The sequence below is a fragment of the Salvia miltiorrhiza genome, chromosome 4, assembly GCF_028751815.1.
Source record: "Salvia miltiorrhiza cultivar Shanhuang (shh) chromosome 4, IMPLAD_Smil_shh, whole genome shotgun sequence".
Lineage (NCBI taxonomy): Eukaryota > Viridiplantae > Streptophyta > Magnoliopsida > Lamiales > Lamiaceae > Salvia > Salvia miltiorrhiza.
The window spans coordinates 24133902-24237493 of NC_080390.1; the positions used below are offsets into that span (position 1 = coordinate 24133902).

Below are 103592 nucleotides of genomic sequence, written 5' to 3' on the forward strand. Positions count from 1 at the left end.
TGATAATTCTCAAATAATATAAGATAGGAAAAAAATTGTAAATTAAAAATTTTATAAAATAGAAAAAAAAAACTGCAAATGACACTTTTAATGTATATAAATGATATTTCTTAAAATATAATTTTTATAAAATCAAATGATACTTTTTATAAAAATAAATGATAGTATATTATAAATGACACTTCAAATAATTGAAAATGATATTTTGGTGTCCTACCACACAATAAAAGCTGTGAACCTACTATGCTATCCGCTTAGAGCATCCAGAGTGGAGAGTCTATATGAGCTCTTAAAAGTGGTCCCCACCATTTAAGTGCCTCTTCCCCATAGTGAAAGAGCCTCCACCCGGACTTTTAAATATTTTTAATGTTCTTTTCGATTAATTTTAACAACATAAATTTCATTAAAATTAAAATTAAAATTAAACATTACATTGATTTTAAAAAATTACAATAACTTGGAATAAATAAATTCTACGAACTATGGCTCAATGCATGAAAAATAATTGGGGATTAACATTCAGATTAAGAAATAGAAGATGATCCTGATTCGAAACTTCTTCGTCAAATGAAGAATTATTGGAAGAAGACATTTTTTTTGTGGAGTATAGAATAGTGGAGAAGAGAAAACGAAAAAGACAAGAATGAAGATTGGAGTAATTGGTGTAAAGAGTCGTTGCATTCAACGACTAAATAATAGTAATAAAAAGTGTGCGTACGAGATTAATGTCTGAGACCTGAGGTTTTGGGTTCGAGTCCTCCGTCGCGTGGTATTTGAATTTCTTTATTAATTTATTTAATTTATCAAAAAAATGCCATTTTTTTCAAATTTAAACGTTACATGCTTTTCTTTTTCTTTTCTTTTTTATTTTATTTCAGAGAATATTGTGATTGTGTCGTGTATTGCACGCGCCCAACCATTTCGCCGCCTGAGTCCAGAGCTCGAGACAATGCCGAATGCACACCCGTGAGGCGCGGTATTGGGGGAACTCGACCGAGCCCGGTGCGCATTGCTCATCGAGGCCCCACTACACATGCTCCTATGAGGGCCTGTGGGACGGCCCACCATGCAGAGCGCATGGTGCGCTTGAGTTCATAGGAGTGCATCTCCTTGTATATATACTACATTCAAACAGGTTTGGGTAATTATTAAGTAATGTTATACAAGTTTGAGACTAATTAAATGCGATTTTATTAAAAAAGAAAGGAAAAAAACCTAAAAACCCTTGAAAGCACAAGAGAGCAGACTAAGGGCCGAGCCTCATTAAAACCTTTTCACGGAAAACCCAGTGGGAAAAACCGAGAAAATGAAAAAGAGTACCCGTCTAAAAGAAGAAAGCAAAAGAGGAGAAGAGCGGAAGGGAAAGTTTCCGGAACTCCGGCCTAACCATCGTCCCCAAACAATCCCATCTCTCCTCCAAAGAAAACCAACAAAGCAAAAGCAAAAGGCCGGTGAGACGTCGTCGCCAAATTGCCAAACAACAAAAGTCAAACTACACGGCCGGTTAGACTCCGTCGTCGGTAGCTCTCGCGAAACCCAAGCAGAACTAAGGCAAAGGGCCGGTGAGACGTCGTCGCCACAATGCCAATAAACAAAAGCAAAGCTATACGGCCCGTTATACGCCGTCGCCGGTAGCTTTCTAAAGCACCCAAACCCAAAAACACCACGGTTGGAACTACCCGGCCGGTTATACGCCGTCGCCGTTAGTTCCCCACAAACTAGCCTGAAAAGCTGAAGATTCCGGCCGGTGAGGCTCCGTCGCCAGAAACAGAACAACCTAGAAATCGCTTGCCCAAGGCCATTAAAGCTTTCGCCCGCAGCTAAAAAAGAGAGCCCATTCCTCCAATGAGCCGCCAACATGCAATGGAACTTCACACCAGAGTAGATCCACGTCGAGCAAATATCCATGTTATCGCCGCAGCTCCAAGCTGCCCTATTCATCACTCCGAGGAAGAGCAGCTCCGAGCCGCAAAGAATGGTCCGAGCCTGGCGCCAGAAGAGCAGGCTGTCGAGACAAGGCCGTCTGTGCAGCGCAGCGGTGGCCATCTCAGCGCTGAAAGACAGCTCCGAACATCGCTCCCGAATGTCAACCGGGCACGAACTGTGCCGGGGTAGCGCAAGCTGGCAGTCTGCTTGGAACAGCACAATCAACCGAGCGTGAAACCTGCTCAACACTCTCCTCTCATTTAACACCGAACACCTCCTACTATCCCAGAACAGTACGCACATGACTGTGTGTGGACATGTCTTTGGCCACAGCCAATTTAATATCATTGATAGCAAACGGCCACCATCCTTCCGCACGGTCGTTGTGGGCCATGATGTCAGCAGGTTGATTTCCTTCCCGGTATATATGTGTAATTATAAGCTGAAAATCTTGTAAAAGCCTCAGCGTGTTCTTCCAAAAATTCATAAAACGCCAAGGTACATCAGAAGAGCGAGATTCCAGGAGCCTCACCACATACATAGAATCAGACTCAATCCATAAATTCATCCAATTTCGATCATGGGCCAGATTGATTGCTGTAATGACAGCCAGAAGCTCCGCTTCAAAGGCGAATCCCACTCCACCTTTGATATGAAAACAGCCACGAACCACCGCCCAATTATCCCGAAAAACACCTCCTGCAGCAATCAAACCCGGCACGCCCAAAGCAGAGCCATCCGTGTTAACTTTCATCCAATGATTAGTCGGAGGCCACCAATGTACCTCTATCATGCGAGGCGGCGGCTTAGCTCTCTGCTTAATCCCAAGCTTCCTAGTAATCAGATAGTCCGACCAGGTACTGTCAGTGGATCCAATGTTGTGAAAGTTGATCTCGATCTCTTTGAAGAACGATTTAACAAAAACCAGCACATGTTGAGCATCAAAGTTGATATTCTCGAAAATCTTAGAATTTCGAGTGTCCCAAATTTTCCAAATCAAAGAAATAACGCCAGCTTTCCAGAAAGTACGAAGTTGGGAACTGAAATTAGTCGACCAAGCCAACACCAGAAAGGAATGAATGTCCAAGCAGTCAATAAGATCCTCTTTATCAAACCAAACAAGGAATTCCCTCCAAATCAATTTCACCTTTGGACAGTTCCAAAAAATATGCGAGATAGATTCTGCACTGCCCAAACAAAGATAGCAACCATTAGGTGCTATCAACCCTTGTCTGATAAGAATATCCATCGTGGGGAGCCTACCATGTATCACCCTCCAGCAAAGAATAGAACGATGCATCGGAATGTAAGACTCCCAAATCCATTTTCCCCAGTTAACCTCAGGGAAATGATGGCAACGACTAGAAAAAGCTAATTTAACAGAAACCTCACTTGAAATGGAATGCTTCCAAAACCTGACATCCGCATCCCCATTCATAGGAAGGCGCAAAATATCAGCAACAACCTCAGGGAAGCGATTCACAAAGGCAGCAGAAAAGTGCCAGACACCGTCAAAGAAGTAATCTTTTACCGAGAAGTTCAAAAAATCATGCATGTAATGTGGGATATGCAATTTGTCGATCAACGTATAACCAAGCCAGTCATCTTTTCAGAAGTAAGTGCAATCACCTCGGTCAGCACAAGAATAAGAATCATCCACCAGCTGGTTTACTTCATCCTTTATGCCAAGCCAAACGGAAGAATTGGCAATGTTAGTTTTCGCGTACCCAAAGGTCGTGAGATATCGAGTTCGCATAACCTGATGAGCCCAATCCACCCCCTTAATCATCTTCCATGCAAGTTTCATGAGATAAGATTGGTTCATCAAAGTGAAAGAACGAACTCCCAATCCTCCCTCTTCCCAATGAGAACACGTTCTTCCCCAACTGACCGGGCAGCTCGGACGTTGCTCAATACTACCGGTCCACACAAAATTCCTGCACTTCCTGTCCAAAGAATGAAGAAGAGATTTGGGCTACTTGTAAATCATCATAGAGTGGACAATCGAGCTTTGAATCACCGATTTAATAAGACAAAGTCGGCCAGCAATGGAAAGCTGAATTCCTTTCCAGCGAGCAAACTTCTGAACAATCCGATCGAAGATGGTCATAAAATAAGAGGCGCAAGGACGACCAACAAAGATAGGAACTCCCAAGTAAGTCATCGGGAGATTACCAATCGGAAAACCAAGAGCGCGATGGATCTGACGACGCCTATCAGTGGGGACACGACGGGAGAAGAAAAGATTAGACTTTTCTTGATTGCAGCTCTGTCCCGAGAGGCTCCCATAGTAATCAAAAATTTCCTGAATCTTCCTCGCATTACGAACAGTCGTACGACAGAATAAAATGACATCGTCCGCGTAAAAGAGATGAGTCGGAAAGAGAGTCGACCGACTAAAACTCATAGGCCTCAAATGCCCCTACTCCACACAGCTGCGGATTAAGGAACTCAAAACATCTTCAGCAATCCCAAATAAAATAGGGGATAAAGGATCTCCTTGTCTAACACCCCCGGAGCAAGGAAAATAGCCCTGGATACAAGTTTGAGACTAAATTAATGAGTAATAAAATTATTTTTTAGCTATGTTTGCGATGAGTAATAGTGCATAGATTTTATACGAATAAGGGTCATTGAACTCATCGTTTTTTTAATTTATCATCATGCTTCATCACAACCAATGATTTCAGATAGCAAAATCATATTCAAGCATAAAGTTATTTTGTTAATTTTCATATATAAATTATAACATAAAATGATATCGCGTCGAAATTTGACGAATTGCAGACTAGTTAATCCATAACTAAAAATAAAATTAAGGGTAAATATCATATTAAACCTTGAACTATTCTCGCTTTATCAAAAATACCCTGGAAGTTTTGAAATGCTCTCTAAACCCTCAAAGTATAAGGGTTTTATCAAATATATCCTGCATCTATTTTCCGGTCATCAGAAATGTGACGTGGCTCGCCGGATGACACAGTGTAATTTAAATTCTATTTTTTTAATTCATGTCATTTTATATTCTATTTTTTAATCCATATGTCATTATGCTCCCCGTCCCTCCCTGCGTTCTCTCCCACTCTCTCTACCGTCTCTCTCAGTCCAAAGCTCTCTCTCTCTTCTTACCTTCAAAATTCCACCGCAATCAAACACATTCAATCAAAGGTCCAACTGAAAATCACAAAATCAGAAGCCACCGTTTCTCACAACTCATGCTCATCCCCTTTTCCTCATCCAAACTACACTCAATTTCACCTCTTCCCAAAACAAAATTTAAAATTCTCACTGTAAACCCTAACTGACATGGTGAAATCACTTGAAAAGCGGCAGCAACCTTCATCCTCAGCCACCGCCGTCGCTTTGGAGGTTGTTCGAGAAGCTTCCTCTTCCTCCTTCTGCAAATACAAGGCCGTGCGCAAGCGTAAGTGGGGGAAATACGTCTCCGAGATCAGGCTCTCTAACTGCAGGGAGAGGATCTGGCTCAAATCCTACGACACGGCGGAGAAAGCGGCGCGTGCCTTCGCCGCCGCCCTCAACTGCTGAGATCCAGGTCGCCGCCGCCGATTGACCATGGCGGAGAAGGCGGCGCGTGCCTTCGGCGAAGATCTGGGCAAAACCAAGTTCAATTTCCCTGAAAATCCGCCCAAGATCGAGATCTAGGTTGCCGCCGCCCGCTTTGCCCATGTGTCCACCGGCGCCGAGACCTCGAGTCAAGTCGACGATCTCAACTCCCAGTCGAACTCGCTCTCCTCGTCGAAGGCGCTGCAGCACGCTGAGTCGCCGTGCCCGTCGGTCTCCGGAAGGTTGCAGACGACGGCGGGGGTTCGCTGCTGCTCGCCGGAAATCGTGGCCACAATTTAGGGCCTAGGGTTTTAGGCGGCGCTGCTGCTTGATATACAAGCGGCGGCGACTAAGATTGTGGGCTCGCCTGCCACTGCAGTCACCGAGAATTGAGGGCGAGGCGACAGCGGTGGCCTGCTGCTGCTGTCAGCCGGACGTTTGAGAAGGCGGTGGCTGTGCGTGTGTAGGGTGAAAAAGGGAAGATGGAGATAGATAGAGGGTGAGAGGTGAGAGTCGTGGGTGGCTGGAGAGGCGGCAACCTTCACCGGGGAGTGAGGAAGCGCCACCGCCAGTCTGTGTCGGCAAGTGTGTGTTTGTGGAAGAAGGATATTACTAAGAACAAAAAGAGAGAGACGGTAGAGAGTAGGAGAGGAAACACAGAGAGAGACTGAGTGGATGACATGGATTAAAAAAAAGGACATGGATTTAAAAAAATAGAATTTAAATTACACTGTATCATCCGACGAGCCACATCATATTTCCGGTGACCGAAAAATAGATTCAGGATATATTTGATAAAACCCTGATACTTTGAGGATTTAGAGAGCATTTCAAAACTTTCAGGATATTTTTGATAAAATGAAAATAGTTCAAGGTTTAATATGATATTTACCCTAAAATTAATAACCTATAAGTCCACACTAAAATCAATATCCCTAAACTTAAATACGAAGTCGATAAAAACATCAAGAAAACTAAAATCCAACAATTAATTCCAAGCCACAAAATCAATACAACAATAAAATTAAAGAATCCCTTCTCCCCAAAAAAATAAAAATAAAGAATCCCTAATTAAGTCAAAACGCAGCGTCGCTCGTCTTCACGCTCAATTCTCAGAACATCTGCGCCAAGCTTCTTCTTCACAGATTTCTCCTCCAAGGCTTCTTCTTCTTCTTCATTACGGTATTTCTCTTCTCTTCTCTATTTTTCTAGAATACACAAAGATTTTGGACTTGAGTGCTAATTTCTGAAATTGAAAAAGGTGTTTGCTTTTGGAACAGTAGAAACGCAAATATGCGAATCTACTTTTCAAAAAACTGACTAAAACCGCAAAATGGGATGCGATTTGCAGTACCTTTGGAGCAAATTGCTTAATGCATTTTGAGATTTGCAGAGTTCGTCTTATGTTTCTGAATTTTGGTGTGAAAAATCGCGTACACCATTCCTGTAGTCGTTTATTTTTCGAATATTCGAAAATAATAGTAATAATTAATAACTGATTTTGGGTGCCAAAAATTTAACTGCTTGATAACGGCACTGACCCAAAAAATAACTGCTCCAAAAACTCTTCTTTTTGATGTAGTAACAGGTACCTGATTTTTCGCAATAAGATTTGCAGCTCCATAGCTGGTGGGGAAGTCAGTCTAATGTTATTCAACTGAAGATTTGTTCATTTTAGTAGCAAATTCTTACAGATAACAATTTGAGTCTAAATCTTGACTTTTATTAAGTATATATCATGAGTAGACTGATATGATTGTTTACTGGGGCTCACTCTCTTAGGCTAACATCAGATTTCTTCAGAGTATACATAGTTGTAGACTATTAGCTGATGCTGTCATCACTAATTCTGGATGTGTAGGTAAATGAATATTTCTTGTTGTTGTTTTCAGCTCATGAGCAAGTGTTTGTGTATTTCCAAGTTGACTTGATGGATACAGTATTGTCCACTTTCGAAACTGCTGTTAAGTCCATCACAGATTGGGTTGCTTTAGCTTTTGATACCCCGTATGCTCGAGCTGTTGTCTTTGGAGTACCAATTAAAGGTGAGATTTCTCTCACTGGGGCATTGGCGGACAAATTTATTCAGGTCAGTTTTATTTCAATGATAAAGGAACTTAGCAATCTGTTTATCCTGATGTAGGACATCTTCTTGTGGAGGGCCTTCTCTTAGTTGTAATTCTTTTTCTTCTGTCCCAAAAAAGTTACAAGCCTCCAAAAAGACCACTGACAAAGAAGGTAGATAAATATTGATATTTTATATGACTTCTACTTTGCCTGTTCCATTTTCATTTTCTCATGAATGCTTCACGTACGTGGTGGCTTAATATCTTTCAGGAAGTAGATGAGTTATGTGATGAATGGGTCCCAGAACCCTTAATTCCCTCTATTACTGAAGAATTGAAGTACGAGCCTCCAGTATTAGAAAGGTGAATCTGTTCTTTCCAATACATTTTTATTTGGATGGTTCTAATATTGGTTTATTTCTTCTTTTCTCTCTTAATCACTACCTTTTCATAAATGTAATAAGTATGAACATAACAACTGGTTTATAAGTAAACTTATTGCATTTATATGCATAGTATCAGATACTAGAGCTTATCAGTTTGTCACATTCATAGCTCAAATTTCTATTTTGTGCTTTAAGAGTTCTATTCTCAAGATCCTGCACTGTTCCTTTAGATTTCTAGATAGATGATTAGTTGATTTATGCAGTGCTGCTGGACCACATGCTGTAATTAATGGTATAGAAGTTGTGAACTTCACATCAGCAAATTACCTTGGTCTTCTAGGGCACGATAAATTGCAAGTAACAACAACTGCCCTTATTCCTTGTCTTTGCTTCTTATATAGTGCTTCTGTTCAATTGATAGCATTGATGAAAAACAGGAATCATGTACCAAGGCATTGGAGAAGTATGGTGTTGGTTCTTGTGGTCCTCGTGGATTTTATGGGACAATTGGTATGATCTAACATGAACATGTGCACCGAACATTTCTTGTTAATCTTGGCCAGTACTAAGACCATTTGGATGACTTTTGTGACAATGCAGATGTGCACCTAGATTGTGAGGCTAGAATAGCAAAATTTCTTGGAACTTCTGATTCGATACTTTATTCTTATGGACTTTCCACGATGTTTAGCATCATTCCAGCATTCTGTAAGAAGGGTGACGTCGTTGTCGTGTGAGTCTTCTTTGGCTTTTCCTTTTCCCTTTTCCCCCAGCTTGTACTTTTGGTTGATAGTTTTGTGCAATGCAACATAACATCTGGCTGCAAATTCTTTTTGAGTATTTGAACCTTACTTTTATTATTTGGATTAATTAACTCAAATTTTGTTTTTTTAGATATTATTTGGCATATATTTATGGCGATGTTTCCTGTAATTAACCGTTATTTTAAGATATTATGTTTGAATTATTGTTATGGCCATATGCTCAAGCTTCTCCTCCTTTCTTGTGTTTGTTTTTAATTTATGGTTGTAGCTTTGTTACGAGATAACATATATTATAAGGATTTTCAGCGTACCAAAGGCCTTTTTTCCTGATTTATAGGTTCTATGAATCTGTTATTTTGAAGGATCAACAAAGTTACGTTATTTGGTTATTATTGGCATTCAATATGGTATGGTATTGATGTTGAATGTTGATAGTGCTTACAGATGGGCTACTGCTATTTCTCATGCAACACAACTGGCCGCTCTAAAATTGCTTTGGCATATCCATATACATATTCACATTGCAATGACGTTTTAGATTCTAAATCATGCACTGATTTCTATTGGCTTGATACCAATTAAAGACTGATGCACATTTTCATTTTATTTTCTTTTATTTTCACTTATTGAGCGGTTATTGTGGTTTTTACAGAGATGAGGGTGTCCACTGGGGAATTCAGAATGGCCTCCACCTCTCTAGAAGCACAATTATTTATTTCAAACACAATGATATCAAGTCTTTAGAGAGTATTCTGGAAAGTGTTACCCATGAGAACAAACGAGCTAAGAAAGTCAGACGGTATATCATTGTAGAAGCTGTCTATCAGGTATTTCCTCTTCAAGCAGAAGCACTTAATGTGGAAAATGGGGGCTGTAGCAGTTATGATGCTTTGGTGTTCATCTTTTCTCTATCCTGAAAGAGTTCCCTTATAATATTGCTTGTATAGATCTTGATTTTTTTTCCAACTAATCTTGTGCAATTCCAGAATTCTGGTCAAATTGCTCCATTGGACGAAATCATCAAATTGAAGGAGAAATATCGGTTCCGTGTTATACTAGATGAAAGCAATTCTATTGGAGTTCTTGGAAGTTCCGGTAGAGGTCTCACTGAACATTGCAAAATTCCAGTAAGTTTCCACCACCTTGATGTTTAATTGGTTGTATAATCTGCGCATTCTTCTTTTTATGCAATTTTTGGCAGGTTGAGGAGGTAGATATTATCACTGCAGCGATGGGACATGCGTTGGCCACTGAAGGAGGGTTTTGCACTGGAAGTGCTAGAGTGATTGATCACCAGGTATACATGTAGTGCATAGAAGTGGTTTTCTTTTAAATAATCGAATGATTTTTCTTTTTAAATAATCGAATGATTTTTCTTTTTAAACAATCGAATGATTTTCCAGAGTCTGATTAGTATTTTGTGCAAATTTTAAGGTAATGGATATATTTCTGTTGTTGATATCCTTACCTTCAAAATTTTTGTTAATTATTTTTATGTTCCCTTATAACGATCCAGTAAAACTTACCAAGGAGAATTTGAAGGGTTCAATTTGTTAACTAAGTAAATGATAGAAATTTGAATAATAGGATTGACCCTGTAGAATTCCAGGCACAGTTCACAACAGAAACACTTAGCACTTTTAGATTTCGAGAAACTAGAATCGGTAGGGAAACAACAGCACTGACGTTACCTTTATAATTCTTCACTGGCAGCGTCTCAGTAGTTCTGGTTATGTATTCTCTGCTTCTTTGCCTCCTTATCTGGCAAGCGCTGCAATCACTGCAATTGATATTCTGGAAGAAAATCCTAATCTTATCACCAAGTTGGAAGAGAACATAGCAACTCTGCGTAAAGGTGGTCTCTTTTTCTATTATGAATAATTTGAATAAGGTTTCACGTATGCTTTCCTTTTTGAAGTTATTTTTGAAATAATTTTGTATCGGGGGGTTTATTTCTCGATTCACATGTCTAATCTCATGTAAGATTTTAGGTTTATCTAATGTGCAAGGCCTTGAGATAGTCAGTGATCCAAAATCGCCAATAGTTTTTCTGAAACTGAAGAAGTCCGTAGGATTCTTGAAGGGAGATCTTCAAGTGCTTGAAGATCTTGCCAATCATGTAAGTGGTTTAAACACTTGAGCCATTTTTTTTTCCCGTCTTGTGATATTAAGGGTTACCCATCATTGCATTTGCAGTTATTGAAGGAACATGCTGTTTTTGTTGCAACTTCAAAAAGATCGATACTGGACAAATGCAAGCTACCTGCTGGAATTAGATTATACGTGTCTGCTGGTCATACAAAAATCGATCTGGAGAAAGCCTGTGAAGCATTCAAGAAAGCTACTGCCCTTGTATAAGCAGGTCAATGACTTCATTTTCTGGAATTTGGTTTAATGAAGAGATACCGGAATGCTTCTGTTGTTAGAGCCTCGAGACGACGAAGAAGTTGCTTAAACGCGTCCACCGTGATCATTAGTGATAAACTAATTTTGGCGGTTGCATCTGTGCGTGCTCGTGCTGTAAGAGGATCTAGTTGAAAAACTTAGTCTGCTGGGATCTCTAGAGAGCTCTTTGGTTAAATTATATGGTGCTGTGTTTTTCTAAGCATAATTATTGGATTGCTTTATATGGGGATAGAGATGCAGGCTTGGTTTTGATTTATGTATATCAGAACGATACCACAAGCTAATAACTTGGATCAACCTATTTTAGACATGTTTTGAAATTATTTATTGAATTCGCGGGTTATTGTTTTGGTGATTAAATAATTATTTTTTTCTTTCCTGCGTTTAACATTGTTGTCTTCAAAACCAATGTACTTGAAGAATTTTGGGATTTTTGTTCACTAAAGTATTGCCTTAATACTTGTTTTATACGAAAATCTGAATATTGAACAAACTATATGAATTAACCCACTTTCTTCTAAAGTGAATAATTGTATAAGGACATCCACAGTGGAGAGCCAACACCCCACATTGGAGAGCCGACTCTTAAAGTTTGATTTTTAACTTGTATATAATTTTAATGTTTGTTTCAATTAATTTTAACACTATATTTAATAACATAAATTTCATTAAATAAAAAATCAAACATTACATTAAAAAAAACAAAAAATTACAATAGTTTCAAAAAATTAAAATCTACTAGCAATGGACCAGCGAGACCAAATTGTGCCCACATATGCTCGACTAGATCATCCCGAAGGCGATCGTGCAACTATCTCGCATGTTTGAACTTTGAGGCATATAAACATCTTTGAAGATAACATAAAGTTTGATTTGTGAATAGAGAAGAGATTGTAGAGAAGTGAATAAAGATGTACTCCCTCCGTCCCAGTCCAATAGGCTCGTTTTCCATTTTGGGACGTCCCAGCCCAATAGGCTCAGTCTTAAATTGGAAATAATTAGGATCTTCTTAATTTTTAATTAAGGAAAAATATACCCTTTAATTTCTCACTCTAATATTCATTTCTCACTTTAATTTCATTTCTCCTCACTCTCTCTCTCTCTCTCTCTCTCTCTCTCTCTCTTCGACTTCCCCTCCCCTCTTCAACGGCCAGAGCGTCGCCGCCAACACCAGAGCTCCGGCGACACCCTCTCTCTCTCTCTCTCTCTTCGACTTCCTCTCCCCTCTTCAACGGCCAGAGCGTCGCCGCCGACACCAGAGCTCCGGCGACACTCTCTCTCTCTCTCTTCGACTTCCCCTCCCCTCTAGAATCCGGCGAACAGCAGCAGCAGACGGAGCCTACCGGAATCCCCCTCAGATCTCGCTTCCCTTTCGCCATTTCCATCACCGCCGCTCCCTCCCCCTTCTCTCTCTCTCAACAACGAGCGGCGCCACTGACTCTCCAGAGCTCCGGCCACACAGATTCGCCGCCGCCTCAAGACTACAGCCCCTGCTGTGCCGCCGCCGCCTCTCCTTTGTCGGTGGACGGTTCGGAGCCCCCACCGCCGCCGTTCTCCGTCTCCACCGCCGCCTCTAAGCTCTTGATTTAGGGTTTTTGATTTGGTAGAAAGTTTCTGAAAGTTTGATTTCTCAGTTCTTGATTTAGGTTTCTTCATTTGCAGATTCGATTAATTGAAGCATTTTGATTGTTGCTGAATTTCGATTGTTGCAGATTCGATTAATTGAAAGTTTGATTTCTCAGTTTCTGTGAAGCATTTGATTGTTGCCGAAAGTTTGATTTCGATTTCTCAGTTTCTGTGAAGCATTTTGATTTAGGGTTCTGTGAAGCATTTCTCAGTTTGATTAATTGAACAAATGTGATTAAGGAAAATAAGAGAACACTTAAAACATTAATTGTTGGTGGACCACACCATTTACCTACCAAAAAGTGACTTTCTTAATCTCCGTGCCGAAAGCAACTGGGCCTATTGGCCTGGGACGGAGGGAGTAATATTTATAGGAAGATGAATTAAAAGAAAAAAAAAAAAACTAAACTAGCGGTTGAACGACATTAAAAGAAGAAGAAAGCGCGAAAAAAAAGAAAGAAAATCTGACCTCAAATGGTCAAAAATGGCTTCAACTTATTTATTTTTATTTATTTAAATGAGCGAAAATTATGTGATTGGGCCGTGTATACCACGCGCCCAATCAAAACATGAATTGCGCGGAGGCGAGTGGTGGGTGCGGAGGGGAGGTGTGCGGCATTGGGGGGGGGGGAGAAGGGCCACATCTAGTACCAGACCAATGATTTGGATAATACGCCCCAGGTTTTTTTTTTTTCAAGCGTGGAAACCCCAGAACCAGAAGTAGTAGGATTCATTCTCATAATATAATAAATAAAAAAATATGTCGAATTTTTTTTTTTGATCCCCCCCTTTTATTTTTCCCTTTTTCCACTGTATTCTTTTCTCAATATTTATATTGACAAGAGTGTATTGAACAAATATAATTCTTCGTGATAAGTGAAGGGGGTCTATTTCTTTATGTCGCGTAGTTTTTTACTTTATCATAATCTTATGCACATGATGCTTTTTTTGATACAAGAGGGTGGTGCCAGGCCTGGACCGGCATCCGCGCTTCCCAGTGTGAATGCTCTAATGTATTTTATTTTTTGTCCACAAAAAAATTGTCACATCAGGATTGACACGAGCTTTAATAAAATGTGAATGAAGTTGTTAGTGGAGTAAGGGTTACACTTTAAATGTGAATGAAGTTGTGTGGACTCTACCATTACAAATGAAAGTGACAAAATTTTATCAAAAAGAAAATTATTGTAATTCTTTTGTGGACGGAGGAAGTAAATTAAAACATATTAAATGCTTGATATTCATTCTTAATTTTTGATGCCTTGCAACGTGGGGTACGTAAAAATGGTTATATTTTAGTTTATAATGAATATGTGTTGCTTTTTATTAAACATATTTATCTTGTTAGTTGGCATTGGATCCTTCTTGTTATTGACCCGCATAATGATACTACATACGTGTTGGATCCATTGAAGGAAGATCGTCATTTTACGGAGATAAAGATCGTCACAGAAACGTAAGTTCTATCATTTTAAATATATCATTTATGTATTTTAGTTTAAATTTATATTTTAATATGTATAGAGCTATAAAAATGTTCAATAAGAACATAGGAAAAAGAGGAAGACAAAGTCATGCGTGGGAAGTGATAAAGGTATGATATTACTTATCTTCAATGTTTATTGAAGATTATATGTTAGCTTTATTGTCATATTATGTCTTTTTGTGTAGTGTCATCAACAACCTCACGGGTCAACCTCACGGGTCAGTACAATGTGGATTCTATGTAATGCGTTACATGAAAGACATTATTGAAAATTATGGATGTGACCGCCCCAAACCAATATCTTCATTGGTAATTATAAATTAGCATTTTATTTCAATATAATTTAAAGGTTAGCTATTTGAAATATTTGGCTCATCGCTTATTATCTTATTTTTATTAGTTTGCCGAAGGATTTTACTCTGAAGAAGAAATCAATGAAGTTCGGGAAGAGTGGGCTGAGTTTGTATATCGTTTTGTTCATAAGAATGATGATGAAGGTAAATTTGATATATATATTTCTTTTGATTTATTTATATATATTTAGTGATTTAGATGATTTTATATTCTTAAATTCATCTTGTTTTATTTTGTTCGTGTAGGTTCAAGCTAGTTGGATGATATATTTGTTGGACAATTGTTGGTGATGAAGTCGTAATTAATTGGAGATTTTATTAGAAATTTTTTTAGTAGATAAATAAATGTGCAACTAGAGATGATACAATTGTGGATGTAAATATTTGATTATGAGTTTTAGTGATTTATAAGTATTATTTGTTATTTATTAGTGGTTTATGAGTATTGTTTGATTATTTGATGTTTAAGTATTTTAATTTGTTATATATATTACTATTATAAAACAGGGATGCAAATATATATTAGATATATATTTTTTTTAATTTTATCATAGAATAGACAACAGATATTACATGTTGTCTATCATTATATAGACAACGTCTAATATATGTTGTCTATATTATTATAGACAACATATAATCTTTGTTGTCTATTAGCTTCAATACGTTGTCTAAGTTTAAATAGACAACATATAATATTTGTTGTCTATTACCTTCCGTCAGTTGTCTATCCTTAAATAGACAACATATAATATCTGTTGTCTATGAGCACCCCAGAATAGACAACACCGACCTCGACAACAGATATTTTCACATAGACAACAGTAAATATGTGTTGTCTATGTGTTAAATTCTTGTAGTGTGTATTTTAAATAAATAGATTCTTATATTGAATTTATATTAAATTTCACAATTCAAAAATGTTGGGAACCTTGTGGAATATCCTAACCCTTGTTTTGATGATACCAAAATTCATAGGACTTAATTGTAATAGACTAGAATTGCTTTGAACTCAAGTGTTGGAGTTCGATTCTAGTTTAGCTTGCGGTGTCGAAGACTGAAGACTGAAGACTGAAGAACGAAGGACTGAAGACTGCAGATACCAACTGAAGTATCAGTTGAAGAATCAGTTGAAGACTGATTACTTAATGCGCGCAATGGACTGATACTAAAGTCAAGTATCAGTTGAACATTCCTTCTAGGACTGATCTTCCAACGTTCAGAGGAAGCCACGTACTCACAAAGTACAGCCGCATTAAATGCAGAGATCTTAAGATCTTATCTCTGCAGAGGTCATTCCTATCTGGTGGTTACTTTTCAGAGACGTCACATCTCATGTCCATCAAGAGAGCCGTTTCCACCCAAACAAGGAACCTCGAAGATTGAAGCCTCATCCCAAATTCGAATTGCTCTCTAACGGAAGAAATCTTGATGACGTTCTACGCCAACGAATCTATTCAAGAGTTCTCCTACAAATAGCGCTCGAGGATCACTTCAACCTTCACTGATTCAACGACATAAGCTGAAGCTCTGCCGAAATTGCTACTCAGCCTAAAGCTTAATCTCCCCAAAGCTTGAATCGAAGAAGAGAATTCCAAAGCCAAAATCAGTCACTGCTGATTACACATATTCTCTTAGACCTTAGGCAAACCTCTGTTTACCCAGAAGCCAAAGGTCAAACTTGCTTTAAAGAACTTGTTTTTTGTAGTAAAGTTGGCACTCGTTCAAACCTCCTCACCAAAAGAGTGTTTGAGTGATTCGGAGTTCAGGAAGGTACTCTGACTCTAAGTGAGAAGTCTTAGCACGGGTTGTGCTGAGCAGAGAAATTCGACGCGAGTGAAGCGTGGGTCCTGAAGAAGGGTTTTCTTCAGTGGTACGGTTGTGTGCACCCGGCAAGCACACGGTTTGGTTTGCAGTGCACCTGTTAAGCACTTGCGGAGTGGATTGTTGGTCTGATCAACCAACCGTGGATGTAGGAAAGGGTTTTTCCGAACCACGTAAAAGTCTCTGTGTTGTTTACAGCTTTCAGTTTTACATTCTTACTTGTGTTATTTCAATTGATAAACTGAACATTGATTAACTGCAAAGAGTAACCTAACAACCAACAACGTGCTCCACCAAGGCTATTGCGAAACTAAGTTTAATTTCCGCTGCGTATGATATCAGTCTGACTGATCTATCTTTTGATAGTCAGGAAGAGTGTTATCATCTCTGTCTTAGCAAACACGACTGAAGCCCTTACGTGCATCAGTTAAGTTCCAACAACTTAACTGATAACTCTTTACTGAAGAGCTTTCAGTATCAGTCGTCAACCCTGTTTGGTCAAAACTGTTTTCAGTAAAACAGGAGTCTGTGTTTGCATGCAAAGTTTCGTTTTGATCTCTGACTGAGATCCCTCTGATTGAGGATTTGAAAAATATCCCATAGGTGTATCCCCCCCATACACCTATTCGAGACCCTCTGAACCTAACAAAAAACTAAATAAAATGGTTATTAAATTTCACCATTTGAAAATCTAAATAAAATGATACTTCAAAAAATAAAATAAAAGATACCTTAAATGTATTTGATAGAATTAGGTTTTTCAATTAAATTTGATCATATGAAATAAATAAAAAGGATATCTAGATGTATTTGAAATAAATAGATTCTTCAATTTAATTTGGTCATAAAAAATATTTAAAATAATCATGGTTTCCACATTGATTTGTAGGTCCCGTATGGGACAATACACTAGTTAACAACCTTTTGTTTTACTTGATTGAGATGGAACAAGTAAGTTAGTACAATATATGACTTTTCACGTGATACGAGATCAACACACAAATTTGAGCTGACATTGTCTAGATAAGGTACTATCACAAAAGCGACTAACAAGTTACAGAGTGATTCTCAGTTAGCACACCTACTAATAGTGGGAGAGCTTATCAATTGGATAGATAAATGACCTAGTGCGGAATATAGTGGTTTTAGTTACTCACTTTGTTTAAAAAACCTTAATGAAATATTTATCGTCTCATGCATTTTTGTCAGGTTTAGTTTGCATATGAGAAAGATGCAGCGAAAGTGTGATGATTATGACAATTGATATAGCAGATAAACTACTCAGGGCGTGTTTGGTAGGTAAGTTGAGATAAAGGGTGATATATAAAACCTAGATAAAATAATATTCCCTTCGTCTCACAAAAAACATGAATATTTTGCCATTTTGGACCGTCTCTCATAAACATGAACTCTTCTATTTTTGTACATTATCCCACCACAATCCTTTTACTTTTTAATTTTTATCTCTACTTTTTATAAAGTTAGACCCATTTTTCACTCACAATACACTTTTATCTAACATTTTCATAAAACTCGTGCCACTTACAAATATTCATATTTTTTGTGAGACCGGGGAGTGTGGATTAAGTAAGATTGTTATTTTTTAAGGGTGTATTTGGTAGGTTAGTTTAGGCTGGATTGTTAAATAATCACGTGTATTCCTGCTGTTTGGTAGCACGAGCAAATTAACATTGAGGCCTGAGAAAAACTGCACGCCCGTTATTATTCCGCTATTCAGCCTCGCGTGTGTAACCCACAGTGAGGGTTGAGCACAATTTCTCAAATGCTACAGTGTTTCAGACTAAAATTTCAAATTTCAAAATTGCCCTCCGAATTTTGAATATACAATTGATATGTGCCGATGATACAACCATTGTTGACTACACATTCTTGTCAAAGCTATCACCGATCTAGTAAGCCATTATCTCCGCTTTTCATTTTTTTTATGTGCGATGGCATACATTCATTCTGAATCACGAATCGATTTCGTCCTTGTATTTGAAATTTCTAGGGTTCTATGTTATTCTTGATGTTCTTGGTTTTTCGTTAAATTAAAATTCGATTTCATTCATTTTTGTCTAAAGAAATGCATCACGTAGTTCCATCCAACGTGTTGACATTGTTGTGCTGACGATTTCTTTTGTTCTTGTTTTATACAAATGCTAAAAAAATTTAAAAACAAAAAATGGATTCTTGTGAGTTTCCCATTATTCTGTCGGTGTAGCTCTGGTTTTTAATCTTACATGGTGTTTTTTTTTGTGCGATACAAGGTTGAATCTAGAGTTTGTTGGTGGCTATTTTGTCTTTCGAGAATTGGGTAGCATACCAGCAATTGCTTCAAGGTGAGCAACCATTTCTTTTTTGAATCACCATGAATGTACCTAGTGGGAAACACACAATGCTAGAATTGGATGATTTTTAGATATTGCTTTGTCTTTTATTGGATATTGTTTACTCTCGTCCTTTTTGTAGAATTGAATCACCGTTGAACTTGATCTTGCATTTGGTTGGGGGGTGAGAGAATGCGAGCTTGCTCTTGTTTTTTTTTTGGGAGGGAGGGGGGGTATTGTTTACTCTTGTTTTTTTGGATATTGTTTGCTCTTGTTTTTTTTTTTTTTTTGGAACTTCAATGAGTCATGACTGCTATGTCTTAGTCTTTTGCAAATTATATATTTGCTGTGGCAGCCTATAATATGCTGTCAACTGCTTGCTGAATTGCAGATTGCATTGTTATGTCATTTCATTCGAGTCATAAAATGAGAAACGACAGAAGTAGCAAAACACATGTGTTTTGGCTGATTGAAGAGATAATGCGCCAGTTTATATTTCAACTTATTATAATAATTGATGTCATTATTAGGCTAAAAACACGAAAGAGAAAAACACAGTGATTCCATCGAGCCGTATGGCATGTTATATGGGATTTCCGACCAAGTTAAACATCTAAACAGGGTAACAAATCTTAATGACATAGATTGTATCCTCAACTTGCGAATGGACCGCAACACATTTGGTCGATTGTGTAACCTGTTAAGATAACTAGGATCCTCGCAAGACAGTAGCTATGTAAGTGTTGAAGAACAAGTTGCGATGTTGTTATCAATATTAGCACATCATAAGAAGAATAGGGTTATCCGATTAGATTTTTGGAGATCAGGGCAAACAATCTCCCACTATGTTCATATTGTTTTGAAAGCCATATTGAAGATCCATGCAATTCTATTGGTCAAGCCAGAACCTGTGCCCGAAGAGTGTAATGACCCAAGGTGGACGTGCTTTAAGGTACGAACAATGAACTTGACCTCATATACACTTGTGAAATAACAGTAGGAATAGCTTCAATATATGCCAACATGATATATCAACTGTAAATTGATGCACTAACAACTAGTTGTTGTTCCCATTGAGTAGGGTAGGTTGGGTGCATTAGACGACACCTATATAAGCGTCATGGTACCCAACATTGACAAGCCACGATATAAGACCTGTAAGGGTCAAATTTCCACGAACACGCTAGGAGTTTCAGATCAGAATTTAAAGTTTGCCTACGCATTGCCTAGTTGGGAGGGGTCCGCGGCAGACTCTGGGATACTCCGGGATGCACTTAACAGACCACACATGGGCTGAGAGTCCCAAAGGGTATACCAATATCTCAACAATTTTTATGTGAAAACAAGTAATATACACGTTATGTTCTAGTCTAACCGGGCTTGTTCATGTAAATTCTATAGGGAACTATTATTTGGTAGATAATGGCTATGCTAATAGTGAAGGATTCTTGGCCCCATACAAATGAGTCTACTACCATTTGAAGGAACGGAGTCCGACTTGTGCAAGACCCAAAACGCGGAGGAAATGTTTAACCTAAGGCATGCTAGAGCACGCAATGCTATCGAGCGTGCATTAGGGATAATGAAGATGCGACGGGGGATCCTGTGGAGTACCACGTACTACCCAATCAAAATTCAAACTAGATTAATATATAATGACCTGTTTTCTCATTAATAACTTCATCCGATCCGAAATGACCGTCGATCCATTAGAGCAACAGTTTGACATTCTTTTTAAAGAGAATGATAATATAAGCTGAGCACGACGAATGTGTTGGTACAATTGAGTCATCACAAGCGTGGAATGCAAAGAGGGATTCTATAGTGAACGGGATATGACAACATTACTTACTTAGGGCTGTATACAAACTGAGCCGAGCCGAATACCTCCAGACTAGGGCTCGGTTCGTGAAAATTTAGCTCGACTCGAGTTAAGCTCGAGCTCGAATTCGAGCTTTAAAATGAGCTCGAGCTCGACTCGCCTATATAATACTCTCGAGTTTAGTTCGAATTCGACTCGTTAATTATTCGTTTATCTCGAGCTCGACTCGAATTTGGCTCAAATTTTGAGCTCAATTTCAAATTCAGGCTCGAATTCGAGCTCGGTTCGAATTATTTATATATTAAGGTTTCATTAAAATAAAAAATTATAATTATTCATATATTTCTAAACTATTTATAAGTCATAATTTATAATTTATTTTTAATAAATAGATAATTTGTCAAGTTAGTTGTAAATTATATTTTTAATTATGACAATTATTTTCATTATTCAAAAAATATTTAACAAATGAAATATATAAAATTATTATTTAATGAATATATTCGCGAGCCTATTCGAAAATATATCTGTGATCATAGACTATTCGTGAGCCTTTTCGGAACCTATTTGCAAATAGGCTCGCGAAGGTACGAGCCGAACATGTTCGCGAGCTCACGAGTCGAGCATGTACAAGCTCAAGTTCGGCTCAATAATTTTATCGAGCTCGAATTCGGCTCGTTTAAAAAATGAACGAATTTCAAACGAGCTTTTTTCGAGCCGAGTCCTGAATAGTTCGCGAACGGCTTGGTTCATTTACAGCCCTGTCAGTACTTAAGAACAAATTGAGGCCTGCATGAGTACATTAAAGACTGAAAACGATATGAATGTATTGATAAACCATACACTATTTGGTTGTAAATGAATATATGATGTTCTTATTTTCAGTTGTATATGAATGAAAACATGTTGCATTTATTATTCGTTGGTTTTTTTATCTTTTACCTTTTGTTTTATGATTTATGCACAATTTGTGTTCAAATGCTTGTTATACTTGTGTCGGGACACATCCGTGATACTTTAGTGCTCTGTATCGCATTCTTTGACCATCTTTAACACTTCTTTTTACATGTGATTCGTTGCTTATCTCAACAGGGCAATGGAAATATGCGAGGACGACATGAAGAACATCCCATAGTGTCAATGTGGTAATGGATGGATGCGTCTATTGCATGCTGGACAAACTGCACGTTTTGGGAGCTCAGTACGCATTGTTAGACACTTGTAATAGTACGTGCTCGGGTGCAGTGCAGTCTTTCCAGCAATGTAATACTAGAAATGCTGCATTGGTTTGTCCTTTGAGTCTTTAAAAAGGAATGTCCTTCGAGTATAACTTGGACTTGCTTTTTCTATTGCCATCATTGTCCAAGCTTGCACATGAACTATCAGAATCGACTTCTTCATAATCAAACATAAATGTCCCTGCTATATAATCACGTACAACTATTTTCCTTTTCTCTTTAGGTGCTCTAGCCTTTATTTTAATTCGGTTGGTTCTCACCTACCTTCTTGCTTCAAGAAATTCCTCATCCTCATCACAAAAGTCTGTTTCTTCCATCCCATCATCAGTTTCACCATCATCTTCCAAAACTGTGATGTCTACTTCATATTCTGAATCTTCGCTCCCATATCCTTATTCAATTCCATCAATAGTAGGCTCCCCTTCTTCTTCCACCTTTTCTTTACCCTCATCTCCTTTAATAACTTCTTCAGTAGCTTATTTCTTACACTTACGAAAAATTTCCAATACCTTTGCTTTATCATCTATAAATCTCATGGCCAGACTTACGAAATTAAAGGAATCTTCCTCAGGATCCACAAACAAAAACTTACTATTCCCCTTATCTCTAAATGCATATCTTCGGATTTCGTTATACCCCAATTTAGTACCCAACAACTTAGCCACAAATGCATCCTCCCATTCAAATATGTCATAGTCAGGAATATCAATATAATCTTGCCCTACATAAGACTTATCATTGACAAAACAACCACCACGCCACATTTTAAACAGAATACAAAGGGACGTCATTTTTGTGTGGAGAATATAAAAATAAAAGATATTCATTCACATGCTCATAATCAAATATAATTATGCAAAAGTTTATGTGAAATACTATTCAAATACCTCTAACTTTTGGAGTATTAGAAACAAGAATCTAAATCAGTGTGATGGCCATCACTTCGAGCACCATAACTGGATTAGATAAAATCAACTTGGAGCACAAATATTCAAGGAAAACATCATGTTAAATAGAGATTCTCCACTTATAACCCATTGAAAAAAGGGAAAAGACATTCTTAGGGTTCCAAACAACATAACATTTTGTAGAATTTGGACTCGCTAGTCGTCAATGGGATCAAATTCGCGAATTAAAGGTTAGGAAAGCTTCTTCTCTCGCGATTACCTTCGTCAATGGGATCGACTTCGCACAAGCTAGAAATTCATCTTCATCTTCTAATTCTTTTTTCCATTGTTAGAGTGACAAATTTTGATTTAGGGAATTTCTATAGTGCTACGCCGTTTTGCCTCTAGGTTTTAGTATGTTGCGTTTTTTTTTTTGGTTAAAATATAATATAACCGTAGATTCCATGTAGATTAATAAGTACACGTATGCAAACTCCAGCGTTCCACGTCAATTTTCGAGAGCCGAATTTTTTTATGGGACAATCAATTTTTTTTTGATAAGTTGGGTATCAATTTGATAATATCGTAAAGTTAGGACGATGGGGCATAAAGTGATGTTTATCCAATAAATTAACGATGGAGCATAAAGTGATGTTTATCCAATAAATTAACCTTTGCCTATGAGACATAACTCAAGTGGTAAAGTTGAGATACCCAAATACTCTCATTTTTGAGAGGTTTTAGGTTCAATTTGCTTTGCATGCATGAGGTGTAGTTATTTTTATTTTTGTGTGGGTAGTGGTTCCGCCTATGTGCGATTATTTTTTCATTTTTTTTGATAAATTACATAAATAAATAAATAAATTTTAAAGATCACCTGACGGAGGACTCGAACACGAGACAGACGCATACGTGCGAATGACTTATTCGACTATAAATCTCTTGTAATTCTAAAAAAAAAGAACAACCATTTTCAAAAAAATAAATTAACCTTTCCGCCAAACTCTCTGCGTCTCTCGCACAGTGACAGTCACAGACTCACAGAGGTGGTGGTAATGGAGAAGGAGAGAGGGCGCGACAAAGAAATGGCGGCATTTCTGATTAAACATCACTTGGAACAACTCCGAAGTATTATCCTCTCTTCCGATCCTCGCCTTCACTATCCTCTCCACGTTGAGTATGTTTATTCACTCTCGCGCTTCCTCACTCTATTCGATTTCTTGAATATAGAATTGCACTCAGCTCGTGCTGTGCCCTCTACTTGACAGTTTTACTTTAATTCTATAACAGTTTTGCTGAGTTAATGGAAGACAATCCACCATTGGCACACCTCATTTTCGAACACCCTAAGGAATTTCTACCTCTCTTCGATGATTCTGCTGTCTGGGCTCAGGTCTATTTTATACTCTACATCCGGTTTGTATAAACGATCACCATGAATTATAGGGTGTAAAACTGTTTGTTCAGTTATTACTTGAGTTTTACCTTAATGGGGCTTCTAATTTTTTCTGTGTTGTTTGAACTGAACCTAAAGAAAGTCATCTTTGAGGATTTTAAGAGAATGGAGAATGCTAGCATAAAGGCCTATGTACACGTTCGGATAAATTTCTCGGGTTCTCCTCTTGAATACCCTGGTTAGTCATTTTACTTGTTGTGTTGATTGCATATTGGATTGTTTTGATCCACCGCCTCTTTTGTATGAAAAAATCTATTTCTATATCCTCGAGTTTATGCAGAAACTTTTCCAAGTATTGGACGTGTGAGGGTAAAGCACCGTGGGATTCTTCTCACTCTCAAGGGCACAGTAATTAGGACTAGTGCAATCAAGATGATTGAAGGCGAGAAGATTTATGAGTGTAGAGTGTGCAAACACAGGTCTGATCTTTGTGGTTTCTTATGCTTGACTTCTTTTTTACTACATGTTGAGTAAAGTAATGATCACAATGATCACAAATCGTGTGAAAGTCATTTAGAACAAACCATACATCATAATAACTATGTTTTTAGATATGAAGGATATAAAGCATCTACATCCTTTTTGTTGCACAATTGTGCTTCTTTCATGGTTTGTTTAGGAATTTATATTAGGACACTTGATGTTCAGGTGTTACTATTTTTCTTGCCTCTTAGTTGGAACCTGATGCCTAGAAGTTACTAACTTCTTGTGTTTATATCAGGGACTTGAAGCTTAGAACTTCCTTGCTTTTGTGCATTCATGGCCTCCAACAGTTATTGATTACTTCTCATTAACTATTACTGCACTGTGCTTTCTGGAGCTTGTACATGACCTTCTTTTAACGTGGATCTAAACTAGTCAACTGAAACAAAAATTCATCTGTAGGTTCAAAGTCTATCCAGAGGTGGAAACCAGAAATTCCACAACCCGCCCTACGTTTTGCCCTTCTCAGGTATGTTCTAGCTATACTTATGTAGACTAGTTTACTGAAAGACAGGCACACTATTTTTAGTACTTACTATGAAGCCAAAGAAGTAATATGTTTCTGCCTTTTCTATTCCGTGACAAGCATCTTGTATTTGTGTCAGCTGTTTTCTAGCTGAAGGACCTTACAAGTTAACATGCATACTTTCTCCTTTTTTTGCCTTTATCTTGTGCAAGACCTAGGAACATACTGCTATGGTTAAACCTAAGCATAAGGGATAACTTGAACTCTTAAAGTATAAGCATTGCTATATCAAGACTACATTAGAATCATTTCTTTAGGTTATGCAAGCTTTCTACTGCCGAGCTTGGATAAGTGCAAGTATAGCTTGAAAATCGTAGAAAGAGTCCAGTTTGCATCCATAAGGATTGAAATTGCCAGAAAATTTTCCTGTTGTCTCTTAATCTTTGTTACATCATATGAGTTCTATGTTGTTCCTTGTAGAATTGTGAAAGCACACGGTTCCAGATAATAGAAGAAAGAAGCATATGTCATGATTATCAGGAAATTAAAATTCAAGAAAGCACACAAGTTTTAGGTGTTGGAGCTATCCCTCGCTCAATTCCTGTTATTATGAAGGATGATCTTGTTGACATTGTTAAAGCTGGAGGTACTTATTGAGACAATCTTATGTTCTACATCCATTTGAGGTATGCATTGATAAGCTTGTGTAGTCATGTTTTCTAATTTCCCTTTCAGATGATGTGATTGTTACTGGAGTTTTGACAGCTAAATGGTCCTCAGACATGAAGGACGTGCGCTGTGATCTTGATCCTGTACTGGTTGCTAATTACGTGAGGTAACATATATTGGCCCTCTCACATTCTCCTGTTTTGGCTCTTTTAGTGTAAGTCTAACATAACTTGCACAGTTAGGTAAGTCACAGATAAATGGAGCCACAAATTTCATCCTTTGTCTCCTCTCTCTATGTGAAGATCTATACTATGTTACTTGAGCTCGACTGTCATCTGCACTTTCCCCACAATCCTGTGGGCTTAAGCAGAGTGGGCACATTTAATAAGCTTGGATTGAGGATTTTTTTCCCGGGGGGTTTTCAATCTATCTTGAATGGTTAAGGTGGGGGTGTTTAGCTTTTATTGTTTTATTTTGCAACTATGTTGCTGGAGCAAAACATTATATGTAAAAGAAACTGGTTAAAACCAGAACCAGTTAACGCAATTTTGGAACTTCAAGATTATCCTCACTAAAAGACATATTTCCAACTTAGTTGCAAGATCCAACTCAAGATATAATGGTCAAGGGTTTGACTCAAAGAAGCCAAACTGTGTCAATCTTGTCATAAGGTGAAACGATTTAAACATTAGCACATACTGCAAATTGAGTGTTGTCATAGGCTACACAATGATTTATGGTGGCATTAGACTTCAAAAGCTGAAGTAATCTACTTAACTTCCAATCACTACTATTCTTAGTTCATATATCTATCTATACATTAATTATTCTAGAGGATCCTAACGACCACCACTTTTCTCTGTTTCTGTTTTTAGCTGAATTTTAATTCGTAATACCGCTTCATGGTCATCAGACAATCATCTACTCTTTTTGTTTCTCCACGCTGTGGATTCTTCCTGGCTTTAGGGAGTAAAGACACCAAATGACTTTTGCTGAAATGCATATCAGAATGAACTGATGCTGATGAAATTGATGCAATAAGCAGATGCTTTTAATTATTTTCTCTTGAGTGGTAGAGAATTTTACCTATTATATGTTCAAAACCATAACTTGTTGATGTAAATAGTTATGGTCGTAGGTTATGCAGTCTTGATGACCTGTAAACAAGGAAATAGGGCTTGATATGGTAATACAGTTCCGTGTGATATGTCTATATGAATACATAAACTGCCTTCTCTTTATCATTAGAACCTTGAAAAAATGAAAATATGTTGGCTATTTTTTTGTTTTTTCCTTTCTCCCTTCTAAAACATTCCATCTCCTGGTCAAATCTTTTTGGGCCTTGTAACATTTTCTTGATTTATTTACACCTTTCAGGAGGATGAATGAGTTAAAGTCAGATGTTGATATTCCTAATGACATCATTTTGAAATTCAAAAACTTCTGGACGGATTTCAAGGACACCCCATTGAGAGGTATAAAATGCCATTGTCCCTGCCATATTCTATTCACTGCTCGACTTCTTTAAGTTTGATATGTCCATTATCAACTGCGTAGGAAGAAATGCCATTCTTCGAGGTATCTGCCCACAGATTTTTGGACTCTTTACAGTCAAGCTTGCAGGTAATGAGTTTTATTTAGTCCTCCAGTGATTTGAAACATTAAAAATTTAGCTGCTTTAAATATAACTAGACTTTTCTTCCTGCTGAAATTTCTATTTCATTTAGTTGCGCTAACGCTTATTGGAGGTGTTCAACATGTTGATGCTTCTGGAACAAAGATCCGAGGGGAGTCTCATTTGCTTTTGGTGGGAGATCCTGGTAAAATATGGAATTCAGCATTGTTTGATTTATATTCTTGTGCTTGCCAGCTAACTTGTTTGCTTCTATTTGATCAATCTACTTGATCTATAAATCTCCTGTTCAAGATACAATGTTGACATCCTTTTAGAATTACTTAATAATTCTTCTTATTCTAGCAAGGAATTGGGTGGATGAACCTTGGATAAAGTTAGTTTTCCGAGTTTGAAAGATGTCTAATTACTTGATTTTACTAGGCACAGGAAAGTCTCAGTTCCTAAAATTTTCTGCAAAGTTGAGCAATAGATCTGTAATTACCACTGGGCTAGGGAGCACTAGTGCTGGACTGACTGTCACTGCAGTCAAAGATGGAGGTAGTGCTAATACTTCTGGCTGTTATTCTTCTTGAACTTTTATTTTGCTTTTCCTGTGCACCTATAATTAACTGGATGTTTCTTATCAATTTCTCCAATATATCAGTGTATATATTTTACATTTCACCACTGTGCTAAATCATATTAATGAATTACTGACAGGGGAATGGATGTTGGAAGCTGGAGCCCTAGTGTTAGCAGATGGTGGTCTTTGTTGTATAGATGAGTTTGACAGGTAGAACTTGTGAGATCTTTCTTTCCTTAATTAAGTTAGTGTTGGTATTGCATTTTATCCACTATTAGGTTTCTGCATTTTATCTTGAGCAATTTTTTTTTGGCCATTTTGGTAGTTTTTTTTTTTTTCAAACTTTAAAAATAGTAACCCCCCTCCCCACCCCAATAATCCTTTTGAACCTTTGACTTCACTTTTATTCATTGAAACTGAGATAATTCAATTTGAGAGCTGCCTGAGATGGATGGGAGGCGGAGAGGGCACAAGCGCCATAGCAGGAAATGTTCGAAAGGAGGAGGGTGGTGGCAGCTGGTACCATTTATGTCCTTTCACATATAAAGTGGCTAAAAATAATTATGTTCTTAAGTTTGTGGCAAAAAAAAAAAAAAAAATCACTATCCAAAACTGTTTTTCGATATTATCACTTTTTTGTTTCGTGGAGGTATCCATCTGGTTTCTTAAACTGTATTTTTATATCAAACAACCTAGCTACCGTTTGGTGTCATATTCACTAATGTTAGTCAAGTTGACTTTTTTTCAATGATACTAACTAGCTCCCCCCCTCCCGCTTTTTTGTCCTGCAAGATAGGTAGGTTTTTGAGTTACTATACTAACATATTCTCTTATAGCATGAGGGAACATGATAGGGCAACTATTCATGAAGCTATGGAGCAGCAAACCATAAGTGTGGCCAAGGTATATTTATATCCTCTGCAGGTTATGTCTCATCTAACTGGTGGAGAAGTTTCCCATCTTTATATCTTTTGTGTCATGTTTGATCAGACACACACACACGTGTGTGGTATATATGTATATGGGATGCCTGACATGCAAACTTTATGACCCCAAAGTTTTTAATTTCTAGAAGTTAGTTGTGACTTATTCTAAATTTCTACTCCTTCCTTCCCACGAATCTTGACACGTTTGGTTTCGGAACGGGAATTAAGGAATTGTAGATTAGTGTTTTAAGTGTGTAGTTAATAAAGTATAAAAGTGATAAAGTAGGAGAGAGAAGGTAATAATTATTACCTTCTTTAGAAATGTGTCAAGATTCGTGGGACGGCCCAAAAAGGAATACGTGTCAAGATTCGTGGGACGGAGGGAGTAATAATTATTATGATGCACATCAACAATACTTTCATGAAACTTAAATTACCTAATATGTTTATTGTTATGTTTAATCCAGACTGGAGATAGAAGATTTTACCTTTCATATTTTTACCAATACGTAAGATGACAGTAATTGTAAAATCTTCAGGCTGGTCTTGTAACAACTCTCAGCACAAGAACAATTGTTTTTGGTGCAACAAATCCGAAGGGACAGTATGATCCAGACCAACGTATCCTTCTCCAAGTGGGGCCTTGACAATGTAGATGGTTAATAATATTTGTTCCAGTTTTTGTTGTCCAGTTCCTTGGAAAGTTCTTTTAGTTGATTTCAAAGATCTATAGCTATCCATTGAATTTTCTCCTTTGAGTTGTTTTTAATCTTTAACCTATGCTAGCACTATCTGTCAACACTGCACTCTCTGGACCCTTACTGAGCAGATTCGATATAGTTCTTGTCCTCTTAGATACAAAGAATCCACAGTGGGATGCAGTTGTTTCATCTCACATTCTTTATGAGGTAATAAATGTGATATTGTGTACGATAGCCCACTGTTCCACATGAAAGTGTGGAATGGTATATAAGAGTGGTTCAACCCTTTACCTTTGACCATGGTTTTGGGTTAAGGTAGGGCTCCCTAACTTATATGCCTAACAATTTGGTCCGACCTACCGGATCCGGATGTTTACGGGAGAGGGTTACCTGGGGAGAGTGTCCGCACGACTCCAGGGGCTCGAAAACGACCTGCCTGGGTCGATCGAAGGCTCCCCAAAGTAAGAGCCGTCCGTGGACGTCCGGTGTTAATAGGGGATATCATTTTAATTGGGTCATGAAGCAATTAAGTGTATTCCGTATTGTGTATTTCTTCATTGAACTTTATTTGCAGTCTGAACAGCAGAAAGGAAATCAGGATGAAAGTTTATCTGACATATGGTCTCTTACCATGCTTCGGAGGTAAGATATTATAGTAGCAATTTCAATTTTCAAGCGAAAATTTGTATCTACTCTCTCGATCTGCTTTTTAATGTTAGGACACTGTATTATCAATGATATACATTTCCTGTTTTTTTAACTCCAGAGTTCGTTTGTTTCCATCCATGTACCATGTTGTTCCTTTACAATTTGTGGCATGTACTAGCTGCACTATTTTTAATTCTATTCTCATTTTTGCTGATCTCATTTCATATTGGGTATTCTCTTATAATTGTCGTCGGCTAATGATTCATCTTCTCAACATGATGCATAAAATACATGGTATTTGGGCACCTTTGTGAAAATGTTTTCATATGACTGCCATCTGATAGAGTGAAGGGTGAATACAGAAATAAAGAAACGCTTGCATCAGTAGAATGTTTGAGTGAAACTGAATGGAAACACAATGAAGTGCTCAGGCTATGCCTGCCAGCAACAATTGCCGATAATTGAATCCAAAAGAGAACCTTAGACCGATAACTGTCCAGCAGAAAAGCTGCCGCCAAACTCTAATAACGGAAATCCCAACCCTACTAACTCCAATAAAGCATATGTATGCTCTCTAACACTCAGGCCCATGCAAGGGGCCAATAATTCAATGAACCAACAGACTCAATAATAAAACAATTGACTAACTACTACTGATAATAAATGATAAAAAAACCTATTTGGAGAGCTCCAAAACATCGGCAATGAAATCTGTGGCATGTCAACACCCAACTTTATTAAAAAAACTGCTTTTAGAACCAAGTGTGGGTGCTATATCTTTCATGTCATGTTGCTAAGTGTCTAATATGACTGTCCTTTGATTCAGTAATAACCTTATTTGTTTCATTTGGAAGAACGGCTATAACATGGAAATAGAGCGACTTTGCTTTCAGGTATATTCATTTCGTGAAAGGATATTTCAGACCCGTCCTTACAAAGGAGGCTGAAAAGGTCATATCAAGCTATTATCAACTCCAAAGACGGTCTGCGACTCAAAATGCAGGTCTTGCATACTCAACTATATAGGTTACTTTATGGCATCTCTGTTCTTTTTCCTTGTTATTGGTTTAACTAGAATACGGTCACAGCCAGGACAACTGTCCGGATGCTGGAAAGTTTGATTCGCCTTGCTCAAGGTAAGTACTTGGTACACTTCAGTGTCTGATATTTTTCTTTCATTCACACTCAAACTTGTCATTGTTTGTAGCACATGCAAGGCTGATGTTCAGAAATGAAGTCACTCGGTTGGATGCAATCACTGCTATATTATGTATTGAGTCATCCATGACTACCTCAGCAATTGTGGACAGTGTTGGGAATGCACTGCATTCCAATTTTATGGACAACCCTGATCAAGAATGTATCCTTAATTTCTTCCCATAATTCCATATGCATGCTGAGAATTTCAGGACAATCTGAAGTGATGCAATGATATATATATATAGACACACACACACACACACACACACACACACACACACACACAATATTCTTAACTATTAAACTTTGAGATTTTGACAGACACGATCGAGGAGGTTTTTTTTTCCCAAAAAATATATGTGCATGAAATAATATGCATACTAGTCGACATATAACTTGCAGGATCTTATGCCGATCCTTTTTGGAAATGTATGTGTACATGAATTTGTGCTTGTTGAATAGTGAATAGATGATTCTACAGTTCATCACACTTCAAGGACTATGGTAGCAGTTTTAACTGCTTGGGCAGTCTGAGTCTATCAGTTCAATGATGCATCATTTTCTTTTGACAGGTTAATATTCTTAACTAGTTTAGTTTAATTGAGGTAAGCTGGGTATGTGCCTGCAGGCAGCAGCTATAATATTTCAAAACTTCAAATATGATCACAATCGATTTTGTTTGTTTATAATTGGATGTTGAAAAGCATTTCTCATGTAATACTAGCTAAAATTGGATCTCCATGTTAAAATAGCTTTTGGCCATTCCTGACTAAAGCACTACAGATGCCAAGCAAGAAAGGCTCATCCTTCAGAAACTGAGTTGCATCGATGATTTTCCTGAGATAGATACTGCTGAAGGGTGACATGCTGCCTGGATCTGGTTTGCTATTTGTGCTAAAAAGGTAATAAGATCTCGTTTCCCATCTATACACCTCTTCCCATATACAAATGATTCATTGGTTCCACATTTTATTTATCATGGTTAGTTTATGAAATTCAAATTATTGGTCTGCATGTGTTCTTCCAAACTGTCCATCTTTGATTTCTAAATTAGGGATATTAAATTTACGAACTTCAGAGGTTTTTTGGTTTGCACACTTTTTTCTTCCTGAACACAAATACTTGATGTTTCAATTTTTCTGATTTTGCATACAATTTAAATTTCCCCAAATCAAAGCTGAGCTGACAGTTGAAAATTCCAACATCGCCAAATCGGCCATGAGAAAAAACATACTTTCTCGACGATAATCTTGAAATTTGCCCCTCAATTTGGTCATGAATAATTTCTTGAACTCATCGTGAATTCCCTTCAATCTGCCTTAGTTCCTCTCAGTCGAATAATTTATGGATTTAAAACTCATATTAAGTTATAAACGACATTTTGGTGTGTTGCAATATTGTGTCGTGTTTTCCTTTGCCGATTTGGCCACGTTGAAATTTCAGAGTACCAACCCAATTTCGATCGGGGAAAATTCAAAATCGTGTACAAAATCAGAAAAATTGAACGGTTGAGTATTTTTTTATTGAAAATAAAAGATCGTATGCAATTATAGAAAACCTACAAAGTTTGTGTATTTATAAAAAAAATAGCCCTCGCAGTTAACACATACTTCGTAGAATCCACAAAGCTGTGCATGTCTGTTTCAAGAAAACTTGTGATAGTCCATCTGTTCAATTGTAAAATTTCGGAGAGGGAGAAGGAGAGCAGAAAGTTCGAAGGTTAAGCATGGTTGGGATTAATGTGGCTAATTCGAGAGGCATCATTGTATAGCATAATATTCAGCTCGTGATTGGCATTGAAAGATCCGGTGATCCATGCTCTCTGAAATGTATGCTGAGGTTTGGCTCTCTAGTTCTTATATATTTAAATGATGGGTAAATTTATATACATATTATAATTTTTACTTTGTACTCACCAACATCTATACAATGTATTGTCATTTCCAAATTGGCTATTTTGAACTTTGACCCTATAATGGTTTAAGTCGAATTTTAAAATATTATAAATATAATTTGTACTTATGTGTTCATTTAACAACTCGAGTCACGAGTTATGGACAATTTAAGAGAGTTTTTATTGGTTTTTTAGCATTTTTTTAAGTTGCTTGTAGGCGTATAATTGGTTTTTATGTTGAATCTTGAAGACATATTAGCTCAAGTTGGCCAAACATTGTGATTCTAAATATTTATTGAACAATAGAGATAACCACTTTCTCTGCCCCCAATTTAGTGCTTCCTTCGTTCCATTAGAATAAACTTGTTTTTCATTTTAGGGTATACTACTAGAATAAGCTCAGTTTCCAGGGTGAAAAAAATGTACTTAAAATATTTAATTGGTGTGGTTCACACCATTTTTCCCCTTAAAACTTTCTTAATCTTCGTGATCAAAAGAATTGAGCCTATTCTAGTGAGAGTACTTATTTGAGAATGTCACGTGTTTTAATAAAATGCTTGAATGTGTTGTGGGTAGAATAAGGGTTCCACTTTTATGAAAGTGTTAAAGTAATTAAAGTGGAGTAAATGGTCTACATTTTATAAGATTGTGTGGAGTACTTTTATTAAAAATAAAAGCAAAAACCTACAAATAAATACCACAACATAAAACTAATAAGTTATATATCTTCTCTTTAAAACTCATTTTTTTGTATGATTTTGTAAAATGACTAAACTACCCCTTAAGGTTCCCACCACTTTTCAAAAGAGTCAACACATTCTCTCTCCATTTTTTGCACAACCTGACACGCACCCACGATCGTGGATACGTGTCCATGATCGTAACTTACTATCGTGAGCACGATGGGCCATGATCTCCGGAGTGTCATGAGATAGGCATTTAATAAAGTTTGTAAGTAAGAGGTTGTTGGTGGTAGTAATAGTGTGAGACTTGTTTAACAAAAGATAAGTTCATAACATTTTACAAAAAAAAAAAAAAAAAAAAAAAAATCACAAAAAAGAAAATCAAAATCCTCATAATAGAATTTGAAACATCAACTAAAAGAAAAGAAGAAAACTTCAAGGGAGGCGCCTTCGTGGTTCTCACTTCATATAAAGGTATGCATAATGTGTCTACTAGTCGAAAAATGAATTATTAAAAATACGATCTTAAGGTCACTATGGTGGATATGGTAGGTGCCCACGATGGTGTTCTTAACCTCACGATGGTAATTTTATCCTCGTCTTTCATGATTGTTTAGTTGTTTAAAGATTTTGATTTCATGTAAACACATATGTTGATCGTGAATATTGTTTATTTTGTTTCAAATAGGTTGCACATGATTTTAAGTTTCAATGTCACATTATTATGGTCACATTAGAATTTTATTAAGCTTTAGCAGTCCCCACGATCGCTGCCAGCAACCATGCGCACGATGGAGCTCACCATCGTGACACGATGGTGTGTTCCATCGTGTCCATGATGGTTGGTGACGATGGTCTCCATCGTGCCCTCGGTCGTTGGTCACGATGGTGAGTTCCATCGTGCCCACGGTCGCTGGCAGCGATCATGGAATTGGTAGACGAAGCTCTGAAAGTTCTTTTGATGGTTTGTTGACAATTAATTATGTTTTGTTAATATTGGATGTCGGTGTGACGCATTATGATACATTATGGCGATCGTTGGGAGCGATCAACATATATAGAATGGGAGTTCTTTGTTGGTTATATTGATTCCGACACAATTAATCGTGCTAACTTCGTTGAACTTATTAGAGAGGATTTGTGAGATCGAAAAAAGACCGAATATGCGTTATAGTATTTCACAAACATTAACGACATAAAAGCAAAAGTCCTATTGAGGGGCGATATGGAGTTGCTTCGATGGTTGGCGGATCCTAGATAAGATCCAGAGGTTTATGTAATTGAGAACGACGACACTTTCAGCCCCGAGATTAATGTGAGCCGTAGCACTGGGAGAGGTAGTACCTCGGGTGTAAATCACAATAATATAGATTAAAGAATGTCGTATCATGTGGAAGATGATGAAGATCAGTTTGATGAGGATTATGAAGAAGATGAAGCGGTGTCTACATATGAAGACGAAGTGGAAGATCGTTGCAAAAAGTTGCTTGATTCAATAAAAGGTGAATTTTTTCCTTGGGCTGAACAGCTGACACAAATGAATAGGCTTATGGGGCAACGACATTTTTAATCGGATTATTAGTCTGCAAGCGATGTTGAGCATGAACGTTCCTTGCTGTAGGAAAGTTCAAGTTAGGGGTCATATTTCGATTCAAGTCCCAGTTGATGATAGCTGTAGAAAAGTATCGTTTGGAGCATTAATTAGAGTGTGCAACTGATCGTTCTGCAGATTTCGGTGCAGTGTACATCTGCAGGAATGGTAGAAAGAATTGCACTTTTAGATTATGTGTTGTAGAGGGTGCAACTCTTTGGAGAATTAGTAAGCTGACATTGGATCACATCTGTCTCGTGGATTTGAATCGTGCTACTACAACATGGTTTGTGAGTGGCCAAGTGGCTATATTATTTTGCTAAAACATTAATTGATGAGATGGTCGTTTTGAGGCCAAAGTAGATGATAGCAGAGATGCGTAGCAAATATAGCGTTGAAATGCATATTGCTTCACAGTTCGAACTAGACAGCTGGCGGTAAAGAGAACGTATGGTGACTTCAATATGTCATATCAATAGCTCCCGTCGTATCTGTATTTGTTGAAACAGCGTAATCTAGGGATTATTTATGATTTGCAGACGATTCATGAGGGAGTGTTCTGCCATATCTTTGTTACACTAGAACAAAGTATTTGAGTATTTGAGCAGTATCTTCGACCGATGATTATAATAGATGGGGGACTCAGCTCAAAGGAAAGAACAGATGAGTGTTATTTGTCGTTGTGACAAAGGATGAAAACGAACAATTGTTCCCCTAACAATTGACCTGGGTCTGATAAAGAACGATGAGTTCTGAACTTATTTTCTCTATAATCCATGCAGATGCTATAATCCTCCAGAAGATTTATTAATTGTGAGTGACCAACGTAAGAGCATTAGGAATGCAGTTTAAGCCGTGTATCCAAATGCATTACATGGGTTATTTTTTCACCATGTGTTGACAAATCAAACGCCCTATGAAGCAGCATATTCTTATTGTCACGAAGAGTTCAAAAATTTCTTTTCATTGCTGCATGTTGCAAGTCCTAATGGAGCTCATCAACGACTTTCTCAAATTAGATCGCAGAGGTGGGTTAGCTCAAAGTGTCTATTACGACGCTGAATGCTTGAACTCTCGGTTGTGGTAGGGTAGGCGTTTACCAATGTGGTCCCTACTTAAATCATTTCGCACACTTTTGGAGGATTGGTTTGATGAGCAACGTACAGAGCAACAAAATCGGGAGATCATGTGTTGACGGTGTCTACTTTCAACAAGCTTTCTAATTCTGTGCAAGCGAGTCTTTCTCTTCCTGTTCAAGCCACCATCGTACATGTGATTGTCGAGAATGTGATGGGGATAAGATTCCATGTAAGCATGTTGTTGCCGCTAAAAGGTAAAATAATAAATTATTTTATATAATTTCTTTTTAATTCATTATAAAACAAAATTATATTCCCTTCGTCCCAGCTTTTAGTATCCAACTTTCCTTTTTTGGTCGTCTCACATTTTAGTATCCATTTCTATTTTATCTGTGTTGGTTCGCCAACTATAAATGAAATCGCGCGAATTCTGTAACAGCCCGGCTCCAGAGTTGACGGCTGTCCCCACAGACCATACGAGTCTTTTCTAGCGTGTTTTGTCCTCACTCGCACGCTCCCTGAGAAACTTCCCAGGGGGTCACCCATCCTGGAATTGCTCCAAGCCAAGCACGCTTAACCTTGGAGTTTCTTCCGTGTGGGCACCAGAAAAGAAGATGCATCTTATTGATATGAGTAGCCCAATCAAATCCTTTAAGCTCTCCTCGAATATGCAGTCCCATACCTGCATATTCTCGGAATCCCTCTCGTTCGGGTGTGTTCCGGTTCATCCCTGTACCCCTCCGCTTAGAAGTCTTAACCGGAGCCGCTCTTTTTCCGTGCCTCTTTGCACCGGCGATCACTCCGTACTTCGTCCACGGGCGTCACAGGCCCACCAGCTTCCGCTTGGTTCGTCCCCGAACCAGTTCTGTCACACCCCAATTCTTGAATGAATAAATATAATCGAGGTGCAACTAATTCATAGAAATAAACAAGGAACAACCTTGTAAAAACCCGAAATAGGATAGAAAGTCGAGCTATGCCCCTTTGGATCACAAGTTTTGTTTCATGCTTCTGACAACCGACATTCATTGGCATAAATTAAGTAGTGAAGAGTCTAAGCTCGGTCAGATATATCATTTGAAATTTAACATGAAGATCTTAAGTTGGGAAAATAAAAGACTGATATGAGTAATTGCTACAGCGGAAGTCTAACATAGGAATTTATCGCTAGCCTCAGCTCCGTCCCGTCAGCACCAGCCAGCCAACCTGAAAACATTTGAAAGTATTTTTGGGCTAAGTACTAATGTACATAGTGGGCATGCATTTTCATAAACATTTCATATTTTCGTAAGAGCAGTTTATCCAATTATACTTGACATGACTTAGAAGGTTTTAAATTGAAAGAAGTACTTCTAAGCATGTTAAAACATTTTCTTTCATTTGTGCGCACATGTCACACTCCCTTTCTGTTACTCGCTGTGATCCCGGACCTTTTAGCCACCGACGGATCCATTACTCCTGCTTTACTTGGACTGAGGGCGTAACCCAGCCAAGCTCCCATTTGGGACCCAATGCTCCGGAACACATCCCGTTGAGCACCCTTATAACGCCTCATACATGATTAGTGCCCGAATGGAGATCAACCCACCGAGTCAGCTAATAGGTGTACACAATTCTCAAATAACGTGTTAGGTCAAGAGAGAACCTCGATCGATTAACTTATGTGAGCCTTAAACAGAGCAGAGTGCACAAAATATTTTATTGGATAAACAGTTTTCATTTCATGAAATATTTAGAGCTTAATAACTCAATCATACTTTGTACATTTGGAAAGTAAGCCCACCTGGATAGGCAAAGCCTGAAGATCATACACATAAAAACCTGTCTTGGGAAAGCAGCGCTAATCCCCCTGGTCACAAAGCCTACAAGAAATTCTATTCTTAATAGGTCTCGTGAAGCTAATCTTAAGTCATGGTGTAGTGCTTAATATTCTATGATTCACTTAGCCGGGTTTTTAAACTTTAATAAATAAATAATTGAAAACATTTCTCTTGAGTTAAGAACACCAACAATATTCTTACTCGTCTTTCTTTAATAATTGGAATTATAAATAAAACCAATTAAATCATAAATATTCTTATTGCAAAATATAATGCAAATCATGTCATGCTTAGCATATAATAAGTAATTTACTTAAAATATGCACATAATAATAATATAATATTATTATGCAAATCACCTTTAAAATAATTAATCAAACTAATTAAGTCTAATTAATTAAATTATGGACTACCCAAAATAATTAAATGTAAAGGCCAACTTCTTAAAAATTCGCAGCCCACAAAAATAAATAAACAAAGGCCCGAATACATTAAATAAACCCAGCCCATGATTTAAATAACATCTGCAGCCCAACAATTTAAATAAAAATGGCCCAACCGCCTCGGCCCATATAAGGAAATAATCCGGCCCAAAATAAAGAAATAAATCGGCCCAAATGAGAGCCCATCACCCAAACCTACATTTCTTCTTCCTCAAACTCACGCCGCTCCATCACACACGCATACAATCACAACTCACTCTCTCCCTCTTCACGCCAAACCCCTTTCTCCCTCATCCTCACTCATCAAACTGACCCGCCGCCACGGCTCCTTCCGGCGATAGTAGCCGTCGACCGACCTCCATCTCCCACTCTCTCTCACAAAGCTCCGCCGCCGCAGAGACTCGCCGGAGGAACAGCGGCGAGAAACCGCTGCCACCAGCAGCCAGCTCCCTCTGATCTCTCTCTCTCTCAACTGATCGTTCCTCCCTCTCAACTGTTCTTTCGTCTCTCCTCTGTCTCTCGGCCATCAGTTCCGCCGCCACGGCTTCGTCTCCGGTGAAGGGCGTCATCTCTGGTCACTTCTCCCTTGAATCCCGCTGTCACTCCCCCTGCTCTCTCTTTCCCCCTTGGCGACGACGAGCGCCGCCTCCCTCGACTGACCCCCATACCGACACCCTTCCCTTCAATATCCGGCGACCAGCAGCGGCTGCCATGGCCGCCTCTCCCTCAAAACTCCGGCCGACAGCAGCAGGAGAACCACCGCCGCCGACCGCATCTACCACCGCCATCATCTCAATCTTCCCTCAACTCATACACAAGTTCGACGCTCACCCACACAGACCATGACTCCCTCCCCATCTTCCGTCCTTGGCCGGACAGCAGCGGCAGGTCGCCGCCGTGCCCTGCCTCCCTCCATCTCTCGACTCTCTCTGCCGACAACCTCTGACCCAACTCGATACCCACAGACTCGACACAGCAGAATTGAAAACAAGGAAAAATCAAAGCTCAAGCAAAAGTTCTTTCTTCAAATATTTCATACTCTGTTCATGTAAAATATATAAACTCTATTCATTAGCATATACAATTATATGTGTTGAAATGGTGCTATGAATGTATGCGTGTCTTTTTTTTTTCTTCGCTTTTGACTCAATTAAAACTCAAGGAATTGGCATGAGGATTTAGAAGTAAAACCTTTTAGAAAGGTTTCGGTTAGGTCGGTTTGCTTGAATTTGTTTGGCCGCTGAAATTGATTCACAAATAGCTTAGTCATTGAAGTGGAGAGCTTGCTTTGTAAGAAGGTAATGAGTTTTGATTGAAATTCTTACCTTTGTCTTGGTGTTTCTTGTGAGAGTGAAAGATGATGAATTGCGTGAGGGTTTGTGATGAAATGGATGAGAATGACTAAAGTATGTCAATGAATTTGTAGAAGCATGGAGTGTGCTGTAATAGGTATAGTGCAAGGGATTGATGGTGATGTTGGTGGTGGAAGTGGGTGGTGATGTTGATGTTTTTTTTTTAAAAAATGGAGTAGGTGGAAGTAGGAGTAAAATAAAATAAAAAAGTCTTCTGGGTTGTACTATGAAAACTGTAATAATTCTTCAGGGTTTACTGACTAAAAGCTCGTGAAAATGCTTGAATGCTAAATTAAATAAATATGCAATGCATATAAATTCAATAACTAAATTTACAAATATTTTTGTAAATCATTTTTGTTGAAAAAAATAAATTCTTTTTCTTTATCTCCGGCGTGAATCATCTTAAATCTAAATTCAAAATTATTCTAAACTTAGCTCGAGGAAACAGGGTATTACATCCCTCCCTCCTTAAAAAAAATTTCGTCCCCGAAATTGCATACTTTGATAATCTAGCTGGGGATACTAGTCTTTCATTTCATTCATCTCTTTTGTGGCCTTTTCCATCCTGTGATGGTTCCACTACATGACGAGAACAATATTATTGTTTCATAAAACTTGAACCTTGCGATCAAGTATCTGGACTGATTTCTCTTCATAACTTTGGTCCTGACTAGGACTACTTTATCTAGCTTAATCAAATGCTTTTGATTAAACACATACTTTCTTAATTGAGAGACATGAAACACATTGTGTATGTCTCCAATACTGGGCGGCAATGCCAACCTATAGGCTACAGGGCCTATCTTATCTAGGATCTCAAAAGGTCCTATATAACGAGGTCGTAACTTGCCCCTCTTTCTGAAACGTATAACTCCCTTTGAGGGAGAAACTTTGAGGAAAACTCGATCCCCAACATTGAATTCTAACTTCGATCGGCGTTTATCGGCGTAAGACTTTTGTCTATCTTGAGCTTCTTTGATTCTTTGCTTGATGTGGTCGACCTTCTCAACCATCTTTTGGACCAGTTCATGACCCTACAGCTTTCTTTCACCCACTTCATCTTAGTAAAGTGATGAACTATATTTTCGGCCATACAAGGCCTCATATTTAGCCATTCCAATTGTTGCTTGATAACTGTTGTTATAAGCAAATTTTACAAGAGGTAACAAATCCTCCCAACTTCCACCTTTGTCTGCGACAATCGTTTGCAACATATCTTCTAGAATCTGAATCGTTCTTTCTGACTGCCCGTCAGTCTAAGGGTGGTACACTGTGCTGAAGTTCAGCTGAGTGCCTATTGCTTCTTGTAAACTTTTCCAGAAACGTTAGGTGAATCTGGTGTCACGATCTGACATGATAAATACAGGTACACCGTGAAGGCGTACTATCTCTTTGACATATAATTTTGCAAGTTTCTCCAATCCAAATGTCATTTGAATTGGTAGAAAGTGCGCTGTCTTTGATAATCGGTCTACTATGACTCTATATCTCTTTTCATTCTTGTTCACCAGAAAATTTTCTTTAAATTCTGGTGCATCTTTGTACTGCCTGGATGTGCAGTGTATGGAGTATCATGAGCCTTACTCATAATCTCATTCTTTAATTCTTCTTTGTGTGGCACACACAATCTTTCACCAAACATAAGTGCGTTATCATTTGCTTCAGTGAATCCTTTCGTTTCATTCGTTCTTGCCGCGAGACGCATCTTCTCCAAGAACCAATCTTCTCTTTGTGCTTTGCAAAATTCTTTCTCTCAAATCAGGTTTAGCTGTCAGTGCAGCTACATAACCCGATACTGAATCTGGGGATAAACAATCTCTAAACTGAGTGAGGCGAACTCACGAATCAGCTCCTTTTGTTGGGTAATGAAATACCCTAGCTTAGCCTTCGTCTTTCGACTCAAGGCGTCAGCTACTACATTCGCTTTTCCTGGATGGTAACTGATGGTGCAATCGTAATTCGAGCCATCTTCGTTGTCTCATGTTCAAATCCTTTTGCTCGAAGAAGTACTTCAAACTCTTATGATCTGTAAAGATCTCACACTTAACTCCATAGAGGTAGTGTCTCCAAATCTTCAGCGCGTGCACGACGGCTACTAGTTCTAAATCATGAGTCGGGTAGTTCAGCTCATGGGGCTTCAATTGACGAGACGTGTATGCTATCACTTTCTGATTTTGCATCAACACGCAACCCAATCCTAGTTTCGAGGCATCAGTGTACACCTCAAATTTTTCATTCTCCTATGGTATTGCTAACACTGGTGCAGTAGTCAGCCTAGTCTTGAGCTACTTAAAACTTTGTTTACAAGCTTCAGACCAAACATACTTAGTCCCTTTTCTTAAAAGTTGAGTCATTGGCCTAGCCAATTTCAAGAATCTTTCTATGAACCTTATGTTGTAACCTGCTGGACCGAGAAAGTTTTACTACACCATGACTTAAGATTAGATTCAAGGAGACCTATTAAGAATAGAATTTCTTGTAGGCTTTATGAACCAAGGGGATTAGCGCTGCTTTCCCAAGACGAGATTATGTGATTATGATCTTCAGGCTTTGCCTATCCAGGTGGGCTTACTTTCCAAATGTATAAAGTATGATTGAGTTATTAAGCTCTAAATGTTTCAATGAAATGCAAATTGTTTATTCTATTAAATGCAAACTGTTTATCCAATAAAATATTTTGTGCACTCTGCTCCGTTTAAGGCTCGCAACAATGAATCGATCGAGGTTCTCTCTTGACCTAACACGTTATTTGAGAATTGTGTACACCTATTAGCTGACCTGGTGGGTTGATCTCCATTGGGCACTAATCATGTATGAGGCGTTATAAGGGTGCTCGACGGGATGTGTTCCGGAGCATTGGGTCCCAAATGGAAACTTGGCTGGGTTACGCCCTCAGTCCAAGTAAAGCAGGAGTAATGGATCCGTCGGTGGCTAAAAGGTCCGGGATCACAGCGAGTAACGGAAAGGGAGTGTGACATGTGCGCACAAATGAAAGAAATTATTTTAACATGCTTAGAAGTTCTTTCAATTTAAAACCTTCTAAGTCATGTCAAGTATGATTGGATAAACTGTCTTTATGAAAATATGAAATGTTTATGAAAATGCATGCCCACTGAGTACATTAGTACTTAGCCCAAAAATACTTTCAAATGTTTTCAGGTTGGCTGGCCGGTGCTGACGGGACGGAGCTGAGGCTAGCGATAAATTCCTATGTTATACTTCCGCTGTAGCAATTACTCATATCAGTCTTTTGTTTTCTCAACTTAAGATCTTCATGTCTGTCACACCCCAATTCTTGAAGGAATAAACTATAATCGAGGTGCGACTAAAATCATAGAAATAAACAAGGGAAGAACCTTGTGAAATTCAGATAATAGGATAAAAGGTTGGGCAACGCCCTTTGAATGAAGAAAGATAGAAATCAAGTGATACTAATCAATCAACAACATTCTAAACTTCAGGATCACAAGTTTGATTTCGTGCTTCTGATAACCAACATTAAATATCATAGAGCTAGAAGTTGAGAGTCTACACTCGATAAGAAACATAATTCAGAATTTAACATAAAGGTCTTAAGATAGAGAAACATAAGACTAATAAGAGCTAATGCAACAGCGGAAGACAAAATACGGAGTTGAACCCTAGCCTCAGCTCTGCCTTGTCAGCACCGACCAATCAACCTGAAAACATTTGAAAGTAATTTTGGGCTAAGTACTAATGTACTTAGTGGGCTAGCATTTTTATAAACATTTCATAATCATAAGAGCAGTTTATCCAATTATACTTGACATGACTTAGAAGGTTTTAAATTGAAATAACTTCTAAGCATGTTAAAACATTTTATTATATTGCGCGCAATTGTCACACTCCCTTTCCGTTACTCGCTGTGATCCCGGACCTTTTAGCTACCGACGGATCCATTACTCCTGCTTTACTTGAACTGAGGGCGTAACCCAGTCAAGTTCCCATTTGGGACCCAATGCTCCGGAACACATCCCGTCGAGCACCCTTATAACGCCTCATACATGATTAGTGCCCGATGGAGATCAACCCACCAGGTCAGCTAATAGGTGTACACAATTCTCAAATAACGTGTTAGGTCAAGAGAGAACCTCGATCGATTAACTTATGCGAGCCTTAAACAGAGCAGAGTGCACAAAATATTTTATCGGATAAACAGTTTTCATTTCATTGAAACATTTAAGCTCAATAGCTAAACCATACATTTGGAAAATAAGCCCACCTGATTAGGCAATGCCTGTCGTTTAATCTTAACTCTGAATCGGTATAGCAGTGCTAATCCTCACGATCCACAAAGCCTACAAGAAATCTATAATCTTAATAGGTCTCATGAATCTAATCTTAAAGTCTTAGTGAGTGCACTTAACTACTATGATTCATCACGCCGGGTTTTCAAAATTTAATAGATAATAATTGAAAACTAAATTGCTGAGCTAAGGACACCAACAATATCCTTACTCAATTTACTCGGGTAATTGGATTTAATGAAAATCAATTTAAATCATGAGTACTTTTATTTGCAAAAATGCATATGCAAATTTATTTCAGGCTTAATCATATAATAAGTAATCACACTTAACATATGCACATAATAATAATGTAATATTATTATGCAAATTATTCTTTAAAATAATTAATCAAACTAATGATAGTCAAATTAATTAAATTAGTATAGCTCAAATAAATTAATAGAAGGCAGCCCAAAATTTTAAATAAATAAGGGCCCAGCTAAAATTTGAAAATGGCCCAACTGACTCGGCCCAAAACTCATAAAAATCGGCCCATTAAAATTTAAAACAAAGGCCCAACATTCAAATTAAAATCGGCCCAAGCAAATAAAAAAATGCAGCCCAAAACTAATTAATACCCGGCCCAAACACTCGGCCCAACCCTAGCCCAGCCCAACACCCATCTCCTTTCCCCTTATCAGCCGCACACACCTCACAAACACAAACACACACACACGCATACAGCAACATATGCGCAGCACTCTCCTCTCCCTCTCTCGGCTCCCTCTTCCCTCATCTCTCGCTCTTTTCCGGCGGCGGTAGCAGCGCCGCCTCCACCACCCGACCGCCGTCCCCTGACTCCCCTCTCCATCTTCGGTCGGGCAGCAGCAGGAGAAGCGGACTGCCGCCCAGCCTCCCTCTTCATCCTTCTCTCTTCCTTCCTCACCACCCTCGACTGTTCTCTCTCCCTCGACTGCTCTCTCGCCGCGGACGCTCACCGGAGGCGCAGCAGCGACGAGCTGCCGCCACCAACCACCGCTGAGCTCTCCACCTCCATCGTCTCTCTCTCAATTCTCATGGAATCAGCCCGGCGAGCAACCATGAAGGCCACCGCCTCCACGACACACCACTCTCTCTCATTCCCTTTCCAACTCAGTCCGGCGAACAGAAATGAAGTTGCCGCCGACCGTACCTTACTGAAACCGGCAGAAAACAGCCTCCAAGGCTGCCTCCGCCTCTCTCTCTCTCCTGTCTCCGGCTGCCGTCGCCCGTAGATCAGGTGACACCGCCTTCAACTCTCGCTCAACACAACCCTCTCCTTGACTCGACTCAGCAAGAAACACAACACTCACTCAACATCAAGCCAACACAGCAACACACAAGTCCAGTTCATATAAATTCTTCATTTCTGTATCATTTAATCTTTTCATCTATGTTACCAAATGTAAGAACAATATTCAGTATCTCTTTGTTTTATCTACAGTTGGTTTTATTCGTACTATGATGTTGAGCATGAATGAATAAGTAGAGGAATTGAAAGGTGAAACCTTTTTGTATGAATTCTGTTCGGTGGTTTCTGTAAAAATGGCAGATATTTGATGGTTTTCTCTGCATATGAAAGAAATCTGCTGATATTAGAAAATGAATGAGAAGATTGAGACTTGAATAAACAAGAAGAATTCTTTACCGTAGAAGTTGTGTTGTTGTGGTAAGGAGAGAAGATGAATGAGGATGAAGTTGTGTTGTTGTGGTAAGGAGAGAAGATGAATGAGGATGATATTTTATAGGAGCAATGACGAATAATAGAAAGTAGAAGCATGCGTGAAGGATTGAAAAGAGGGAGGTGAGTCGTTGAAAAATTTACCCAAAATCCCTGTGATTAGGGGATTTTGTATGACTTGTAGGAGTGGGCGCATGGGGTGAATAGTGTAGCAATTGTAGAGGCATGGTGAAACACACTGTTCATGGCTGTGGTACAAATGAGGAGGTTGGTGTGGGCTTTTGGGCTTTGGTATTTATAGAATATCATTTCAATAAAAAAAAAACTAAGGCCCAAATAAATATTTGTCAAAGCCCAACACATTTAAATAATTAAAGCCTAACATAAATTAAATCATGTAGTATTAAAATTAATATTAGCATATAGAATTAATCACATTCATATAATTCAATTTATGCAATGCACAAAAATTCAAAAGACTAAATTTTATAAAAGCTTTTGAAAATAATTTTGTTGGAATAAACTCATTTTCATTTCTCCGGCATAAATCATCTTAATCTAAGTTCAAAATAATTCTAAATTTAATATAAATAGGCGGGGTGTTACATTCCTCCCTCCTTATAAAAATTTCGTCCTCGAAATTGCATATCTGGGTCATCTAGTTTGGATACTAGACTTTCATTCCACTCAACTCTTGTGCGGCACTAAATCATATACGTACTTAATTCCCTAACAGCGCGATATCGTTTAGCAAACTAGAAAATTTTCCTCAAAATCTGCTACCTCATGGAAACTTGTCTCGTCCTCTCCTGAAGATTGAAGAGGGATCTTTCTCTTGTTAAAACGTATCGTGGCGCTGAGTTGAGTAAGCCAACCAATTCGATGATTGCGTCAAATTATATCATAGGAATAACATGTAAGTATGTCTAAATGTTTCGGCGCCTATATCGAGCTCTGAGTTCGCGGTGACGTCCTTAGTAGCAGTCTTTCATCGTCAGTTGTACTAACTTCTAACGTAGTTACGGACGATTGTGGCGTCAATTCTAATATCTTACGAGCAGCATATGAAATGAAAGAATAGGATATTAACTCTAGCCTCAGCTCCGTCCCGTCAGCACCAGCCAGCCAACCTGAAAACATTTGAAAGTATTTTTGGGCTAAGTACTAATGTACTTAGTGGGCATGCATTTTCATAAACATTTCATATTTTCGTAAAGAGCAGTTTATCCAATTATACTTGACATGACTTAGAATGTTTTAAAATGAAATAACTTCTAAGCATGTTAAAACATTTTCTTTCATTTGTGCGCACATGTCACACTCCCTTTCCGTTACTCGCTGTGATCCCGGACCTTTTAGCCACCGACGGATCCATTTCTCCTTCTTACTTGAACTGAGGGCGTAACCCAGTCAAGTTCCCATTTGGGACCCAATGCTCCGGAACACATCCCGTCGAGCACCCTTATAACGCCTCATACATGATTAGTGCCCAATGGAGATCAACCCACCAGGTCAGCTAATAGGTGTACACAATTCTCAAATAACGTGTTAGGTCAAGAGAGAACCTCGATCGATTCATTGTTGCGAGCCTTAAACAGAGCAGAGTGCACATAAACATTTTATTGGATAAACAGTTTTCATTACATTAAATAAACAGTTTGCATTTCATTGAAACATTTAGAGCTTAATAACTCAATCATACTTTGTACATTTGGAAAGTAAGCCCACCTGATTAGGCAATGCCTGTCGTTTATTCTTAACTCTGAATTGGTATAGTAGTGCTACTCCTCACGATCCACAAAGCCTACAAGAAATCTATAATCTTAATAGGTCTCCTGAATCTAATCTTAAGTCATAGTGTAGTGCTTATCTTTCTATGATTCACTTAGCCGGGTTTTCAAAATTTAATAAATATTTGAAAACTACATTCTTGAGTCAAAGACACCAACAATATCCTTGCTCGATTTTACTTAAATAATTGAATTAATAATAAAGTCAATTTAATCATAAATGATTTTATGCACAATTTTTTTTTTATGCAAATCTCTTTCATGCTTTAAAACATATAACCAATAATCACACTTAATACATATGCACATAATAATAATATTATGCAACTTAATCTTTAAAAAAAAATAATTAAAATAAATCGGTTTGATCTAATTAAATATTTAGGAAATTAAATCATCAATCAAATATGTAAGGTAAATAAATTATAAAAAATACTTTGCAGCCCATTTCTTAAATAAAAATGACCCAAACAATTTAATGTATAGGCCCAACTAAAATAAAAATTCGCAGCCCACTAGGATATAATAAGTAAAAACAAGTACACCAAATACCAACACCTCCCCATCACCTACGACACCCTCCCTGCAGCTTTATTTCATTCACACAATTAAAGTCTATGCCTACACTCCATTTTCCTTCATTCACACAATTAAAGTCTATTCCTACACTCTATTTTCCTTCATTCACACAATTAAAGTCTATTCCTACACTCTATTTTCCTTCATTCACACATCTACTCTTGAAAGAGCAACAACATAGTCGTGCAGTCACCCCACCCTGTGCATCCCTTTATCTCATCAGCCAAAGTCCTCCTTCATCCCACACAACACTCTCTCGCCAAGAAAAAAAAAAAACTCAGATTCCATATCTTAGATTTAAGAACCAAGCTTTTACCGAATATTACATCAAAATCAACCAAGTTCAGACAAGCTCGACCGAAAGTTTTAAGGTTTCATTTTCTTTAAACTTCACTAGTTTTTACAGTATTCTCCATTACTTTCAGAACACACAAATTTCAGAACACACAAACTTCGGCTGCCCAATCAAGAATCACACCCATACACACATTCATAACTGATATACGAAAACATATATGCATTCATGATCTGTGTACATCTATACATATATGAAACATGTTTTGTTTTAACAATGAAAGGAAAAGAAAGGTAGAGTCTTGAATTCTTGTATCAGCTTTGAACCGTGTGTGTGTGTTGGGTTGAGTTGAGCGGCGCCGGGATGGCGGCGTGCTCGCTGCCGGCCATCCGGCCGTGTAAGAGGAGGAGGCGCCGGAGTGAACAGAGAGAGAGGGCCGCAGGACAAAGGGAGGCGGCGGCGGCTCATCGCTGCTGTCCGTCCGGCGGTGGTGGTGGTCTGCCACTGACCGAGGAGAGAGAGAGAGATTGCGAGGGAGGTCAGCGGTGGCCTATTAGCTGCTGCTGCTTGCCGGTTGGACGGAGAGAAGGGTTAGGCGAGAGGGAGACAGAGGAGGTGGCGATGGCGTCGGCCGCGGCTGCTGTTGTCGCCGACAGTCGCTGATGGCGACGACTTCGCCGGAGGAAGGAGGCGGTGGATGGGTAGGCAGGAGCTTAGGGCTTTTGACGATTTTGGGGATTTAGGATTTGTGGATTTGGGGGTTTGGGGGTTTGGCGAATTGAGGGAGAAGGGAGAAAGATAGAGAGAGATGAGTGCGGCGGTGGTACGCCGGCGACGCGCCGGCGGAATTGTAGGCGGCGGCGGCGACGTCAGATGAGAGGAAGGGAGAGAGAGTGGCGAGAAGGAGAGAGGGAGCCGATGAGAGTGGTGAGAGAGAGAGTATTGAGGTGAATTGAAGAGAAGGGTTAGGTGTTGGGCTCTGTCATGGGCCAAATTATTTCTCTGCTGGGCCGAGTTTTATTTTAATGTGTTGGGCTGTGTTCTTTTATTTGCCAAGCCTGACTTTTATTAAATATTTGGACTGCAGATTTTAAAAAGGGATTGGGCCTTAACTATTAGAATTTTATTAAAATGAGCTACACTACTTGTTTAATTGGACTATCATTAGTTTGATTAATTGTTTAAAGGTAATATGCATAATAATATTATATTATTATTATTTGTATATTTTAAGTAATTTCATATATATGATTAAAGTATGAAATGAGCTATGCATTTGCATCATGATTTAAATTGGTTTTCATTAAATCCAATTATTAAAGAAAGACGAGTAAGAATATTGTTGGTGTTCTTAACTCAAGAGAAATGTTTTCAATTATTTATTCATTAAATTTTGAAAACCCGGCTAAGTGAATCATAGAATATTAAGCACTACACCATGACTTAAGATTAGATTCAAGGAGACCTATTAAGAATAGAATTTCTTGTAGGCTTTATGAACCAAGGGGATTAGCGCTGCTTTCCCAAGACGAGATTATGTGATTATGATCTTCAGGCTTTGCCTATCCAGGTGGGCTTACTTTCCAAATGTATAAAGTATGATTGAGTTATTAAGCTCTAAATGTTTCAATGAAATGCAAATTGTTTATTCTATTAAATGCAAACTGTTTATCCAATAAAATATTTTGTGCACTCTGCTCCGTTTAAGGCTCGCAACAATGAATCGATCGAGGTTCTCTCTTGACCTAACACGTTATTTGAGAATTGTGTACACCTATTAGCTGACCTGGTGGGTTGATCTCCATCGGGCACTAATCATGTATGAGGCGTTATAAGGGTGCTCGACGGGATGTGTTCCGGAGCATTGGGTCCCAAATGGGAACTTGGCTGGGTTACGCCCTCAGTCCAAGTAAAGCAGGAGTAATGGATCCGTCGGTGGCTAAAAGGTCCGGGATCACAGCGAGTAACGGAAAGGGAGTGTGACATGTGCGCACAAATGAAAGAAATTATTTTAACATGCTTAGAAGTTCTTTCAATTTAAAACCTTCTAAGTCATGTCAAGTATGATTGGATAAACTGTCTTTATGAAAATATGAAATGTTTATGAAAATGCATGCCCACTGAGTACATTAGTACTTAGCCCAAAAATACTTTCAAATGTTTTCAGGTTGGCTGGCCGGTGCTGACGGGACGGAGCTGAGGCTAGCGATAAATTCCTATGTTAGACTTCCGCTGTAGCAATTACTCATATCAGTCTTTTGTTTTCTCAACTTAAGATCTTCATGTTAAATTTCAAATGATATACCTGACCGAGCTTAGACTCTTCACTACTAAATTTATGCTAATGAATGTCGGTTGTCAGAAGCATGAAACAAAACTTGTGATCCAAAGGGGCATAGCCCGACTCTCTATCTTATTATTCGGGTTTTAACAAGGTTGTTCCTTGTTTATTTCTATGAATTAGTTGCACCTCGATTATATTTATTCCTTCAAGAATAAATTTGGTAAGCTAATGCAAATCTTGTCATCTAGTTTACTACAGCTAGAGTAAATTACTTATTACATTTTGCATAAAATGTTTATGTGCACTCTGCTCTGTTTAAGGCTCGCAACAATGAATCGATCGAGGTTCTCTCTTGACCTAACACGTTATTTGAGAATTGTGTACACCTATTAGCTGACCTGGTGGGTTGATCTCCATTGGGCACTAATCATGTATGAGGCGTTATAAGGGTGCTCGACGGGATGTGTTCCGGAGCATTGGGTCCCAAATGGGAACTTGACTGGGTTACGCCCTCAGTTCAAGTAAGAAGGAGAAATAGATCCGTCGGTGGCTAAAAGGTCCGGGATCACAGCGAGTAACGGAAAGGGAGTGTGACATGTGCGCACAAATGAAAGAAAATGTTTTAACATGCTTAGAAGTTATTTCATTTTAAAACCTTCTAAGTCATGTCAAGTATAATTGGATAAACTGCTCTTTACGAAAATATGAAATGTTTATGAAAATGCATGCCCACTAAGTACATTAGTACTTAGCCCAAAAATACTTTCAAATGTTTTCAGGTTGGCTGGCTGGTGCTGACGGGACGGAGCTGAGGCTAGAGTTAAAATTCATATGTTAGACTTCCGCTGTAGCAATTACTCTTATACATCTTTTGTTTTGTCAACTTAAGATGACTTCATGTCGAGCTTAAATTTGAAATTCTAGTTTTATGCTAATGAATGTTGGTTGTCAGAAGCATGAAACAAAACTTGTGATCCAAAGGGGCATAGCCCGACTTTCTATCCTATTTTGGGTTTTTACAAGGTTGTTCCTTGTTTATTTCTATGAATTAGTTGCACCTCGATTATATTTATTCATTCAAGAATTGGGGTGTGACAATTCGGACCCTACGCTAGACGAATGTTTGCTAGTAAGGGTTAACGTGTACACTCATGGAGACTGTGTGTCGCTTGCGACCGGTCTTGGCGTCCGTGGAAGGTGGCCTCCTTCCCGGCGTGTGACAGGCAGATATGGATCATATAGACTGAAAATGGGATGCGCATCCAACTTTATGAAATGAAAGAAAATGTTTAGTAAAGCACGAGTCCTTCAAGTAAAACCCTGTGTGTTATTGTTGGCGGTACAATAGATGATATAAAATGTTATGTTTTCGGCATATGTTCACTGAGTATTTTTACTCAGCCCTGCATGTTGTTTTCCCTAATGTGCAGGTTGAGCGGGTGATGGAATGGAGTGGAGTTGAGCGGATATACCCTTTTGACATAGAACAGTAATGTAACCTTGAGTATACATCTTCATATGTATAACTCACACGTTTTTCCGCTGCAAGATACTCTGATTATGCTAATGTTTTATTTCAATTATGATACTCTTTTGTTGGGTAATCCACTTCGACGGGCCTTCCCGAACGAACGTCTTGTATTTGCCCAAGTGATCAGTTATGATCCTAGTGTTATATAAATAAATGTTTCTTTTCGTAAAATGTTTGATTGTTAAGTAAATGCTCCTTTCTTCCCCGCTTCTTAATCCCCTTCCCGAGTCATAACCCCGGTTAAGCCATCCTTAGGGATTGCGGGCTGTGACAAAGGTAGCCAGCCAAAAGCACTAAAAAAACTAGTCTAAATTAAAAACACAAGACTAGACTAGTAAAAAAGCCGAACATACTAATATTAGCAACTGAAACTTTGCAACTTCTTCTGCTTCTCTCTCTTCCTTCAACGTTTTTGTTGTTTTCTTCTCTTTTCCTTGTTTTTTTTTTTTTTTATAATTGCTGAAATCCTCGGGCAGCCAGGTCATGGATGTAATCAAAGGTGGGAGCCTTGCTGGGAGGTCACGAGCCATGCAGCCGCAAAACAGCAACTAAATCCGCAGCACACTTCATGGCAAAGGGTGATCAAGGGCATGAAGTATCCTTGGGAAGGTTCCAGCAGAAACCAAACCTTCTGAAACAAGAAGAAGGGCCCCTAAAGGTCGTATTAACATTAAGGAATAGAGTTACCCGGGATAAGGATGCAGATTGTATGCTGATTCGTGCATTTGTCGAGATGAGCACGGACTCTTCCCTCCGTGTGGTGACCAAAGAGGACGGCATAGATATCTTTGATAATGTCAAGAGCGATTTTCTTTGCCAGGAAGGGTTCATTATCAAACACCACACGGTTTCTTGCTGACCACAGATGATAGGTGGTGGTAGGCATAATGAGAGTTAGAGCTTTTCGGTAAATGGCCGAGCCACGACCCTTTTCATACAAATGTTTCACGGCACTTGAAAGAGTAGTCATTGAGTGTGAGATTTTAGCCCATTCTCTCAAGTACATCCAAACTTTTGAAGTTCCTGCACAAGAGAAAAAGAGATGAGAATTAGACTCCAAATCCTTTTTACAAATGCTGCAAACTTTAGAGATTTGTTTAAAGCTAATGCGGTCAGCTGTAAAGAGTCTCCCTTACATGGCTTTCCATGCTAAAATTGAGAATTTTGGAGGGATAAGGCTGCTCCAATTCTTTTATGCCAGAACTGAGATACACCTTTAGGCCGAATCATTTCATAGGCCTATGCTGCCACTTCTTTACTGGTCCATTTCTCCAAAGTTTCCAGGAGCTTGGACTTGTTATTCTGAAATTTTTGGAGGAGGATATCCCGCGTGCCAAGGATGTTCTTGATAAGTTGAGAATCACCATTAATCTTCTTAATTCCCCAGAAATCCCTTCCTTTGATAAACTCTTCATGGATCCACTTAATCCACATTGAATCAGTCTTGTGGTGAATGTTCCATAAGGTTTTACACAACAAAGCTTTATTCCATGCAGATAAGTCTCTAAGAGCAAGACCTCCTTCATTTTTTGGTTTACATACTTCCTTCCAAGTCACTGGGCTGGGTTTGTTATTCCAGATGAATTTCCTCACTATCCGGTTGATCCTATCAATAATTGTAGCCGGGATAGGAAAAGATTTGAAGCCAATATGCTTCCATTCCTTGAATGACAGCCCGTGCTAATTCCAGTCTACCTGCCACCGAGAGGTTCAAATTAGACCAATTATTGATAGATTCAGAAATTTTAGAAATAAGAGGAGCATATTGGTTAACAAGAAGCTTCTTGGCAGCCAAAGGGATGCCAAGATATTTGATTAGAAGAACTCCCTCTTGGCAGCCAAACATTTGCATAATTTGTGCCTTGTCCTCCTCTTTAACCCCGGCAAAGAAGACGCTTGGTTTCTCCTTATTCATATTTAAACCTGAAACATCAGCAAACTCTTGAAGTGAATCTGCCAAAATTGCCATTGAGCCTACGTCACCCTTGCCTAATAACAGTAAGTCATCAGCGAAAGCCAAGTGAGTTAGTTTCAAAGATTCACACTTAGGATGAAAATTAAACTCAAGCTCCCTGGTTCGGCGTTGGAGTAGTCTTGATAAAAATTCCATACACAGAAAGAAGAGGGTGGGAGACATAGGATCCCCCTTCAAAAGGAAGAGGGTGGGAGACATATGATTTTTGATCTAATGTGTGTCAATGAATATATAAAAGCAAAATCGTGAATAAATTCTTTTTCCAACCTTCAAAAGTTATGTTTGAGCATAGGTCGAATATGTGTTTGTGTTGAAGTATTTACCAGATATAAAGGCACGTGGGCTCTGCCGCACAGATTTAAATTTGCTGCCTGCATTTCATAATATCTTTTTGTTAAATACTCCTATAAAAAAACATAAAGACATTTTTTCCCTTCTTATGTGAAGTACATTTTGTATTTAAAACTTTTTCTTATATGCATCATTACCAGCATCAAATATACCTTCATTATAGGCATCACATTTTTCATTGTAATAATATATATTGATTGAATAGTATAACTTACTAGATATGATCAATATTATACAAATTTATTAATTGTAACAAAAGCTAATTTACTTTGGGCGATCATTTTTGGCAATGTTTTTGTTCCTAAACCAATTTTAAAATAAGGACACGAGTTTGAAGATAAAGTTATTGAGTGTATTGAAAATTGTAAAAAAATATTATAATTAGTATTGAAAATAGTGAAAATGTGTTATAATTAGGGGTGGTAATCGGTTCGGTTCAGTTATAACCGAACCGATTTTTCGGTTAACCGGAACCGATTAACCTTAAAATTGCTAACCGAAAATCGAACCGATTTTAGGTCCGGTTAACCGATTAACCGGTTCGGTTAACCGGGCCGGTTAATCAGTTAACCGAATTAACCGATTTAAACTGGGCATTGGGCATAATTACTGAAAGGGATCGAGTTCATGCATTTCTTGTGTTTCCACCCTCGATCATACATTATAACTATTTCCTTTTCCATCATATACCAAATCACCAGTAGTGTGTTTCCTTTTCCATACATTCTAACTGTTTCTGTTAAAGCATTTCATACTCTATTTAATTGTCATTGTGTAGACAATAAGTGTATCTACTAAACTGGACAGGACTGTTGCTTCATCAGTTGCTTCCGTTGTTGAGACACTCTGCTGTCTGTTTCCTGCTGGTTTTGAAGATAAGTTTGGAGATATACTTGGGCGATTCGTTTCTCTTGGATCTCCTTTTGGCATGAGAATTCTTCTACTCAGGGTTTCTGAGAACCCTATTTTGTGCAGCCGCAAGAAGACCTTCTTAAGGGCCGCAGTCTAGAGCCCGTCAAGAGTCCTATCTCAACCTTTCTCTTCCTAGGGTTTACATATATATTGGAATAGAAGAGGATTCGTTTTTGGCTGCTGTTCTATCTGATATTCTACTTCATATTGAGAGTATTTTCGTGCTAGGGCAAAGAGCATACAATACATGTGAGTGTGTTCTAGTTTGTGGCTTATTTTTTTTGTAAGCGCGGATCGTGGGTTTGTTCTATTGTGTTTACGATTGCTCCAGCCTGTTGGAGTAAGTTTATTTGTTGGGTTTAAGCGTTGAATGTGTAGCATTCAAGCTTAGGGAGTGAGTTGTTAATTTACTCTCAATTATTCATCTTGGTGGAGGTTTGGGAAGATATAGAGGCTAGGGAGAACGAGTCTTCGCGTGTAAGTCCTTAGTATATCTTATCATCACTAGTGGATAATTTACCCTGGGCGTGGCCCCCAGACGTAGGTGTTTTATCACCGAACTGGGTTACCAACTTTGGTGTTCTTGTGTTCTTCATATTTGTACACGAGTTTCTGTTTGAGTCTCTTTGTGAGTTATAACTTCTGCGTGTTGCTGCTTCAGTCTCTCTGTCAGTTTTAACTTTCTGGGTTTGCGAGTTTATATGGTTATGGATAGGCGAAAATTTCAGTTTCCTTTTAGCATAAGATTTAAAAGATTGATACTGATTAAGATACAAATAAGGCTTCAATAAAATTCAAACCTTATATTCATATTTCAATGGTGCTTCGGTTCGATCATTAATTAATATCCAATTCTATCTTATGAATCTCACTTATTAATATTCATCGATATATCATTAATATTCATATTTCATCTGATTGCTTCAGAAAAGTTGAAAACCCAGCCCTACAATAATTATTAATAAAATAGTATACTATTTAATTAATATGGGTTTATGGCAAAACCGGTTAATTCGGTTTTAACCGGTCGGTTACCGGTTAAACCGAATAACCGATTTTTCTAAAATTTAATAACCGATGACCGCACCGAACCGGTCAAAACCGGTTATCGGTTAACCGATTAATTGGTATTCCGGTTCAATTACGGTTATAACCGAATAACCGAAACCGTTTTACCACCCCTAGTTATAATTAGTATTTGAGAGTGATGAAAAATAAGAATGAATATGGTATTATTAGTGGTGGAATAGTGTCTCAAAATAGATAGGAAGTTATTTGGGGAACAACACAAAAAGAAAATATAAGAAGTTATTTGAGTGATGAAGAGAGTATAAATTAAGATTTGTTGAATGAATTCATGATTTAGATTTGAGTTTTATATAGGGATGGTAAATGGTTCGGTTACGAGTTAATCGAATCGAAATTACACAAAATCAATAACCATAAACTGAATCAATTAGGGATTCAGTTAACCGAACCGCTTAATCAATCAACCGAAATTAACCGAATTTTCCTATAAAATTTATTGAATTTGTGCATAGTGTATGTCCATATGACCACACATTTGCAAGCTGAAGGAAATCTATCGTTAATATTCATAGATAAAAGAATATTACTCATATAAATGCTGGAAAAGGGGCTACGATCTTCTGAGAGCTTTATGAAAATTTATCAGAGAGAGAGAGAGATTAACAAAGACATCCACTTTATGTGAACATATTTTAGAGTTCTACTAAGAATGAAGGAAATTGAATTGTAAAGCAACTCTCTATTAACAAGGCATTGTATTGTTATACCTTCCCATCATATTCTTTTATGTGCAACAGCTTGAGAGCAATACATGGAGTAGTAGCCAGTAGATTTTGGTTGTGAATGCAGCAAAGAAGACTGCAGAAGCTAGGGGTGGGAATCGGGTCGGGTTCGGGTGCCCTACCCGAAAAATTCAGGTACCCGAACCCAAAATTCAGTCAAAATTCCTACCCGATCCTAAACCCAATTCTAAAATCGGGTACCCTAATACCCGACTCGGGTACCCGATTCGAGTATTCGGGCATTCGGGTACCCTAAAATACCTTATCCAAATCACTCTAGCAAATGAATAATGAATTAATTACCAAATTGACAAACACCGCCCTAGCAAATGCATACATCACCAAATTGACAAACACCGCCCTAGCAAATGCATACATCACCAAATTGACAAACACCAGTGCAGCGTAAAATGGGAATTGTCTATGCTGAACATTGTTCACGTGAACACTGCCGTTACGATCATGACACGTGTTATTCACAATAAACCAGCCAAATAGTGTTTTTATTGAGCCAGACCGGTTCTTCACGCCTAAACCACCGGTTCAGTGGAGCAAATGGTTTCCGCTTTACTGCCCTTGTTTACTGTGAAAATGTCAGATACGATTTTCCTTAACCAATGAGCATTTTATTTCATAGCAGAGATGATGGCAGATATGATGTTTCCTTAACCAATGAATGAGCATTTTATTTCTTTGGACTTGTCTATGAAAAAAAGTAGAAAACAATTTTCGACTTCTGGTTAGGGTTTTGCGGGGCAAGATATCCAAAATTCCAAATATCAAAAATTTGAATCGTTTTTTCATTCACAGATGGAAAGTGGAGAATCTAAAACACCGAGTGTGTATATATTTCGTCGTTGTTGTTTTTTCTTTGTCTTTTTCCTTTTTTTTTTGGTGCGTTTGAATTTCTAATATGTTCTTGTTAGTAAATTAATTTTATGTCATACAAATTCGATGGGTTCAGATTTACATGATGTTGTGGTGTTTATTTTTGTTTGAGAAGAAGAGTCATCAGTTCAACCAAATTTCCTTGAAATTTTTGGTTGTTCTGGGTTAAGCCGTCTTCTCTGTTCTTCCATACACGGTACACGGTACACGATACACGGTACAATAAAATCCTACGCAATTTATTGTAGGATTTTACACGATATATCTTCCATGCACGGTAAACGTTCCACGGTTACACGATACCCAATTTATTGTAGGATTTTACACGGTACTGTGTAGGATTTTACACGGTACACGGTACACGTATCGTTCGAATCTCGTTCCACGTGTTCTTATTTTTCTAGTTTTTGTAATATATGTTCTATGTAATTTTCGGCACCTACTACCTACTACATGTTCTACATATCATGATGAATTGATGATGTACTTCTCTTTGTAACTGCAGTGGAAGTGAGGAGTAGATGTAGTGTGTGGTATGTGGACGAGATTAGAAGGCTACTATCGGAGTCTAACATGTGTCAATTGCGGAACTCTTGCTTTGGACATTTGTTCGACGTCCGTGAGCTTAACTTCCAGGGAGAATTAATGAAGTTGTTGTGTAGGAGGTTACATTCAAATGGAGTTGATAAGAGTACACTATTGTTTAAGTTTGGTAACCGTACTGTTGAGTTTGGTGGAGCAGACTTTTGTGTTATGTCTGGTTTAAAATTTAGTGGTCCTTTGTCACTCCCAAAACAGTCCAACTTCCATTCGGATGTGTTCGAATCTCGCTCTATATTGTTTCTTCATGATATAAAACTGAAATTTCGAAAGGCATGTGCAGAGAGTGGAGGGAATTGTGTTAAGAGTCTAAAGCTAGCATTTTTAGTCATCATATACGGAATGTTAGTTATGAATGATTTTAAGAGTGTTAAATTGGATTTGGGCTATTTGCATTTGATGGACGATCTTAAGAAGGTTAACGAGTATCCATGGGGTCAAGCTGCTTACGATTTTCTTGTGAGATCAACACATTGTTTGAAGAGCGAATTGTTGAATTCAGCAAATGGAAGTGATGATACTTTTGTGGAAACATATGGATTTGTTTGTGCATTGCAATGTTGGTCATATGAAGTAAACCCTGCATTGGCGTCAATGTGCGCATCGTTGAACCTTGAAGAGTTACAGTCATTTCCTAGAATCCGAAGATGGGTTCCTATTTCAGATTTGAGTTCATTAGGAGATGCTTTGTCCAAGTGTTTTTTGCCAACTCCGGTAAGAATCATTTTGCGGTGGTACTAATCATTTACACTATAATTGTGTAAGAATTAATTTTGTTAACATTCAAAGTTTTCATTTTCATGTAGGTTCGCATATCCTTGACTCCTGGAGAAATTGAAAAGTTGTTGGACCTGGGTATATCTTCGCCAATTCATGTTGCATCGCCAAGTTCCGTTATTAACATACCGAAGAACGTTGGACGCAAGCTTGATTTTGGTAGCGTGGAGCGTAAAGAAGCTGACACGAATAATGAAACACGTAAGAGGAAGAGTCCAAGTATCCCAAGCTCACCTTTGACCAGCAATGAGTCGAAGTCTATGGCCAATGTTGAAGGTTCGGTTAGCAGAGTAAAGGCGATGAAGAATCGTGTTCCGAAATTGAGTTTGAGTCGTAAAGGCATGCAAAATTCAAAGGATCAAACTCCTCCTAGTGAAAGCAATTCCAATATCAATTTTCTTAGTCCTTTCAGTGAAAGCTTTGGCGGGCATGGCAACAACAATGTGAGTTATTACGTGTAATCATTTGTTTGGTATATAAATTGGTCCATCATCTCTATAATTATATGTATCTTTGCGTAGGATGTATGGACTTTGTTCCTCAGTTTGAAAGGTCAAATGAAGTGCCTTGAAGAATTTGTGGAAATGAAATTCAAAATGATTGAAGCTTGTGTGGACAAGTTTGCAACTGTTATGGGTTCTTCATGTTCGCCGAAAGTGGGTTGTGTAAAAGTGGGAGTGAAAGGCGATAATTCTTCATATTTGGAGCATTGTTTGGTTTCTGGCGTTGAGAACACGGATCGCCGATCTGTTGGCAACGAGCATGTTGATCTGGAATTCGGTTCGCATATGTCGAGGGCTTCTGTAGGTGTTGGAGGTGTTTGTGCTTTGTGTAGCGAAAACAAGAATGTTCAGAACGTCGATGCGAATTTGGTTTATGATCCAAACGACTTCAAAAGTGGGTATCGTGATTTGAAGGCATATTTAGATTGGACTGGGAAGCCAGATAATAGTAGTAGGTAATTGCGGCGTCATTTATTTTAGTTATGGTTATTATTATATTATCTTGGTAATTTAATTAAATTTGGTATAGTAACATGCATTTTTTGAATGTATGTATTGTAGGAAAAATCTTGTTCGTCTCCCAACGGATGTATTGCAATATGCCGATTTGAGTTGGTTCAATACCCTTTGGAAGCGTGATGGGTGGTTGGACAATATGGTAAGTTATTTTTTAGTGATTAGGTTAATATTAATAGTAAATGTTGGCTGGTAATATATCTATTTATTTTTTGTATATATATTAACAACCATTTAACAAATTTTATATGCAGCACATAGATGCTCTAATGAATTTACTAATTTTAAGATACGATAAGGATTTTGGGCCACACAAGGCTCGTACGTGGACGTGTATTGAGATAAGTTGTTGGGTAAGAAATTTTTTGCTCCCAGTATTTGATGTTTTTTTGTGAATGCATGTAACTGTCGATCGTAGTCAAATATGTCATTTGTGAATGCAGCAAGCTTTGTCCCAGACAAACATGGATGAAATTTCACGGGTGCTGACGCCATATGTTTGTGGCGTCCGGCCTGTTAGCGGAGGATTAAAATGGGAAAACGCAAGCCACGTATTTGGTGTCGCCTACGTCAACAATAATCATTGGGTGTTCTTCAACATGTGTCTACATGAACGGCAAATTATAGTTTTTAATTCCTTGGAGCAGCCTTGGGGTGGTGTTGAGTCACAGTTCGAAAATTTTCGGAATAACTTGGACCAGTTATATAGTGTGGGTGGTTTGTGTGAGCATCTTGTTGTTCCGGGTAATTCCAGCAAGGCTTGGCAGGTTAAAGAATTTCCCAAGCCACCGAGGCAAGTAAATCTAAATGATTGCGGGATTATGGCTATGAAATTCATGGAGTGCTATGCTCATAATGTTTCTGTCCATCAACTTATTCCGAGCCGTTGTGGCATGTTTCGTCGTCGTTACTGTGCATTGTTGTTCGACCTTTCCGAAGAATGAAAACGTAAATGAAGACATGAACGTTGTGTGGTTTGTCTTGGAGTCACTTGGATTATATTTTGAATGTTAACGTTTCGTGTATTGTGGCACTAACATATTAAGGTTTAGTGAACACATTTCCCACTTTTCTTGTTTATATCATGGAGTGAATTTCAGGTTTTGATGTTTAATTAGATTTTAAGTCTCCATGTAAAATATTGAAAATTATGATTATTTGCACTTATTTGCACTTACTTGGCTTCTCAACTTAAAATTAAAATTAATTCAAGTAAAAGAAAATGTGAAATTAATTAAATGACTTTATTTATTTTCTATAATTAATTAAGTATTTTTTGTATAATTAAATTGGCCTTCAAAATTGAGCCAACTCATGAGCCGCTCTGTTTGCATCTCGCCGCATATGCAAGAAATCCCCTCATTACAGAATACTATAAATTGCTTCATCGAATCTTAAATAAATTATACATGCATTTTTTTTTGCTTTTATTTATTCTACAAAAAATAATACTCCCTTCGTCCATCACAAGTATGACACTTTTAATGGACACATGTTTTAAAAAAATTGGTGGTATTTGTAAGGATAAAAGAAAATAAAAAATAAAAAATGATAGAGTCATATCTTAAAATAGAAAGTGTCATATTTTTCATGGACACTCAAAATGACAAAAGTCTCATACTTTTCGTAGATGAAGGTAGTAGCAATTTTCAAATGGTTTCAATGAAGTGTGGGGGCAAATATGTATTTTCAACTACGTTCATGGAGTAAAATAGTTGAAATTAAATATAAGAGGACAAACTTAATTAATTTGAGAAGTTTAGGAAACTATTTAATGTATTATGCTAATGTTTTTCTATTTCATGACAAGTGAAGAGGACATTTACTATTATTAAAATAACAATACATATTTTGCATAACTTTTATAATAGTTGTGTATATATAAGAATAGATATTCTCGTGTCAGGCCGAATGTATGGTGAGACCTATCGGATAGAGTTTGTGGAGCGGATCTGAGCGCAGGTTGGGACAGATTTGAGTGCGGATCTGACCTTAGTCATAGCTAAATCTTGATCTGTAAACAATGATGTAGGACTTCTACCCCAATGCATTTCTTAAAGGTTTCAAATAACCATACAAATGTTTCAATCTTTTCATTTGATAAGAATGCACAACCAAACATGATGGTATTGGACATTTGGAAATTTTATTTTGATGTTATAATATAAACCCTAACGAAAATATTTACATTTCTTTAACCTAATATATATAGATTTCTTCGTACAAATGTATACTAATGTTTCTTCAAGTATTTTCTGTCATTTTATATTTCTTGTAATTACCTAAACACTGAATACTAAATCCTAAACATTGAATAGTAAACCTTTACTCATAAAAATCCGCTTTCTGCAGCTTACGTCATTTTGACTCCGGAGTTCCACTGGCCATATTTTTCCCCGAGGATCCATTAACATTACTTCTTTCTTTGCTTCGAAATCATTCCAACTCACGATTTTTTTTATCGATAGGCCGCAATTTATATAATTAAGAAACAGTTACATAGCACGTACGATACACACACATGTATATATATAATTGGTTGGTAAACATTGCCAGCATGGCTGATTTTTTGACATAATGACATGTCATTTCTTTTCAAAAAATGGCCACGTAACAACATCTTTCTTATTTGCCTTTCCCGTAAAGAAGTATAGTATGTACTTAATTGCAAGAAAGGAAAAGAAGAAAGATGTTGTAACCGTTTTTTAAAAAGAAAATGACATGTCATTATGTCAAAAAATCAGCCATGCAGGTAATGTTTATCAACCAATTATATATATACATGTGTGTGTATCATACGTGCTATGTAACTGTTTCTTGATTATATAAATTGCGGCCTATCTATAAAAAATTCGTGAGTTGGAATGATTTCGAAGCAAAGAAAAAAGTAATGTTAATGGATCCTCGAGGAAAAATATGGCCAGTGGAACTCCGGAGTCAAAATGACGTACGCTGCAGAAAATAGGGGTGTAAATGAGTCGAGTCGAGTATTGCCATGCTCAGACTCGAGCTCGACTATTTTGATGACGCTCGAGCTCGACTCGGCCGAGCTTGATTTTTTTGAGCTCGAGCTCGACTCGATGTCATATTTGTGAGCTCGAGCTCGACTCGGTTAAGCTCGATTGTGTAGTCTTGCTCGAGTTTGAGCTCGAGCTCGTTTAAGCTCGTTGAGCTCGAGCTCGTTCAAACTCGGTGAACTCGAGCTCGTTTAAGCTCGTTTCATACATCTTATGTTCCTCTTGTTTCACCATCTCCACCATCATCTGTTAAGAGCAACACCCAACCAATAAAAAATCAAATCCCAACAGCAGCAAGCAATGAAATTCAGCAAGAAACTCATACTTGCGGAACAATGAAATTCAGCAAGAAATCCCAACAGCAGCAAGTTAAATCCCAACAGCAGCAAGCAATGAAATTCAGCAAGAAATTCGGCAAGCAATTAAGATATCAAAGTTCCAAATTCTAATCCACAAATTGAATTGGATATATACCTTGGGCAGTTTCATTATCTATTTAAAGAAGTGTTACCTACAAGCATTACAAAAAGAAGCAACTAAACAATTAGCTTCTACACGCTTGCAAAAAAAAGTGCCCAGCGCACAAGTCCAACATCAAGTCTCATCAAAATACTTACATCTTTCTCTTAATCAACATTGATTGGGTCATCAACTTCGCTGTCCTCGCGAGATTCCGGCAACTGTCGTATGTAATCGGCGTAATCGGGATCCATATCGTCCCACGATATTTCCCTCGCATGACCGTCTGCCTGATTTCCTCTCAGATTCTTTCCACTGACATTCTTTCTCATCATACTGTCAACTTTCTTTCCCCTCGCATGCTTCTCAGTCTTGAGCCCAACCTTCGTCGAAGTCTGTCCCATAGCTTGCTTTCCCTTCGTTTGTGCAACATTCAATTAAACAACACAATAGCAACTTTACAGCTTACAAAATAGCAACATTCAATAGCAACTTCACAGCTTAAACAACACAATAGCAACATTCAATAGCAACGTTCAATTAAACAACACAATAGCACTTTATGATAGGAGTTAGCGAGGGTAAAGCCCCCTTGTATTTCTTCCTGTAGTTTTCTACAATCGGATGTGTTAAGCATTCAAGTACGGTTTTTGATATGGTTTGTTAAGATCATCAGCATCTACATTCTTTTTTTCCTTTTGCTTTTTATCTGTGTAGAACTTAATAGTCATTTGAATTACATTAGTACCTTCGTAGTGTTCGCTACATTTAGGAAATCTCATATGAGAATAAATACAGTTTTTGGGCAAGATAAGAAAGAAACACTGATTTCGGAAACTTCATTTAACGCCGAGGGTCTTCTAGTGAACTAGAAAGAAAGGAAAAGAGACAAATACCCTTTAAAGTTACATTCAATAGCAACGTTCAATTAAACAACACAATAGCAACACATTAGCAACTTTACGAAAAATGCCACTAGTCTCAAGAATAAGAGTCACTTTGAAGATTACTTCAAGATGTAATCTATAAACTAAAAACATCCAACTTTACAGAACCCTTGCCAAAAACTCAGAATAGGCCAAAAACCAATAGGAACCCACCAGGAATGTTTGAGTTTGGAATCCGACAACTACTTAGTGTAGAGAAGACAATGACCGCAGAAATTAAATTCCAACAAACAACAAGCATATTTTATCCTAGAGAGTGGCCGAAAGGAATATCATAAAATGTTCCCAAAAACTAGACAACCAACCCCTAGCTTCGATATATATATATGAATATGTACTTTTTTCCTTACAACCAATCAATGAAGGAAAAAATTTAACTCTAAACTCAGGAAAACCCTCAATTTTACCTGATTTTTCGAGCTTGACGTCATCGGCAGTCCACCACTTCGACGCGTCTGCCTTTTTGTGTCATTCAATCGGGCAGAAGACGACCTTGTTTGCATCTTTAAGGTTATGGAGTGGGCGATTGTCGATGGATGGGGAGGAAGACGCCGGTGTTTAATTGGGAACGAGGGTTTTTGGTGGAAGAGGAAGATGACGCCGGTGTGAGGAAGAGTATATTGGGGTCGTAGACGTGAACAATGTGGGGTAGCAATGTGGAGTAGGTTAGCCATTCGTTGGGCCGACAAAATAATTAGGGCCGATAAAATAAATATGGCTTCGTTGGGCCGAGAAATTAAATAGGGCTGTCATTCACAAAAATTTAACAAAAAGAAAATTCACATCCATGTGTTAGGGGATGTAGGTTTCGAACCTATTACCTCCGATATATTTTCACAAATATTTAGCCACCTTGCCCGGCAGTGGCAGCCGCAACATTTACCGGCTCGAAATTTAGTTATGTGTTGGGCGCGTGTATTTTTTATTAAAATTTCAAGTATTTATTTTTTATTTTATGAAATTCTCTAATTTAACCTTAACTAATCAAACTTATTTTTAACTTATTTATGTGACATTTTTTAGTCTTCTTATTAATTTTAGAATAATCAACTTGAATACTCAATTTTTAATATTGATTTTCCACATTTAGCAATCTTAGATTTATTTATTTGTTTAAAACCTCACTACCATATATTTGATGACCTCTATAAATGAGCATGTTATTAATAACAATTTAATAAAAACCATTTATAATTATTTAACTCTCTCAATTTTACGTATTATCTTTTAAAAATATTGATCATCAACTTTAATTTCAATTTCAATAATCTAAAATTTCATTTTACAACTTCAATATACTTACAAAAAATTATAATATTACTACTATGTATTATAAATTTGTACGAATAAGTAAACCGTGCATCCCACGAGTAAAAACTAGTTTATTTAAAGAGGAAGATGCTATATGATAAGTTGAGACATTTGAAAGACATTGGCAGGAAATCTTGGTTTGTATGCATGTCACAATTATTTAATTTGTCTAAAGAATTTGAATTAAATTTAACATATAACGTATTTGTTTGTAACTTATAAAGCACAATCATTTTTTAGTCCAAAAAATTGCATGCTCTCCAACTTCACAACAAATTTCTCGGATTGAAATGCACATAATATTTGAATAGACTACCGAAGCGATATTTGGAATAGACGGACATCAAATACTTCGAATAAATAAGTATTTACAGCTTTTATGCAAGTAAATCAACCGTGAATAACTAAATAAATTGCTCCACAATAAAACACACATGCAAATTCAAATCAAGAGATGCAAAGAGATAGGTTAAATAAAAGTCTAAAGTCAATATATGAATTAGATTAGGGCCTTGAATGTTAATGTAATCCATCGCCGACAATTCAAAAGACACAAGACTTGAAGTTTGGCCACAGAGGCAACAAATACAATCCATCACGAGTCCACGACAAAAGGCAACAAAACTAACCCAAACATATGGAAGTAAGAATACGTCGATCTAATCCACCGAAAAACGATCGGAGTCGTCCAACTCTTCATTGTGGTTAGCTTGCGAACAACCAACTTGACTACCTACTGGCACATCAAGTTCGTCTACATCTGCATCTGCATGGATACAAGTATTGATAGTTAGTGGATCGCAGATAAGCTTCCAGAAAATGCCAATAAATAAATTACTGACCTTGAAGTACTGCTTTATTTGCTTCCGCTACACGACCTGCCCAATAATTACTAAACATTTTGCGCCTAGGCCGAGTCTTCCTCTTTTGAATGGGGTTTTTTATAGTCCGATGCAGTTGCTCACGAGTGGATTTATGTGACCCCATACCACTCCTTCCCAAACTGGCTTCGTTTCTCAAATTCTCCAATGCAACTTCCATGTTATTTATGTATTCATTGATTGCATTTCGGCACTTTGAATCATCTTTGCACTCAGCCAAAATGTCGTAAACACGTTTCGTGTTGTGGTTCACGAATATCATGTTACTCAAGTTGTTTGTTCCCCACTCGTCGCTTGCATCATCAATTGGAGCTACTCTTTCTTTTGAGTCACGCCTCCATCTTTTCAACAACATCTCAGGTGGAACGCTATCCATGTTCAAATGAAAATAGACTCTAAACAAGTGGCGGCACATAATGCCCTCAGTCTCCCACATATGGCACGAACACCATGCCATTTCTGATTCTTGATTGAACCTAACAGTCCGGAAACCTGTTACTGCCGATCTTGAAAACACTTTGAACACCAACACCTCATCGTTTAAGTCGGGGGGTTCGTGTGTCATCTTTACAGAAACTGAATGCAGAGACTCGAACTCAAAAGATCTGAAGATGCTCTTAGTACATAGCTCAGCAACCTGGACTAAGATGCCAGTTTGTTGCACAAACATTCCAGGCGTTCCACGACACAGAGTGTCCTCTTCAAACTCGGTTTGACGCCAATTTTTCAGAATGCGTTCAAAACCAATGACAAAATCATAAACGGTAGAGGTCGAGCTACACAAATCTTTGATTACTTTATTCGTAACTTCACTTCGAGATGTCGCATGTAAACCACCGAAAAATTTATCTCTAGTGAAAGCGGATGACCAACGCTTCCTCAAATTATACATGGTTGAAAACCATCTATTCTCCGACAAGTTGTGCTCTACAATCAAACTAAGCCAAGTGGTTTCAAATTCTTCCTCGCTTTCACAACCATTCATGCATTGGTACCACAAAGTCTTGAACCCCTTATCATTGTTTAGTTGCCCAAATTGCTTCGTGGCATTTTTGTTAACATGCCACTGACAAAGTCTGTGTGCTGCTTCGCGAAATGTGTGATCAACACCATTCATAAGGGCCTGATCTTGGTCTGAGAATATTATTGACGGCTCTTTTTGATACATAGCCTCGAGGAACGTTTTAAACAACCACACGTAAGACTCACTTCTTTCATTGGTCAAGAAGCCAACTGCAAACATAACGTTCGTCCGGTGATGGTTTATGCCAACAAATGGAACACAAATCAAGTCATACTTGTTGGTCTTATATGTAGAATCAACAGATAAAACATCACCAAAATGTTGATAATCTATTAAGCATCTAGAATCCCGAAAAAATAGATTTTTCAACCTGCCATCTTCACCAACCTTTACCTTCCAAAAAAATGATGGGTCGCTGCGTCATTTCTCTGTGAAAAACTCCAACAATCGATTCACATCTGCATTTGCCACCTTATTCAGGTTTCTAGCTTCACGACCCATCTCATTGTATACATCCTTGCATGTAAATCCTATGTTTGCACGACATCCAGCTTGATTCTCCAAGAAACGGTATGCACGGCTAACGCCAATCCCACTTGACTTCATACCCATGATGAAACGCTTTTGAGTATGTTTCATATTGCGGGCTGAGCGAAGTAAATAACTCTGAGTTGGCTTAAGCAACTCATGGTTGTGTTGGTTCGCAAATAAACTTACAATCCACGGAGAATCGATGTCATCCCTACGGATGCGTAACCTTGCCCTGCAATTGCTCCTATACGTTTGCTTCTTATAGACAGCCACTCTGCCATTTGAGCGCTTCCTATCGGTTTGTCCAGCACAAGAACAGAGAAAGGCTTTCGAGCATACATCATCTGTACGTTTGAAATACGCTTGACTTCCTTTTCTTACCGAAAAACCCATAAGTCCAGCATATCGCCGATAAGCTTTTAAAACATCCTTCTCCCTGCCAAACACACTTCCAACCTTAATCATAGATTCAGCTTTACTTTGCAACTCCTCAACACAATTCATCGGAACTTCACCGGTTTCTTGCGCATCCTCATCTATACTATTCTTAGGAGTACCCATGTCCACATCATCGCCCGCTTCATCCTCGTCACTGCTGCCCGAAAGCATTCTTTCATCCGGCGACACCTCCATTTCATCATCGGTAGAGACGTTATCACCAAAATTTGCTCTACCGCTCAAACTATCATCACCTTCATCACGCCCGTACGATATATTCAAATCTACTCTCATTTTGCGTCAATGCCAAATAAATATATCTGTAATGGATAACGGGGTTTTTAACAATCAACGAAACTAATTTTAGGACGTGTATCGTGTAAGAAGAACATAGCGTGCATGTAAGAAGAACATAGCGTGCAACCGTGTAAGAAGAACATAGCGTGCAACCGTTTAAGAAGAAAATAGCGCGTAACCGTGTAAGCGTGTATCGTGTAAGGAAGAACTTAGCGTGAATCTTGAAACAGAATATGAGATTAAAAAAAAATAAAAAAATTGACGGATACCATAAACGAAAAACAGTGCGGATTTATCTTGAGACAGAAAAGGGGAAAAAAGAACAAAAAAAACCTTCCTCCAGGCTCCAGCATTATAATGGAAAATAAAAGGATATTACCTGCCCGAAAATAATTCTTGTCTGAAAAACGGACCGGAAAATTTCTCTTACAACAATCGAAAACGTCTCAAGGAAAGTAAGCTCAAATACATTTTGCTAAGAATAAAATTCTCGTATGAGTAAGCTCAGGGGACGGAAGGAAGCTCAAATACTTAATGCTTCAATAAAAAAACGTCTCAGAGAAGGTGGATAAAAAACAAAAGAAAATACGAATAAACGACACAGTTTTCAAAGCACCAAATTTGAAAAAATGAAAAATAGGAAAAGTTAAATCAGAAAACCATGTACCCGAGAACCGGTGGTATTGGACATGGGTAACCGGTCTAGGTTACTAAAAGCCGAACCGAACTAAGGGGACACGTGTCATGATCCTAAGAACAGCGTTCACGTGAACAATGTTCAGCATAGACGCTTCCCGTAAAATGGAAAAAAATCAATTCCCAAAGGACTGATAGCAATTCCAAATCTTGATCAACTCCAAATCTTGAGCAACTCCAAATGACGTCTCATTCCCAACACAGACTATTTATGGAGGCGCATAAAGAGAAGAGCCGGAGACGGTTGCTGCTGTGGGGGCCGAAGGTTCAGCTGAGGCTGTAGGGTCGGAGGTTCAGCTGCGGCGAGAGGCATCCTGGACAGCAGGCTCGCGGTCGGCGCAGGGCAAGGAGCCAGAGAGAGGTGGGAGGGATTCGCCAGGCGCAGTCGGTGACGGGAAGGCAGGCTCGCGGCGAGAAACGGCCAACCGCAGTTGTGGGAGCTTGGGGCTGGGAGGGATTCTGTGGGTGTGGGTACCGGGTACAGATCTGAGTTCAGATTTTAGAGAATAGGGTCCAAAGATTAACCTTTAATACACCATTTATTTATTTAAATTAATTAAATAATAAAAGAATATAGAGTCAGATGATTTTTTAGGACAATAACTTAGGTTAATTTGAAAATTAGGACAATAACTTTTAGACTTGTAAAAATAGGACACTAATTATTAAGCGTTGCACCCGCAGGACATTTATGGGCAATTATTGAATTTTGGGACTTTTTTGCACGGACCAAGCACTTGACGACCCGCACGAGGGATTGATTATGTGGCAAGCACGTCATTTTTATGGCTCCAGATAGGATGTCATGTGCTTGATCCATGCGGAAAGTCCGAAAATTCGATAATTGGCCGAAAAATGTCCTGCGAGTGAAATACTTATTAATTAGTGTCCTATTTTTATAAGTTCGAAAGTTATTGTCCTAATTTTCAAATCAACCTAAGTTACTGTCCTAAAAACCCTCTGACTCAAAGAATATATATATTCGGGTATACCCAATACCCGATTTTTCGTAGCTTCTAATACTTGATCCCGACCCGATACCCTAATTTTTCGAGTATCGGGTCGGGTCGGATATACCCGATACCCGAATTCGATTTTCTCACCCCTAGTAGAAGCACAACTACAATCAAATAATGAGTAGAAGATGATAATGTGTTTTGAGTATGGGATTGTTGGAAATGATTCAATTTTATCCAATAAATTAGGAAATTAGTAATTGAAAATTGGGAAATTAGTTAGGAAATACATATTAGGAATTAGAAATTGGGAAATTGGTAATAAATTAATATTAGGTATGTTTTAATTTTAAAATAAAATATAATATTTCTTTTCTAAAAAAAATTAATCGGTTAATCGGTTTAACTAATCGGTTATTGGTTAAATCGATAATCGAATTTCAAACTCGTTTCCGAGGTATTTGCCACCGTGATCATACCGCAATGACTTGATACTTTTACCTATAATTCTTCTCCACTTTTCGCCTTGAACTCTTCGAATATCTCAAAGCATTCAGACTTATGCTGAAGCAGGTAAACGTATCCGTATCTAAAGTAATCGTCAATGAAAGTGATAAAATATTCATACCCTCCATGAGCCTTTATAGATTGGTCCACATAAGTTAGAATTGATCAATTCTAACACATGTGAGGCCTTAGAGCATCCGCAATGGGGTTCCTTGATAGCCTACTTGATAATATTAGTTTTGATTTTATGTTTTTCATTTAAATTTTATTGCATAATTTAAATAACATATTTTTGTAATAGTTAATTACGCCATTAAACATAAAATTTAAAATTACCTAAAACATAAAATAAAAATTACATAAAAATTTAAAAACACCTAAAACATAAAATAAAATTACATAAAAATTAAAAACAACTAAAACATCATTAAAATCACATAATTAAAAGCCTAGGATAGACCACGACGCCTGAGCACGTCGGCGACCATGGACGCGTGCAATGCACGTTGTGCGTCCGTCATGTGCGTCGTATCCGTGTTCAGGAGCTGCATATCGAGCTCCCTCTCCCTGATATCGTTCCTCCGCTGGTACTGGGCGGAGAATGCCCTCATCTGCTCGTCGGTCCTGTCCAACCTCTCCACTATTGCCGGTGGAGGATCCGAGCTCGTATGCGACGCTGATGCCTTCCCTTTCCCCTTCGCTGCCGCCTTCGCCGCCTTGTTGCCAATGGGCCGGGCAGAAGAGATCTCCTCGCCCGACGCCGAGGTGGTGAAGCCGCCCTCTTCCGTGGTCTTTGTCCTCTTGGAGGCATGCATGTCTCCAACGAGGTACATCGACTTGAACTTGGGATTGTTCCGGAGAATTTTCCACGCGTTCCAGAAATTAAAGGAGGCCCTGTGTGGGCTTCGAGCCCTGAAGAGGATTTGGGCCTTGTCACGAAGCATATCATCCGAATGACCGGAGGGCCAATTGTTGCGCGTCTCCACCCAAACAGCTTCCCAGAGACGCACATCCGCGCTCACCCGGGACCAGTGGCCTTGAAGTTGCTTGATCTTAAGGTCGACGCCGAGGATGGGGTTCACACGTGCGTGGATCCGGCCCCAATACGCCTCTCTTTTTTTATCCGTCCCACGAATGGCGTCGTTGGTCTCCTCCGCCCAAATTTGGACGATGAGATCCGTATGCTCGGGAGCATACGTATGACGGTACCTAGCGGCCTTGTCGTGCTTGATTTTGGTGGCCATTTCCTTCCTCCGGCCGCCTTTCTTTGGTGGGGAGACACTCTGTTGTGCACTGACCGGTTCCTCCTCGGGCAGGCTCTCCTCCAAGTTGATTCCTCCCATATCGGGATGATAATCGGAGGAGAGATCGGGGCACCAATTTGGATCGTAGAAAGGGTTGTGTGGATCCATGACGGAGAAAATTGTTGAAGAGAAATGGAGGAGATGAAAATTAGAGGAGAAGAAGAGGTGTGAAGATGGTTGGGAGAAGTTGGGGTTTATTAAAGAGGAGAAGAAGAAAAAAAAAAAAAAATGAAAACGGTCGGTCAAAGGTGCGCAAATCGAGGAGGTGCAGTCAAAATTCGAATAAAATTCGAATTTTCCAATTTTTCCTTTTTTTTTTTTAATTGGGAGCGTGCATTGCACGCCCCATCCCTTCCCCCCTTCGAGCATACTCGAAGACTCGAGTATGCCTCGAGTAGATCCACGCCGCAACGCCCTCCTCGACGCCCTCCCTCTCCTCGAGTACCCACTCGAGTACCCGCGTTGCGGGTGCTCTTATTCTCGTTTGCCTTAAAAGGTTTGGTCCCCTATACATAATTCGCAGGTTCTAAATGGAACAACTTGAAAAATTTTCAAAACCCTATTTAACATGAGCTTTGGATGTTGTTCAGATTGATGTGACCCAATTTGAGGTGCCACACATGTGTATGATCCTAATGAGAAAAATATTGTATCTTTCTTGAATTTAGTAAAACGGTAATGTAGATGTAACATGTACATAGTTCTTATATGGACAAGTAATAGTATTGAGAGAATTATTCAAAACACTTGAACAGATAGCTATGTTATTTCTCATGATAGAAACACCACTATAAAAAATAACCGAATATCTATCCAAAAAGAGTTTTAAAAAATAATCGAATATCCATCCAAAGCTAAAACCGATAATCGAACCGAACCCCGTAAATTTCGATTATCGATTATCGAAATTTCAATTCAATTATGATTACAACTGAATAATTGGAATCATTTTTTACCACCCTAGTTTTATGTTCTTTGAATTCATCTATTTTTACAACGAATTTATATCCTTTCAACAAATCCATCATTTTAAAATAGTTTGCAGTGGTTTTGAAGAATTATCATAGGGTAAAATTAAAGAGTTAGTTTTAAAGTAGGGGCTAAAAAATATATCACTTTTAAAAATTGGTATTTAAAATCTTGAACCCCATTAATTAAGCTACAATATAAATAAGAATGGATGAATTCACTGGAACAAATAATAAATTCAAAAATAGAACTTTTCTCCTGCGTTAAATTCAAATTCGAATCACGAATTCATTCAACGTCAAATAGATAGCAGCAATGGATTTGCAATTTTTTTTTTTTTTGAAAATATGGATTTGCAACTTTTAATATGAAATAATACTTTCTTTATATATTCATTAATATTTTTTCTTTTTGTGTGGTTTGGCAATTGCTGTTTGACCACAAACTAGGGGTGAGCAAACCCGAATCGGACCCGCCGAATTTATTCGGACCGACGAGTTCGGTCTGGACCGGACCGACCCACTGCATATTTATGGTCCGGGCTGGGTCCAATTTCTAGGACCGATTTTTTCTCGGGTAGGTCCGGGTCGAAACCTGGTTGAACCCGTCGAACCCGGACCGACCCATATCATTAAAAATTAATTATTTATTTTATATATTTAATATTTTTAATAATATTAATAATATTAAATTTCAAATTTCTAAAGCCCTAAACTAAGTTACTGAATGTTTGGAGAAGTTTTTGGTAGAAAGTTCATGTATAAATGAAATTTGATATGGAAAGTATCAAAGTAATGTAAATATTTATTTGCTCTTTTGAACTAAGTTCCTAAGCAGTAAGAGTGAGGGGAATTCACGAAAATGGAGAGCAACACATGATTCGATTGATTTAATATACAAAAACTTAATAATCTACAAATTGAATAGTCTACAATTTTTTTTAGTACAGAAGATCTACAGATCTTGCTTAAAAGCATAATGCATACTATATTATTTATGAAGAGAGTTAAAATCGAAGATGCACACTAATTTTTAGAATTGAAAAATTAGTGCAAAACGGGGGAAGGTTCTTGGCGGGTCTTACCCGGACCGAATCGGAACTGTTGTTCGAGTTCGGTTCTGGGTCGGTTCACACGAATTGAACGGTCCGAATCGATCCAATATTTTAAAAATTTCGGTCCAACAAACCCAACGGATTGGTCCGGATCGATCCGAGTCCGACCCGCTGCACACCCCTGCCACAAACTGACTTACTTTGTGTATGGGCATTCGAGTGAGTGGAAATATTTGGATGGTTACAAAAAGAGAAATACAACGATAAAATAGAGGAAAAGATTTAGCATATTTCCAAGTTGTTAGATGTCCACCTCAAACTACAACAGACATATATAACAGTTAAAAAAGCAGCTTCAACACTTCCCCTGCTGTGGCCTTCGTAGATTCCGCCCTTCTCCTTCTCCAAAATCGCCACACACACACACTAGCTCTGCAACTCATTCATCTCAATTCCCTCTCTCTCTCCCTCCATGGAGAGCATCGCCCTTTACTCGTCCTCCTCCACCACCACCGCCACTTCCTTCTCCCGTTTCTGTCTCCCCCGTCCCCGCCCCGCCGCCCATCTCCGCCCCCTCAAATCCACCTCCGCCACTCCCAAATTCATCCATACCCCAACCAATTGCCCCCTCTTCCGCCCAATTCACAAATCCACGCACCCAAGGCTCCCCATTATATTCGCCTCCTCGTCCGCCGCCGCCGCCGCCCCAATCGAATCTAAGCCATCATCTCCTCCCCTACAAGGCGCCAAACTCATCCCCTTAATCATCTCAGTCGCAATCGGCGTCGTCGTCCGCTTCTTCGTCCCCAAACCCCCCGAAGTCACCCCTCAGGCGTGGCAATTGCTCTCAATTTTCCTCTCCACCATCGCCGGCCTCGTCCTCAGCCCCCTCCCCGTCGGCGCCTGGGCTTTCATCGGCCTCACCACCTCGATTCTCACCAAAACGCTCAGCTTCACCTCCGCCTTCTCCGCCTTCACTAATGAGGTTATTTGGTTGATCGTCATCTCCTTCTTCTTCGCCCGTGGCTTCGTGAAGACGGGATTGGGTGATCGGATTGCGACGTATTTCGTAAAATGGTTGGGGAAGAGTACTCTGGGATTGTCTTACGGCTTGACGCTGAGTGAAGCGTTGATTGCGCCGGCAATGCCGAGCACCACCGCCAGGGCCGGAGGCGTGTTCTTGCCCATCATTAAGTCGCTCTCGTTGTCGGCGGGGAGTAAGCCCGGTGACCCCTCCAAGAAGAAGCTTGGATCATATTTAGTGCAATCGCAGTTTCAGGTTTGTTGATTGTTGATAATTTGCTGTTGGAGTTCATTTACATTTCTTGGAATTCGAAACTTTCGTAATTTTCTTGCTGTAAGTTTTGTTTTTATATTATCTATTTTTCCTATTTGACTCTCCTTACGAATTGCAATTCATCAATTGGCTGGATAAGAACCATGTTGAAACTGCATTAGATCAAGTGTGGAATGCTATGATACATACTCCATGCGAGCATCACTTTGATTTAGTCCACGTCAGCATTATTTATTTTTTGTGTTATATACTTGTTTTGATTCTAATACATTCAAAATTGTTATTGACGTAATTGTTTTTATAAATTTCAACAAAAATCAAAGCTCATTGTGTTTATTTGTCCATTTATTTGAATTTATAGGAATAATGAACAAATCGAGCTTTGATTATTATGTAATTTGTAAAATTAATGATGTTAATAACAATTTTTGAGGTATTAGAATCAAAATAAATGTATAAAACAAAAATAAATAATGCTAACGTGGATTAAACGAGAGCGGTGCTCACATAAAGTATGTAGCATAACATCCCCTTAGATAATGTATTATGTGATTTAGTCATATTAGTTTTATAAAGATGGTAGCATACTATTTGAAGGTTTACTACTGCATTTTCCATTTTGGCTGTTTCTTAATGAAAATAACTTTCTTATGGATACTTGTGTGACTGTAATATGATTATTGAAATTATATTCAAACTGAGAGAGGGAAAATGTTATGATAATGGCTGCTGCACACTTCAGTTTGGTTTGCAAACTTTTATTAATATCTCTATGTTGTCCACTTAGTCAAATTGCACCATATAATCTTGCCTAAGATATGAATATCTGTGTTCCACGCCCGCAGAATTTATTTTTCAATGGTTTGGGCAATTGTCACTTACTCATCTCCCAGTCACTCATGCATTCCTCTTTTGATGTGTGACAGTCTGCTGGTAACTCTAGTGGTCTTTTCCTAACTGCTGCAGCTCAAAATCTGCTATGTCTCAAACTCGCTGAGGAGCTTGGGGTTGTAATTTCAAACCCGTGGGTTACTTGGTTCAAGGCAGCAAGTTTGCCTGCATTTGTCTCTCTTTTGGCTACACCACTCATCTTGTACAAGCTTTATCCTCCTGAAATCAAAGATACACCTGAAGCCCCTGCCATGGCTTCAAAGAGATTGGAGCTTATGGGACCTGTCACGAAAAATGAATTGGTCATGATTGGTACAATGCTTCTTGCAGTTTCTTTGTGGATTTTTGGGTACGTATTACTTTTTCAATTTAATCATTCAAACATGTTCTATTCGGAAACTACTGATTTGTTACTTTTTTATAGAGACATGTTTGGGTGGAATATGAAATCTGAATGTAACATTTTAGTAAGACGCGGGCCATATTCTTATTTCATTGATTCCGTGCATGCCAGAGTAGAGTTCTATGACACATTATATATGCTTCAGATGCCACGGAAGTTGATGTCATCCTTCGAGAGCAACCTCTATGCCAATTTTCTGATTTAACATTGTTTGAAACTGATTACTCGACAAGTACTTTAGTGTTTTCATTAGACTGAACATTGTGGTTAAATTTGATGTGAACTGTAAATTGATATGAGATGATGATATTCATGCAGAGACGCACTTGGTATTGCAAGTGTTGTTGCTGCAATGCTTGGTCTCTCAATCCTCTTGTTATTGGGAGTGCTTGATTGGGATGACTGCTTAAGTGAGAAATCGGCATGGGACACTTTGGCATGGTTTGCAGTTCTGGTGGGCATGGCTGGCCAATTGACAAATCTTGGCATCGTGAGCTGGATGTCTACTTGTGTAGCCAAAGCTCTGCAGTCATTGTCGTTGAGTTGGCCTGCTGCTTTTGGTGTTCTTCAAGCTGCCTACTTCTGTATCCACTACCTATTCGCAAGTCAAACTGGCCATGTTGGAGCGTTGTATTCTGCATTCCTTGCGATGCATTTGGCATCCGGAGTTCCGGGTGTGCTAGCAGCACTGGCTCTAGCTTACAATACCAATCTTTTTGGTGCTTTGACACATTATAGCAGTGGTCAAGCTGCTGTATATTTCGGAGGTACAACTACTCTTTTATCCTAGATTGATATCCATTTCTCTCCAATTTCTTTCAGTCAAAATTCTACTTCTTTCCCTCTTCCGGTTTTTTCGCACTGATTAGATAATTCTTTGGGGCCTTGTTTTGCAATATCCTCTATCCTGTACATAGTTGCTATTTAAATATCGATTTGGCTCCCTAAAATCGTTGTCCCATCGCAACTAGACGGTGCTTGTTCTTGGATATTTTGACTGACCAGTGTTCTTGTGATCGTGTAAACAGCCGGTTATGTAGATCTTCCGGATGTATTCAAGTACGGCTTCATCATGGCCCTTGTCAACGCGGTGATTTGGGCAGTCGTTGGGGGATTTTGGTGGAAGTTCTTGGGGCTCTATTGATTCCATACATTGGTGTAAGTAAGTTTTTGGTATCTATCGATCTGATCCATGCTCGTCTTCATTTTGAGACACAATTGATGGAACCTGAGAAAGCTTCAGCTGACAACTTAGGTTTGACACCTCTCTCTCAGGATTTGTCCAAAAGAAATTATTTATCTTCCGAGAACAAACAAGAAATGCATTGAGTTTATTGAGCAAAAAAGCCAAGAAAGAGAGCTCTTGTTTCTTTTTTCTTTTTCCTTCTGTCAAGGTGCATTTTTATTTAGTTACAAATTTATCATAAGAAAAAAAAGGATTAAAAAAATAAGAAAATTTTATTACATTTTAGTGGTTTCCATCTTTTTTATTTCGTTTCTATTTTTATTTAGTTACAAATTTATCATAAGAAAAAGAGGAGGGATGAAAGAAAATTGAGAAAATTTTATTACATTTTAGTGGTTTTCATCTTTTTTATTTCGTTTCTTTAGGGTGGAAAAGAAATATAAAACATTTAAAAATATTATCACATCATTATCATCAATTGGAGTGAAAAAGAGGAATAAAGGATGTTATGTTTTTTTTTTTTTTTTGTCATTATGCTTAGAGAAAATTATCCACCCCATATAATATGTGAGTTGTTGTAAAGTAGCAAGAAATTACAGACAAGGTGAGAGCAAGAGAAAAGAAGAATCTATAGAAGTGTATTATTATAACTAGTGTGTAACCCGTTGAAATTCGACGGGAAATCACTTTATATTATAATTATTATTATACATTATTTTTTTTATTATAGCATATGAAATGATCTTTATATAAATTAACTTTAAATTTTAATTTTATTTGACCAAAATAAATTGCTGGTACAGTTCAAGCATTTTTGCTTGTTAGAATAAGTTTACTTTGATGGATAAATTTATCAATGGAAAAGAATGGATAACAAAAATTTATGCCTTTAAATATCTCATTTCTTTTCCCACGTTTTACATAAAAGATAAGCGCATCATTTTTTGTTCCTTATTTTCACTTCAAAGATGGATAACATTATCACACAAAAAAAGGAGGGATAATATTATCCATCATTGAAATGAAAATAAGGAAGGAAAAATAGTGAACTCATCTTTTGTGTAAAATGTGGGAGAATAAATGAGACATTTAAAGACATAAATTTTTGTTATCCATCTTTTTCCATGGATAAATTCATCCATCAAAGTAAACGCACCCTTATATGTTAGTTTTTTGTTGAAAGTTAAAATAGATTGCATTTTTATATAAATTTTTATTTGATGAAATTTTCTTAAAAAGTTGATGTGAGGTTGGAGATTTTAGAAAAGTAATAAGAAAAAGATTTAGCTTTATTTGACATAGAATATAATGAAGGATTGACACATCGTATTTTTTGTTAATTGTATATAGGAAAGATTTACTAATTTTATAGGAGTGTAATTTTTATAAATTGATAGACAAAATTTAAGATCACATTTTATATATGAACATCATCTCATTCGAACCTTACAAGACTTTTGAGCATCATCTTGTCTATAGCTTGAAATCTCACATTTGACTTTTGTACGTCGAACTTTAATCATTATCTTATCTGAAACTTGTTATATGAGATTTGGCTTATGAGTATCATCTCATCTGCAACTTGAAAAGATAAAACTTGACTTGTAAGCATCATCTCATTTGAAGCTCGTAAGACCATAACAGAGTTGTGAGAATCATCTCGTGTGGAGCTTGAATGACCATAACTGACTTGTGAGCATCATCTCGTGTGGAGCTTGAAAAACCATAACTGATTTGTGAGCATCATCTCGTCTATAGTTTGATAGACCACAGCTGAGTTCTAAGCATCACTGATTTGGAGCTTGAAAGACTGAAGCTGAGTGCTAAGAATTATCTCATTTAAAGTTTCAAAAGTCATAATTAAGCTATGAACATCATTTTGTTTGGAACATGACAAACCGCATCTAATATGTGACCATCATATTGTTTGGAGCCAAAATACTCGTAAGACCATAACTGACTTATGAGCATCATTTCGTATAGAGTTTGAAAGACTATAATTGACTTGTACGCATCATCTCGTCCAAAGTTTGATAGATCAGAATTGGGTTCTAATCATCACTCATTTGCAGCTTGAAAGACCGCAAATGAATGCTAAACATTATCTTGTTTGAAGCTTAAAGGATCATAATTTAGTTATAAGCATCTTCTCCTTTGGAGTTTGGCAAGCCACTTATAACTTATGAGCATCATTTTGTTTGGAGCCAATTGAGTACATCCCGTATGAAGCTTGATAGACCACCTCTGACTTTTTAACATTATCTCGTAGAGTTTGAAAAATCAAAGTGGATTTTGAGAATCATCTTGTCTATAGCTATATAAAAATTGCATACAATATATACTTTTATTTAGGTTATGAACTGAAAAAGTGTCATAAAAATTCAAATAACATAATTTTATTTTTATAAATCTATTTTGCATAGATTGTATGTTTGCTAACATATCGTAAAACTAAATATTGAATTATAAAATTAATAAAATATAAATAACATAAGAAAAGACAAATTTATTAATTCATCATCTTAATATTCACATGATTCAATAATTTAATTTGTAAAACTTTATGAAAAAAAGATTTAGGATTCAAAATTTCTTTAATGAAAATTGCGTAAAATATATACTTCTGTTTAGGTTATTAACCCAAAAACTATCATAAAAATCAATGGTGAGATTTAAATTTCTTCATTTTATTTTTACAAATTTGTTTTTATATAGATTTTATATTTTCTAAAATTTAATAAAAAAAATATCATAAAAATCAATATGAGATTCAAATTACATCATTTTATTTTTATAAATATCTTTTAATATAAATTTTACATTTGCTAAAGTATCGTAAAGCTAAATATTGAATTATAGAATTAATAAAATATAAATAACATAAGAAAAATCATGAATGGAGATTAAGTGTTTATCTAGATTATTATGAGATTATTTGGAAATGAAGATTTATTTCAAATTAATTTGAAGAACTTATTTATTTAATATATATCTTAGTATCATTTTCTTTATTTCATATGACCAAATTAAATTGAATAACCTATTTATTTAAAATATATTCAAGTATCATTTTATTTATTTTATATAGCCAAATTCAATTGAATGTGGAAAACTATTGCAATTATATATATATATATATATATATATATATATATATATATATATATACTCCATCCGTCCCGTTAATGAAGTCCCATTTCTTTTGGACACGGGTATTTAGGAGAGTTAAAGTGAATGTAAAAGTAGTAGGGACCACATAATTAGTACTTTATTTAATGTTATTTTATTTACTAATTCAATTGACTAATACAACAAGGAATATAGCAAAATTAAAAAACTGGAAATTAATCAAAATCATTTCCGGTGGTCTCTATCCGGCCACCTTCTGGAAATTTTATCTCTCACAGACCACCTTCTCTCTCCGGTGGTCTCTCTCCGGTGGTCTCTCTCCGGCGGTCTCACAGAACACACGAACACACATCCATAGCAATACCTACATCATTTCCCAGATCTAGCAAAATTGAGTTCGGCGCATGGGCAGAGAACCACCATGGCCAGAGATCTGTCCGCCACCACCACCAGCGCCCTCTTCCTTCCCTATTCTCTCCCTGTCTCCGGCGACAACCGCACCACCCTCTGTAAATATGCCACCCCACCCCAACAACCAAAACCAGAAATCCCTAAATTATTTGAGCAGATCTGCCCGCGGTGGAGGGCAGTGCAGGAGGAGGCGCGAAGCGGCGTTGGAGTCGGTGAAGACGGAATCACGAGGCGGCGCGAGTTGCGTTGGCGGCGGAGACGCGAGGCGGAGCAGGAGGTGTTGGAGGCGGTGGAAGGTGGAGGGGTGAGATGAACGGTGGTGCGGAGGTGTTGGAGTCCGGCGCAGTGGTGGCTCTGTTTGTTCGGCCGAAGAAAATGGTTGTAGAGGCGGTGAAGGTGGAGAGGTGGGAAGCGGTGGAAGAGGATGGCGATGGAGGCGGCGGAGGTGCGAGGCAGTAGAAGGCGGTGAGATGGAGGGAGATGATTTTCAGATGGAGGCGGTGAGAGGAGAGAAGGGGGAGATGATTTTCAGACGATTGAGAGAGAAGATAGAGATAGGCAGGTGGGGTTGAAACAAGAGAGAGAGAGCGAGAGAGAGAGGGGCAGATGGGTTGGTTGGTGGGAGGAGAAAGACTTAATTAAATGCTTAATTGAGTCCTAATTAATGCCAAAAAGGAAATGGGACTTGTTACGTGGGACGGCTCAAAAAGGAATACGGGACTTGAATATTGGGACGGATGGAGTATATATATATATAAAAACTATGTGCTTGAAATACATAATTTAAGTATTTCTTTATCTAGATCTTCAGTGATTAAGTTCAATAGAATATTAATGTGAGAATGATGAAAAACTAAAATATGAATGAAAATTAAGCTTTTTATTTAGGTTATGAGTTTAATGTGAAAATGAGGATTATTTCAAATTATATACATGATCAAATTAAATTGAAGAACTTATTTAATTAATATATATCTTACTATCATTTTCTTTATTTTATATGACCAAATTAAATTAAATTACTTATTCATTTAAAATATATCTAACGATCATTTTATTTACTTTAACCAAGTTCAGTTTAAGATCTATTGCAGTTATAAAAACATGTGGAAAACTATTTATTTGAAATACATATTATAAGTATTTCTTTATCTATATTTTCCAATGATTAAATATAATATCAATGTGGAAAAAAATAGATGGCCGAATTCCTACATGAAGATTGAGCCTTTTATATAGATTATGAATTGATGGAGTTTAGGATAATTTCAATGTGGGATGGATGAAGAAAAGATGTAAAAATGTCATATAATATAAAATTGAGAATGATCAAAATACTAACTTGTGAGAGTGCCACATAGGATAGACAATGAAGGAGAGGTCTTCAATTTATATAGACTGACATTATTGAATAAATTTTATTATTGGTCAAAGTAATATTAGATAAATTAAATTATTTTTTAATAAAAATATAACTATCTATTTGGCCAACTAAAAGTTAATTGATCAAATTAAATTGATGAAGCAAATATATAAATGATGAGATACTACACAAGTATTTATATAATCTTTGATCAAGATGGAGTTTAATTAAAAATCAATGTGGGATAAGAGATATGACTTATGAAACGATGAGAATGAAGGAGAATGAAGAATTTTTAAAATGGTGAGACTCTAGACATGATACATTAGCAAGCATTTTGACTAATACCTGGCCCAATTCGTATAGCTCATTTAAATAAATATTTGCAGCCCAAATACCTGGCCCAAATCTGAAAACTAAATTAATTTCAGCCCATGCGCTAAGTCGGTAAAGCTCAATCGCACCAAACCCTAGAAAGGGCAGCGACTTGAGGAAGAAGGCAAGTCAGAGATATGGATCCCAGGAATATCGGAACGACTAGGGTTGAAAAGACGTACCAGTAAAACCCTAGCCGTCAAGACACCACAATATATAAGAAAGCCAACTAGGTCATTCCGCCCATCCAGTCATTCACGCTGTAACACGTTCTCTCTGCCTTCTCTCCTCACTCGCATTACTCCGCCTCCACGCTTTCAATCTAGGAGATCCCAGCAACCAGTTGATCCAGGACGCCCCGGCGACCCCAGCTGATTGCTGAACGACTCTCTGATCCACCATCCCGATTGATCCGATCTAATCATTTTTCAATATATTTCAATTCTTTCAATACGATTTCTTATACTGTTACTAACTTGAGCGTCGGAGGCCCTTCCATCGACACCCCCACCGGTGTTCCTAGAAGGGCTCTAACGTATCTGTGGTTTCAGGTTGCTAGTGCCCACCGTCCAGGACGACCCCGACGTCCTTATCCGTAGTTGTTGGACGTACCCCCCAACAATTTGGTGCCCACCGTGGGGCCCTAGCAATCGAGCATTCCGAGCAACTATTGAGTTCTACTATGAGTACCCGAAACAAAACACGTGACACGATCGACGCTTCATCCCAGTCAGAACTGCTGGCCCAGGTGGAGATAAATGCGAAGCTCAATGCTTTGATGGACCAGATGGCCTAGGAAAAGGAGAGTAGGTTGATGTTGGAAAAGCAAAACCTAGAGTTGCTAGACCGACTGAACACTCTCACCCAGATCCAAACTCCTCCGCCAATTCGAACACACCATCCGAACCGGTTCCGAGTCCCCGTCAATTCCATGGTGGACATTGAGGACATCCCTCTCACACCTCACGGAACTGAGATCATCCCAGACGATCCATCATCTTAGGTAAGAAACATTGGATCTGAGGCAATTCATCCTAACACGGGTATTAGTCTTGTGAATTCAGGTGAAACACATGTCCCAGACCAGACACCTAGGATACCTAAGACAACCGGAACACCCGGGATAACCGGGATAACTGGAACACCCGGGACAACCGGGATAATTGGGACACCCGGGACAACCGGGATAACTGGGATAGCTGGGACAATCGTAATGGAAACCCCAACCCAGATCAACTCAACGCCAGTAGAGGTAGGTCGATCTCTTTCGACAGGTCAGACCGACACTACCCAGGTGCAAGTAGTACCACCAGGGCAATTGGAAAATGATCACGTGCGCAACACCCCGACGTGTCAGCCAAACGGAATCTCAAGGCAAACGATTACAGCCGATCAAGATAACAATGCACCAGATCAACCATTTCATATCAACCCAAGCAAACAAGGCACGACTAGCACTCATCCGGACATGGACCCAGCCCTGGCTATAAGATTGGCCGAAATGGAGACATTGATCCAGTGAATTCCTGGTGTCCCGGCACCTATCCACAAAAGCTCGGAGAACTGCTACGCTGATTCCCCATTCGTAGATGAGATTGCCTTGGTGGAGATGCCCATCAAGTTTAGCTTCCCGAGCATGTAAATGTTCGACGGCACGACGGATCCGACCGACCATATCGCTCAGTACAAGCAAAGGATGTTCACTTCTGCAATTCCTCGCGAATTGAGGCAGGCTTGCATGTGTAAGGGGTTCGGTTCTAGTCTGACAGAATCGGCCCTCCAGTGGTATACTAACCTTCCAAATTATTCTATTTCAAGTTTTGCCCAACTAACAGATATATTTGTGCAGCAATATGCTAGTAGCAGGAAGCTTGAAAAGATATCGGAAGATCTTTACGCCGTGGTGCAACAGCGTGGCGAGTCTCTTCGGGACTATATCAGCCGATTCAACAAAGAGAAGGTGTCCATCACCAATTGCAACACCCAAACAGCGGTCACCGCCTTCCGAAAGGGTCTTCTGCCCGACTCAGACCTCTACAAAGATCTCACCAAATACCTTTGTAGAACAATGAAGGACATCCTTGCCAAGGCATGGGCACAAATCAAGTGGGTAGAAGATCAATACAGTCACCACCGATCTTCACCGAGCAGAAACACTAGAAAGGACTCCAGGGTGGATAGGAGGACGAGTGATAGGCGGTCTGAACCTTACCCACCTCCACGACAAGAGTACAGAAGGAGAGAGTATGACCAACCTTACGAGACGCGACCACGAGAAAGAGCCAAGATACCAGAGTACAACTTATATATCTCACCAGCCGAGGCGGTCTCAGCTCTCAGGAATCTAGGCAACAAGGTCAAATGGTCGGAAAAGATGAGGGCACCAGCCGACCACATAGATAGATCCAAGTAGTGCGAGTTCCATGCCGACCATGGACATCGGACAGAGGATTGTATCGCACTAAGATTGGAGGTGGCGCACTTACTCAAAGGAGGTCACCTCACTGAATTTCTAACAGATAAAGGTCAGCACACCTTAAACCAAGGAAGGGAGAGACGGGACGAACACAGAGAAGTCACTCCGCCGAACCCGCCCAACTATGAGATGATAGTCTACGTGATTTCTGGGGGCTCAGAAGTTAGTAGAATTACACACTCTGCTGCAAAGAGGCACACCAGACAAGCAAGATCTAACAAGGCGGGAGAAGATGTACCCAGTCGGGCCAAGACCGGCCTGCCAACCCAGACAATCAGCTTTCAAACTACAGAATCAGACAAGCTTCTTAACCCTCATCACGATGCTTTAGTTATTTCTATCTATATTGCCAATTGTCTTACAAAACGGGTATTGATTGATAACGGCAGTTCCGCCAATATCATGTTTATTAGTGCTTTCAGGGAGATGGGTTTAAGCGAGTCCAGCATAACAAAGAAAACCGCCGTCCTCATAGGCTTCAACGGTGAGAGCAAGACAACCGTTGGGGAGACCGACCTACCCGTCTATGCCGAAGGAGTCAATTTGTCAACAAGATTCCTAGTGGTTGATGCCCCCTCCGCATTCAATGTTATCATTGGTCGTCCATGGATCCATGACATGGAGGCAGTCCCTTCCACCTTCCACCAGTGAAGTTCCCGACCAAGTGGGGCATCAAGGAGATCAAGGGAGAGCAAAAAGACTCCAGATCCTGCTATCAAACTACGATGAAGTCCAAGTGGACCTTATAGCAATTACAACAAGATTGTCCTTCTTGCCCAAGAACGGAACAACCACCACAACCGACACAACATGTGCAACCGGACCAACTCGAAGAACCCGACAAACAGAAGCGGTCCGCTAGTTTTGCAGAAGAGGAAGCCGTAAAGATAGATGAAATCCAAATCGACATAGATCACCCAGATCATAGAGTCCAGATTGGGGCTCAACTCGATCCCGAACTAAGACAGAAGCTTATCTCATTTCTCACTGAGCACTATGATTGTTTTGCCTGGTCTCATGAGGACATGACGGGAATTGACCCAAATATTATTGTTCACAGGTTACAGGTAGATCCGGACTACCCGCCAAGAAAATAAAAGCGAAGAAAATTTGCTCCCGAGAGGAACCAAATCATCTACAAAGAAGTCACAAAGCTCATCTGAAACAGACTCATCCGGGAGGCTCATTACCCCAAATGGCTTGCCAACGTGGTAGTAGTAAAGAAGAAGAATGGTAAATGACGGGTGTGCATCGACTTCATGGACCTCAACAAGGCATACCCGAAAGATTCATTCCCTCTACCACACATCGACATGCTGGTAGATGCGACAGCCGGACATGAACTACTGAGCTTCATGGATGCATACTCGGGATACCACCAAATCCGAATGCACCCTAACGACGAGAAGAAAACGTCATTCCTAACAAACTTTGGACTTTATTGCTACATCTTCATGTCATTCGGCCTAAAGAATCCAGGAGCAACATACCAACGCCTAGTCAACAAGATGTTTGAGAATTTAATTGGGCATACGATGGAGGTCTACATCGACGACATGCTCGTCAAGTCCATCCATGCGCAAGACCATATCGACCATCTCCGACACACATTCAACATCTTAAGGGAGTATAATATGAAGTTAAATCCTACTAAGTGTTCATTTGGTGTAACTGCAGGCAAGTTCCTAGGCTATATGGTGACACAAAGAGGCATAGAGGCCAACCCCGCCCAGATTGATTCAATCCAGAGGATTTCGTCTCCTACTTGTGTAAAGGACGTCCAGAAGTTCACTGGGAGGATAGCCGCACTCAGCCGTTTTATATCAAGGTCATCCGAAAGGTGCCACCCATTTTTCAACACTTTGCGAAAATCCAAATCGTTCGAGTGGACGGAGGAGTATGAAGCCGCCCTACAGGAGCTCAAGCAGTATCTGACCAGCCCGCCTTTTTTAGCTAAACCTAAGGACCATGAAACCTTGATAGTTTATCTGGCCGTATCTGACACGGCCGTGAGTGCGATGTTGGTCAGGGAGGATGATGGGAAACGATCACCCATTTACTATGTGAGCAAGTCTCTCTAGGATGCAGAAACACGATATAGCCAGCTAAAGAAGCTAGCCCTCGCACTAGTACAAGCCGCAAGGAAGTTACGGCCTTATTTTCAGTGCCATCCAATACAAGTCGTAACCACCTATCCCCTCAAGGCCACCCTCCACAAGCCAGAACTCTCAGGCCGTCTAACCAAGTGGGCAGTGGAATTAAGCGAGCATGACATTACATTCAAACCACGCACGACCCTCAAATCTCAGGTATTAGCAGATTTCTTAGTTGATTTTGGTAGTTCTGGATGCCATGGTAGTTCTGGATGCCCAGTCATCAAAATCATGTGTGTACTTTAAGATATTCGGGGTGGCAGGGTGTCTCTGCACTATGCATGTGTTCGGGATGTCCTGGGTGTCCGGGTAATCCTGGATGCTCTGGGTGGCTAGAGCCATTGTGATATATTGAAATCCTAGACATCCTGGATGTCCTGGATGCTCTAGATGGCCAAAGTTCTGTTGGAGTCTTAGCTATCCTGGATGTCCTGGACGTCCTGGGTGCTCTGGATGGCTAGAGCCATTCTGATATACGTCCTGGATGCTCTACATGGCTAGAGTCGTGTTGGAGTCTTAGCTATCCTGGATGTCCTGGACGTCCTGGGTGCTATGGATGGCTAAAGCCGTTGCAACATGTTAAAATCCTGGGTGACCTGGACGTCCTGGATGGTCTAGATGGCTAGAGTCATCTCGACATGTTTGTGCTAGTTTGAAGAGCTCGATTATTGTGATTCGTTGTAGATGGTTGACAAGTGTCGCAAATCCGGGGCTTTCATTCATTTATATAATGGGGGACTTGCCTTTCATTTTTCACAAACACTTTGAAAGCTATTGGAGAGCTTGGAGCTTGGAGAGATCAAGAGTAGATAGAGCATTTTTGAAGGCTTCGATGAAGGTTGGTTTTCTCTCTACTGTTCTTTGATTGTTCTTTACATATCTTCAATCATGATTTTATGTAAGCATGTTATGTGTTGCCTTAGGATAGCTTTGATCTACTGTTTTTGTAGGAGATGATTTGATCCATATATGTTTCATTGTTTGCGTATATGATGTTTGTCGGAGTATGCTTATCTAGACTTTAAATACTTTCTGCACTGTTGCTATGCTTTACCGGGGTGATCCGAGTTGTCGGGGTGATACGGATGGACCTCTTTGTTCTAGTAAGCATATGTGCTCCATTTATTGATGTTGTTGGTCGTGTATACTTAGCATGTATATCTTGTTAGCTTGTGTGCATATTTGATAATGCAACGGGTTGAGTCAGGATGGTCTAGATCAATTTATCCTCTCTTTCACTTGATATGCTTGTACTGTCGGGTTGGATCTGGATGGTCTGGATTGATTAAACCTAGATGTTGCTATACTTTAGGGTCAAACCACTATGTCGCAAAATCGGGGATGGTCGACAGCATCTGCTAGCGGAATGTATAATTTAGTGGATGAAGGGGGTGATAACGATATAGAAGTTCCATCGGGTATCCCTAGTGGTCGGCTACGACGAAGTAGCTCTGTTTGTCAGGGGACGTCTGGAGGTTCGGGCCTCTGGGTGGATAGTAAAGGACATATACTGGATGTTATTCCTATTCTTTCGTTTCTTAGCAAGGAGAATCTGATATCAGACATAAACCGGGCTGATATGGTGAGGAGGCTTCGCAGAAAATATAGGATACCTGACTGGGTTACACTGCATGCTCCGGATGCAACTTGCTCGCCAACTATCATGCTGAGAATATGGTGTGTCTATACGAGTTTATCTTCGTGCAGGAGAGTCGGCTCCCACTACCCCGACTTGTGTTGGAGTTGTGCGACTATCATAGCCTGTCTCCAGGCCAACTCATGCCGAATGTATGGCGGCTACTGTTAAGTCTCCAAGTATTTGCGGAGCTACACGACTTTGACGTCAACATATACGATGTGTTATACTCGTATTCTTTGTTGGAAAATCGTGGTACGGGTAGGTTTTGTATGAAGGTAAAACCCAACAGGGACGCCCTTATTACACCAATGGGTGATGGTGAAAAAAAGCGGGCATCAAAGTATATTTTTGTGAATTATGATAGTTTGGGTGTGCCTGCTGACATGTCTATTCCGTCCGCGTGGAGTGAAGGAAGTGAGTGGTTCTAGTTGATCTAGTTGTTTGTAGTATCATGTTTATCTTTTTTGTGGTGCTAACACCTTCGTTCTTCTTTTCTATAGGTCGATTAAAACAGGATCCTCCTGTCACAATGCGTCTGGCTGAGCGGGCTCAATCTCCCATTTACTATGTGAGCAAGTCTCTCTTGGATGCAGAAACACGATATAGCCAGCTAGAGAAGCTAGCCCATGCACTAGTACAAGCCGCAAGGAAGTTGCGGCCTTATTTTCAGTGCCATCCAATACAAGTCGTAACCACCTATCCCCTCAAGGCCATCCTCTACAAGCCAGAACTCTCAGACCATTTGACCAAATGGACAGTGGAATTAAGCGAGCATGACATTACATTCAAACCACGCACGACCCTCAAATCTCAGGTATTAGCAGATTTCTTAGTTGATTTTACTCCTAACCTTACCACGCAGGCCGACAAGGAACTTTGTTGCATGACCGAACAACCCGACCAAGCCGAAACATGGAGACTATATGTGGATGGATCCAGCAATATGCGAGGTAGTGGATTGGGTCTTGTCCTCATATCACCACTAGGCGACGTGATAGAACAATCAATTCGATGTGAGTTCAAGGTGACCAACAATGAAGCAGAGTACGAAGCCATATTAGCCGGACTTGGACTAGCAAAAGAAATGGGAGTCAAGCGAATCAGTGTATTCAGCGACTCCCAGCTCGTGGTTAACCAGGTACAAGGCGCCTACCAGGCCAAGGATACCAAGATGGTTGCCTATCTAGGCAAGATCAAAGAACTTCAATCCAACTTCGAGGAGTTTACTGTAACCCAAGTGCCTAGAGGCAACAATAGTCATGTAGATGCCCTTGCCAATCTCCGATCATCCATCCAAGTCATAAAGCCTAAGACAATACCGATCATTTACCTCAAATGGTCGGCCATTCAGAAGGACAAGGAGGACCAAGTGGTGGAGGTATCATCTGAGCCAAATTGGATGACTCCCATAATGGAATACTTGGAGCGCGACAAGCTACCGGATGACAAGAATGAAGTTCGTCGGCTTAAGGCCCAGGCCGCCAGGTTCTCTATCATTCGAGGTAAGTTATACAAACGTTCTTTTACTGGTCCATACTTGAAATGCATTAACCCTACAGAGGCGAGATACGTCTTGTCCGAGCTACATGAAGAAGAATGTGAAAACCACTCAGGTGGAAGAAGCCTAGCTCATCAAGCCATAACCAACGGTTATTATTGGCCGACTCGGCTGACTATGCTATGAAGTGCGACAAGTGCCAATGATTCGCTCACGTATCTCATCTACCCCCGGAGCCATTGACCGCCATTACATCACCATGGCCATTTATGAAATGGGGGATGGATATCGTGGGTAAACTACCTACTGCACCCGGACAGAAAGTATACATGCTAGCGGTGACAGATTACTTCAGCAAGTGGATCGAGGCGGACTCATTCCACCAAGTACGAGACAAAGAAGTGAAAAGCTTCATATGGAGAAACGTCATATGCCGATATGGGGTGCCAAAGGATATCGTCACGGACAACGGGTCACAATTCATCAGTGTGGATTTCCAAAATTTCTGTAAGTTCTGGAATATCAAGTTGAACTTTCCCACCCCAAGGTACCCTCAGGCAACGGACAAGCAGAGTCTTCCAACAAGACCATCATGAACACGCTAAAAAAGAGACTGGAAAAGGCTAGGTGAAAGTGGGCAGACGAGCTACCTGGTGTACTCTGGTCATACCGAACAACCACAAGAACTTCAACAGGAGAGACCCCCTTCTCGTTAGCCTACAGAATGGAAGCGGTAATACCTACCGAAAGTGAAGTGCCTACCGCCAGGTATGAGCTCACCGGAGATACCGACAATCCAGAGGCTATGTGCCTCGAGTTAGATCTACTTGATGAGAAGAGAAACAAGGCGAACATCAGACTAGCCTCGTATCAACAAAGCGTCGCCAAACACTACAACAAACACATTCGTACCCGGATGTTCCAACCATGTGATTGGGTACTCCGCAAAATATTCCAAAACACCAAGGAAGCAGGAGCAGGCAAGCTCGCCCCGAACTTGGAAGGCCCTTACCTGATCACTAAAGTAGTTGGACACGGGGCATGCAAGTTACAAATGACAGACGGACGCGACATCAACAATAGTTGGAATGCCATCCATCTCAAACAGTACCACGTCTAACTCTACACTCCGTTACTTTCTTAGGTCTCACGAGACCCACTAGACACGCTATACAATTACTGACCTTTCCACGCAGGTCATAACTACATTTGGGCTTGATCCCCTAACAGGGTATGTAGGCAGCTCTAAGGAGCGCAGCCCCCCTTCCCCTCCAACTCTTCCATCCCCGACATATCTACGAGTGATAGAAGTTTAACCATAGTAGCGAATAACTAAAGTCCTTTATTCCTATAATCACTAGGAACTACGCCTCGAAGAAGTTATAAGTTAGTTTAGTTTTAGCACCACATGATCTCCCTAAACTGGGGGACATATCTACCCAACCTTCAACTCCCGGTATCAAACTACTATGTCCACCCCTGCCACTCTAAAAAAAGGGGGGAAAGCAAATGTCTCAACTCCACAAGCTTGTCTCCACTTAGAATACACCAACACAAATACCACAATCACAAACTACATAATATTTGAGGGCAACAACCCCCAACCGAGCCGGCAATGCCGGAAAACATCCAACAACAATACATAAGTCTTAGAAAAGTCTCCAAGTCAAACACGAATAGAACAGAACAACATAAATAGTCTAACGGCACAACACGCCCTTACATAGTCGAATAATATGAAGACAGACGATGCAATCACTCGCCACCAACATCATCGTCACCATCGGACGCAGCGCCATCACGAATAGCCAAGTACTGATGGTATTCATCCACCCACTCATCGATATTCCACTTGGCTCGTCTCTCGGTGCGGAACTGCTCGGCCATCTACCTACGGGAACAGACAAGAGTCCCCGCACAAGCATCCTTTATTTTCTCCTTGAATGAGACCTCCCTCGCAGCCATAGCAGCCTTCACCTCCGCTACTGAGGCCCTCATAGCTTCAAGCTCCCGTTCCTTGACACCTAGCTGGTCACGGAGAAGATGCTCCAAGGAAGACCACTCCTTTCGGGCCTTCTCTTTCTCCAAGGCAAAAGAGGACCTCTCTCTCTCCAGCTCGGCAACCCTCCTCTCGCCCTCCTCCAAGGCGTTCATCATAAACAGAGAATGCTGATAGGCCTACACATGAGAAAATATAAGCAAATATAACAAGTAGAAGTCAATGAATAAATTAGTATTATAAAAGCTTAACATACCGCCATAGAGTGACCACAGGCCATGCGTGCCATCCTGGACGGTGTAGAAAATCCGCCAACCGAGCCTTATCCTCATCCAACAAGAGCTGCCTGAGCTGCCCGAATAAAGCGTCATACCCGGTGTGAACAGAAGCATTGGTAGGAATGCTGAAGTTGATGGATCCATTTGTCCCAGCGGACTCGTTTGACTCAGCAGTCCGCTTCCCACACCTCTGGACAATCTGATCGAGCGACAGCACATCATCACTTACAGTCTCAACCTCGTGACTGGAAGTCACAACCTGCTTCTTATTCTTCTTCTTCTTCTTCTGCTTCGGTCTATCCAGAAAGCACTTGTACGATTTATCATTAGTGCAATCGACTTGGTACTTGGGGTTTGACATCCAACGATCTGCATAAGCCCGCTCATCCGGTGTCAATTGACCCAAGGTGGGATGAGGGAGAATTTCCCCATCATTCATGATTTCTAAAGCCCTATGACATAATATAATAGTAGAATCATGGCGGGTGGGGATAGTATAGGTACCTTTCCTCACACCCGGCCTGATGGTTCCAAACAGACGTCCGGCGTAGGTTGTCGTAGATTAAGATAGCTTTCCACTTACGCTCAGCTTTGGAAAAGCTAAGAAATCGATCAGCCCGCTCAGCTACACGCAATGTGACAGGAGGATCCTATTTTAATCGACCTATAGAAAAGAAGAACGAAGGTGTTAGCACCACAAAAAGGTTAAACATGATACTACAAGCTACTAGATCAACTAGAACCATTCACTTCCTTCACTCCACGCGGACGGAATAGACATGTCAGCAGGCACACCCAAACTATCATAATTCACAAAAATATACTTTGATGCCCATTTTTTTTCACCATCACCCATCGGTGCAATAAGGGCATCCCTGTTGGGTCTTACCTTCATACAAAACCTACCCGTACCACGATTTTCCAACAAAGAATACGAGTATAACACATCGTATATGTTGACGTCAAAGTCGTGTAGCTTCGCAAATACTTGGAGACTCAACAGTAGCCGCCATACATTCAGCATGAGTTGGCGTGGAGACAAGCAATGATAGTCGCACAACTCCAACACAAGTCGGGGTAGTGGGAGCCGGCTCCCCTGCACGAAGATAAACTCGTATAGACACACCATATTCTCAACATGATAGTTGGCGAGCAGAGTTGCATCCGGAGCATGCAGTGTAACCCAGTCAGGTATCCTATATTTTCTACGAAGCCTCCTCACCATATCAGCCCGGTTTATGTTCGATATCGGATTCTCCTTGCTAAGAAATGAAGGAATATGAATAGCATCCAGTATAGGTCCCTCACTATCCACCCCGAGGCCCGACGAAATAGCTCTGTTTGTCAGGGGACATCTGGAGGTTCGGGCCTCGGGGTGGATAGTGAAGGACCTATACTGGATATTATTCCTATTCATTCGTTTCTTAGCAAGGATAATCCGATATCGAACATAAATCGGGCTGATATGGTGAGGAGGCTTCGTCGAAAATATAGGATACCTGACTAGGTTACACTGCATGCTTCGGATGCAACTCTGCTCGCCAACTATCATGTTGAGAATATGGTGTGTCTATACGAGTTTATCTTCCTGCAGGGGAGCCGGGTCCCACTACCCCGACTTGTGTTGAAGTTGTGCGACTATCATTGCCTGTCTCCAAGCCAACTCATACCGAATGTATGGCGGCTACTGTTGAGTCTCCAAGTATTTGCGGAGCTACACGACTTTGACGTCAACATATATGATGTGTTATACTCGTATTCTTTGTTGGAAAATCATGGTACGGTTAGGTTTTGTCTGAAGGTAAAGGGATGCCCTTATTGCACCGATGGGTGATGGTGAAAAAAAGAGGGCATCAAAGTATATTTTTGTGAATTATGATAGTTTGGGTGTGCCTGCTGACATGTTTATTCCGTCCGCGTGGAGTGAAGGAAATGAGTGGTTGTAGTTGATCTAGTTGCTTGTAGTATCATGTTTATCCTTTTTGTGGTGCTAACACCTTTGTTCTTCTTTTCTATAGGTCGATTAAAACATGATCCTCCTGTCATATTGCGTCTGGCTGAGCGGGCTAACCGATTTCTTAGCTTTCCCAAAGTCGAGCGTAAGTGGAAAGCTATCTTAATCGACGACAACCTACGCCGGATGTCTGTTTGGAACCATCAGGCCGGGTGTGAAGAAGGTACCTATACTACCCCCACCCGTCATGATTCTACTGATATATTGTGTCATAGGGCTTTAGAAATCATGAATGACGGAGAAATTCTCCCTCATCCCACCTTGGGTCAATTGACACCGGATGAGCGTGCTTATGCAGATCGTTGGATGTCAAACCCTAAGTACCAAGTCGATTGCACTAATGACAAATCGTATAAGTGCTTTCTGGATAGACAGAAGCAACAGAAGAAGAAGCAGGTTGTGACTTCCAGTTCTCACGAGGTTGAGATTGTAAGTGATGATGTGTTGCCGCTCGATCAGATTGTCCAGAGGCGTGGAAAGCGGACTGCTGAGTCGAACGAGTCCGCTTGGACAGATGGATCCATCAACTTCAGCATTCCTACCAATGCTTCTGTTCACACTGGGTATGCCGCTTTATCCGGGCAGCTCGGGCAGCTCTTGTTGGATGAGGATAAGGCTCGGTTGGCCGGATTTTCTACACCGTTCAGGATGGCACGCATGGCCTGTGGTCACTCTATGGCGGTATGTTAAGTTTTTATAATATTAATTTATTCCTTGACTTCTACTTGTTATATTTGCTTATATTTTCTCATGTGTAGGCCTATCAGCATTCTTTGTTTATGATGAACGCCTTGGAGGAAGGCGAGAGGAGGGTTGCCGAGCTGGAGAGAGAGAGAGGTCCTCTTTTGCCTTGGAGAAAAAGAAGGCCCGAAAGGAGTGGTCTTCCTTGGAGCATCTTCTCCGTGACCAGCTAGCTGCCAAAGAACGGGAGCTTGAAGCTATGAGGGCCTCAGTAGCGGAGGTGAAGGCTGCTATGGCTGCGAGGGAGGTCTCATTCAAGGAGAAAATAAAGGATGCTTGTGCGGGGACTCTTGTCTGCTCCCGTAGGCAGATGGCCGAGCAGTTCCGCACTGGGAGACGAGCCAGTGGAATATCGATGAGTGGGTGGATGAATACCATCAGTACTTGGCTATTCGTGATGGCGCTGCGTCCGATGGTGACGATGATGTTGGTGGCGAGTGATTGCATCGTCTGTCTTCATATTATTCGACTATGTACGGGCGTGTTGTGCCGTTAGACTATTTATGTTGTTCTGTTCTATTCGTGTTTGACTTGGAGACTTTTCTAAGACTTATGTATTGTTGTTGGATGTTTTTCGGCATTGCTGGCTCGGTTGGGGGTCGTTGCCCTCAAATATTATGTAGTTTGTGATTGTGGTATTTGTGTTGGTGTATTCTAAGTGGAGACAAGCTTGTGGAGTTGAGACATTTGCTTTCCCCCCCCCCCCCTTCTTTAGAGTGGCAGGGGTGGACATAGTAGTTTGATACCGGGAGTTGAAGGTTGGGTAGATATGTCCCCCAGTTTAGGGAGAGCATGTGGTGCTAAAACTAAACTAACTTATAACTTCTTCGAGGCGTAGTTCCTAGTGATAGTAGGAATAAAAGACTTTAGTTATTCGTTACTAGGATTAAACTTCTATCACTCGCAGATATGTCGGTGATGGAAGAGTCAGAGGGGGAGGGGGGCTGCTCTCCTTAGAGCTACCTACATACCCTGCTAGGGGATCAAGCCCAAATGTAGTTCTGACCTGCTTGGAAAGGTCAATAATTGTATAGCATGTCGAGTGGGTCTCGTGAGACCTAAGAAAGTAACGGAGTGTAAAGTTAGACGTGGTACTATTTGAGATGAATGGCATTCCAACTATTGTTGGTGTCGCGTCCGTCTGTCATTTGGAACTTGTATGCCTCGTGTCCAACTACTTTAGTGATCTGGTAAGGGCCTTCCCAGTTCGGGGCGAGCTTGCCTGCTCCTGCTTCCATGGTGTTTTGGAATACTTTGCTGAGTACCCAATCACCTGGTTGGAATATCCGAGTTCGAATGTGCTTGTTGTAGTGTTTGGCGATGCTTTGTTGATACGAGGCTAGTCTGATGTTCGCCTTGTTTCTCTTCTCATCAAGTAGATCTAACTCGAGACACATAGCCTCTGGATTGTCGGTATCTCCGGTGAGCTCATACCTGGCGGTAGGCACTTCACTTTCGGTAGGTATTACCGCTTCCATTCTGTAGGCTAACGAGAAGGGGGTCTCTCCTGTTGAAGTTCTTGTGGTTGTTCGGTATGACCAGAGTACACCGGGTAGCTCGTCTGCCCACTTTCACCTAGCCTTTTCCAGTCTCTTTTTTAGCGTGTTCATGATGATCTTGTTGGAAGACTCTGCTTGTCTGTTTGCCTGAGGGTACCTTGGGGTGGAAAAGTTCAACTTGATATTCCAGAACTTACAGAAATTTTGGAAATCCACACTGATGAATTGTGACCCGTTGTCCGTGACGATCTCCTTTGGCACCCCAAATCGGCATATGACGTTTCTCCATATGAAGCTTTTCACTTCTTTGTCTCGTACTTGGTGGAATGAGTCCGCCTCGATCCACTTGCTGAAGTAATCTGTCACCGCTAGCATGTATACTTTTTGTCCGGGTGCAGTAGGTAGTTTACCCACGATATCCATCCCCCATTTCATAAATGGCCATGGTGATGTAATGGCGGTCAGTGGCTCCGGGGGTAGATGAGATACGTGAGCGAATCATTGGCACTTGTCGCACTTCCTAGCATAGTCAGCCGAGTCGGCCTTCATGGTCGGCCAATAATAACCGTTGGTTATGGCTCGATGAGCTAGGCTTCTTCCACCTGAGTTGTTTTCACATTCTCCTTCATGTAGCTCGGACAAGACGTATCTCACCTCTGTAGGGTTAATGCATTTCAAGTATGGACCAGTAAAAGAACGTTTGTATAACTTACCTCGAATGATAGAGAACCTGGCGGCCTGGGCCTTAAGCCGACGAACTTCATTCTTGTCATCCGGTAGCTTGTCGCGCTCCAAGTATTCCATTATGGGAGTCATCCAATTTGGCTCAGATGATACCTCCACCACTTGGTCCTCCTTGTCCTTCTGAATGGCCGACCATTTGAGGTAAATGATCGGTATTGTCTTAGGCTTTGTGACTTGGATTGGCAAGGGCATCTGCATGGCTATTATTGTCGCCTCTAGGCACTTGGGGTAGTGGGAGCCGACTCTCCTACACGAAGATAAACTCGTATAGACACACCATATTCTCAACATGATAGTTGGCGAGCAGAGTTGCATCCGGAGCATGCAGTGTAACCCAGTCAGGTATCCTATATTTTCTGCGAAGCCTCCTCACCATATCAGCCCGGTTTATGTCTGATATCGGATTCTCCTTGCTAAGAAACGAAGGAATAGGAATAGCATCCAGTATATGTCCTTTACTATCCAGCCCGAGGCCCGCACCTCCAGACGTCCCCTGACAAACAGAGCTACTTTGTCGTAGCCGACCACTGGGGATACCCGACGGAACTTCTATATCGTTATCACCCCCTTCATCCACTAAATTATACATTCCGCTAGCAGATGCTGTCGACCATCCCCGATTTTGCGACATAGTGGTTTGACCCTAAAGTATGGCAACATCTAGGTTTAATCAATCCAAACCATCCAGATCCAACCCGACAGTACAAGCATATCAAGTGAAAGAGAGGATAAATTGATCTAGACCATCCCGACTCAACCCGTCGCATTATCAAATATGCACACAAGCTAACAAGATATACATGCTAAGTATACACGACCAACAACATCAATAAATGGAGCACATGTGCTTACTAGAACAAAGAGGTCCATCCATATCACCCCGACAACTCGGATCACCCCGGCAAAGCTTAGCAACAGTGCAGAAAGTATTTAAAGTCTAGATAAACATACTCCGACAAACATCATATACGCAAACAACGAAACATATATGGATCAAATCATCTCCTACAAAAACAGTAGATCAAAGCTATCCTAAGGCAACACATAACATGCTTACATAAAATCATGATTGAAGATATGTAAAGAACAATCGAAGAACAGTAGAGAGAAAACCAACCTTCCTCGAAGCCTTCAAAAATGCTCTCTCTACTCTTGATCTCTCCAAGCTCCAAGCTTTCCAATAGCTTTCAAAGTGTTTGTGAAAAATGAAAGGCAAGTCCCCCATTATATAAATGAATGGGAGCCCCGGATTTGCGACACTTGTCAACCATCTACAACGAATCACAATAATCGAGCTCTTCAAACTAGCACAAACATGTCGAGATGACTCTAGCCATCTAGACCATCCAGGACGTCCATGTCACCCAGGATTTTAATATGTTGCAATGGCTTTAGCCATCCATAGCACCCAGGACGTCCAGGACATCCAGGATAGCTAAGACTCCAACACGACTCTAGCCATGTAGAGCATCCAGGACGTATATCAGAATGGCTCTAGCCATCCAAAGCATCCAGGACGTTCAGGACATCCAGGATAGCTAAGACTCCAACAGAACTTTGGCCATCTAGAGCATCCAGGACATCCAGGATGTCTAGGATTTCAATATATCACAATGGCTCTAGCCACCCAGAGCATCCAGGATTACCCGGACACCCAGGACATCCCAGGACACATGCATAGTGCAGAGACACCCTGCCACCCCGAATATCCTAAAGTACACACATGATTTTGATGACTGGGCATCCAGAACTACCATGTCATCCAGGACTATCCGGATGACTAAGCATCCAGGACTCCCCCGCCATTCTAGACATCTCCAAATTGCACAAGCAACTTGGATGACGGGGCAACCCAGACAACCATGACATATCCCATACTTCAATTGTACACATACATGGATCCCTTCCATCCCGGACACACCCGACACACTCATAATACAGATATGCAAAAGTAATGGGAGTAAGGCATCCAGGATGCATCCACCATGCAGTCCCAAATTGATTTCCTCAAAAATCAAATAATTAAAGATGAAATTGCAACTACATGAATACCTTAAACAAAATCAACAAGAAATAATCTCATATTCATGAACAGATGGAAGAACAACAAGATCTATCATCAAACATTCATCTACACAAAAAATCTTCGATCAGTCATAATCCAGCGTGAAGAAATATTACATATGTTCTTGATTATTACAACTTTCCAGAACATTTACATCTTTTCTCAAAATTAAAAAACTGGGATATTCACACAAAAAAAATGGAAGAAACCCAAAAATCCCACTGCAGCCCTCGGCGGTTCGGCGCTTCGCCGACACCATTCGCAGAATCCGGCGGAGCCAACTACGAAGGCTCGCCTCTTCAATTCCTCGAAGCACCTCCGCCATATCTCCATCAAATCCAAACCACAAAAATCATCTGAAACCTTTTGAAAAATGTAAAACAGGGAGGAAAAGAATTTTGAAAAATGAGCGACAAGCATCTGGGCACACACGCACAGATAAGGCCGCCCATCTTCCCTCTCTCAAAGCTTCCGCTACCTCCTCTCTCCGATTCTTGGCGGACGTCAAGATCTGAGCCATCGCCGCCTTCATCGAGGGCCTCCCATTCCGCTCAAAGGCTCAACTTTAGCCTTCTCTTTCAGCCGAAGGCTGAACCCTAACTGGTCAAGGGCCACCGCGTCTGTCAATGACCCACCACCGCCGCCTCTGAAAAAACATTGAGGTCGACGTACACCTCAAGTTGCCTCCTCTCTCTCCTGCTCCGTGGAGCCGTGCGAGAGAACCTGCGACCGCCAGCCCGTCTACCGGGCCTAGCAGCCAGCCCCAGGGCCGCCGGAACCACCACCACGGCAGCCATCTCCCTCTTCCCACACAAGGCGGCGCCGCAGAGGTCCTCTCCTCACTCTTAATCTGTGGATACCCTAAGTCCCAAAAGAGAGGAACCCTAGGGCCACTAAAGGGCCGACAGATGGGCCAAAATGTTGGGCCTCGGGCCATACTGATTATTGGGCCTGCAATTAATTACATGACCGATTAGTACAGCCCTTGTGCCGCACTGATTTTATATCCATGAAAATTTTTAGCCCAACAGGCTGTGGGCCATTAAATACGTTAGCCCCAAAATTAATATTTGCACAATTGCAATATAATTACACCAGTAACACATACTGAAATGCCGTCCACTTTGGATCCCTAGATTCGTATATTATTTTAATTTTATTGAATCGGGAAAATTCTCACTCGAGAATTTATAAATCATCTCCTGACAACGAATTAAACTACTCAATAATTTTACTCTCTATTTTGATAAATATCAAATTAGAGAGTGGGGGACAAACTGTAATGGGCAAAATTCGTATAGCTCATTTAAATAAATATTTGCAGCCCAAATACCTGGCCCAAATCTGAAAACTAAATTAATTTCAGCCCATGCACTAAGTCGGTAAAGCCCAATCGCACCAAACCCTAGAAAGGGCAGCGACTTGAGGAAGAAGGCAGGTTAGAGATACGGATCCCAGGAATATCGGAACGACTAGGGTTGAAAAAACGTCCCAGTAAAACCCTAGCCGTCAAGACACCACAATATATAAGAAAGCCAACTAGGTCATTCAGCCCATCCAGTCATTCACGCTCTAACACGTTTCTTCGCCTTCTCTCCTCACTCGCATTACTCCGCCTCCACGCTTTCAATCTAGGAGATCCCGGCAACCAGTTGATCCAGGACGCCCCGACGACCCCGGCTGATTGCTGAACGACTCTCTGATCCACCATCCCGATCGATCCGATTGAATCGTTTTTGTCACGACCGGCCTTAGCTAAGGTTAGCTAATCCGAGAAACCGTGACTAGGGAAGGGGATTAAGAAGCGGGGTTAGAAAGGGCACATTTGACTCATTCATAACTCGATTATAGACATTGATGTCTAGCATTAATTCTTGAAATAAAATTTGAGACATTGAAAGATTGACGCATATAGTTAAAAAGGATACTCGATGAACCCGAGTAAGCATTAGATATTTCTTGAAGAGT

The 103592-nt window shown here is 39.5% G+C and overlaps 8 protein-coding genes, 2 long non-coding RNA genes and 1 pseudogene across 20 annotated transcripts; 8 read left to right on the top strand and 3 right to left on the bottom strand.

Annotated features, from left to right (window-relative positions):
- The first annotated feature begins 4767 nt into the window (after positions 1 to 4767).
- LOC131019499 (ethylene-responsive transcription factor ERF017-like) lies at positions 4768 to 5895 on the top strand (annotated as a pseudogene).
- A 517-nt stretch (positions 5896 to 6412) lies between these two features.
- On the top strand, positions 6413 to 11472 carry LOC131019501 (long chain base biosynthesis protein 1). Of its 4 annotated transcripts, none has more exons than XM_057948043.1 (13): positions 6413 to 6672; positions 7383 to 7535; positions 7634 to 7728; positions 7828 to 7919; positions 8206 to 8299; positions 8380 to 8452; positions 8543 to 8675; positions 9359 to 9533; positions 9693 to 9833; positions 9908 to 10003; positions 10420 to 10561; positions 10698 to 10825; positions 10903 to 11472. In XM_057948043.1, exons 2-13 carry the CDS (start codon positions 7421 to 7423, stop codon positions 11062 to 11064), a joined length of 1446 nt encoding a protein of 481 aa, XP_057804026.1. In that variant the 5' UTR covers positions 6413 to 6672; positions 7383 to 7420; the 3' UTR covers positions 11065 to 11472. The 4 variants fall into 4 exon arrangements, with proteins under 4 accessions (XP_057804026.1, XP_057804027.1, XP_057804028.1 ...); XM_057948044.1 differs by having other exon boundaries at positions 6498 to 6672; positions 7352 to 7535; XM_057948045.1 differs by lacking the exon at positions 6413 to 6672 and adding an exon at positions 6824 to 6884.
- Positions 11473 to 14431: 2959 nt separating this feature from the next.
- Positions 14432 to 14951, top strand: LOC131019502 (uncharacterized). The gene is made up of 3 exons (XR_009100291.1): positions 14432 to 14533; positions 14625 to 14721; positions 14824 to 14951. It is a non-coding gene; the product is annotated as an uncharacterized LOC131019502 (long non-coding RNA).
- A 7830-nt stretch (positions 14952 to 22781) lies between these two features.
- Positions 22782 to 33432, top strand: LOC131019503 (probable DNA helicase MCM9). Of its 8 annotated transcripts, none has more exons than XM_057948050.1 (23): positions 22782 to 22929; positions 23703 to 23855; positions 23969 to 24071; positions 24213 to 24312; positions 24415 to 24553; positions 24856 to 24906; positions 25020 to 25086; positions 25564 to 25729; positions 25819 to 25918; positions 27130 to 27227; positions 27310 to 27375; positions 27480 to 27572; positions 27809 to 27925; positions 28088 to 28160; positions 28389 to 28469; positions 28787 to 28853; positions 29416 to 29497; positions 29663 to 29784; positions 30152 to 30219; positions 31119 to 31228; positions 31314 to 31361; positions 31433 to 31585; positions 32209 to 33432. In XM_057948050.1, exons 2-23 carry the CDS (start codon positions 23734 to 23736, stop codon positions 32286 to 32288), a joined length of 2106 nt encoding a protein of 701 aa, XP_057804033.1. In that variant the 5' UTR covers positions 22782 to 22929; positions 23703 to 23733; the 3' UTR covers positions 32289 to 33432. The 8 variants fall into 8 exon arrangements, with proteins under 8 accessions (XP_057804033.1, XP_057804030.1, XP_057804031.1 ...); XM_057948047.1 differs by lacking the exon at positions 22782 to 22929 and having other exon boundaries at positions 23648 to 23855; positions 32209 to 32327; positions 33016 to 33432; XM_057948048.1 differs by lacking the exon at positions 22782 to 22929 and having other exon boundaries at positions 23648 to 23855; positions 32209 to 32327; positions 33025 to 33432.
- Positions 33433 to 37597: 4165 nt separating this feature from the next.
- On the bottom strand, positions 37598 to 45597 carry LOC131023182 (uncharacterized). The gene is made up of 5 exons (XM_057952728.1): positions 45539 to 45597; positions 40261 to 40498; positions 40127 to 40175; positions 38456 to 38534; positions 37598 to 37878 (listed from the first exon to the last, which is right to left on the bottom strand). Exons 1-5 carry the CDS (start codon positions 45595 to 45597, stop codon positions 37860 to 37862), a joined length of 444 nt encoding a protein of 147 aa, XP_057808711.1. The 3' UTR covers positions 37598 to 37859.
- A 4512-nt stretch (positions 45598 to 50109) lies between these two features.
- LOC131019505 (uncharacterized) lies at positions 50110 to 51384 on the top strand. Its single transcript, XR_009100292.1, has 2 exons — positions 50110 to 50494; positions 51092 to 51384. It is a non-coding gene; the product is annotated as an uncharacterized LOC131019505 (long non-coding RNA).
- A 13268-nt stretch (positions 51385 to 64652) lies between these two features.
- LOC131019506 (uncharacterized) lies at positions 64653 to 66103 on the bottom strand. Its single transcript, XM_057948056.1, has 2 exons — positions 65903 to 66103; positions 64653 to 64964 (listed from the first exon to the last, which is right to left on the bottom strand). The coding sequence occupies exons 1-2, from the start codon at positions 65996 to 65998 to the stop codon at positions 64716 to 64718; spliced, it is 345 nt and encodes a 114-aa protein (XP_057804039.1). The 5' UTR covers positions 65999 to 66103; the 3' UTR covers positions 64653 to 64715.
- Positions 66104 to 67465: 1362 nt separating this feature from the next.
- LOC131023184 (protein FAR1-RELATED SEQUENCE 5-like) lies at positions 67466 to 68930 on the bottom strand. The gene is made up of 2 exons (XM_057952729.1): positions 67649 to 68930; positions 67466 to 67572 (listed from the first exon to the last, which is right to left on the bottom strand). Exons 1-2 carry the CDS (start codon positions 68928 to 68930, stop codon positions 67466 to 67468), a joined length of 1389 nt encoding a protein of 462 aa, XP_057808712.1.
- Positions 68931 to 75699: 6769 nt separating this feature from the next.
- On the top strand, positions 75700 to 79525 carry LOC131019507 (dicarboxylate transporter 2.1, chloroplastic-like). The gene is made up of 4 exons (XM_057948057.1): positions 75700 to 76742; positions 77687 to 78000; positions 78373 to 78821; positions 79083 to 79525. The coding sequence occupies exons 1-4, from the start codon at positions 75936 to 75938 to the stop codon at positions 79196 to 79198; spliced, it is 1686 nt and encodes a 561-aa protein (XP_057804040.1). The 5' UTR covers positions 75700 to 75935; the 3' UTR covers positions 79199 to 79525.
- A 6635-nt stretch (positions 79526 to 86160) lies between these two features.
- LOC131023185 (uncharacterized) lies at positions 86161 to 86931 on the top strand. The gene has a single exon (XM_057952730.1). The coding sequence runs from the start codon at positions 86161 to 86163 to the stop codon at positions 86929 to 86931; it is 771 nt and encodes a 256-aa protein (XP_057808713.1).
- A 192-nt stretch (positions 86932 to 87123) lies between these two features.
- Positions 87124 to 87645, top strand: LOC131023186 (uncharacterized). Its single transcript, XM_057952731.1, has one exon. The coding sequence runs from the start codon at positions 87124 to 87126 to the stop codon at positions 87643 to 87645; it is 522 nt and encodes a 173-aa protein (XP_057808714.1).
- The last annotated feature ends 15947 nt before the right edge of the window (positions 87646 to 103592 follow it).

Bases quoted from the DNA above. Each gene is read 5' to 3' on its own strand.
- LOC131019501 (XM_057948043.1), top strand. From the start codon at position 7,421: ATGGATACAGTATTGTCCACTTTCGAAACTGCTGTTAAGTCCATCACA. The intron at 7,920-8,205 runs GTGAATCTGTTC...TGATTTATGCAG, and splicing joins GAGCCTCCAGTATTAGAAAG to TGCTGCTGGACCACATGCTG. The intron at 8,676-9,358 runs GTGAGTCTTCTT...TGGTTTTTACAG, and splicing joins AAGGGTGACGTCGTTGTCGT to AGATGAGGGTGTCCACTGGG.
- LOC131019503 (XM_057948050.1), top strand. From the start codon at position 23,734: ATGGAGAAGGAGAGAGGGCGCGACAAAGAAATGGCGGCATTTCTGATT. The intron at 24,072-24,212 runs GTCTATTTTATA...CTGAACCTAAAG, and splicing joins ATTCTGCTGTCTGGGCTCAG to AAAGTCATCTTTGAGGATTT. The intron at 27,573-27,808 runs GTAAAATATGGA...TGATTTTACTAG, and splicing joins GCTTTTGGTGGGAGATCCTG to GCACAGGAAAGTCTCAGTTC.
- LOC131023182 (XM_057952728.1), bottom strand. From the start codon at position 45,597: ATGGAGGTGGAGAGCTCAGCGGTGGTTGGTGGCGGCAGCTCGTCGCTG. The intron at 40,499-45,538 runs GTGAGCGTCCGC...ACAACCCAGAAG, and splicing joins TCGTCGCTGCTGCGCCTCCG to ACTTTTTTATTTTATTTTAC. The intron at 38,535-40,126 runs GTTTTACTTCTA...AATTTCTTGTAG, and splicing joins AACCGAAACCTTTCTAAAAG to GCTTTGTGACCAGGGGGATT.
- LOC131019506 (XM_057948056.1), bottom strand. From the start codon at position 65,998: ATGCAAACAAGGTCGTCTTCTGCCCGATTGAATGACACAAAAAGGCAG. The intron at 64,965-65,902 runs GTAAAATTGAGG...GCACAAACGAAG, and splicing joins CGTCAAGCTCGAAAAATCAG to GGAAAGCAAGCTATGGGACA.
- LOC131023184 (XM_057952729.1), bottom strand. From the start codon at position 68,930: ATGTTTGCAGTTGGCTTCTTGACCAATGAAAGAAGTGAGTCTTACGTG. The intron at 67,573-67,648 runs GTCAGTAATTTA...GTATCCATGCAG, and splicing joins AAATAAAGCAGTACTTCAAG to ATGCAGATGTAGACGAACTT.
- LOC131019507 (XM_057948057.1), top strand. From the start codon at position 75,936: ATGGAGAGCATCGCCCTTTACTCGTCCTCCTCCACCACCACCGCCACT. The intron at 76,743-77,686 runs GTTTGTTGATTG...GATGTGTGACAG, and splicing joins TAGTGCAATCGCAGTTTCAG to TCTGCTGGTAACTCTAGTGG. The intron at 78,001-78,372 runs GTACGTATTACT...ATATTCATGCAG, and splicing joins GTTTCTTTGTGGATTTTTGG to AGACGCACTTGGTATTGCAA.
- LOC131023185 (XM_057952730.1), top strand. From the start codon at position 86,161: ATGTTCGACGGCACGACGGATCCGACCGACCATATCGCTCAGTACAAG.
- LOC131023186 (XM_057952731.1), top strand. From the start codon at position 87,124: ATGATAGTCTACGTGATTTCTGGGGGCTCAGAAGTTAGTAGAATTACA.